General features: G+C 40.6%; 3 protein-coding genes across 5 annotated transcripts; 2 read left to right on the top strand and 1 right to left on the bottom strand.

Moving 5' to 3' along the window:
* Positions 1–449: 449 nt before the first annotated feature.
* Positions 450–55898, bottom strand: LOC134205336 (unc-112-related protein). The gene is made up of 6 exons (XM_062680503.1): positions 55186–55898; positions 12408–12556; positions 3595–3990; positions 2943–3520; positions 1661–2351; positions 450–1555 (listed from the first exon to the last, which is right to left on the bottom strand). Exons 1-6 carry the CDS (start codon positions 55310–55312, stop codon positions 1355–1357), a joined length of 2142 nt encoding a protein of 713 aa, XP_062536487.1. The 5' UTR covers positions 55313–55898; the 3' UTR covers positions 450–1354.
* Positions 55899–58513: 2615 nt separating this feature from the next.
* Positions 58514–85221, top strand: LOC134205337 (beta-galactosidase-like). 3 transcript variants are annotated; one of them, XM_062680504.1, is made up of 7 exons: positions 58514–58655; positions 75525–75839; positions 83394–84086; positions 84153–84428; positions 84491–84622; positions 84681–84932; positions 84997–85221. In XM_062680504.1, exons 1-7 carry the CDS (start codon positions 58542–58544, stop codon positions 85183–85185), a joined length of 1971 nt encoding a protein of 656 aa, XP_062536488.1. In that variant the 5' UTR covers positions 58514–58541; the 3' UTR covers positions 85186–85221. The 3 variants fall into 3 exon arrangements, with proteins under 3 accessions (XP_062536488.1, XP_062536490.1, XP_062536489.1); XM_062680506.1 differs by lacking the exon at positions 58514–58655 and adding an exon at positions 67431–67562; XM_062680505.1 differs by lacking the exon at positions 58514–58655 and adding an exon at positions 75299–75452.
* Positions 85222–93843: 8622 nt separating this feature from the next.
* Positions 93844–105960, top strand: LOC134205329 (beta-galactosidase-like). The gene is made up of 9 exons (XM_062680495.1): positions 93844–94136; positions 94231–94388; positions 94443–94657; positions 104068–104232; positions 104309–104419; positions 104475–104625; positions 104695–104930; positions 105002–105243; positions 105354–105960. Exons 1-9 carry the CDS (start codon positions 94044–94046, stop codon positions 105912–105914), a joined length of 1932 nt encoding a protein of 643 aa, XP_062536479.1. The 5' UTR covers positions 93844–94043; the 3' UTR covers positions 105915–105960.
* Positions 105961–112315: the final 6355 nt, after the last annotated feature.

The following is a 112315-nucleotide window of genomic DNA, read 5'->3' on the forward strand; positions in this document are numbered from 1 at the left end:
ACCGCGAGGTTTGTAAGCCAAGTTACCATTTTTGCATTCGTATATCATGATGATACTTTTATGCCCAGGGAAGTCGAGACAATTTCCAAACCGAAAATTGCCTAGACCGGCATCGGGAATCGAACCCAGCTATCCTCAGCATGGTCTTGCTTTATAGCCGCGCATCTTACCGCTAGGCTTGGCTATACTGCCTTAATACTTTATTGTTTAATTACCATTTCCAGTTTATTACAATTTTTCGAAAATTACCGGTTTATTACCATTTTCCGAAAATGGTGTTAACGATTTGTAGCGCTTCAACAGAAAACTGGGAAACACATAGCTTGTAATTTGGCGCATTTCAGATTACGGCATTATAGGATTGGATGATTATATATATATATATATATATATATATATATATATATATATATATATATATATAATTAAAGCTAAAAATACAAAATACCTTTCTAGAAGATTTAGTACAATTTATTCAACATGTATCGTACACAATTATTAGTTACAAAGCAATTATGTTTTAGTTATCTTAAAAAACTTATTGTTCCTTTTAAAGTAAGTTTTTCACATTGTACCATCATCAGGAATGGCAATGGGTCTAGGGTGTGAGAATGGGTCATTGCTCTCACCGATAGTCGGATAACAAAAAGGTTCAAAAAGGTCTCTTATAATTTAGAGTTCTTGCGCTCAGATACATAAAATCTATTCTTCAAACCGTGACCCATTCTCATCCCCATTTGATCCATTGTTACCCCCGACGGCGGTATGCAACAGTTTATTGAACTATTAAACTGAAACTGTCATTAGTTATTCAATGTAAAAAAAATCCTTCATAGTTAAACTGCTAGGCCAAAATTGGCTTTGATTTCTGAACATTTAAGTAGCTCAACTAGTAAGTTTAAAACAACGTTTCATATTATATATGTAACATAAATATAGTTGCAATACCGATGTATTATATTTAATTCTATAGTACCTACATGTTTGATTGGTTTTTACATATTTCAGAAGACACTTTTGGCATTTGCTTGTTCTAAATTTTGTTTGCGTGTATCCTAATTATTGCGTGTTAACATGTGCGTTTTTCCCTTGCAAAAACATCAAAACGGGGTCTTCCATAAATAAACTTTTCATCATCTTTAGCTTGTTGAACAACTGATTGTCTCACTAATTTATGTTCACCCTTAAAAGATTTCAGAAAATACCTTCCAGATTGCATGGAACAAAAATTTGCTAAATTGTTAAACATTAGATCAAGCTCCTAGCGGTGTTTCTATAACGTATACTATATACAAGGATGTAGAATAAGGGAAACCAAATTTTACGACTCGTTGGATTTGTTTATAGAGGGGGTTTAGTTCCAGCCACCCGTAAGCTTGTGGAAAAGCTCCTCGTTAAGCGTTTGATTCGTTTCCTTCGATCGCATCGACATGAAAATGTAGCCACCGATGAACTCGTGTATGACCTTGCAGTCCGCGGACAACGAGGAGAACACGATGCTTTCCCCTTGGAACTGGATCATCATGCACTTGATCTCCCAGTTGACGTTCCAGGCCTGAAATATAAAATGTCATTAAAATATTTGTTTACGCACTGCGAAAATAGTTTAACAGGTAAAACTTCTCTAGCAATAACTTCCACCATTCCCCCTGTAACTCACCTTCATTGTGTTATAGCGCCAGGTTTTCAAATGATCACCCGTATTGATGTCCATTTTCATGATACGATTACTGGCCACACCAAGCAGTTCTTCCTTTTTATGTCCATCAAACTTGATAACAAAAAGGGTAACTCCAAATTCCGGAAGGCTCTGCCATGCCCGGATGTAGCTCAGTTTAGCATCCACCAGTGACAGATCCTTAACGTTGGCGTGTGCTTCCAGCATCCTCATAACTGCTTTGTTCTTCAGTTTCTTCGCGTACCTAACCGATAAGTATTCGTTCGGATCGATGTTGTTCGGGTTGATTGTTACTGCCGGCGCTTGGGCGGGCTTCTGCATACTCAGGAAGGATTTGATACTGGACACTTCACTGTCGTATGAACTGTCTGCCAGCGAACGTCCTTTGGATGCTAATCTACAAGCTGCCATCCATTTAGCGTACTGCTCTTCGCTGTCGCAGCGAATCCACATTTCACTGTTGGAGTTTTGTTCCAGTGGCACCTCTAGTTTGATGTTGAATTTGTTTTGTGAAAGATTGACTTCCGGTGTGACTTCGCAACCGCGAAGATTGATGGAAACCTGCGGTGGATTGTTCGACCGGGCATCATCTCTGCTTTTGTACAAGTGTAAATGAAGATCTTTGTACGTAAACCAATAGCGTTTATACCCTTTCAAAGTAAATTTCTTGGGTCTGGAAAGAGAAATGAGTTTCGTTTAATTCGGACGTTGCATTATTTTGATACAACAAACTTATTGGACTTATTCTTAGTGTTCTTCAAAAATTAGAGTTGTTTGATTTAATATTAACTGAGCCCTAACCAAGCGAATAATGGAATATTTCAACAAAGCACCTAGCAATAAGAAAACCAATAGCTTCCAAGGCATTACTTTCCAAGAGCTTCAATGAAAATTGCATCCTTATTGATTGTTAATTAGGCATGATCATTGAATTTTTAAAAAGGGGAAATGTGCAGTGCAACATAGGGACTGTTGAGATATTACGCGATCATCAGCAGAGAATTGCAGCATGGATTAAAATTGATTACTAATCATTGGAACGATTAATTGAGATAGGTACAGTTTTCCTTGCGTGAAAGCTGAAAAGTATTGCTTTTTTCACCAGCGCTCCGTAGAAATATGCTACAATTAATTTGAGGTAAACATGCAAACATAACACTGTTTGTCTCAAGTCAGTTTTTGTCCAGTCATATTTTCAGAGAACATTTAGAACATGAGCCAGAATCGAGTGTGGTGGAACAAAAGATATTTTCTGAATACTCACTTTAAAAACCGTAGATAATCTGTTAGCTCTGGTATGTGCGTGATATCGCCAGCGTTGTGGCCGTTACTTGGTCCTTCCAATGTAATCTGGAGCTCGCGCAGTGCTGCATCAACATCGTCATCCGCCGCATTGTCTAAACTTGATGTGTCGATTCCTGAATCCGGTTGTGGTATTTCGTTTTGCAGATTCACCTGAAACTGCAATGCTCCAAACATGAGCATTTCTTCCTCGGTACATTCGATTTCTTCGTTCTGAAGCTGCCATTTAGCCTGCTCGTACAGTTGATTGATCCGCACTTGATCGTATTTGGGATTGAGGTCAAAGAATGTGTAGTACTTGAACCGTAGGCACAAAGTGTCAAACTCCCGAATGCCTTGCTCCATTATTGACAATGATGAGTCCAGCCAGCCCACGTTCATGCGTGCTCGTTCTACAAGCGTTTTTGGCTTAACCAAGCGCGATCGCGCTTCCGGACTAGGGGCGCACGGGCTGTACGCCAGATTATCGATCGCATCGCCCAAACTTGAAGATGACTCGTTAAATGAAGTGTGTCCGTTCGTGTAATTGTGCCTCAATGTCTGTTGGGAAGGAAGTGCAAAGTTAATTTTAAACAACATTGCCAGGATGACATCATGCGATTCGTTTTACTTACACCTGTGGGAGAGCTGATCGGTGTGCTCTGCAAAGCTGGTTTGTTGGGCGTATAAAGTGGATGTTGCACCGGTGCACATGAAAATGGTCCGCCGTTTGTGGGTCCGTCGATGCTGCCATTGCTTCCATGAAAACCTGTCGCCGTGGCCGGGATAAATGTGTTGGTATCGGGCGCTGGGTGAACAAAATCCCTGGCTGCATTGCCATTCTGCTCAACTGGAAATTTCTTTTTCGGTAGATCGGCGTAATTTTTCTTCAAGTGAGCAGGTTCCAGCGGCTTGCATAGTGAAAGCTCTTCGGGGTGCCGGATGCCCAAATCTTTGCACAAAGCTACGACTGCGCCAAAAGTTTTGATCGAGTAATCGACACGACAGTCCAGGTATCTCAAATCCGGCATCTGTGGGCATGAGAAGAGAAATATACGACATGTATTAGTAGGTATGTGCAAACCACCTAAGCAAGTAGCTAGCGACAGCCCACACGCGACCCCGTGTTATTAATTCAGAATCAAGCGGTTTATTGCCGTTTCTTTCCTAATATCGACCTGTTGCAAAACGGTGTCCGGCCAACGCATGCTTATTTGAATTTCATTCAGAGTTTCTTGGCTCGTTTGGAACACTCGTTCAGGTTGGTTGTGACCATACGGAGAACGTATTTCATTCATAAAAAAGTCTTTTTGATGTAATTAATGATAATGTTATTTACGCGCTAGCGCCAACGCAATTTGGGAAGGAGGCCGTCAGCATCAACTGTTTCGTACTTATATTGAACATATGTTTGCTGCGCAGGCAATGTATTTGCATAGCATGAACCAATTTACCTATTCGAAAATGATTTTTTATCGCATTTTTTGTTTCCCTTAATGTCGCTGGTGTATCTAAATTAATTTGGATTTGAAGGTGCAGAGCCCCTTCGATTTTGGTAACAAAACAATTTAGTTTTAGCAACAATTTAGTTTTATTTTTCAAAATGCATATACTGCGCTCTTTTAACTCATATTATCCCAGTGTCCTAAAAATAGGACAAATGCTTTAAAGTCTCAGCGTCCTGTTTATGAGACAGTACTTGTAATGTTGATTTCTTAGGTTTGACACAATATTTCGAAATACGGTTTTCACTGATAACTTCCCTAGACCCATAGGTTTGACTCGGTGCGAATTTGGTTTCGGAATTTACTCACCAGGTGGCGCACATACATAAACAAAAACGCGTTTTCTGACGCGTTTCATTGAAATTATTTGAATGCTAAATTGATTGAATTCAGTTACATTTCACTTTGTGAACGGAAAAGAGTTACTAGTAATGATATTGTTCTTTTCAGCAAGCCTTTCCATCGGTACCTCAGAATTTCCAAGGTTATCTTATCATATCTGCATGAGTTTGTGTCTATATGGACCAGATCAGCCTTATACAGATATGTTCCGATTTTGTCACGCTCCGATTTTATCACGCTCCGATTTCGTCAACAAAATTATTCCGTTTTTATAAACAAGGAAATTCAATCATTTTTTTTAGAGATTTAGCTTTTAAAATTAAATAACTTGGGTTAGTGTCTGGCCAAATATTGTATTTATAGTATTTCAAGCACTAGCGGTAAAAAAGCCGTAACTAACAAGACAAGGTTTCTCTTTACCGACTTCTCCCCATCAAAATAAAAGAGACAAGATGCGGGTTTGTTTGCACTATATTACTTCAGCACGAAGGATTACATTGTTATCTGGCGTTCTGATATAACCGAAAAATCGTTGAGAAACTTTTTCGGATGTTCTAGGCCGTCCAAACTGTTCTGGAGTACATATCCTCATTGGAATGCATTAGGAAATATGTCTACAAACAAAATCTCCTAAGCTGGGATTTATGTCCAAAAATATCTATGTAATCATAAGATATGAATTGATCGAGTTTTCAATAAACGTAAACTATTTCAGGGTCTCCAAAACGCCCTGAAGCTCAGACCATGTGATATACCCGATCAACCAAGCCTTGAACGACGTATTCGTGCATCGTTGAACATCGCCGCAGGTACATTGAGCCGATAAGATTTCACTCATTACTTTTACACGCAACTATAGGCCTTTTAGTTTCTCCAAAACATCCTTGAGTTCAAATCAGTTCAGAACATATGATCTACCCAATCAACCAAGCCCTGGACTATGTATAAATGCATCGTTGAACATCCCAGCAGATCCATTTAGCCGATAGTATTTCACTCATTATTTTTACAAGCGGTTACAGGCCTTTTCGGTTGTTCAAAACGTCCTTGAGTTCAGAACAACATTCTTGTGAGCCATGTACAAAGGGAACGCTATGCCCAGGGAATCTAGAATGTTTCCCAAACGAAAATATTCTAGACCGGACCGGATCTAACCATGAACACCTCGTATTCCAGAAAATTGTGTTTACATTATTCCTATTGGATATTACCAAAGACATTGCAAAAACTTTGATTGATTGACGTGGTAGATACCTTGAGCTGAACTCGAGAATGCTTTGGAGTACCTTGAACATCTGAAATTCAAGAGAATTGAGTTTGCATGGTGCGCACATGCTTATTGAACCATGTTGGGTACATATCGATGTTGAGGACATTGCATGAAGCTTTGGTTGTCCGGTGGATACTTTGGGTTGAATTTGGGATCGTTTTGGAATACCTTGACCATCATTGAGAAAACGGGATTTAAATGATGAGCATGTGCCTATTGGACTGGATTGGGTATATGACGATGATGATGACTTTGCATAAGCCTTGGTTGATTTGGTAGATACCGTGGGCTGAATTCGAAAACGTTTTGAAGAACCTTGAGTATCTCGTATTCCAGAAAACTGATCACTGTCTCAACGATCAAGATGACTAAACTTGATTGAGTGTTCAGATTTATTAAACAATGTGGTATAGGATCCAAATATTTCAGATTCATCTGCAAGCTGTCAGAAGCAAAATCTTCCCAAGGTTTTGGATATCTAGGTCTTCAGGGTATAGTCAAACTTGACCTCCAATATTTTTCCTGGGTAGCCGACATCCTGATGAACATTTTTGCTGAAGAAACTGGGGACCTAGCTCTCTTCGGTAGTTTTTCACAGCCAATCTCAAACGCTGGGCATATATGACCCATCCGTCCCGAAAGGGTTAAGGAGGTCAAATATTTTCAAATTTATTGTTATGTTATCAACGGATGCCACCTTATCTTAGGGAACGTTCATAAATTACGTCACGCGGAGGAGAGGGAGGGAGAGGGTTTCTAAAAGCGTGGCTACTCATATCAATTTATATGAAATTTCATACAAAAACTGGGACAATGAATGGAGGAGGGATTAACAATGGTTAATTTTTCGTAACATCATTTATGGACGTTCCCTTGATACACTCCTTACTTGTCAGGAACCTCAATCTGTCACCATTGGTGATAAATACATATTTCCTATGTCTTTTCATTAACCCTTGCCATCCACTAGCATGTTCACGTGGTTTATGGACATTTAGCATTTAAAAATGTTAGAACCTGAAAATCTCACATTTTACCAGCAATAAATTATTTTTACAAAAATTTTAGGTTAAAAAAATCGTCTAAGAAAATTATTCCGATTTTGTCACTGTTCCGATTTTATCAACTGAAACTCACGGACCGTGTTGATAAAAACGGAACATACCTGTAGGCAGTTTAGGTGATCCAAGAACTTCTTGAAGAACAGACCAACCAACCAACGTAACGATGGACTTCTCATCAGTGAATTTTAGCGAAATAGCCCCATGCTGATGCATAGAAACAAGCTGAGAGCTGTATAATATTTTTTAAGGTTTTAATGTCATCCAAGAACTCCTTAAGGAATAGACCTACGGATCAACCAGCGTAACGATGGGCTTCTCACTTGTGACTTCTAGCAAAATAGCCCCATTTTGGCCCACAAAAACACGCTAGATGGTTCATATTCATTTTCAAGGTGTGTTGGTCATCCAAGATCTCCTTGAAGAATGGACCTACGGATCAACCAGCGTAACGATGCACTTCCATGTGTGAATTCCTTGAAGTATAGACCCAAGTATCAACTCACTTGTTATTTCTAGCGAAATATCCCCATTTTGGTCCATATAAATACGCTGGGTGGTTTATATTTATTTTCAAGGTTTGTAAGTCATTCAAGAACTCCTTGGAGTATAGACCTACGAATCAACCAGCGTAACGATGGACTTTCCATGTGTGACTTCGAGCGGTGTAGTCCCATTCTAGCCCACAGAAACATGCTGGGTGTTTATCATCATTTACAAGGTTTGAAGGTACTTCATCACTTCGAAGAATAGACCTACGGACCAACCAGCGTAACGATGGGCTTCTCACTTGTGACTTCTAGCGAAATATTCATAGAACAACGCTGGGTGGTTTATTATCATGTTCAAGATTTGTAGGTTATCCAAAAAATCCTTGTAATATACTGGCATTCATAACCAGATGTGCTCGACTTGCGATTAGCGGCAGAATAGACCTACGGATCAACCAGCGTAACGATGCAGTTTTCCTATGTGACTTCTAGTGGAGTGGTTTATAAACATTTTCAAGGTTTGTAGGTCACCCAAGAACTTCTTGAAGAATAGACCTACAGGAGCAATCAGCGTAATAATGAACTGCTCACGTGTGACTTCTAGTGAAATAGCCCAATTCTGGACAATAGAAATACGCTGGATCAACCAGCGTAATGACGAAAGTCGCATGTGTGGCTTCAAGCCGAATAGCCTCACTGTATTATATGGAAACACTTTTGGTGGTTTATCATCATTTTCGAAGGGGTGCAGGTCTTCTAAGAACTCCTTTGAGTACAGATCTATCGATCAACCAACGTAACGAAGACTGTCATATATGTAATATCGAGCTGAATATCCGTATTTTGGTTTACGGAAGCACGATAAGAGATAAGATAAGATAAGAGCAAGTAGATCTGCGACAGAGTATAAACTTCTGGCTCCACTATTTTTGAATTTCTAATTTTCTAATTTTTTGTACAGCTCTATATTGTTAACAGCCTGGCTATTTTTGGCAAGTCGTGCCAAGACGGGGCTCGGGGTCGGCGTTCAGCGAAACCGCACCAATCGCTTTTGTGACTGATTTTTGATATTTTGTTCGTAGAATGAAAACCGAAAGTAATTCATATCAATTAATTCGTACATTTGTTGGTATTGGATATTCTCAATTATAAGGTAAAAGGATTGCTGATTCGATTTGTGATCAATTGGTTCTGATACACGAAAATTGTGTTCTAGACAGTGGGTAATTTTCCATTGGCTTTTTCTGAACCCCGACTATTTAATTTTTAAAGTTTGTGATCGATTATGGTGTTGATGATGATGGTTTGTTTTTGAGGGATATTAACTCAGGCGGTCATTCATCCCTTATTATGGTGTGAGTGTTAACAGCACTCATTTTTATACTTTCATCATAACTAATGATGTTTTTGACCCTTCCTTCGGAAGTGTCTATAATTTCACTTTGTATGCGTTACGCAGGTGTGTTACGTATTAATCTATCAAGAAATCTCGTGAATTATTAAATAAAATGTATGGTATTTGAAACAAATTCACTTTGACATTGAAAATATAATTATAACAAATTATATGATATGGAATTATGCCTATTTTTCTGATTTGTTTCAAAGAAACAAATGATTTTTATTGAGGAACATATAGAAGCATGTACAAAAAAATCTTCTCAGAAAAGCAAAACGTAAAAATTGAAAGGATTTCAAAAATTTCTTCAGTAGAAGCTAGATAGCAAATGTGAGCATGTTTTGAGACACTAATAGATCACTTGTATGCATGTATGTGTGCGTATGTGTGCAAATTCTGAAATTTACTACCATAAAAATCTCGCTCATTTTTAAGGTATTGAACAAGTTTAGTTTTACCAAATTAGGCATCCATAAGGTGAAATATATGTTATTATTGAACGCTATTGAGTTTCGCTCAGATCAATGAATGATTTAGTTAGTTCTGGATTAATTAATATCGAGGTGTCGAAATTACGAGTACAATATATGCAACCAGCGTTACGATAGTTGCTAACCATGTCACAATAGTTATTCAATCCGACGAGCGCCTTATAGATAGGCAGCATGAAGTACAGAACGATATCATTCGTTAAGTTGTCACTCAACTCAAGACATCCGCCTTTGGGTAGGAAATTATTTTATCACTTTCACGGTAAATCGCCGTGGGAAGCTGAGTAGTTTTATCTCGTTTTAAATACTGGAGTCTGGAAAAAAATCCTTATAACTAAGGAAGGGTCAAAATCTCACTGTAGGTGGATTAATCTGGGTTTTTTATTCTAATCACAGTAGCCGAAGAAACGGCGTAGCTGAATACCAACGCTGCCCCGCCCATAGTTTTCTTCTAGATGTAGCTACCTTCTGAATACTGCGTATCCAGACGGCATGCTCGTGGTTCATCCTTCGCTACTTTGCTACACATCCTTCTGTTGCACCCCGCCAAAGCTTATCCTAAGCACGTGTCGTCGAAAACTCCAAGGGCTTGCAAGGTGTCCTCGATCATGGATCATGGTCTCATGTTCATAAGTGTGAATCTTCTTAGAATGCAATTTTCTTCTGGAGAGATTAGGGACAATAGGTCGAAAGGGAACAAAAGTCGAAAAAGACTTCTCTCTTCTCTCCTCTTGCTGTTTCTTCTTTCTTTTCTACATTTTGCCTACTTTGTCTTTCTGCCTCCTTCCTCTTTCTACCATCTACCATTTCTTTCTACCTTTATCCTTTTTCTTTCTTCTTTTACCTATTGTCTTTTTCGACCTGTTGTCCCTTTCGACCTTTTGTTCTTTCGACGTTTTGTCTTTCGGCCTATTGTCCTCTCGGCATTTTGTCATAGGCTATTCTGAAGCACATTGTAGGCATGACTTCTACATATGATGCTCTTTCGTATTTCACGACTAACGTTATTGTTAGCTGTCAGGAAAGATCCAAAGTGAAGGAATTGAGTCACCATCGATCGATAATGTCCATATCATCCGCAAAGCAAATAAAGGCTGGATATGTTTAAGATCTATCCCGATTGCTACACTCGACTCTATCCATGACACATTCAAGCGCAATATTGATTAGCAGGTACAAAAGCTCAAGTACAACGGATCAAGGATATGCTGCCAATCCAAGATAGACAGCACTTCGATTATATTACATCAATTCGCTTTGCGAAAAAAAAAACATGTGACACATTCGTTGACTGTTGAGGTATCTTGCCCCGCCTGGTTTTAAAACCAACTGTTCTCAGGTACTTAATTCTATAACCATCATCGGTAGTCAGTAGCGGATATGCTATTCTTCGGTTTACGCTAATGAAAAGTTCCTGTAATGTGTGTGGCCCCAAATTGCCGGAGTGAAATGCGATGACAGCAGCTCCCAGAGGGTGCGTGTGCACGCCACGGAGATCTGACGAGTAGAGGCCGAGTTATTTGATTTTTTTCTAAGTTAGTTACGCAAGACGAATATGAACATTGACATCATTTGAGAAACCGATTAATTCCTTTGAAAACTGAGCTCCATAATAAAATTTGTCTTAACATCGTGGTTTTTAATCACAGAACCACGATCTGGATGTCAATAGATTATATCTTTTAAATGTTATGATATTGATCTCTCAAGAAACAAATAGATTGCAGCAATAATCTAAATATCTTATTCCCTCAATTAAATCCAACTATCATCCTCGTATATATCATCCTCGTATACACCGCTCGCTGCGCTCCACGCCGTCTCGTACCTGCCGGATCGTAGGCGAACAACATCTTTGCCGTCCAGCATTCTTGCAACATGCCCTGCAAATCGTACCCATCCGGCTTTAGCTACCTTCTGGATGCTGGGTTCGACATAGAGCTGGGCGAGCTTGTGGTTCATCCTTCGCCGCCAAACACCGTCTTCCTGGTCATAAGCACCTACATTCCGAGTGCTTGCAAGTCCTCCTCGAGCATTGTCCTAGTAATGTGAGCTAATAACTCCAAACTAATAGCTTGGTGAACGCTGGCGACGTTTTTAACTTCGTGAATTTCGGATATTTGATCCAACTGGTAATTCCGCTATGACTACTAAGTCAGTGAATTCCAAAATAAACTTTAAGATAATATATTTTGCCTTTCAAACAACTTTGTAGCATACGATAGTTCTCCATATCTCTTAGATTTCGTTAGAACTAGCTTAACTGGTAGTGTCATGTACACTAAATCCGCCAAGCATCTAAGGTTCGATTTATCAAAATTAAGCACCTTCATTAAAAAAATATTTGGTAGGCGTAGTAAGGGACACCTTCCTACATAACCGGTACCAATTAGTTTTTCGTAATATTGAGAAAACACGCGTTAGATGTCTTTTGCTATACCAATTTCTGGCGGTTAACTGATGCTGGCTATTTGTGCATATGCCATTGCCAATAATTCATTGATACGCTGAGATGTTAATGTATAATCACGCTAAAAATAACTTACTCAACCCTCACATAACGGAAGTTTTCACTTATGAAATCGGAATTTTCCTTAGCGTGGGTGTCTTGCCTCCATTCCCCTAATCTATAGGTATACCCTGTTCCGAGAAGGCACAAGTTCTTCGGATATACACTCAAATATCAGATTATTGGCCTTCTTACATGTACAAGCATAAAACACGCAAATAACTTCAACGAAGTCAGGAAAAAAACACAAGCGACAAACCTCCTGGTCTAATTTTGTTGATTAGTGATGTTTTTTTTGCAGTCTTTCGCCGGATCCAGTGAATTCCAGATCTTCAAGAACACATTATTTATGTAAATGTAACTCATATTCTTGAACTCACCTGAACTCGTAACGTTTTGTGCATTGGTGTGAAGTGTAGTAAGGCATCTGCGTGCAATCCAACCTGATCGAGCGTCGATTTGGTTCTTGTCAGCCATACATTTCTGACAGGCCACCACAAGGCATGATCGGACCAATCTTTTGGATTTTCTGAAATTAGAAATAACAACCTCTAATTACAATCTGTCGTTTTCGCGTAGGTAAAGGATTTATTGAAATTTACAATCTAACATCAAACATAAAAAATATATTCATTATTATTTGATTAAATGAATTCAAGGCGCACTTCTTACATCATCGGATAATGACATTGAAACCATGTCTTATTCGTCCGCAGGTCTGTCGCACTCATAATGCGTCATTTTTAAGGAATATTTTTTTCTCGGCAGCTCGACTTAAACATGTATTTTATCGTCATCATTCCCTGCGTGGTGTACGTCTACAGTCGCTCATCTTCATCTCTATTGAGTTTTTATTTTCAAGCAAGGGACTCCCTCGTTCCCGCAGTCGCGTACGTAGCGCGTCACCAGTCACCACCAGTCGCATGAAAAACGAGTTTCAAAGCCAAGCAGACGATTCGTGACCTTGATACAGTTACTAAAATTGTGTGTGCTCTATCGAAAATCGTAGGGCATCCTACTTTCGTCGAGCCGTGTGCCATTAATGACTGCTACTCACGCGGTTAGGCCGTCTATTGCGTGTCGTCATCCAATATACCTCCTCCTCCCCCTACTTCACATTCAGAGAGGAGATTACAACCGAATGGCTTAATCCCCACCGCACGACGACGACGGCGTCTGAACTGAGTCCATATTAGGAAAGCCTTCCTGGATGCGGTTCAGCGACCAAATCCAAATCCCATTAACCCATTCCATCCATTCCATAGCTGCCGTTTTGTTGTGACTCGAGCTCCGGCGAATAAAAGTCGCACTTCGCACTCGTCGGAAAGGTCAACTGTTTGGCGCCAACAACAGCAATAGTGAGCACGGTACGGCTTGCGATGAGATTTAGAGACATACAAACGTTTGGTAAATACTTGTGTGTGGAGAACGGTTTTTGGTTTCAGGAACGTTTGAGCAATACCGCTATAAAAAATTAGGCGGAAGGCGTAAACGTTTACTAGCGGAAGTATTTTGATTAGTTTGAATAAACGTTGTATTAATTGCTGTGCATGTGTTCGCGATCTGTTAGGAGCACAACCGAAAGAATAGAAATTGTTTTACGAGCTACTTAATCAGCAATAATCGATTAGAATGTAGAATGACGTTGAGCCGAATATGTAGACCGTATGCTGAAACGGCACCAACGTGAATACTATTAGAGTGATGCATGCTGCTACGTTCAAAGTAGATTCTGCACTACCTTGACACTACTCAATTATAATACATTCACTACGATCGTTTACCCTATGAAAATAAGTGTTGATCGCAGAAAAAGAAAAAAAACAAATTAATTCACTTAGTAGTGATAGTGCCTTTCTCGTATTTAGCCAAGACACCAACCTTTATGGTTCAAGCCATTATTTTCTTTAAAACTGTTGATCGCAATGGTCGATCGTTATCACATTCAATAGTGATAAATAGAAATACTACAATAAGAGATCGGCGAAGACGCCATCTTGTTTCCAATCGAACCGTCAAAAGCGGTTCCAATTCGACTTGTTTACATTTTGCATCCATAAGAAGCGAGCAAAAAGTTCAAGTGCTGCCAGTCTTATTTTTACGATATCATGCATTTTAATACGTTGCCATTTCGACAGTTTTTCACTTCGCCGGTCTCTTGTTATAAGGTTGCTAGTGATAAACTAAGCTAATCTCCTGTCAAATGTAACTTTTTGTGAGAAAAACGGTTAAGGATTACTACCTGAAAAGTGTGCCAATGTTTTTCCTAGCTTTTGTGCACACACACATACACACGGACAAACAGATATTTGTTTAGTTTATACAACTAAGCCGATTGGTATGTACACTAAGTTTATCCGAGTTCGTTTTGTAAGTGAAATGATTTCGGTACAACTGTATTGTAATAGATCATCCACCATGTGGGTACAGGTGGCTCAATGAACAAAATCAATTTTGTTTATAGATGCCTAATCTGGAAAAGCTACATATAATACACAAAATACAATATAAAATATATGTTGACATTTTCAGAACCTCGAAAGCATCTTCACTTGCCTTTTGCAAAATAGTCACATTTGTAGGCAAATCAATAAACATCGTATCGGATTTGACTTTCCGTATTAGTACGAACAGGTACGAACTATTCGCTAAGCTGCTCGTTATCATATTTTATTGCGTTCTGCTTCATAAGATATACGAAAGTTTTTCGAATTCGGATAGGTGAACAGTTTTCTTTAAAATCGTCCTCCCCATATGGTGGCACCTCCGTTCTAGACGCATACTGATTTGCGTGTATTTCCGACCTTCCGCCTGCCTGGCCGGGGTAATAATCCTATGCACGACACCAAGCTGAAAACTGAGAATCGATGACGCAATCGAGAGAGCGGTGATCGGTATTTCGGTGCCCGCTGCCCACAGTGCGGTAGATGTGATCCGCCAAACAAGCTAATAATAATGAAATGGCCCGGGCCGGGGTGTTAGCAATGCTCAGAAAAAGGCAAACAACAAGTTGATTGAATATGCACGAATGTGAAGGCGTTTTCCGGCATTCTTTATTGTATTTTTCGGATGTTTACGCGTTTCCATTCAAATTATTGAGTCACGAAATGTTAGATACGATAATCAATGAATTATTATTCTGTTTCAGATATCAATACCAAATTTTCAAAACGACTTATCTGCTTTTGTAAACAAAGATTCAAACGTCGATTTGACGAAACTGAAAGCACTCCCAAGCTAACCCACACCATCAACACGTAAGTGAAGGCTTCTGCTACCTATTGATGCTGTTGGGTTGAGTGGGAGTGCTACCATATTCGTCAAATCGACGTTTGAATCCTTGTTTACGAAAGCAGATAAGTCATTTTAAAAATTTGGTATTGCTATCTTATTGGCTAAGTTTATTCGCGTTACATTCCGCCATTAATTTCACAACAAATATGTCTGTAGATTAAGAAGCTTAAACAATGTATTTTGTGCTAGAGTTTTACTTGCGGTCTTAATTCGATATTTTCTAATGTTATTGCGACAAAATTGAGACCTAGATTATGCTCGTGGAGGACCAACTCACACTTGAAGTTTTCGCTGCGTACCATGTTTCGTGAGGAGCAGTTGGCGGAGGATACGTGGAGGAGGGAATGAACCACGACTTGCATCAGCTGTTGATAGACATCGTTAACACTAAGAAAAAATCGGACGACTGCGGTGGGTCGGGTACGTAACCAGAATGTCGGACAGCAACCCGGTGAAAATGGTACCCGGGAGTAGTGTTACCAGTGTTACCGTAAACTTCTTAGGATCACAACACTGAGAATGATCAAAACTGCGCTTGTGCATCGCAAAACAAGTCTTGATCGAGGAATGTTAAACATTGGACACCGGCAAATCACCGGTCGGTACGGATGGTGCGACAGATGACTTGTCGTTTCAGGGTGCCGTGGATCCGTGACCTTCCGTGGCTACGTGGTTCTGGAAGCTTCCCATTGGATCTCCCAATCATGGTTGACAATCTTTTTAATGTGATGGGATTCGGCTTTACAGTCTTAAAATTGTTCAAACAATAATGTTTTAACACCCGACGTTTCGGCTGTGTTTGGCAGCCTTCTTCTGGGGGAAATTAGAGAAGGCTGCCAAACACAGCCGAAACGTCGGGCAGTTAAAACATTATTGTTTGAACAATTTTGAGACTGTAAAGCCGAATCTCATCTCATATATTTAACAGTCGAGATACCACAGAGCCTTGGTGACTAACTGACTCCAGCCAAAATGTCCGCAGTGACTTCTCTGGCACCCCACAGTGCCCGGGATCTAGGAGAAGGTAGTCACCTGTTGTTCGCAAGCGTGTGTGTCGGGTGGTCGCTGCAACGTTGGCACTGGCGGAGTCAGTCAGGACTGGAGCCGGTAACGGCAGTAAATACACCTCGCAATGGAGCGGTTTAACGCTATCAATAATTTCTTCTCTCTTCTTCAATCCGTCAATCCTTCCACTCAATCTATGATCATTTCTTCATGTTTGTTTATGGAATACTGGTTGTAATAGCTCCATGCGTATCAAAGTTACAATAAATAGTGCGTTTTATTCTGCTACCGTTTCTGGGGCGACCTCTTGCCCTCGAGAAACTGCTCGACAGAACCAACGGCCAACGGCAACCTATGGGGTACGCAAGACCTCTTTTGGTCCTCGAGTCCCAGGGTTGTTTATGGGGAGGTACTCGGACCTTAATAGTAACTGGAGCTCGGGAGGGTAGCATTAGCAAATCTTTAATTATTCTTGATTTAATACAGGGCGGGAAAACTTTGGACTGCAGTGTGACGACGAATGTCCAGCTGAACGATAGACTGACGGCAAGGTAATGAAATCCCATCAGAGCGATGAAGCGCCGGCAGGGTGGAATGCCGGATGAACGATGGAATATCGGTACCGCGATAGAATACCGGAATGTTGGGTAATGAATTACCGAGGGCAATTGAGCGCCGGAAGGGTTGAAACGGTTCTAGTTACAGTGAGATGATTTCCTTGGCACAGGCGAACGGAGATTCGGCCGAACGTTGACAAGTTGTTTGCACTATTGACGATAGGTACGTAGCGGTATTACGGGGCAGGTCGACAGAACTGCCCATGATTTCATAGTTGACGTACCAACCATTGCTTTTCGCATGTACTTCGAATAATTTGGGGACAAACATCGTAAATTTAAGGTCACTCCTGACGGAATCCATGTTTCAAAGTGCTCGCGTTTTCGGGGGCACACCATTCGATACGGAAGCAACGCACAACTGTCATTTTTATTATTTCACGCATGCTGCGACGCAGCAAAGCTAAATCAACAAAAATGACAGTTGTGCGCCGTCTCCGTATCGAGTGGTGTGCCCCCGAAAACGCGAGCACTTTGAAACTTGGATTCCGTCAGGAGTGACCTTAAACAGTTTCAACCCGTAAGCACTTAAATGAGGTTTGGCGTTTGGAACAAGCAACGTATCGATGTTGCAGCGTTTGAATTACCCTAGTAAACGAGTAATTAGTCAAATTCGGTGAAATTTCGAATGATTGATACGTCAACTATGAAATCATAGGCAGAGAACGTCGGGCCGGCACTTTGGCTTGCACCATCTAACGAGATGGCGGATGCAAAAATGGTAACTTGGATTAGAAGCCTCGCGGTTAATAACTGTGGAAATGCTGAATGGACACTTCACCCCTCTATCAAAGCAGGAGATGTGACCCCGTGATATATCGAGGTGCAACACCCTTGAAGAATCTTGTTAAGATCTACTTTCCTCCTCCTCATGAATGGACACTCAGTCTTAGAACCATGTGTATAACGCTCCCACATTTGCACTCACATGATATAGAAGGTGGTATACCATACGGAATCAAATTCCATGAAAAGTTGATTTTTTTTAAAATCTGTTAGCACTTCCTCGCAAACCAACCACATCAACAGGTAGGCAAAGGCTTTACCTATGTATTGATGGTTTTGGTTTGCATGGGAGTGCTATCAGATTCGACAAATCGACGTTTTAACATAGACAAAAATACGTAACACTGAAGAAATTCCCATCACAGAGAACAGACATGGAGGCTCAAACAAAATTCTTACAAAACATGTGAAAACAATTAACCGAAACCTCAACGCCATCAATGTCGACATTCCAACTCACAATGTCATTATGACAACCCGATGGCGCTGTATAGGGCCATTGGCGTAAATAAGGGGGGGGCTGCCCCTTCCTTTCCTCAAGACCCATCTGTGCCCCCCGGGGTTGTTCAAAAATTACGTCCATGGTTTGAGGGGGGATGGGGGTCTAGAATTTGTGACAGTTTGTGACAGGGGGAGAAAGGGGGTATCGTCTTTTGTTACGTCCAACAATAAAAAAAGTACATAATTACATTTTAGAAACAATTCGATCAGCAAAAAAAAATTAAATTTGCTATTAAGGGAGTAAATTCTCAAAAGTTTCTTGCAAAAATAGTGCACGAAGTAGACAAAACATTATATACATTACTATTATACGTATAGGGGGAGGGAGGGGGGTCAGTGATTTGTGACAGATTGTGACAAGAAGGGGGAGGGGGTTGAAAATGCCGAAAACCGATATTGCATCGCATGTCTTCTTTGATCAAGTTTTCGGACTTGTCGTTGGAAAATCTCAAGTCCAAGTACTAGGGGAATGAGGGGGGATGGGGGTCTAGAATTTGTGACAGTTTGTGACAGGGGGAGAAAGGGGGTATCGTCTTTTGTTACGTCCAACAATAAAAAAAGTACATAATTACATTTTAGAAACAATTCGACCAGCAAAAAAAAAATTTAAATTTGCTATTAAGGGAGTAAATTCTCAAAAGTTTCTTGCAAAAATAGTGCACGAAGTAGACAAAACATTATATACATTACTATTATACGTATAGGGGGAGGGAGGGGGGTCAGTGATTTGTGACAGATTGTGACAAGAGGGGGGAGGGGGTTGAAAATGCCGAAAAACGATATTGCATCGCATGTCTTCTTTGATCAAGTTTTCGGACTTGTCGTTGGAAAATCTCAAGTCCAAGTACTAGGGGAATGACGGCTTTGGCAAGTTTTGTTATATTATTGTAAGGGGTTTTTTTATGACTGATTATGCTTAAACTTGGCCTAAACATTCTTTGCATGTCAAAGAATATTGTGGCCAAATTTCATAAAATTTGGTCGACAAAAAACCCTCCTGACAATAATAGAACAAAACCTGCCAAACTTTCTTTTCCAAGTTTTTGCAAAGCGTGATAACATCCTGTTTAATTCATTCAACCTTGTTGAAAAACAAGATTGTTTGAAAAAATATACATTTCTTTTCTGACTCCAACTACGGTTAGATTTAAAAGAAGCTGGAACATTTCCAACCAGAATTTAATGTATAATAGTCGTAACTGTCTACACATATCATTGGCCTCCATACTTGTATGCTCCTAAATCCAGCCAATGAGAATTCAAACAATGATTCTATTGTAAACCTTTCCAAAATCAAAATAAATTGAATATTATTCAAGTAGGTATGTCACAAAACAGTTGATCAAATTCTTATAATTTTTTTAGTAGAATATCCTTACAAGTCCAGATGTTTAGTTTTCACTGTTCAACAAAGCTTCCCGACCAGTTTTTTTTTGTTCGTGTTGAACCACTGCGTCCATTCCATTGAACTTTTGTAGTATACCCGTGTCATTTGTTTAGTGCATGTCTTTCTGCTCCATTTCTATTGAGAAGAAATGAAGTAGTCATTTTTTAATCATATATTTCTCAAGTTTACTGTAAGGCCTCTTTAGATTAAGGTACCGCTATTCATACCCTTCGAAAAATGGCTTATACCAACTCTCAAAGGCGCGCCCCTCAATCAGTTTCGGCTCAACAATAAGTGGGATAATACTGATTTTGACCATGCATCGGTACTTAAGTTCAAACATATGTTTGCTTCTTCTTATGAGTTCCGAATTCGTTTTTGTATAGAGATCTGATTTCATTGCGTTTGGCATTTCCGAATCTCACCTTTACACAGAGCTCTAATCAGTCAGAGGGTTCAGCAGATCCACCAAATTCGTATCCGCTTCTTTCCTAATTAATCAGCGCTCTGGAGTTTGGAGATTCATGTCGTCGGCTTCGAAAACCAGCCTAAGGTTGAGTTACGTTTTTACAATTTACTCCATTTACTCCATCCAAAAGGAGCAAAAAATGGGTCATCTAAAAGCAAATTATAGTCGTTCCATACTCTTCCGACCATCACTCATAAGTATTAACAAGAATAGTAAGAACCAGCACAGTGTGGTAGATCTTACTCCGTAATGCAACACGAAGAGTGTCTACCCAGCATTACAGGCTCCGTTAACTGCCTGGCTAATTCTCGCTTAACTTTTCAAAAGGACCTAAGTAACATTTTTTTCATGAATTAATTTGAATAGTGCAATCAACAGAAATACATGAAAGCTTTCGATTGCACTATTCAAATTAATTCATGAAAAAAATGTTACTTAGGTCCTTTTGAAAAGTTAAGCGAGAATTGTTTCACCCCCCCCAGACCATTCATCCCCTCAGCACGGGTCGCCTGACACCTTGGGATTCGGGGTTAGGGACGCCATATTGTCAGCTTCAGTGTTGCACCGAGCCTGGCGATATGACCGGATTTACACCGTTACGCACTACTTCAGAGTATCCATATCTCAGCGTAACGGGACTCCCGACCAGTTAGTCATAACAACATTTTTTTATTTTTTATATATTATTATATCAATATGTGTTACAAATAACAAAACTTGCAATAATTTTGTTATAAATTCTCTGTCAAAGATGGAGAAAAGAGAATTTCATGATCGTCATAACATGATTATAACATAATGTGTTATGTTTATATTCGCGGAAAATATATTGCCTACATTTTTGGTAGATAGGAATTGAAAAAAAAAAACGAAGGTCCTTCAGTATAACTTGAATTGAACCTACATTCAAAGTTGAACCAGCTGGACAAAGTTAATTGCCTACATTATGGATAATCATATCCTTTTCAATGACATAATTTGTTATAGTATAAGCAATTCTTACCACTTTTCATGTAACACATCCAACACAAAAATATATGTTCAATTTATAACATATTTAGTAATATTTTTGTTAAAACTGGAAGAGGTTTTGTTACAATTTTTGTGATTTTAACTACTAATGGTACATGTTTTATAACAACCGCTGTTATAAAATTTGCTGTAGCAGAATAACAAGTTCTGATATAAATCTGTTACTGGTCGGGTTGGCCTCTTGTATCTTAACAGAAATGTCTTTACCAGTCTTTCTAACGTAGATCTGAACAGATCTGAAAGTTGTGGAATAAGGAAGAAGAATTTCTGCTGAATTGAATTAGTTTTTAGACATACGGTTTTGATTGGTTTCGCTTGGTCTTGGTTGGGGTAAAATTTACTGTGAAGCTCGAGCGTTTTGGGAACAACTACTTGCCCTGGAGTAGAAGTCTCTGGCCGGACTGAACGGAGCTAGTGATCCTTTGTTACAAAGGTGGCGCTTAAGTCACTAGTTTTGTATACACCGAAAAAAATCCGTTGTAGAAACTGCTATTTCGTAGACTACACGCTGTTTTTAAAACAACCATGGAATTTCAGTAAATCTTCAGACAAAGTCATTACTGTTTCAGTTCAAGTGACAACATTTCCGCAATCAAACTGGTTTGTTTTCTGCTGTAAATCGTTGGTGCATATTCTTAAAATAACCCTCGGAATGGTAGTTTCGACTGCGATATTGTTTTGCGTGTAACCTTACACGTGGCTCATCGGACACCGGAACCGGGACTAAGATTACAGTTCTGAACCCTTTTTGAAACTTATCATTCGCTGATTTGCTATGTTGTGTTATTTCCTACAGTTTGCAATTGCAACTGGCCTGATAATTATGCATGTCTTGTTTTAGGGAAAGTGACTCCGGAGTGTTGCGTGGAGCTAGACTGGCATGTTGAAATGGATCAATTAATCTCTATATGGATCAATTAATCTCTGTATGTATTGTGTATTTAAATATAATAGAGAAGAACATTGATTGCTTGGAACGACACACGCCTCTGTACACACCATGACGTGATTCTAATGCTCGAAGCTTCATATCCTCACAGCTATTAAATCAATCAACGCATCATTCATTTTTCGTTTGATGCGATGGAGTGACAATCATCAGCGGTAGCCGTAGCTTGTTGCCTACCACTATACATTGCGACCGAATCGATAAAATGCAATCGCCGATCTCGGTCATCGATCGATCATCGGATCGGATTGAACTGGCAAACGACACTCAGTCCGCAAGAATTCTCCGATTGAATTTCTCTATGTTGCGTCTTTGTAATTTCATGCGAGGGGGTATTTACGTATATTGAACGGAACACTTGGTGTGTTTGTGTAAATTTTATACATTTTTTATCTATCCACCCATAAAGTTTATTTTTCACAAGTAAGCATTCCACGTTCATTTCAAACCGGTTGTTGTTGTGTTATTGTTGATAAAACGTGTTGTGAGTATACTTTGCGGTGTGATGACTCTCACTGCTTCGAGATCCCGCGTTTATGATGATGTGTGCAATGGGCTCCATTTATTTCAACTTTGTGATGTTAGTTAGGAGGTTCAGAACTGTAGTCTAACGGGTCATTTAGTGCTGCTCATCGTTTATCATTTTTTATAAAAATATAACATACTTTTCAAGCAGAGCACATGAAGTAATGTATGCTGGTTGGACAACAAAATCCTAACTCACATATGTATATGGTGAGAACCACTTTCACTGGAACCTTTTACAACGTTCTAGCTGCATGCTCGGCCTACCATCGTCGTCCGATCTCATTTGCGGTACAACGACAATCTTCCCTACATCGCTTTGATACTACTGATTTTGGTACTGTTTTTTGAGTGCTATACCTTAATTGAGTTGCTCATTTTGGGCAAATAGCTCGTTTTTTTTTTTAAATTATTCAAGTTTTTCTGTGCTTCTCTATAACCTTTTTACTTCGAAAAATTGTATATATCGATACCTCCAAAGCTTTAACTAAAATACATTGAATGAATGTTGGATAGACCAATCAATCATCACTTGCCCCCCGTATCCCCTCATTACTTGGAAATCAGAATTGAAAACTTAAAAAAAACCAAAAAGGAAGTCACATGAAGGGTTGATCAATAATATGTGCATCATTTTTTAAGAAATTCTATCAGAAACTTTAGAACAATATGTCAAATGAATGATCGGTATCACGCACGGGCTGAAAATCCCTGTCCACGTGAGTTGTCTACCACTGCGTTCGCTCTGTTACGCGGTTTGTTTTTAGTTGACAATGTCATTTAGATTCAATGAAAAAGAAACTTCAAACATAAATCACATAAAAATCGAAGAAAAATTTTGTGGTATTCATGGTGGAATGGAAATTTATCTAATCCGAGAAATTGATTAATTCTACCCGCGCAAAAAGTGACCTCAATGTATACGAAGACCCCGTGTGTGACACTCCTCGCTCATCCGCAGACAGTCAACAGTCGTCGTTGTCATTTGGCCAGCTAAAACGCACATTGCTGGATGGTGGTGCGCGAATATTTGAATGGCTGTCGATCGAAACTCGAATGTTGAAGAGAAGCGCACGATAGTGGTGAGACAAACACGCAAATATGGTATGAAAGCCGGATTTCTCGATGACTTCAGCGGTGACTACTTGAGACCTCGATCCACGAGTGGCGAGCAACCGAGTAGGGATAGCGGAGAAGACAAACGAGGTTTATACATTGGGCACAGACAAGTGAACTTGTTTGGCTATCAGAACGGCCATGATATTGGTCACTTAGCGATAAACAAAATACGACTAAGTTGGCGGAAGTATTCCAACGTTAAACACCTTCAATTCGCGGCTCAAATGGAACTTTGTTTTCTCTAGTAGAACGTCTGTTTGTCTGTGCGTTGTAATTTCTTTCTGTTGACATTGCATTTATTTGTATCCAACTGGGTGGTGAAATTACCAGCGAAATCTCTCGTTGTTGACGTAAGCCGATCGTAATGTTTCGATTTTTATCTTTCCACTTGAGCAATGTATGTTTAATGTTTGTTGTCAGTGACTCTCAGTTCTACATAGTACGAAAATCGGGTATGCATTTAAGCCAGCTAACCAGCGCTATAATACTCCAATTACTTGCCTAGAAAAAGTTGCCAGAGCCAGTTTCAATATTGTTTATAATTTCTGGTGAGGATATCTTCATAGTTTTGTTTTCTCATTTATGAGGAGGCAACCTTACTTTTGCTTTATGTAAAGACATCCGCCATTTCACTGCACTGCACTTACAAAGTGTTACCTATTCAAATTGCCTTACGAACATTTTATAACATTTTTTACTTTTTTTGTACAACTAGGAAATAGCAACGGATATTCCTTCCCCTCGGATATGTTACCTTGCCGCGGTGGGTCGGCTTACGCCATTAGCACTGAGATGGCAACCAAAGACATATCCTGTCGTGGTGGTATCACATGTTGACTATTTTTGTTTGGTGCCGCGTTACGTATCTGGCATTGACGCACTAATTTACGGCATTTGCATGTGATCCAACGGACATCGTGTCTTGGAGCCTTGAATGGTAGTGCAGTCAGGCAGAGGCCTTTTCATCAGTGATAATGATGTGAGTTCTCTTCTTTTCGGCAATACTTTTCTGATGCGTTCCCTGTGACGCTGAGTCGTAGCCACGCTTACATTTAGCTAGCTAGGTATTTATTGAAAAACAAAGTATTCAAGATATTCGTAGGGAATCGACTGCTGGATTCACTGAGTAGAAGTTTTTTCAAAACTATGAACGTGGTGCAAGTTTTATTTTGTTATGCCTCACTTCGAAGAGCAATAATAAAAAATACCACACATTATAATGATGGTATATAAACAATCTTATAACGGCTTCATTCTCGATAATTTTTACAAACAGATAGGCAATAGGCGTGATGAAGCTTTAGCTTGCCACCGAAAAGTGAATCCTATACCTGACCTTGATTAGAACTTAATAGATAATCACCGTAATTAATCAACGATAAAGCTACTTGTTAGAACAGTTTAAAGCTATAGGCAACCTTGACAAAAAAATATAATGAAACAAACTAAGTTTTTTAGCAGTTTCCACTTTTACATTATACAACTTACATTGAGTTTGTAGTGTCGACACAGCTTAAAAACATTGACGAAACAATGACTTAGGTAAACAAAGTGATTTGACGAACGCATAACCTACACTCAGAGCAAACAAAGTCAATTAATTTTCATTCTGCATAAATAAAAGTTAAAAAAAATAGAACACTAATTCGCAATATTTTTTTTAATATTTTCAATGTGGTCACAAAAAGCTAACACATTAAATAACTTATAATTGTACTATAGGACTAAGTGGCCTTCAAACCACATCAGATGCTTCTAAGGCAAAAAAGAAGACATTGCATTTTAAACATTGCTTTTAATAACTAGAAAAACGTTGTACTAGAAATCTCGAAATTATCATTTTAGCCTTTGATCATTGACTAGTTTGCATTCAATTACATTTTGCATTAGTGTCGAGTCGATTCCAAATCCGAACCTCACTTCACCCCATCCTTATCCTACCCCATGGCGTTCAAGTGGTCTGCACGGACTCTTCTGCCATTACCCTCTCTATTATCGGCTTTGGATTGACTTGCGCTCTCATTGCCCCACCAAACGCTGCAAAATGAAAATGAAAATGAAAACTAGGAAATAGCAACGGATATTTAAAAATTATATTGAGGCAACAATTTTGTAAGTATCTGATGTTTTTTCAACTTTGAGTTTCGATCATGCAATTATCAGATACTGAAACAATGAAAGTACACAGTCGTTGTAAAACTTTAAAAGTGCCCGTGCTAACTTAGCTAGGTATCGTGCTAACCGAAGCAATCTTACTTTCAATTTTTTGATGCAACAATACCATGTTACAGTCAAATCTAGAATAAGTCCAAGGTATTTTATGGAGGACACTATTTTAATAAAAATTAGTGTTATAATTTTTTATTATTTGGAATTTTCTTTTTAATTTAAATTATAAATTCTCATTAGAACTATAAATTTAAAAATAAATTAAAATTATAAATCTTTATTGCAATTATAAGTTTTTATACTCAAAATCAAAGTTTCTCAAAATCTCAGAATCTAAAAATTTCAGAATCCCAGTATCCCAGAATCTCATAATCTCAGAATTTCCAAATCTCAGAATCTTATTATAATCATTAATTCATATTAGAATTATACATTCTTATTAGTTCCAATTTTTATTATAATTATATATGTTAGAATTATAAATTTTCATTAGAATTATATTTTTTAATTAGATTATATTTTTTAATAAGAATATTATAATCTCAGAATCTTATTATAATTATAGATCCTTATTGAACCTACAATTATAAGTTTTTATTAGAATTATATGATCTTATTAGAATTATCAAATATGATAAGAATTAAAAATTCTTGTTGGAATTATAACACAGATATAACACATGGAACTTTACTCATCAAATTCATAGTCACACAAACACTAACGACATTTGTTGTTCTCACCAGCTTAGGCAAATTACTTGGTAGTAAGCAAACTCAAACTCGAGCACTCGAGTGATTGATTGCCCAACTGATGATTATTGAAACTGGCTAGTAAATCAGTGGAAATTTCTTAAAGTATTATGTGGTATTATGTATGTTTGTCTGTTATAAAACCTTATGAGAGTAGTTACTCCATTGGAATTTTAATGCTTGTTGGAATTGAAAATCTCAGAATCTTAGAATCTGAATATCTTAGAATCTCAAAATACCAGAATTCCAGTATCACAGCACTTCAGTATCTTATATCTTGGAATCTCAAAATCTCGGTATCTCAGAGTTTCGTAATCTCAAAATTCTAGTATATCAGAACTCAGAATCCCAGGATCTCAGAATCTCAGTATCGCAGAATCTTGAAATCTCACAATCTAAGAATCTTAAAAACTCAGAAATCTCAAAGAATTTCAAAATCTCAGTATCTCAGAATCCCAATATTTCAGAATTTGAGTATCACGGACGGAACCTCATAATTCCAGAATTTCTGTATTTCAGAATCTCCAGAATCTCAAAATATTAGAATTGAAGAATCTTAGAATCTCAATATCTCAGAATCTCAAAATCTCAGAATATAAAATTCTCATAATTTCAAAATCTCAGAATCTCAGTACCGTAATCCGGGGGAACATTGATCACCGTGGTAACATTGATCAGTTTCACCATTTTCCAGAAATGAAAAAAATATTATTTCCTGTTATCACAATTACTTATTGTGGGTTAAGTATCCTAATCTTGACTAAATTTGCTGCTGAATGATATAACCTTCGGATGAATTTGCATTTATTTTTCGCTAAAAATTTAACAATAAAATCAACTATAATTTTTGAGCTCACAGCAAGCTGCCAAAAAAGCACTCGAAACAAATATATTAACAAAAAAATTAGGCTCGTACCTATAGTTATGTGATAAGGAATCTTATTTTCTTGGTTAATCCATAGTTTTTGTTTCGAAATTTTGATATATATTGTAGAAAAACCAGATAATTCCGCTAGCGGTGATTATGTCTTTCTCGAAACAATCGATGCACATCGCTTCGGCGATAATTGCCTACCTTAAGGCGTTTGCATACGCTTTCTCTGTAGATAAATGATTGATCAAAGTTACCCCAAATTGAAAAATCTAAAACCTCGACAAAAAACATTTTTAAAACAAGTTTAAAATTATCAAAAAATCAAGGATAACAGCCTTATACGTTCTACATGTAGCAGTACTCGTTTTAAAAATATGAAAAAAGCTATGATTCCACTTACGGGGGAAATATTTACAAAACAATTGAAAAATGATCAATGTTACCCCGGATTACGGTACCTCAGAATCTAAAAATCTCAGTATCTCAAAATCTCAGATTCTTAGAACCTAAGCACCTCAGAGACTCAGAATCTCAAAATCCGAGAATGTCTAAATCTCATAATCTTAGAATTGCAGAATATCAAAATCTCAGAATCCCAGTATCTAAAAATTCCAGAATCTCAAAAATTTAAAATTCACACAATCACAGAATCTAAGAATCTCTATATTTCAGAATCTTAGTATCCAAGAATCTCAAAATCTGAGCGCCTCAGAATCTAAGAATCTCAGTATTCAGAATCTTAGAATTTCAGATCCTCATAATCTTAGAAGTATCTCAGAATTTCAAAATCCCATAATATTACAATCCTGAAATCTCAAAAACTCAGAATCTCAAAATCTCCGAATCTAAGAAATTCAGAACCTCAGAATCTCAAAATCTCAAAATCTTAGAATATCAAAATCTCAGAAAGTCAGAATCTCAAAATCTTAGAACTTCAGAATTTGACTATTTCGGAATAGCATGCTTACCAGGGATGTTGGAGAAAAACTATTATTCTCCATCAGGTAATTAATGCCTGCCGCGTCATTTTGGAATTCACTGCTAGTTGAAACCGTAGCATTTTTGCTTCTTTTGCGGAGCGATACTCTCATTAAGAATTTGTCCCCAAACATAGACAAAGCCAATTGTAAAACTTATTCCAGGAAATTACTTTCTTATTATTTTGCATTAACAGTCATAACTCTGTCTACTTACTGATATTTTATTTTTGTTTTGTACAAAAAATCTTAATTATTTGTGGAAATTTTATATTAATGGATTATTGCTCATATCCTGATTTCTTTATTGGCAATTTCCATTTTTTATAGAAAATTTCTGATTCTTCGTGGAAATTTGCCGAAAAATTCCTGAAGGGTGAGTGTTCATATTGGAAGGAAGGGCTAAAATAGATCTACAAACCCAGAATAATCCACCTAGCGGTGATGGTGCCTTTCTCGTGTACTATTATAAAACAAGAAAATACATAAGGGTCACAAGAGAAGCACATAAGAGAGGTCAAAACTCCAATTTATTGAGATAGATTTAGTTATTTCCATCATTCACATTTATTTGCGTTCATTTGAATGCATTGCAACAGTTATTGAAAAAAAAAATGATTTGGGGAAAATGGGGAAAAAAACAATGTTTTTTAATAACTCTGGAACGCAATGGCCGAATGGGCCAATTTTGAATAGCGAAAAATAAGGAAGGATTCCGTGTCGAATGCAGATTGTTGCAAGCAAATCGGATAAGGCTAAGTTCAAAAAAGTGTGTCTCACATTGGTACTCACATTGTACACATACATACATACACCCATACAGACATCACCTCAATTGGTCGAGCTGAGTCGATTGGTATATAACTTTATGAGTCTCCGAGTCTTCTATCAAAAGTTCGATTTTGAAGTGATCCTTTAGCCTTTACGTATACTTAGTATACGCAAAAGGCAAAAAGAACAATATTTCTTCGACTACATCCTTTTTAGTTCTCTATACTGTCGTTCTACGCTCAACTGTCCTAAAATCATAGAATTCTAAGCAATCACATCACAATTATGCATTTATGGTCAGCAGAGACGATATCAATCTGATAACATAATTTTATAATATGAATCATATGTCTTCAAATCCCAAAAAAATGATTTGATGAATAAACAGGGAAAATGTCTTTGAAGTAGTAGTTGGATAAACACAAGAAAACTCTTTGTTTTGCTTGCATTCCTTCTTCCAAGTTTCTTTTGGCATCTGGCCAACGTTGCTTCAATATAACAATAATTATTTGTACAGAACTGACTCAATGAGTTTTGTACCTCATTCGTTTCGGATGCATACCGTAAACTACCTTTACATCTGTTCGAAGAATCCAGCTGGTTAATAGGTCAACCATAAAAGTGAGAACTGAAGTGGGCGCAAAAGGAGTACCAAGTACCTACCTATAGAAATTCTAAAACTTCCTGAAAGAAGTATAAATTGATTTGCCCGCAGATGCACAACCTACATTATGGAACCAGGCGAAAGGCAAATGTGAAAATCGAAAGGGAAGTACAGCATAAATGCGACTGTGTTGTAGGTTGTAGGTAATTCGGCCGAACCATCTGTTCTGTGCATTTGAAATTGATATGTAACAAACGAGGAAACAGGAAAGTGCAAGAAATGCGCACTGGAGTCGCACGAGACCCGCCGGTAGCCTGCGGAGCATCGCAGAGGCACGTGCTCAACAAATTTTCAAAACCGCTAAACAAAACAGACCTACCGAGACGCCTTATGGAACTCTTCTTCGCCGTGATGATCATTAAATGTAACTGGTGTTGTTGCTGCTATTCGAAATGTATGACCGAGCACTTCCTTTGGAAGAAAGATGCAATATGTGTTCGTTGGGTGGATTCTTTTTCCGCCTCGTTTTAACATAATCAAATCGTTGCACTTGCGCGAAGAGAAAGAAAAGATTCTATTTTTGATGCTCCAGTGTTGTTGTTACCGTCCATTATTTGGTCTGGATTTTTCGGTATGCTTGGAGGAAGGAAATCAACATATAGGAGGAACTGATTTGTGTGTTGATTGGAAATTCAAAGAATTTTAATGGAAGAGCGCGTATTTTTGTTACATATATGGTATTATGCACTTTGAAGCAATTATATTAGTGTTCCGTGGTGTGTTACAAAGCAAGATCTACCATCCTGCCTAAGCGCGGGAGAAATAGAAAGAAGCTGCAGACTGTAGATACTATTTCACACTCTAACATTCGAAATAATTCTACTCATATCGAACTGAGCAATCAGTTCGAATCGGTTGATAAGATACATTGAGCAACTAAGCCCAGAACCAGAAGACTCGATTCACGTGCAGCAAAAGAGGATTCTACCAATCGTAGTATCTGTCTCCGAATTTTTCGGCTTTCGGAATAAAATTTTGAATGATCCTCAGGGAATCAACATTTCATTCTAGATTGCCAAGAAAGGTGACTGTCCCGTTTTGCCGTGGTCCTCTAAGGATCGCAAATGTCTTCTCCAGTTCGTAGCTGACAAGACGATAAGACGACAAAACTGAACGTTTGTTGATGGTTGTCTACATAGGTCTTCCCAGTGGCGATAAATCATTTGACTTAATTAAAAATTGAATTTGAACAATTACTTGGATTTACGCCATTTCAAGTGAATAAAATGAAGAAGGAATCTTACTCTGGTATTTCAGACCTGTGGGAAATTTCCGAAACCCATATCAGTGCAGAAAATGCCAAAAGTGGGTCATGGAAACAAACTTTTGCACATAGATGCTGAATGCATAATTGTTGGTGGCTCCTGTTCGCCTTTTTTTGCGCAATATATTTTTACATTTAAGTTCTTAGCCTTAGTGGCACTTCATGTTTTTCTTTCATTTCGTTTCGATTGAACTTGTTTTAATTTATTATACTAATTTACTTATCGGCTTTAGTGAGCTATGATATTTTAATCTGGAAATAATTTACTACCCTACCTAACTAACCTAACAAAAAATCTAAAAGACTAGGTTTCGGACGACTTGGTGTTCAAATACAAGGCAGCGTACCCTGAAAATTTCCAATAACTCACCAAACCGGTTATCAGAGTGGTCTGATCTAAACTAGATGATGATATTTAGGCTCTGTCTCATTTGGAGAAATAAACTGAAATTAAACTTAAAAGTGACATTTCAATAATTATCAAATAACCCTGTTCGCAGAAAATTAGCAAATAACCCAGTCATAAGAATGGCTGGTGCTACCCAGCAATTCCAATAAGACATCGATGCAAAATGATTCGATATCTGTCAAAAGTAATCTTGCTCTGCGAGCAGGGTTATTTGATAATTATTGAAATGTCACTTTTAAGTTTAATTTCAGTTTAATTCTCCAAATGAGACAGACCCTTAGTATTTTGCATTCTCCTTGTAGAACCTGGAATCATTGGAAAGGACTTGTACCGCCGAGTACGTTGCCGAATGCTGTCCTTCTTTAAAGTCACCGTCCAATCTGGGACCGGATAAATTGTTTTGAAAAAATGTTTAGGGTAATTCGCCAAATGTTGAACGGCTAATTCTTTCGCCTATTGTTGAACGCACGTGCATTTCTTATGGGAGTTCAACAATAGGCGACAAAATTTGCCGTTCAACATTTGGCGGTTTCCCCTATATCTGTTTATATCTGCCTCTATCGATGTTGTTTAACTCATCACTTCGTTCGGGAACTTTTGCTAATTACTAGAAAACAGTCCTACAATTTCCCTGTCTTCAAGAAAGGCGATAGGCAGAAATTCAAGAATTACAGGGGTATTGTTGCTCTATGTGCAATCTTAAAGCTGTTTGAAAAAAACACCATTAAAGCTCTTCAGAAAGGAAAATAGGTTGATTCGATTCATACATACTTTACAGCAGCCTTTGATAAAATCAATCATAAAAGCGCTGTGGCTAAATTCGAGCGTCTCGGCTTCTCCGAGCCTTCCCTGAACTGGCTCCAATCCTATCTGGTCAACGGAGAAATGACAATCAAAATTAGAGATTGCATTCCACCCTTTTTCCGATGACTTCAGGGGTGTCTCAAGGCAGCCATCTTGGGCCACTTGTGCTTCAAGCTTTCATTTGCCGACGTTTTCAAACTGTACTGGATTATAGATAATCCAGACGATTCGTCCTTTCTTCAATCACAACTCAATTTGTTTGCAAACGAGTGCGATTTAAATCAAATGATACTCAATGCTGACAAATGCACTCATATTTTATGCTCCCGGCTCTATTATCAACTACGCTTGAAAAACGGATCCACTAGACTAGACTATACTGGGGAGAATCTTTTGTCAAAGACCTCGGTGTGTTGTTAGATTCTAAGCTAACGTTAAAGAGCATATTGCGTACGTGACTTCTAATGCCAATCGCACCCTTGGCTTTACATTCCGAATTGCGAAGGATTTCGATGATATTCATTAGGGTGCCAATGCAAATGACATTTTCGAATTAAAAAAACGACATTGCTCACAAGTTTCCTTACCCCAAAATATGACCCCATGCGAAATTTTAGCTCAATCGGACATGATTTAGGAGTGCCTAAAATGCATCAAAGTTTTGAAATGTTTACCCATGAAAATTTTTCTAAGGGGGACACCAAAGGAAAAGTCGAAAATCGAATTTTTGTGTTTGATGCCGAATTACTCAAAGGCATGAAACGTCGAGATCTGATGTTATTTAAAAAAAAATAAAAAAAAATTCTTAGAACATTTTTGGGACGTTTTCGTAGCCAAAAATATCCCCCTATGCAAAATTTGAGCTAAATCGGACATAATCTGGATTTGCTCAAAATTTATCTAAACATTATTTTTTTCTCACATGGTGAAAATATTTTTTTGTTTTTTGATGCCACTTGAATCCAGCTTGTTCTTCGGTTTACACTTCTTGCAGATGTCGAATACATCTTCCATCGAATCATAAAAGTATTGCCTTTTCTCAAGTTCAGTCGTCGACATTAGCAATCATTTTACCAATCATTTGATTAATTTGTTTTCCTTTCCATACAGCTATCAACGCTTCTGTTGTTATTTGCGCACTTTGTTTAGCAGTTTATTTCTCAGCTCGCAAATGAAACATGAACTTACAAAGAATTTCACCATAGCATGTGCCGTATATTCTACTTCTGTTCCAATTGGTTCGATTTTCATTTATCCTAACATTCTCCGTAAAAACTTTTCCCACCTACTAAACAACAAGAATTCCCACCTCCTAAAGGCCAAGAATTAAGTACATTTGGATGATAATTGTAATCTGTGATGCATAGAAAAGATAAGAAGGTTTTACACCCGCTTGGGTGATAGCTAATGAATCGTTCAACTAAAGCTAGCTTTTCCCCGCTCTAAATCTATATATCTTCTTCTTCTATATACATAAAAATAAAACGGGCTTAGTGGTCATATGGCTACCGCTTCTGCCTCATACGCAGGAGGTTGAGGGTACAATCCCAGGTTCGGTTCGATTGTGGGCACCCTTTGTTCTATAGCTTTGGCCCAGGTTATGTCGACATTTGTATACTAATGGAAAGCTAGACGAATAACCCTTCTTCTATCAAAGAAATTATATTGATTTCGTCGATTTGGGAAATTTTATTGACATTTTTGCAAATTTGACATTTTTGGATATTTTTAATTTTGTAGTTCGGTTGTGGGTACCCTTGAAAACTCGGATAAAAATAAAGAAGAAAGGATGAAAACCACCTAAATTAAAAAGAGGAATAATTTACTTACTGCCGTCATACGTATATTTGTCCGATGCTTGCTGGGATTTCCTATGTACATGAGACAGTTATGCGTATAACGGCAGTGTAGTAGCCAGGGGCACTAAAAAACTCAAATTATTCCACCTAGCAGTGATGACGCTTTTCTCGTGTATTAGGGAGGATATTGAAAAACAATCACATGAGAAATGTCTAAAATTGCACTTTAGTGAAATGGATTTATTTTTTTCCATTGAGTTACGCTTAATGCATTCAAAAAACCCTGATTAATCACCCTAGCGGTAATAGTGCCTTTCTTGTTCGTTATAAAAAAAATGGCCATAATTTTGATCCCACTTTCAATAGAAAACAATAGGACAGGATTGCCGGTCGAATGCAACTTATTGTTGCTCTGAAATTTTGATGCCAATTATTGCTATTGTTCCCCAAAATAGATCAAATTTGCAGTATTAAAACGCATTGGAACTTACTTTTTCAATTAAATCATTTTAATATATGACAGTTGAAAAAGGTAAAAAAACAATTGGTTTTGCACTTGTCATAAGACGAGTTTGTACAATCCCAGTCGAGTCGAGTCAAGTACGAGACACTGAGGACGACTTTACTGTTGAGGTCGAAATACGTATCTGTCAAGGTACAATTAAGTGGTGGAATAAAATGGAATTGTACAAACTCGTCTTATGACAAGTGAAGACATTCCACTAAAAAGCTCAAAATAATTTTTGTTTTTTCCCGTAAAAAAATGATTTGTTCTTAGTTCACAGTAGAGTTGTCTACTTGGTTTGATATTGAGCACAAAATTTCATGTTACTATAGCAAACAAATGACAGCATCTATTATCTGTCAAAAGATACGTAGGGGTACCCACAACCGAACCTCTTCCACTACCGTGAGAGATGTTTTTCGCAAGCTGATAATGGACTGTTTCGGTGAGCTATACTTGATGATAAATTCTTTTAAAAATGAAAAACAAACAAACGAATCAAAATCAGAGACTGAAATCTGCGGACGTAAAGTAGTGCTCATCAATGATTCACAATAAAATAGTCAATGTTATTTAAAAACCGACCTTTAAATTACTAGTTACATTTGTAGATCTAAAAGTTCTACGATAATGCGAACAAATATATCAGGATTAAATAGAAATACAATCGTATAGAATTCACTTTAGTATAATGTTTGCAGTCATATTTAACGCTGATATATGTTACCATTTAAACGACTTACTACTCAAATGTGAAACATGTGGTTCACCTCTCCTTAATGGAACCTGTGTCATTACACGATGAAAATTGTATTTAAATCAATAACTTAACGCTACTTCAGTTCTATAAGCGGGCACGCTGAAAGGGTGTCGGTCAGTACAATTGCGTCTTTTAGTAGGTCAGTGTGAAGGAATTCATAATACCGTCGGCTTATGGCGTTGCTGCCTTGTGGACATATTAATTGCATTTACTACTTTCTGACAAGTGGAATTTCAGTGTGCAGAATTATTCTATCAGCTCGATTATCTTTCCGCCGCAGGAATATGTCTGTGTATACTGTAATGTGTCTGTGCGCACTTGAAAAGTTATTTTATAACACAGTCCAGTGGATGGCGTAGACGTGAACAGAAACGATTTCCCCATAATCTATCATCTGATCGGTATTCCGAGACGGTGCATATGGAATCCAATAATAACTTACAATCGCCTTGACGCTAAAGAGTAAACAGTAGCGGATGTTAGTGGAATGGTCTGACATCGTACGTTTGAGTGCGTATCGGTAAAACGAGGGAACTGTAAATTGGAGGTCTGTAAATAAATGATTACATATTTATAAAATATTTATCAGTAAATTTCAAAAGGAAAATGAATTTTAACAGAAATCTCACTCGAGCTCAAAAAATGTCAAGACACCATCACGTAACACGATTTGTGAGTTCTCGCTTAACTTTTCAAAAGGTCCTAAGTAACATTTTTTTCATGAATTAATTTGAATAGCGTAATCAACAGACCAATATTAAAGCTTTTGATTACACTACTCAAATTAATTCATGAAAAAAATGTTACTTAGGTTTTTTTGAAAAGTTAAGCGAGAGTTCTTCCATATGACTCATCAAAGTCCTTTGTTATATCCTTTGGTTGCTGTGTTGATCATGCGGCAACTGAATCACATAATTCGAACTTCGCTTGCAAAAAATAATGCAATATTTTGCTTAATGATGGCTAGCAAATTTCCCCGTAAGTTATTATATCGTAGACATTGCAAGAGCTGATCTCAACAAAAAAGTCAACATTTGTACAGCGCACTTGAATGTTTTAATCATTGACACGTGCTTCCGACTTTTCAGCACAGTAATAAAAAAATCGTTTTGAGTTTCCGCCAATCGTCAATGGGCGTTTGTTCATCGCTGTAGATGAAAGTTCACATTGCAATATCTTGTATGCATGGAACATCACGTAGGCATCAACGAACGTCCGAAACAGCCAGTCTCATGTTGGTTTCAGGTTTCGCAGTATTCAAATCAAGTGGAGTCGGAAGCCATTATCTCTAGAGGGGGTTAACTTGCAAAAAAAAAAGTGAAACGTCGAACAAAGCAACCGTTCTACCCGTGCAAGAACAGGTACCTCCTGTCTTCACGATGACCACGCAACCGTCTGCTCAGACTAAGCGCCAGACCGTCGCTAGAATCACTTGAGATAGAGCAATTAATTAGATTTTGAAATAGCAATTATGGTTCAAAAGCAACACACCACCTCAAGCTGATTTGGCAAGTCTTGTTTTGAGCTTATTTTTGTGCCACTTGATCTGCCTCCACAGTTGGTGTCGGCGCAGCGGTGCTTCTTCGTGTCTGTGTGTACAAATAATCATTGCATGAGGTTATAAGACGTCCAGAGGGAATAAGAGGCACGAACAGACACTATGATTTCGCCGACTAGGTTACAAGTAGAGTCAAGTAGATCGATTGAAGTATGATCTTCTAAAAAAGACGAATGTACGATTATAGATTCTGCTATTTTTACTATTATTTTAGTCTAATTTTGAAATTATTAATTTAGTTGGTAATCAGTATTTAATTAGTAATTTTAAAATTTCTCTTCATCTATCCTCTCCATCTATATTAGAGAAACTATACTGTTTGTAATAACATATCTCTTCTTGTTAAAAGGTGTTCTCCTTTTGATTTGTGGTAGAACAGAATAGAATCACGACTTACTGTTAGGGGAACGGCTCTGTACTTCTCATAGCTCCCATTTCCATCCCATCAAAAAACAAAGCAATGAAAAGGAATTTGATTAGTTTTTTTGCAGCGATGATACTTTTCTTGTACATCATATAATGTATGTATTGAAAAAAAAAATTAGAAAGGTCAAAACAGAATTTTAGAGGAATAGATCGCATTTTTTCTATTATTTTGCATGTTTTTGCACATTAACATTTCCACCATTCTCAAAAAAAAATCGAAGGGGGGGCTTTTGAAAAGAAAAAGATTTTTTCAACAATTCCAAAATTCGATGTTCGATCGTGCTGATTTTTAGTAGCAAACAATGGGACCGTATTCCCCGTGGACAGTGGCGTAGCCACGGGGTGGGGGGTTTTGGAGGGTGGACAGAGACAAAATGTTTAGACCCCAGAGACAAAATTTTTGGAAGAAACTTTGTTTTCGAACCCTCTCAAATTAAAATAACAACTTCCGGTTGGGGAAGTCAAAAAGGTAATGGAGCGAGGGAAATTGAAGAACGGCTGGACTGCGCATGATGAGGCAGGAGTGTCATAGCGTATTATATGTAGGCCCAGGCAGTTACCGCTATAGACACCTTGAGACATGGCACTGGATCGCCATGGTGAGCATCCAAATACAGTCATACCTCGATATAACGTAACTCAATTTTCGTTACGTTATATTTGTTTAAAATATAATTTGTTTAAAATATTAGTCAGAAGAGGTGCCCGCGGACTCGAAAGCCACTCTGATTAATCTCTAAAAACGTGCTGACTAACCATGTAGAGAGGGGGAGCACCCAAAAATTGACGTGGTAACGGAAATTACGGACATAATCATGTCGTTTATGGGAGGCCTCCAGACCTTCAGCAAGAATCTCAAACTCGTCGTGCTAATTCTCTGCGACCAAGTATAATGGCTAAGCAGCAGTAGAAGTCTCTGCTAATGTCTAGCAAGGAGGTGGTGCGACTCTTAAAGTGAGTAAGGTTGTGCAGGATGCCGCCCCAAAACGTTCAGTGCAGTAGTCCCACCGACTGAATTTCATCGGTAGGACAACCATCCCTGGTGGAAAATTGCCGTCCATATGATGCAGAAGGGCGAGATGATTTTCGTGATCCTGCTCAGAAGAGCTCGGTGTACAAAAATTTGACTGTAGAGGGGCTAATTGGTGGGATTTATGTTGAAGTCATCCAATGTAAGGGTTTGGATGAAATGACTGAAGCCGGTGAGCTGGTCGATATATTGAAAGATTAGTGGAGAGTTGAGATCCCGACCACAGCTATTCGTTTACGAAAGAGCTATGCGGAAACGCAGGTGATGAGCATATATGTGTGGCCGCCAGCTACGTCTGGCGACAGCTAAGAAGTTGTTCGATAAGACCAAGTTGAAGGTAGTATTGATGGTATGTAACGTGATCATACACCAACCACTTGTGATCTGCTACCACTACTGATCACCACTGAGAGTACAGGCAATGAAAGTCAAGGCAGCGGAGGAGATTCTTACGTCAGTTCCACGGACGATGGAAGCCAGCCAGTCTTGAGGGAAGTTAGGGATGCCATCCAACACCTAAAGGCCAGTAAAGCAGCTGGTATGGATGGTATCGGAGCTGCGCTCATCAAGATGGGCTCAGATGGGTAGGAAGTTATCACGCCGGCTTCATTAACGGCCTAACGACAACGGATCAGATATTTACTGTACGGCAAATCCTCCAAAAACGCCGTAAATTCAAGGTCTGTTTATTGATTTCAAGACGACATACGACAGTATAGCCCGCGTAGAGCTATGGAATATTATGGACGAGAACAGCTTTCCTGGGAAACTTACCAGACTAATCAAAACAATGGTGATGGTGGGCAAAACCGTGAGAATATTTCGGGCGAAAACTAAGACAAGGTGATGAACTTTCGTGCCTATGGTTCATTATTACACTAAAAGGTGACATGCGGAGAGCCGGGTGTAACAGCTGGGGTACGATTTTCAACAGATCCAGTCAATTTATTTGCTTCGCGGATGACATGGACACTATCGGTCAAAAAATTGCAAAGGTGGCAAATGCATCGAAGACAAACTACATGCCAGTGGGAGAAACCGAGCGCGACAGGGTCCGCTTGGGAAGCAATGTTACGATAGACGGGGATACTTTCGAGGTGGTCGATGAATTCGTCTTCCTTGGATCCTTGCTAACGGCTGAAAATTATGTTGGTAGTGAAATACAAAGGCGCATCATCTGTGGATGTCGGGCCTACTACGAACTCCTGAAGAAACTGCGGTCAAAAAAGATTCACTCCCGCACCAAATGTACCATGTACGAAACGCTCATAAGACCGGTAGTCTCTACGGACGAACTCCAAGGACATGAAACTTGGGCCATGCTCGAGGAGGAATCGCAAGCACTCGGAGTATTTAAGAAACTGCTGCTTAGGACCATATTTGGTGGTGTGCAAGAAGACGGTCTGTGGCGGCGAAGGATGAACCACGAGCATGCCCAGCTCTACGACGAACCCAGTATTCAGAAGGTAGCTAAAGCCGGAAGAGTACGATGGGCAGGACATGTAGCAAGAATGCCGAATAGCAACCCTGCAAAGATGGTGTTCGCACCAGATCCAACTTTGTACAAGAAGTCGAGGAAGGCAGCAAGCGATGTGGGCTGACCAGGTACGAAACGACTTGGCGAGCGTGGGGTGCATTCGAGGTAGGAGAAATACGGCCTCGAACCGTTTATTGAAGCGTTAAATTGCTGATTTAGTATTTTCTGTTAAGATGTAAGCTAAATAAATAAAAATGAATGAACCCAGACAGCCTCATAGAGAGGAAAAAAGTTAAACCAATTTTTTTTCAGATTGCATAAATCCGGAACGCAATGGCGAATCGGTCTAATTTTCAATTATTAGGATACGAGAAAGGCAAAACAAAACCATTTCCTATTAAATATAATTTTATATTGTTTTGAATTATTCTGCAAAATTATTATAATACAAATTGATGTTCTTTAACCCTCTAAGACCAAAATTTTCTGCTCAAAGCCACTTTTTTTAAATCGATCTTACCTAGTGCGTTAAAATTATGAATTTTATTTTCAAGATTGTTTATGTATGTCGATTTTCCACCACATTTAAAGTTTGAAAATTGTCATCCAATATTGCAATATTAGAATTTTCAAAGTTATGGAACTTCTTCTTTATTTCCTATGTCAAAAATTAGAGAAATAGTTCGGATTAAAAAAATATCTAAATAATTAAAAAAATTTAAATTTTCTCAATTACCAAACATTTTTTCAGAATCCCAGATTTTTGTTTGAACAAAATTAATCATACATTGTTCGAAAGCTGATCATATTCACCCACAGTCTTCTCATGCATCTTTCTAATTCTTCTTAGAATAATCGGTTTACGGGAAAAAATTATCTGAAATGATTTATCATAATTTGAAACTTTTGATGATATTCAGCAGTGAGTTCCATTAGACACTCTTGAGAATGCCTTGCTCTTCAAGTTCCTCGAGAAATTTCAGGACCAGTATGAAGATCTTTCAATTTATGGTGTGATTTGCTTGTGTATAAGTACCCAACTTGGATTGGGTGTTCAAAAATTGACAACAATCAGCTCAAAGGAAATAAAATAGATGTTAGAGCACCTGATGCTCACTCAATCTCAGGAGCACATGATTTTCCCTCACGAAAGTTTTCGAGGAGAAATCGCTTTTCGGGAAAGAAAAACAGCCTGGAGAGTGATAAAATTTTTTCGCTCACTTCGATTGCCGCTAAACATTGGTTTGCTCTTTTTCTTTCATATTCGAGTCTTTTCGTGAGATCATCAATGCAAATGGTAATAGCTTATGTGGAACAAATAACTTAACGCTTTCATACAGATAGCGTGAGGGTGTGGCTAAAGCAAGCGCATCCCAACAGCTATTATTGTTACTATTCTGGGTTCGAATCCCGGCGCGGCCATGCAATTTTGTAATTGATCTGCGATAATTCTCGCGAAAAGTGAGTGAGAGGTGAAAGTAATGAAACGAAAAAGGATTTTCATCTAATAGGCTAGATTTTCGTTCATCTTCCAATGCTAATTCTAGTGAAAAGATTGATGGGTGAAAGATGATCCTCAACATAAACAACGAAACAAGATTTTCGCTTGGCCCGAAAAACGCTTGCTTTGTTCTCATTGAAACGAAAAGATGAAACCCTGATGTTTATGATTTGATCGATAGTTCAATTTCCCGATTGGTGTCATGATTTCCCGCATTTTTCCCGATTTTCCCGACAGGATGGCATTTTGACGACCAGGTCGAGTCAAGTACGAGACACTGAAGACGGCATTACTGTTGAGGTCGAAATACGTATCTGTCAAAGGTACAATAAAGTCGTGAAATTAAATGGAATAGTACAAACTCGTCTTATGACAAGTAAATACATTTCATTAAAAGCTTAAAATAATTTTCGAATTAAATTGTTTTTCCAGATATGACCAATTCCATAGACAGGTATAGTTATCATTTTCATTTTGCTGTGACTATAATGAGGTTATTGGCTAGTCGTTGGCGCTTGAATAAACCCAACGAACAAGCATGATCAAATGGTCGGTGTTTCGGATATTCTTAAATGATGAAAATGGTAAAAAAAATCAAATTTCATCGTCAATAGAGATCACTTTCATTTGGTGGGGTAGAGTAAAATTCAACACCACTGCAAAACAAACAACCCAACAAAAACATTGAATACTAAACCGTCACGATCAGTTGGCGTTTCCGAATATTAACAACTGTTATTTTAATAACCCAAATCTATAGACTTTTTTCAAATGGGCGTAATTGGCTTTGATCTTGACCGTGATTTTGCAACGGCAAACTCAAGCTAGCAATTATGCTCAGCTGTTGTGATCAACAGGAAAAATGAGATTTCGTAATACCTGGTTGTATCATTAGTTGAACCGAACGAAATATACTGAATGGTTGGCTGACCAAATGCAATTACGAATACTGTAAATTGTAAATTTTCATAAAATGTTTTTTTTTTCAATTTTAAGTTATTGGTGATAGCCAATAGGCCCTATTCAAATAAATCACCTAGCATACAGCGTCTCGTCCTCCAAAATCGAAGAATAGACGTCCCCTAGTTGCTCATTCATCGTTGTTGTTTCGCCGCGTGCCGTTATAGCTCATGTATGGGATGATGGCCAAGCAGCTAGCGGCAGAACCCACTTCAAGTACACATGATTCGTCATCCTGGGTAAAATTAGAGCGCGGCGATGATTCAATCGGTTCAAAATAAACAGGATGACTTTACGCTATACGCAGCTGGCAGCCGATGATGCTGAGTTCAAATAGCGTCCCATAGAAGACGAAGCTTTGCGCAATCTGAATGCTGCCAAAAAGTGCGACTGAGAGCAAAACATCAGCAATGAAATGATTATGATGGATGTAAAAATATACCTAATTACCCGTTGCGGCCTGTGTGGATTGCGCCAATGAGACTAGAGAATAGCGTTGTTAGTGAAATCGCGTTGTTGAAAGAAAAATCCGCATGATATGTATATCTTTGAAAATATTGTTTACCAACATCATGCATTCATTCGATATGATATAATAGATTATGTAGTCTGTTGGGTTTGAATAAAAGTGAGGAATGCCACTATTCCCAAAATAACATAGAATTAAACTTAAAAGTGACAGCGGTTTTAAATTACAAATTAGAGGGTCATGAGATTTATTAATACATTTTTGTTTATTCTACTGCGAATTGGATGTTTGAAGTTTTCCTTTCAGTTTACATGAGCACATTCAACTTTTTACGAGTCAAATGACTTGAACTGTGTTGAATTAGCATAATATTTTCAATCAGCAAATGCGACAGATTCAAAAGTATTGCTGCATCCATTGTAAATCTTTTATTGTAAACACATTTTTTTGACATTTCAGGTAAGACTGGGTCCCAGAAATGTTGCTGATAATTTGTAATAGAACGAGCATTACATGTATATGGGAACCGCCCTCTTACATTCAGAGCAGGTGGTGCTGAGTCGGAGAGGGTATGTAGTTTTGCAATCTATTTATATTCGCACATTAATATTTCACACCATACGGGTGTGCTTCGCTGTGACGACGGTTTACTCCCCCTATTTTAGCAGCCTATATGCATAGCGTGTAGATCCATCGTTTTCAACAGGATCGCAACAAAAGATGCTCAACAGCTGCCTGCCGCTTAATTTTGCCAGTCGGTTGCATTTATTGAAAATTGTGGAGAAAAGAAGAGGGAGTGCATATTTCTCAAATGACATATGAGACTTGTTTAGAAAATGTATGTTCACCTACATCTGGCTCTGGTTTGTTGGAGATAATGTGGTAGAATTAAGTCCACGGGTTACTGCGCACTGAACAGCGAATTCGAACTAGATAACGTCATGATACTGAACGGTCATTTGAGGCTATTAAAAATGTTGCTGAATGTGGAAAAAATGAGTTTCACGACGCTAATAAACATTTATTACTGGCTGTATTCTTCATGCTGTCCATCCAAAAATATGTGATGAACTTTGGGCACATTTAGATGATTCTGAATTATTTTCCTTTTCAGACTGCACTGCCGTTCTACGCATACCAAATTCAAAAAAAGACAAATGAGAAAATGGCATTTGAAATTGAACACTAATTTTCATTGCTGGCTTATAACCATGATGCAATATAAGATTATTACATCACAGAACCATTCAAAAGACTTCATTTCATTGAAATCGTTCTTATTTTTCACTCACAAATTGAATTTGCGACAACGGTCATGAAAAAAGGTTGGCGGGACAGTTATGCCGAGAAATAGAGGACTTGTTTTATGGTTTCTACGCATATCAGCCCCGCTCAATGCATGATTTCGTGAATGACTACTGCGATTAACATATGTCTCGACATGCTTTATCTATGGAAGTGAACCTTCCACGTGGTTGAAGTGATTATATCGCTTAGAATGAGTATTGTACAAATTACTCCCATTAAACCAGTGCAACAGGCTAAGATTGCAAGATCTAAACAGAAAATGCTATTTCAATGTGTGTTGCTCCATAAAATAACAAAATCCGCCATAATGATGAATTTAATCACCGCGAGACAATTATGCGTAGAAATTAAGCAATGGGACAAATAGACTTGATGTTGTTTTCAATGATTTTCCGAACAAAGTTCGAAATCTGTTAGAGTTTTCTAAAAGTATACATTAAAATAGACTGCTCTATGGTGAAAAGTCAAAATCCACAAAAACTAACATGGGACAACTATGCGTAGAAGGGCAGTGCAGATGATAATATAATTATTTTTACACCAGCTTTAAGGGCTTTTCCAAACGGCGTGTTATTGTTTTCCTTTATAGGCCTTGTTCACATGGACGTGGGATTTTTTAGGTCTATGAGGGAAATATTTGCTTTTTGTCAATAACGCTAGGTATAAATGGACGTTCGGCATAATTTTAATTTGTCATTCTTTAGTTCATGCGAGGTTCTTTGAGATTGTACAATTCCCTCGAATTCTAAAAAAAATAGAGAATCTTGGAAAATAACATATTCCCGAAAATTACATGTCCCGAAAATTACTTTTCCCCGAATATAACATTTCCCCAGAAATTAAATTTTATCGAAAATGGCATTTCCTCGAAACTGACATTTCCCTGGAGATGACATTTCCCCGAACAGTGTTGTAAAATTTCATTTGCATGTCTCATGTTTTGTCCAAAGGTAAATTGCTAAAACAGTCGACTCTCTACATATCGATATCCAAAGAATCGATGAAGCCTCATTGAAATGGGTAGGGTAAGGGAGATGTTTTGGACCACTTAAAGACCTTAAAGCCCTTGTTAATCATAGAACGCGGAACTCTGTTACATTGGCATGCAGCACAGACGAAGAGGAATGGAGCTTTCTTAACTATTTTCGTATAGAAATAATGAAAACAGTTACATGTTGGTTTAATAGACATTTTTCTAGGGTTAACATCAATGAACGGTAATTTATAAATGCGGTATGAACAGTTATTTATGAATGGTTTGATACTAGGTAAAAACAAAAGTTTAAGAGATGTAGAACTCAAAAAGAAAATATGTCGAAATCATATTCGGTTCAATGAAAAATGAACCATTTTTAGACATGCCTCAGATTACCATTTTTGAACTCACAATGTTTTGCGACAACAAAACAATTTGTCATTTGGCATAATAATTGTGAAATCACCAATTTCGGAACTAAAGTAAATTATGTTCAATTTTTCATAATTATTGTCGTATTATATCAAAGAAAAGATGTGATTTATAACTCCACACATTACCCCCCAAAGGCCATTAACCCGAAAACATTTCGAATCTGTAGTATTCCATTATTATGTTTGACAATCTTTGCAAAAAATAAAAATAGAGTTACTTAGAGAAATGCATTGAAGATTCTGTTTTACCAACAGTTTTGGTTTTTCGTCTAATAAACTAAAACTGACATCCTACCCCATCATAACCAGGAAAAGAACTATTCTATGAAAAGGAGTAGGAGAGCCTTCATTCAATCGAGCGCATTTTCCGGTATAATGCAGACAGAGGTGATGTTGCCTTCTTTAAATGAACGCGTGTGCCCGGTATAATGCAGTCAGAGGAGATTACGCCTTCTTTAAATGAACGCGTTTGCCCGGTATAAGGCACAGAGTAGAGATGACGCCATATTCAAATGGACGCGTTTTTCCGGTATAAGGCACGCAGAGGTAATGATGCTTTTTTAGAGTAATGAGCCTGCCCGATAAAGGCGAACAGAGATGATGATTTCTTTAAGCCAACGCGACTTCCCAAATACAAACAAGATCTCCCTATCTCTCACACACACCCTTACTCACTCATTTCCTCTGCATCACTAATTATTACTCACTCACTCACTCTTATTCATTCAGTTCACCCATTTTCACTTTTACACTCTCACTCACTTATCCATTTTCATTCATTCATTTACTCTCAATCACTCACTCTCTCTTTCTCGCTCACTCTTACTCACTCACTCACTCTTACTAACTCACTCACTCAATTTTACTCATTCACTACCTGTTTCATTTTCCTGGAGGTTTGCAATGGAGATTATGACTCCTTCTTTCAATTCAGGCATTTGCTTTGTTTAGGGCAAGGGGAGATATGATCTCTTCTTGGGGGATGCATTTGCCGGGTAGAAGGCAAGAGAGAATCTTCTTCTTCTTCAATGGCTCTACATTGTAAGTGGAACTGGCCGGCTTTTCAACTTAGTATTCTATTTGCATGAGTATGTATCTTGTGTGGCAAGTACAATGGATGCACTAGGCCCAGGGTGTCGAGAAAGTTTCCAAAACGGAAACGTCCTAGACCGGAACGAGAATCAAACTCGCCATCTCCGCATTGGCAGTCCTATGCCTTTACTCGCAAGGCTACTGGAGACCCAAGGCAAGAGAAGATATGATTCCCTCTTTTGTTTCAGGCATTTGCTTAGTACAGCGGTTCTCAACCCGGGGTACATGTACCCCTGAGGGTACCTTCGCTGGCCTTAGGGGGTACCTCGAGCAAAAATGCGTAATGGCGGATGTACCAAAATAAAAAAAAAACTTATTGATAAAGTTTTAATGCTTTTTTTATATGTAAAACTTTGTATTGTACATAATATGCATGGCGATCAGTCAAATCAAAGTCAGTCAAAGACTTTTGAATTCTGTCCACCCTAAGCAGTACAATGTACGAAGGGCTGTAGGACAAAAGATAAAAAGGACAAAACATCGAATGAACACATTTTAAAAATCTTCAATGATATATACCTGATCTAGACAAAAAGTTGAGTAATATTCTTTTAAACTAAAATCTAGAATGTAAAGATTCAGAAGCCTCCAGTTGAGAGACATGAAGGCTTTTTTTTTCGAAAAGCTCAGTAGCTTCGTTGCAAGATGCCTCCTTTCAAGAGGCTCCTTCCGAAGCAGCTCGTAAGCTTCCTGCAAATGGGTTAAAAGGTCCCTCCCTGACAAGACGCTCGGAAGCCTCATTTACATCATATAACATTGAAGATTTTTAAAATTTGTTCATTCGATGTTTTGTCCTTTTTATATTTTGTCCCACAGCCCTTCATACATTGTACTGCTTAGGGTGGACAAAATAGGGATATTTCAAGAGACTCGGAAGCTTCCTCTCAAGATGCTTGGAAACCTCCTTTTAAGAGGCTCGGAAGCTTCCTTTCAAGAGGCTCGAAAGCCTCCTTTCAAGAGGCTCGATAGCCTCCTTTGAAGAGGGTCGGAAGCCTTTTTTCATGATGCTCGGGAGCCTCCTTTCCAGAGAGGGTTTGTTGGGGGTAGCAATGGGTCAAATGGGGGGTGAGAATGGGTCACTGTTTCAACTACATGTAATGCTTGTAGAATATATTAAATGTATCTCATGTGAAGAAAACTTAATTATAAGAGACTTTTTTGAACGATTTTGACCTTCAGGCTGTCGGTAAGAGCGATGAAAACCAACCCCCCCCCCTTCCCAGACGCATTGTCACCCCCGATGACGGTTAGGGTGGTCTAACCGGTAGTACCGAAATCGGTAATACCGGTATTACCGGCCAATTTTGAGTACCGTAAATACCGGTATTAGTGACGGAAAATACCGGTATTTTCGGTATTTAAAATTTGTCAATATAAAAAATCTTGAATAGTTGGAACCCAAAATGTATCAGCTAAAAACTGCAACAAGCACTTACAACAATTGAATGCGCGCATGAATGAAACTTTGCACAAGTGAGCATCATTGAAGACGTTCACGCTACAGCAACATTCGGTCATCATCGTACTCTTCATTCTCTTAGATATCTGTCAAATTACCAATGACTTTTTTCTTCAACGAACATTGTTAACATTGTCGAGAATAGTCGAAATTGTGAAAAAATCGGTTGAAAGATGGCTGAGTTGTTAACCCATACTTCCTGACCACTTTTCGTGACAGTCTTAAATTTGATTCTGGAGAATGACCCCCCTATGTTTTCCCGAAGGACGTATTCTACGTCAAAAGGTAGGTGTTGTAGCAGTTGTCTAACGTAGAACACTTGTGAAAATGATTTGCTGCAAAAATATGTGCCTTCTGAATTCGCTGATACCAAAACAGGACATGCTAGAATAGCATGTTATCCATGCTCAAACAGTTCTATGTGTTGAGAGGTTCGTTGAAAACTCTGAACGATTTGAAACTTCAATCCAAATTCAACTTCACTGATGACGAATTTTTTGGAGATAGCTGAAGCAATTCAAGGTAGACGTGGCGCTCCAATTTATGTTGGAGCAATTTTCAAACCAAGCCACAAAAATTGCCGTCAACTGATTCCATGTTCACAAAGAACTAATTCAAGGGAGACGATGAGAATACGCCGATATTTCTGCTTTTTTGAATAATGCTGCCGTAAAGCAATTGATCAGGAACAATTTGAGCATTTTATTCAAGACATCTAGAGCTCAGTGGCTTCGCGTAACCTCACTTTTTACCTGTGCACTAGGGTGGCTCAAAAAACACTTTTTCAAATTTTTTGATGGGCCGCCCTCTTGTTCGGTTCTATTTGATGCCCTGATGCTCTGGACAAAATTTCAGCAAAATCGGTCAACATTTGGGCAGTGCTAAACTCGTTGGTAGTTTATATGGAAAAATGCATGCAGAAACATCCAAGAACAGTGATTTACAGTTGGACGGCACAATTTACGATCAAGAACCATGATACTCATTCAGTTCTTGTAAAATAAAATACAGAATGTTATGCTGAAAACCGCGAGAAGATTAGAGTTTATTACGCAAAGATATTAGCATTTTACTGGAGTGTTGTAGGGGTGAATTTATTTCTTTTCAAAGGTAAAAGAAACGAAATTTGCTCAAACCCCACTGCAGAGAAATGCTAATAACTTAGCCGGGCAAACTCGAATCTTCTCGCGGTTTTCTGCATAATATTCTGTATTAAATTCTCCAAGATCTGAATGAGTGTCATAGTTCTTCATCGTAAGTTGTGTAGTCCAGCTGCAATTTACTGTTTTCGGATGTTTCTGCATACATTTTTCCATATAAACTTTCAACGAGTTTAGCACCGCCCAAACGTTGACCGATTTTGCTGAAATTTTGTCCAGAGCATCAGGGCATCAAATAGAACCGAATAAGAGGGCGGCCCATCAAAAAAAATTTAACAAAGTTTTTCCCATACTAATTTGAGCCACCCTACTGTGCACTGACCCAAAAAATGAAAATTCTGATATTTTGACAACTTAAAAGGAAAATAAAATTATCAGAGACGTTTAAACTAATCAAAATCTAGTAATTCTATGCATTTTCGCACACCAATTCCTTAAATTTAAAGCCAGTGCACAGGTAGATTGACGTTAGGGAAACGCCATGGCCAGAGCTGCTTTGATTAAGCAAGCAGACAAGATCTTGAAGCAACTAATTATTCCTGATGCAACGTTGGAACTGAGACAACGACCATACCTGACGATAGGTACGAATAAGATATCTCTATGATTGATTTTACTGGTTTATCAGTTTAAGAACAACTCGTGATAAGACAGCAGAGCAAAACACTTGCGTTGCCGGTGGGTACTACGTTGACGACAGGATTCTTGCAAGCAATCCGTGAAGAATTCTCCTGCTATGCTTGAGGACAAGCCTCTCGGAATCCAAAACTAAATACACTCCCATTTTCAAGGGTACCCCATATTCAAGGGCAAACAATTCAGACTTATTATTACAGCTTTGCTTGACAGTTTTGTGTGGCTTCCGTCTTGAATGGGGTTCTCTTGAAAACGCGAGTGTATTGGATTGAATTTTTAATTCCGGGAGGCTTGTCCTTAAGGGTGCTTGACAACTCATCTAACTTCGGTTAATGCGGATTGGGAAATGAATCACACAGTATGTTATGCCTTCTTGAATTTTCTTTTACAAGCCCAACAAGCAATGACTTTGACATTCAAAGTTTGTCAATAAATTTTATTTTTCACACAGAAGTCAAGTCCTTAAGGGTGCTTAACAACTCGTCTAACTTCGGTTAATGCGGATTGGGAAATGAATCACACAGTATGTTATGCCTTCTTGAATTTTCTTTTACAAGCCCAACAAGCAATGACTTTGACATTCAAAGTTTGTCAATAAATATTATTTTTCACACAAAAGTCAAAATAAAAAGTTTTTTAAAACATTTTTGATTTTTTTACCGGTATTTTATCGGTATTACCGGTATTGAATCCACCAAATACCGAAAACCGGTATTTGTCAAAAATGGCCAATACCGACCACCCTAAGCGCTACGCAGTGGTAATAAGTAAAATGTTGATCCCAGAATCGATACCTTGCATCTGCTCTATGGAAGACCTTAGGTTTTAATCAACACTATTGTAGATATAATTGTTTATTGTTTATTGTAATCACCAATCACCAAATATCACCAACAGTTGATCAAAGTAACGGTTTCGTGCTAAAAGTGGTATCTATCTCAAAGTTAATCCGAATATACGCGTGATCCTGAACATCCAAGTCGGTGATGCAGAAAATGGACAGAGTCGTGTGAAGCTGTGCAAGGCTTATAGGATGCCAGACTACAGAATCGTCGATCGTGGAAACTTAAAATAACTGTTGGTGAACGATATGTGTTCCAGGACGAGGCCATTGCCGTTTATAAACCGCGAATATCCTTCCAAAAAGTGACGTTTTGGGTATCGACCTTCGTTTTGCTTGTGGATAACGTCATTCTTTTCTCTGGCACCTTTCCTATGTATGTGCGAATCGCATCATCAGGTTATCCGGTCCGGGTAGCTGTAGCAGCGTGTTGATTCACAATCACTACAACGAACTGGTATCCAAATTGAACTGCACCAAGTGTCGTTATTGCAATATGAGCACAACACCATTGACGTCCACCGATATACCCGCGTCATTTGCTAATTGAGATTTATGATCGAAGTGTGGATCTTTTAAGTTAAGTTCGAGTCAACGTTATCGTTGCAATGCGGGTTCATACGTATCTAAACATGGATGTGTTTCTCTCAAATGGTTTTACGTTTGTCGTTTTAAGCGATTTGAGTGAGAATATGCTACGGAGTAGAACATGCCATGGAAATGATGTCATGCATTTATCCGGTAAGACTAGCTGTGATGTCTCAGGCTGTGATTCAATCGACGCCAGTTTCAAATGACGTATCGCATCCTTTTAATGTGACTCAGAAACGTTGCGCTGGCACCGACCGACATAAGAAGGTATTATCTGAAACCCAATATTTTCATGAATTCATTTCATTTAAAATATTTTCATGAATTCAATTTATGTTGAAGAGGCTAACATTATGTATTAGAGAATTTGATATGTTCTGTTATTCAGAGAAATAAATTTATTGATAGAACATAGACTGTACAATGCCTCGAATTTACGATGCAGATAAGATTTCGTTACATTGGGGTTGGTTTATCGCCTATGCCGTTTTGATGACGTGCATTTCGAATACCACTCGTACTTGAAACCATAGATATCTGAAACGATAGAAGGCGTCTCATCTGCCCTCAATTCCACGAGGCGTGTAAAGTTCGATCAAGGAATGCGAAGTACGTGTCATATGTGATAAAATGAAGTCAATAATCAATTAGTATCCACTCTCGCACAACCCTTTCGAATGTACGTAGGCTGACATACAGACGCAACTTTCAGTGCAGCTGTCCCACCGTGCCGAAAGAATGCTCATGTGTGTAGGTTGCCCGTTGCACCATTGCATTCGGCTGGAAAACAAACCACGGCGTAGTGCGAATACTTGCAATCCATCGATATCTTACAACTATTGATGTGTTGTGCAAATTGCATCGCATACTGGTGCGTTGGGGCGTCGCAACTGTGACGAGGGATGCTGAGAACCTGCTTTAATATACCACTCTCAATACCTTCAAATGCCGGAATAAATTGGCACTAGCACTGAATCGATCGTGTTCTAGTTCTAGCGCTGCTCAAGAATATTTTCCCACTTGACCCTCCCAATTTAAGCGGGCAGATGGTCCACGATATCCCACATATGGTCGAGCATTTGTTGTTTCCGAACAATCAACGTGGGATATATTTCACGGACACCACGCTCACGCTCAGTGCGATCTTGTTGTCCCACGAGCGCGACGACGACGACGTCTTTTGTCGAGATATGTACCTTCTAATAGGCTAGAATCGTGGTGGACCAAAAACCATGGCAACGCGCGTCGGTGCGGCGGTGTGACGCGAAGCGGCGCCTCGTAGTAGCTAAGGTTACTGCGAAGAAACTATGTGGTATATGCCGTTTGCCTGGTTTTCATCCACCAAACGTTATTACTTTGCATCCCCGCACAGCATGGATTCGATCAAGCGAGAATTTTAATCGTGTATTACGAAAATTATATTTTTAGCCGGCCTCCGCTTTTGTGAGGTCTCATCCGGTCTGCTTGGAAATGTTGCTGTGGCGATTCGATATTGTCGTTAATAATAAGGTGTGCAATGCACGTTAAGTAGCGGGCAAAAATTTAATAAAAACGAGTCCACTCCTTTATCGTTTAACAGATCATATGTTCGTTTTCTATTTATTTTTACGATGTATTTCTTTAACATAATAAAAAACTGCAATCGGAGATTTCGACAAATTATCATACGAAAGACTCCATAAGCCACTTTTTACGCAACAGAAATAGGGAAAATCGCCAGATGTTGAATGGGCTAATTTTTTCGCCTATTTTTGAATGTACGTGCATTTCTTATGGGCGTTCAACAATAGGCAACAAAAAATTAGCCGTTCAACATTTGGCGATTTCCCCTACCACGTACTATCAAAGCATTTTGCTCATATTTGTAGCTTTTTCCTTCAGATTTGTTTTTCTTGTGCAACTACCTGGCGCTTATTTTCGGCTGCGATCGGAAGTAGTCGGACTATATAATGCGCTATAGAATATAATTATGATCGTGTTGTTTAAGTTTGCGAAACAGCGTGGATTATCATCAAGTTGTGTATGCTCCTAGCGTGCAGACGCCAAATTTTTATATACTTTTATGTACAAACTTTTATATTTATATTCGTTGAGTTTCAGAATGTATGTAATACTAGTTGTACGTACTCGGCCTTGCACGTAATTGCCAGTTTTATTCGCAGTTTCTGTTACAATCAGAAAATGATAAAACCAGATGGTTAACAGAGGCATTGTGTTTTGGTATTCATACTTCATCATTTGATGAGAGAGGCAGAGCATAAGTTACAGAACATCCAATGATTAAAAATACATTAATTCTGTTAAATGGATTCTTGTTTTAATCTAGAAAATTATATTTCCTGAAGAAATGTCATATTAGTGGATCCGGCATTTTAGGGGTAATTGAAATTTTGGAGCAATGACAATTTGGGAGAATTGTCATTTCTGAGCAAATATTATTTTCAAGGATTTGCTTTTTTAGGGAATTTGGGGAATTGGATTTCAGGGAATCGTACAATCCCGAAAACCCTTGCATTTTAATCCATGAGCAATTTGTTATGTCTAAAATTATTATGCTTAACACACTTATGCATTACCTCGCAATCGTACACCTCCTTCACACCTCCCCCGTTCTCAAATGATCCTCTCACCACCTTCATAATCTTTTCCTCAGGATAGTGAATACGAGTCGCAAATTTAGTTGAAATCGGTTAACGCATGTGTAAAATTATACAAAACTGTTGGCTTTATTAATATGCCTCTCCCTTTTCCAGATGACTCTCCCATCCTGTCTAATATTGTCTTCTTAGGATAGAGAATATGTATTCCAAATTGGGTGGAAATGGGTCAAGTTCGTTCCACTTACCCGAGGTTTTCCTGCTTTTAATAAAGAAAGATAAAGAAGGGGTTGTAAACGCTTCAATGCTTCTATATCAGTAAAAAACATAGTGATGCTATTTTTATTTCGCTCAGTGTATATGTTTCTTCATATTTTTTGAATACAAATACAATGCGTTTGTGCACCGTTGAATGCAACTTGCAAGGAGATCGGTTGAAGATTACATTTGAGCAATGTTTTTTTCGGTTTTCGTGTGCATACACACACATACACACGGACAGACAGACATTTATCTCCAGAAGTAATACTGGAAGGTAGTCCCAGGGGGATCAGGGCATTAGAAAAGAGAGGATAATTTCAGGTGTCCGTTTGCAGATTTGCCTTCATCCCTCTATAAAAAAAAGACATTGGCTCAGTGCGACCAGCTGAGTCAATTGGTGCATATATCCGAGCCACATATAGAAAGTTTGTTTTTGGAGTAAAATGATAGCTTTTTGATACAGCTTTGCTGTATGAGAAAGGCAAGAACTACTAAATTTTCATAGTACATCACATTAGTATATTTCACATAGTACATCATTTTCTTCAAATTAAGGAATGAAAACGATTTGTTATAGATGTTTGGTCCAGCAATGCCGTAAGTGAATGTATTTTCTCCAGCGGTTCAGTTGTAATCAACAGATACTAAGCTATTGTGGTTATCAGTTTCCATTAGTACAAGACATTTTTTTATAGTGGATGCTTTGAAAAAAAAATTGTTTACCTGAGCACCAATATTTTGCAACACAGAATGTGCAGTAATTTTTTTTCCAAACGAATCAAAATGTAAACCGTATTAAGTACAAATAGATAAGATAAGGTAGCAATCGGTCTAAGGCTGCCGTCGTGATTACGCAAATGGCTGTAGTTAGCCTTCTGCACACGTACCCGATAGAAATAATGTCAGCTATTCAACACATTCCATGTTCATCATTTCTGTACGTCAAACTCACCTGGATCGACTAGCTTAAGCATGACGCCACCTATGTGTAGATCACCCCGAACTCGCAGTGTCTTCTCGACCTGCAGGTCTGTGATGCAGACCCGCAGGTTCCATGTGTTGTCTCCTACGTGTATCATCGCTTCCGGAACCCGTCTGGAACAGACAGTGCCAGTAAAACTAGTATCCTTGGGTACTTGTTTGTGCTTCGTTTCTTCGTCTCGGTTCACTACCGTGACCCTTCCTCAGCTCAGCGGTATGCCAGTGATGAATTTCTCTTCTCCCGTTTAAGGCACTTCTCGTTTCCTCTTTACTTCACCTTCTTTTTCTTCTTTGTGCACTTTATTGATATTTCTTAGAAGTATGTATTCGAGGTTTGCTTACATCACACACTGTTTTAAGGTCACTGCACCTATAAAGCTTTTCATAAATGCCACAACACGAAACTAAACGGTGTGAAATAATTGCTTCACTGCACACCAATCACGCTTATTCCCAGACAAAAATCGACACGACAGTATCACAATTTCACTATTTGCCGTGCCTTGAATGGTACATTTGCTATATTTTCCGCTGTGGAAGCATATAAGGCAGTGGAGAAAAATTGGAAGAAGATACACAGACACACGGTGATGAGAAAAGAAAAATATATTCTCTCTCAAATTATACTGAACGAACAAGCAGACGACACAAAATAACACGTCATTTCAACACGGCCTCTACTCACTGACTGATGAATGAATCAGTTGTGAACGGTGAGCAAAGCGGATAACGAACTGACTCAACACGCATGTGTGAGTGCAATGTATTGATGGCAGAAATGAATGGGAGACCATCTCTGTCTACTGGTCTAGATCACGAAGTGCAGTAAAGGTTCGTGCTTCAGCTGCAATAATAATTGTCTTTGATAACCTTTCTCGTAGAGTCATTTCAAAACTACAACTACAGACACTATACTGAAAATCATCCTCATTCATAAAAATCACATAACTTCACAACGCATATATTGTACCTACCACATTTTAATCGAAAAAATATTGTTTTAGATGCAATTTGGCTCATCACGCAAATTAATCAATAATTCGGCGATAATACATCGTTTTGTGGAGATATATTTATCACTCCTCCATTAAAAATGAGTATGAAGCATATATCAAGCGAATGCTACTGTTACAACCTTCCATCCAAAAAATTCCAAAAATCTCCTCCTATGAGAGGTCGTAGAGTTCTCTGCATCTTTCTTTGACAGTATTCGCAAGGAGGTAGTAGTAGTAGTAGTAGTAGTAGTAGTAGTAGTAGTAGTAGTAGTAGTAGTAGTAGTAGTAGTAGTAGTAGTAGTAGTAGTAGTAGTAGTAGTAGTAGTAGTAGTAGTAGTAGTAGTAGTAGTAGTAGTAGTAGTAGTAGTAGTAGTAGTAGTAGTAGTAGTAGTAGTAGTAGTAGTGGTAGTAGTAGTAGTAGCTGCAGTCCAGTCCAGTCCAGTCCAGTCCAGTCCAGTTCCAGTCCAGTCCCAGTTCCAGTCCAGCCTGCCCAGTTCCAGTAGCCTGCCTGCCAGTTCAGTTGCCAGTCAGTTGCTGCAGTTGCCTGCTGCAGTTGCTGCAGTCAGTTGCTGTTGTTGCTGTTGTTGCTGTAGTAGTTGCTGTAGTAGTAGTAGTAGTAGTAGTAGTAGTAGTAGTAGTAGTAGTAGTAGTAGTAGTAGTAGTAGTAGTAGTAGTAGTAGTAGTAGTAGTAGTAGTAGTAGTAGGTGCTGTGGAGGCGGAGCGATGCTGAGAACGATATCTGGCGGCGTCGCATGAACCACGAATTGTACCAGGTGTATGAAGGGCTGGATATTATTAGGCTTATACAACACGGCAGACTACTGTGGGCTGGTCACGTTGTTCGTATGCCGGAAGAACGTCAAGCGAAGATAATATTTAGTAGAGAACCCGGAAGAGGCCGCAGGCTTCGTGGAAGGTCGCGTACACGATGGCTTTTTGCAGTTGATCAGGGTGGTTTAATTCCCGGAATATAGATAATTAACTGATGAAGAATGTGTGTAGCCGCCAGACATTCTAAATACTCACGCTCCTCTAATGTGAACGTGCACTATACACATGTGGAAGTTTTGGCTTGACAAATGAATTGCGAGTAATTTGACTATGCGTCCAATTTGGGAATCTCGAGCTCATTCAGTAGCCGCTAGGTTGCGAAGGCCGACGGAGGTTAAAGTTGGTTAAAGCACCAGTCTAGCGTACTGAGGGTCGTGGGTTTGAGTCTCATCGAAGGGTAAGTGGTTACCTCCAATACATTTTTCAAACCAATATCTTCCACATAATGTACATATTCACATATGAGTTTTCACAACATTGTAAATTAATGTCCAAGTCGGGTGGTTTAATCCCCGGAATATAGGTAATTAACTTTGATTGAACTGAATAGTTTTTTTTTGTTAATATTGATTTATTTATAGAAATTTTGTATTTTGTTTCAATGGAAAAATTTGGATTTCTTTATGGGAAATTCATTTCTATATAGTAATTACAGCTCCTGGACTTCATCTCATAGCTCCGATATTCATCCCACGAAAAACAAAGCAATGAAAAGGTATTTGATTTTTTGTGATTTTTTTCAGCAGTGAGCAGAGCACGCATGTTAGCAAAAAGAAGCGACAAAATTGATGTCGTATTTCTTTGTTTCGCGATGAGATGAATATATGTTCAGTGAGATGGAAAACGAACAGTTCCCCTAATCGCTATTTTTACTTTTAAAAGTGCTTATGTATTCTTGTTTCTGGGATTTTTTTTAAATATTTATATAAATTTTGCATTATTTAGTAAAATTTCATATTTATTTATTGCGTTTGCCCTGATTTCTTTATTGGCACTTTCTAGTTTTGTTATGGAAATGTTACTTTGCTGCTGCTGCAGTCCTTGGCAAAAGTGGTTTTCGTTCCTGGATACTAAAATTAATTAAGGAGATACCTACGAAAAACTTCTGCAGCAGAGCGAAAACAGTGCTGCATAACACGATATTACACAATGAATATTTTGACTTTGTGCAGGAGTTTCGCCTACATATCAAAACCCAGAGAAGAATCAGGCATAGGCTGAAATTCTCCTTAATAAAAAAATACATATCAAAACCACAAACCACAGTTTGATGAATTATTAGGATGATAGAGCCACTCCATATTTAATTATAGGTGATTGTCATTTTTCGAAGAGAGACATCTGTATTTACGAGGGAATATTTAACTAGTCAAGATAATCCTTCAATGGTTTTAATTGCACCATTAGATAAGACACGTTGAAGATTAGGATTCGACATCGACATCACTGCGAATCAGTTCAGTTTGGTGGAGTGCAAAAGGAGGAAGCTACATACATTAAAATGGGTTTCAAAAGAAACCACAAAATTGGATTGGGGGTCGTTATAATTGTCGCAATAGTAGGATTAACTCTTGGGCTAGTGCTTGGTTTAGATGATTCCAGTATAACAAATGAGGTGAGTGGTGGCATCTGGATTATTAATAATCTCGTTGATTGGAACAACCAGGATTGCAGAAAATGCATTACAATTGACACACATTATTTTCTTGTTATTGTTTATATGTGTAGTGTTATAATGCCCTGCAATGTAAGATTTTTTCTTTATTATTTATTGATATTGATCGTAAGAAAATAACAGAATGTTCGGGAGCCCAGCTCGTACAGAATGACCTGAAAATACAGGCCAAATCTAATTTAATTCGCCGAGGCAGTGTCACTACCTTTCTAGCGTTTTACCAAGACACCAACCTTACATGGCGCGTATATGCTGCGATGTACCGTTTTCTTCATAACCTTCAAACGCAATGGTCGTTCGTTATCAAATTCAATAGCGATCAACTAGGCTTTGCCCCCAGCCGAAATAAACTTGTTGCGAGAAAATCGGTTAAGGATTACTATATGAAAAATTGTCTATTATTTTTCTTTAGCTTTTGTGCACACACATACAAACACATGGACAGACAGTCATTTGTTCAGCTCGTCCAGCTGAGTCGATTGGTATACAACACTATGGGTCTCCGAGGCTTCTATAAAAAGTTCGTTTACGGAGTGAAATTATAGCCTTTTCGGTACAACTTTGTTACTCGAAAAAGTTAAAAAGTAGCTTATATTTGTTACGATTAACAGAAAAATGATTAATGCGCTATGGATCGCTTGGAAACTCGGGAGGATTGTGAAGTGAAAAAAGGAGAAACTTCTTTTGACGTAGGACTACGTCTGTCTTTCCCAACAAACATTCACTAGTTTAACTAACATCAGTGTGATGATTCAGTTCAGCACTGTGTTGAATTATGTCTGTACTATTTCTTATCGCAACTTCTGTTCAGGCTTTGTTCACACAATTTTGGAGAAGTTATACAGCTACAACATTTCATTTTGATAAACAATTTCATTACCTGATTCGTTAAACCTCTAATTAGCATTTTACTTAGCCTTAATTCAGCTATATGTAAATTCTTCGAAAATAATAACGCATTGAGAGTAACATCATCAAGATCTTCATTGAACGTATTGCAATTGCTATTTTCATATAATCATTTTAAAATTTTCCTACATCGGGTCTCGAACTGCTGACATTTGATCATCCGCCGGTAACGTTGCCATCCGCGCCATCCTTGATTTGTAAGTTATGGCTTATCCAGTGCAAAACATAAATAATCGTATGGCTGAATATGAATCATAACTGGACTCTTAATCAACAAGTCAATCTGTCAAACTACAGTTTGTTAATAACTGTACAAGATTTTTATTTCAACCATTGTTTAGCCAGTCATAACCATTCAACACTGGGAAAAAATATAAGAAAATAATGTCAAAACGATAAAATAAAATTCGTCTCCAATGATGGGGTTTATGAAAATTTAATGAATTCATGTTCGACCTTGCTCGTCATCAATTGTGTCATCAATACCACACATGCAGCGAGTAAATAACTACACATATCGACATTTATTTACATATAGAAAAACAACTAGTACATAGGAAATCTGTAACAGACATCCAATATGGTCGATTTTTAATAAATTTGTTTGTGTTCGTTTCCGCACAACTTTGCTCCAGCAATTTTGTTCGTTGTAATCTCCAACAGCTTTATAGATCAGGAATCAATTATGTATCACGAAACAATTATGTATTGTCCCACGAATATAAAAAAGCCTGATTTTCCTTACCAATGATTCCAACAATGTCTTGAAATTAAATTATTGTTTTCCTATCCAAATATCATCAATTCAAGCCTTCGCGATTTTCTTTCAAACGGAAAAAACATAAACTATTATTTATAATATTTTCTTCCACTGTGCGATAGATCCGGTAAAGGTGAAATCCAATGGTTAAGAAGGACAACGGTTAAGAAGGATGTTTAATGCTTGCTTATGAATCTACTATTCAAACTCAATTCGACCACCCTTTTAGAGCATCGAGCATCACATCATAGTCGAACAGAGAATTTTGAAAATCGTTAGTTCAGCACATTGATAAACTTCCCCAATGTGCTGAAATGTGATAAAGCTAAAACGTTAGTTCGATCCCAAATAAAGGTGATAAACAAATAAATAGGCCAAGTCGAATATTAGTTGGATCAAATGCTGAAATGAAATCTGTCTAGCGAATTATTCAGCATCCATTTTATTCAGCAATGAAGATTACAAATAAACAATAATTCAGCTTAGATGCTTATTTGTAGCTTGTCGTTGTTTGTTGGGTTTCTATATTGGGGTGCACGCGGGTGCACTTTACGATTGCGAAAATCAGGGACCGTCACGAAAATCCTGATTATTAACTATTTATTATCGATAATTGATAAAAAGTTTAGAAATAGGTAAACCAACCAATCACGTACATGCATCACTGCACAGACATCAAAAATCAATCACTTGCGGGTTTGGATCTAATCCTCAGTTTGAACAAGATTTCACGCAGAGCGGACGTATCAAAGCGATCGCAGCGGAGCGGACACAGCATCACGGAGGCGCTGGTAACATTTTCAACGGAAATCCATCGCCATCGCCAACCTAAACGAACCAGCATTTCATATAAAGAAAGGGTTGACTATAAAAATAGCACTGTTTATTATTTTATTGTAATTTATTACAAACTAGCAGACCCGACGAACTTCGTTTCGCCTAAAATTGATTTATTTTCTGATTAGATCTCGAGTTATGAAAAAATTGGTGTTTCATTTGTATGGGAGCCCCCCTTTTCAAAGCGGGGAGGGGTCTCGAACCATCTTAAGAACCTTCCCCGGCCCCAAAAACCTCTACATACAAATTTTCACGTCGATCGGTTCAGTAGTTTCCGAGTCTATAAGGCACAGACAGACAGAAATTCATTTTTATGTATATAGATTGTGGTGTTAGTTAGTTGGAAAGGCGCATTGGGAAAAGAAAATTGGTTCTTCTCAGGGCCAATATTTTATGGAAAGAAAGAGTTAATTGCGAAAATGGACTGTTTCGGTGGCATTCGGTTTGGCATGGTAGCTTGGTTGTTGTTAGTGATTCCATCCATTCAAATTTATTGCATCATCTCCCTCCGACGCGCTATCAAATTCGCTTTTTACGATTGAGTTTTGCACTTTGAAGAAAGTTTATTTTGGATAGTCGGATCAACCTCAGTGGAAACTATCTACAGCAACCACCCATCGGTGAAAACAAATCAGTTGCTGCAACCTTTATCAGAAAAAAATATTAGTACGCGATGTATCGCATTATCGCTAGTAACGCCGGCTCGTTCTGGAGGAACGCGAAGAGAAAATGAGAAACTTCTAATTGATTCAACTCAGCCATGAGTTTTTAGGTGATGAGTTGGGTGCGTTTCAAATCACGATTGATTTGAATCGTTTATGAGTTTTTGGGTTTTTACCAACACTGTTTTTTTTTCAAGATCTTCTGTCTACGCCGAGGTGTCGCACACTATCTGATATTCCAACATTCCTTTTTAGTGTAGACGCCTTGCAATACTCCTCACTCCCCCTTACACCGAGCCTCTTGTCCTTAGTAACTTAAAGGACTCCTAAACCTCTTCGTTGCTCATAGAAATGGCCCTCACTCCGAAGTTTGCACGCCAACCTCTCGAGCACATGCATCTGTACAAGTGGCCCGACTCCGATGCTCGTACGGCGCCTCTCGATGCTCTGCTGACCATCTCCTGTTTCGATCCATTTTTTTCCTTGTTGGGTATTTTAATCACTGCGACCATTTGTTAGATCTATTGTGATATATGCCCCATTTGATCTAGCTTTGTCAAGTTGACGCATCATTACTATTTAGAGCAATTGCAATACCTTGACTACCAGCGTTACCCAATGCGTTATTATGGTTCTGATGAATCGTACTACCATATTGGGACATGTTCCCCAAACTTCTGGGGGTCTATCAGCCCCTTGTTGAAGAACTGTAATCTCTTTCTAAAAATTGCCGGACAATGGCATAACAGATGTTCCGAGTCTTCTACATGTATGCCGCAGAAACGACATACATCATCTTGAAGTTTTCCTAACAGCTTCAAGTGATATCGGCTCGGGCAATGGCCTGTTATAAGGCCTGTGTATGTGTTAAAATCTTTTTTTGAAAGATCTAAAATTTTGCGAGTGATAATTACGTTTGGTGTGATGAAACGTTTAGACTGCCTCGCAATCAATGTGTTTTTCCAGATGTCCTCTATTTTAGAATGTTCCCAAGATTTGAGTTCCATTCGAAGAGAACACGCAGATACACCACAAAATGGTTCGGGACCTATGAATTGTCGAGATGAACCAAGTCTGGCCAGCATATCAGCTTGTTCATTGCCTTCAATGTCACAATGACCAGGAACCCAATACATTGAACTGTGAGATGTGTTATCGAATGCTCCTTCAATGTCAAGGAACGCTGCGTGTGAGATTTCTTTTGCTTCAAAAGATCTTTCCAACTTTGTAACTACCCTGTGAAGCGCTGTTACCGAAGATTTTCCCTCCTGATACGCAAACTGATTTCCGCTTAGATGAGTTTTCGTTAAATAGGATGATTCCTTTAAAATGATGGAGGATAAGCTAATTGGTTTGAAGGATTTTGGGGATGATTTATCCTTCTTATTAGCTTTTGGGATAAATGTGACACGCACCCCCCTCCATGCAGTCGGTATATAGCCTAATATTAAGCTTAATCGGAACATCTTAGTCAGAATGGGTGCTAAGATTTCTTTTCCCTTCTGTAGTAGTACAGGAAAAATTCCGTCCCTACCTGGCGCCTTGAAGCGTGCAAAAGAATCAATCGCTCATTCTACTTCCTGTTCAGTAAATATTTCACTGGCCACAATACTAGCATCACTCCTCGTGCAATTCATCCCAGTGACCTTATTCGTTTGCTGAATATCTCGCCTGGCTTCATTTACACTAGTTTGCGATACAGATACATTTTGGTCTTCATGTAAATTGATGATAGAACACGGAAAGTGTTTTTGCACCATTACTTCTAATGTTTCATAAGTTGTCTTGGTAAAAGAACCATCATCTTTTTTAATAGTCCCAAGACCATTTGTGTGATTCTTAGCAAGGACTTTCTGCAGTCAGTCCTTTTAGATCTACGAATTTCTCTATTGTAAGTAGTGAGGGATTCTCTGTATTGATCCCACTGTTGTGTGCCTTTAGCCCTGTTAAATAGTTTCCCGGTTTTCTTTCGCATCTTTTGAAGATTGGTATTCCACCAAGGAACGTCTCTATTTGAAGAAAGTTCCTTAGCAGTGCAGCTGACTTGAAAAGATTGCAGTATCAAGCAGGAAAGTTGCTACGAACTTTCTTCAAGTCCATGACACAGGCCTGGTAGCGGGTCACTTTTTAGTGACTTGGTCACTTTTTTCGGGTCGGTCACTAAAAAGTCTCTTTTTTCGACCTTAAGTCACTAAAGTCACTTTTTCTCGGAAAAAGTCACTATTTTTAACTATTTTGAAGCTTTTGGCTATGTTCCGTGAGCATCGTCGTGAAATGAGAAAAAATGTTGAAAAAATTGAAATTTTATCCGTCGAAAGATTCAAGACGGACTTGAAATGACGAATCAAAAAAAAAAATGACCACTTAGAACTTTTTGACCCGAACGTTGTTCGGAACTCCAGATTCGCTGTGAGAGATTTTCAACAGCGATTAATTGAAGAGGTTTTGTGTTACAGTTTATGATTGGGTATATAGTAATGAAGGCAGGATGGGCACAGCGGATTGAGGATCTCAATATATACACAAAGCCAATAGCTGACTCGGATGAGTTCTAAAAACCTCTTTCAAAAACTGTTAAACTCTACACTTTATTAATTAATAAAGTTTAGAGCTTAACAGTTTTTAAAAGAGATTTTAAACTGTTGAATATTCAGATTGATCTTTTTAATTTTAAATACATATTTTCTGTTGTTTCGGGAAAATTATTAGTAAGCGAAGGCTTGTTCTAATGCTTATTAGTGCATACTCAAAACAATCAAGCTTTTTAGTTTTTTATAACAAACACTTACAGCCAGGATTTTTTACACAATTTGGTTTTGGTCGTTTAAGACCTTCAGCTTCAATGAAGCAATCAGTTCACCCCACGAAAAAAATCACAAAAAAAAATCAAAGAAAATTTAGGGAGTATTCGAAAAGCTGTGATAATTCAGGTTAACCGAGGAATTAATGAATTTCAACCGCGTAAAAAAAACCTGGGTATATATATTTTGAAAAATAAAATAAAAATATTCATTTTAAAATCAAAATGGAGAATTTTGCCACTCTTATTGATTGATACTTACTGAGATTTCTGTCAAAGTTGCTGGAAATCATATATTTTTTTCTGGGATACATGGCTGCGCGGATTTTTTGCCGAGGTGCAGAAGTAAAAACTTAGTGTGTAAGGGATCCCCATATAAAGATTAATGATTCCGTAAGGAGCAAAATGAATGGTCTCTCGACATCTGCTCAGATAAATATTGAATTATTTTTCAAAATATATTCTGATTTTAACATTTGAAACTGCATAAACTTAGATATTCCATCAAGGAAAATCGGTAATTTATTGGTTGCTGGTTAAAACTTCTTGTTTAGGCTTTTTAAAGTCCTGAGAAAATTCTTTAAGGTTTTGAAATAATTCTTGGGTTTCAGATTCATAATATATGTGAGTCGAATAGATTTATGTCTAAACAAGTTCTATTTTTGAACACAAGCAAAGATTTTCCGAATAAGTTCGAATCCATAATAAACATTATTGCACATTATTCTGCATGTCTTGCCTCAAAGTTGTGCTTTTCCAGAGGTGAAGGGGGTGCAAAATTTAAAAAAATATTTAAAATACATAATCAAATAAAACAAACTTATTTGGCAAGGATTTGTTGAATAATGTTTTGGCAAATAATTTTTTTTTTTTAATTTATTGCCCATTAAAATTGAAAATTTCGACCAAATGATATTAGAGGGAGACATAATTTTTGAAAATTATTTGTTTCAGCCTTATTAACCCTAAATAAAAGTCAATTTCTGTCACTGAAAATGAAAATAAAAGTCACTATTTGGTCACTTTTTCTGCAGATGAAAGTCACTATTTGGTTCCTTTTTTCACCAGTGTTGGTCACTAAAGTCACTATTTTGAGCAGCATTGATCGCTACCAGCCCTGATGACAAGAGTTTAAAGAGGTGCTAACGTTTTCCGCCTCTATTATACAATTTGAATTATACAATTCCCAGTTAGTTTTCCTGGGATCTCTTTTGGTTTCTATGAGTTGATTTCCAGCCTCATATTCGAATAATATGTGCATTAGAGTGATTCAAAATTTGACTTTCTTGTTCCCCTATGCTTAAACGATTGCATTTGCCATTTTAATAATCCTCCTAAATTTTTAGCAAATTTGGATGTAATTTGATTGTGCACACGTCATTTGAAGTTTGTATGGAAATTAATATGAAAACTGACCCTTATTTGAAAGACCGTTCCGTGAGGTGGCCCATGAACTATTAAAATATAATCAATAAATTGACTACACAGAATACTTCTCAAGCTGAAAGGCAGTTGTTGTTGCGAAGCGATTTGTCGTTTGGAAGCAAAGTTATGAAGAAAACAAAAATGCTCATTATTGATATTGATGTTATTCTTTTACGTGTTAAATTAAATTTCCAACGATTCAGTATTTCTTTAATAACTTTTCTTGTGAGCATCAAATCGCTTCGCAATAAAGACGACCTGTTTCCTTGTAAAATTTCCTATGTTGCCGATTTACTCATATGTTTTTGGACCTTAATGGGAAGCGTTGGGAAACGGTTTTCCATAAAAGTTACTGTTTTCATAGTAATTTTCATACAAACTTCAAACTGCGCGTGCTCACTCAAATTACATCAAAATAAGCTAAAAATTTAGGAGGATTATTAAAATGACAGATGCAATCCTTTAAGCATCGGGGAGCAAAAAAGTCAAAATTTCAATCACTCTAATGTGCATGTGTTTCGATCCATAGCTCCTCATGGATTCCTGCTGACCAGCAAGCAACCCAACATGCCGACCTTCTGATGAGTTCCCCCCAGCGCTACCCAGCGCTACCCACGACTTACGTGACCAATCATGATTCCGCTGCGTCACGCGACTTATGCGACCGATCCATGATTCCACTCCCACTCTGCTGCAACGTTGACGGCTGTAACTAACCGGCGCCTGCTTATTTCCGTCCACGCCGAGGTGTCCCACATTATCTGATATTCCAACAGAATTGAAACTTCCAGCAAAAAACACAGAAACCAATCTTTTCTCATACTAATCCTTATGCAAATTTAAATCGCGATGCGGAAGACGAGTACACAACCAAACGGATGTAGATTCCGCACAGTTGATAGAGGTCCCAAACAAGGATGTTTCCAATCATTTAGTAATTTGGGTTCGATCTTTTAGTATTTTGTTTATAACTCTTTCCAGTGACTAAATTTCAAAATGTGTTGAATGGTGGACTACTAGTGTGATGTTTTTTTTATACAACTGTACCTAACAGTACGTTGTTTTAATGCCACTTTTAGCGCTAGATTCAGTACCCTTTACTAAATGATTACAATTCCAATCATTTAGATCAAGTTACATACAGACATCATCAAGCAGACTTAGTGTAGTTACGAGAAAGAAAAAAAAAGCGGATATTAATAGAACTAAACTCATTTCGCATAATTAGGCATTGCTGAAGAAAAAGAACTGAATCTTGTTCGAATTCCAGTTTTATCACCTTCCCAGCTCACACGCATCATGGCACTTCATACTGCCGAGCTTGTCCCTCAAGTATGGTAACTTTCTTTCTTCAGTGATTTGACTTTCCTCTTCGCGAGTGCATGTAATTTGAGTGCACTCATTTCTTTTCGGCTCTGATAATGTCATCTGCTGCTTCTAAACATCAACCAGAGGTAAATTGACTTGTTTTTTTGGTGATATCACATTCATACATTCAGACTAAGTAAGACAATCACTGTCTTGGAAGGTGAAGATGATAAAAATAACATAGGCGAAAACTGTTTGTCTACCCTGCTTTACCTATACGAATCTGTTTGTATGTTCGAAAATTGATCAAAGCTAACATTAGCGATTGTGTGATGCATTGTCAGAATTTTTTTCGGCAGTATAAATATTCAAGCACCTACACACTAACGCTGATTGGTCGTGTGATTTCTGAAAAGCTGATAGCTGATTGATGGCCGTTATTGGTTTCTAATGCCGATGAATAAATAACCAGGTATATAATCTACATGACTACCTTATAGAAATGGTCATCACGTGATAGTTCCAATTCATGCTAGTAGGGTAGGGTACCAACTGGTTTTCTCGACAGGCTATTGCACTTCGTCACATCCTTCTAGTGTTCCGCATAAATAGTTGAATCGTACATACGCGAGGAAGCATAATCAATTTCGGTTTTAACGAGATAGTGTTGCTATAATTGAGGGGTTCAGTGCGTACCGGGAATGGGACGCCCGTCGGAAATACATGTTGTTACTCTACACAGCACAATTCATAACTTTTAATTGCTCATCTGCTTCTGAATGTGATGCCTCATTTTAGTCACAGCCTTAGTGAGCTTTGAACGATATGAAATAACTCGCAGCACATTTCAATTAACGGTATAGATATATATTCCAACAAAAAGAACAACAACAATAGAAAAGCGATAATCAACAAAAGAGGTATTTAACTCTTAAATGGAACTCGATTGCAGTTCTTTTATTTTTCTTTTATTTTATTGAGACTGAAAAGCAGGCGGGAGTGGAGTTTAGGAAATATTACGCTCATTCTCCCTTAGGCATAAAACCTCTGTTTTTTCATATCAACAGTTTACAATCAAATGATACATATCATGATAACTTCAAAACTAACAATTGATGACATGCACTAGATTTTACAATACAATCTTAATACATTATTACTACGTCTAACATAACAAAAGGCTCAACTTACATAGAATTGGACAAATATCTAATATAGTTCTTCTTCAGTGTGGAACGAGTCAAATGAAAATCGAATACACTATAATAACGATTGAAAGTTCTACACATACTACTGATTGGTTCATTTTGGCCATAATTTGTACGGAACATAGGGAGACGAATAAAATTGTGGGAACGAAGATCACGACGGCGAATATCAATATTTATAAGACGAAGTAAACTACAACAGTCAACGTTTGAAAGCAGAAGGTCAGATACAAATGGAACCTTAGCGACATCATGTCGCAGCTAGAGCGGTTTAAATCCTATAAGTTTGCAACGATCCTCGTATCTTGGGAGGTTCTGAGGATCGTTCCAAGGCAAGATACGAAGAGCAAAACGAACGAACTTATACGCTGGATAGATTCAATGCGTTGGATCCCATTTTGATAGTATGGGGACCACACTACGGTTGCGAATTCCAATATTGGTCTAACTAGTCTAACTAGCTTTCAAACAGTGCATATTTGTGAAGTTTTTAGTAACTCGAAATAGAAATCAAAGATTTTTAGAGGCTTCCGAAGAAACATACGCTATTTGGTCCTTGAATGTGAGCTTACAGTCAAGCATTACTCCTAAGTCTTTCACGGTTTTGTCCTTCCGTAAGGTTGTGTCAAAGATTTTGTAATCGAAGTTAATAATTGATTGCTTGTGAACAAAACTAGTAACAGAGCACTTAGAGGCATTCAAAACCATCCGATTTGTAACACACCATTCGACAAACTCGTTGAGCTGAGATTGCAGGTACAAAGCATCAGTTTCAGTACGAATAACATGATGGAGTTTAAAATCATCTGCATACAAAACTTTGAAGCTTTTGATAGAGAAATTCACGCCGTTCAAATATAAAAGAAAAAGATATGGCCCGAGATGGCTTCCTTGAGGAACACCTGATGTAACATTGAAAGATGTAGAAATATTGTTTCCTATTTTGACAGACATTGTGCGATCAACTAGATAGGAATTGAGCCAATCTAAGATGTTTCCATGAAATCCAAGTTACAGTTTGAACACCGTAATCTGATGATTGATTTTATCAGAGGCAGCTGATAGATCAGTGTATACAGCGTCAACTTGGAGTCGACTCTGTAGAGAACGAGCTATAAACGAAACGTCCGATACGAGGTTTGTGGTGGCAGCCCAAGTAACATTTTAAGTTTTATACCGCTCTTGAAGACCATAATTCAGCCTACAAGACTGTTATAAAACCAGTATAAAACCAAAATGTTACTAGGGAGGGATGAATCCATGTTGAGCTTCATATATAATTATTGTAGCTGTGTATTAAGAATACGAGGACAATAATCTCGAGTAGTTTCGCAATTCCGCAGAGAGAAGCGATTCCACGGTACTTCGAAACTTTGCGTTTGTCGCCCTTTTTGTAGACTGGAAAAATGTAGGAGCACTTCCATCTGGAAAAACTCCGGAGCGTAACGATGTGTTGAAAATGGCGGCCAATGGTAGAGATAGAGCAGTTGAGCACTTCTTTAAGATTAAGGACGGAATTCCATCTTGTCCGGGATTTGATGAGCGTTTTAGTTTCGTACAAGCATTTAATACAGTCTCAGAATCCATAAGAAGGTAAGTTCCAACAGTAGATAAGGTTAGCACATTTAGTGTTGCAGCAGATACTTGTTGTTCATTAAGAGTCTCGTTGGTGAAAACACTGCTGAACTGCAGTTCTGATAATACCTTCAAATTCAAACTTCGGACGCTTAAGAACTTTCTGACATATAATCAGTCTATTAACACGCATTTCAAGTCACACCTTTTAAATCAGCATTTAAATCATAAAGTATAGCATTAAGGTCGAAGGGACAAAAATTCGAAATTACAAAATTAGTTAAAATTGAATAGCCATAGTATTGAGAACAAAACAAAGCAAACCGTTATCGGGGGTGACAATTGGCCAAATAGGGGTCAGATTGGGCCTTGTTTTCAACAAATAAGAATGTCTTAATAATGGAACTTATGTATTTGGGCACAAGGAAATTGTAATATAAGATACCTTTTTGAGTGACTTAGATAGCCGACCTACAGACTGTTCGTGATAATGATGGCCCAATTTTGACTTGAATTCACAACCTCTTATTTCTACACAAAACTCTACCACCAATATGCAATATGCATATGCATAATCATGATTATAAAACGTTCGGGACGCGCGCTAGAACATTCATTCAGGCTCGTCATGGCTGTGTACCATGAAAGAGATTTTTTCGTTAATGTTGTACAAAATACAACATCACGCGTGTTTGAGTGTTAATTAAAATTATTCGTACGGTTGAATCACCGAATAATATGCAACTTAAGCTGTTATGTACAGCTTAAGGTCTTAGTGTACATGTACAATGTACATGCTTCAGTGTTTATATTCAGTCATCACGGCGAACGAGGCTAAGTACTCGGACGTCTTGAAGGCGATGAGGAGTGACGTCAAGCTCGGTGAACTCGGCGCCGACGTACGTCGAATCAGACGTACCCGGATGGGCGAGATGATCCTCGAGCTGAAGCGGGGCGTCTCGCAAAAGGGCGTCGTCTACAAGAAGTTGGCGGAGGAAGTTCTAGGCGAGACGGTCAAGGTGAGGGCACTCACTACGGAGGGTTAAAGACCTGGACGAGATCACTGAAGTCGAAGAGCTCGTCACGGCACTGCGGCGACAGTGTGAAATGGAGACGCCCACCGCAGCCGTTCGGCTACGGAAAGGTCCGGCAGGGACGCAGGTAGCATTGGTTCGGCTATCTGCAGCGGACGCCTCCAAGGTAGTCAAGTTAGGGAGCGTCAAGGTGGGATGGTCGGTATGCCCTGTGGGCATATACGAGCAACCCGAAGTTTGCTTCAAGTGCCTGGAACCGGGGCACAAGCAATGGGACTGCAAAGGCCCTGACAGAAGCAATCTCTGCCGACGCTGCGGATTGGAGGACATAAGGCACAATGCTGCACAAACCTCCCAATTGTTTGATTTGTTCCAGCAAAGCTGTGAACAGCAAGCACCCCATGGGGGGTTCGATGTGCCCGGCGTTTAAGCGTGCTGCAAAATCACAGTGCAGGTAACGCAGCTGGCTTGCTCGGCCTCGCCCGAGTGTTTGGTGTGCGCAGGTTTAGAGGAAACGGCGAAACACGTGTTGTTCGTGTGCTCACGTTTTCGCGCAATGCGTGACCACATGTGGTCTGGACACTACCCCGGACAACCTAGTTCGGAGGATGTGTAAAGATGAAGTTGGCTGGAACGCCGTTTTATCGGCTATCGCCCAAATCGTCTCGGAGCTACACAGAAGGTGGCGCGTGGACTCAAGGATGGCTAGTTCAGGCGCAAATAAGAGGTGGTCCAAGGGATCGGAGTCGGCTTCATGGGTCATACCGGCGGTCATGCTCTGTGGTCGAACTCGATCCTTTTATCGAACAAGTGGCCGCGCGAAGAACAACATGGTATCGTCGCTTTCGCGGCGTCGGTCAACCGGGCGGGTTCCGAGCCCGAGGACGGAAAGGGGTCCTCGTCAAGGCTGGGGCAGGCGTAGGCACCGCGTCGGCAAGTCCCTCTGTGTGCTGGCGAATAGGCCCTATCGCAGAAAGGTCAATTTGGGGTGCACGCGGCATCATCATTCTTGATACCAGTCGTGCAGAGGGAAGCAGGCGCGAAGTCGACCCACCTTCCGAGGACATAGGGCGTGGTAAGGCCACCTGGAAAGCCGGCAACGTGTTGGCACGATACCATGGTGTTCTTCTAAAAAAGCGAGTTACGATGTTCGGTGCTGCAAGGACACGCAGCTAACCTCGAGGGTGCGTTGTGCACTGGCCCCCCTTTGAAGCATTACTTTCTGGTTGTACCGAAGGGACTATGGGCTTGGCGGCAATGGAAACGGTTTAGCGGGTCGGGGATGTAGTCCTGCCTCCCTCGGTGATCCCTAACCCCGCACTTCCTGGTCAACCCAGGATGTCTGTTGAGCAGATTCCCCCTCCATTGCTTAGGAAGAAAAAAAGAAAAAAAAAAGTGTTTATATCTTACTTAAAACCAATAACGACGTCACGTAGAATTAAAACCAATAACATCCTCATCTAATAAATGATGAAGAGAAGAAAATGAATTATACACGCATTACTGACAATCTTCTGTATCTCTATGATCGACATCAGAATGTAATGCATAGGAAATCGCGTTGGTTAGCTGAGAAATAATTCATTATACGACACTGATTCAAATATACCAAAACCAACATGTTTCACTCAAACATGCACTCGAAGCGACACGTGTTACAAAAGCACGATCTAACAAGTACTAATTATTCAGCTTCATCGTCCCGAGAACTAATAAAAATCCCCTGTCTGCTGTATCATCTTCTTCTTCTTCTATGGCTTTAAATTCCAACTGGAACTTGGCCTGCTTTTCAACTATTAGCATTTCCTCAGTTATTAATTGAAAGCTTTTCTTTCTTTATCTTTATCTTTATTGTTGTTGCATCAACAGGCTACATTTGGCCTCAATGATGTAGAGTATTTGAAAAAAAAGTGAACATATAAAGATGGTGCCAAGGGATACAAATACAAAATAGGTATAAAACATTTAAACAAGCATAGTATTTGTCTTCGTCTGTTCATGTCTGCGAAGAACGGTGAAAATCTGCGGCGTAACATGCTCCGTGTGGCGTGGAAATCGAAGAGTGACGCGACTCTGTTGAAGACACGCAGTAGGCCACAAATAGCTCCATGCATGCCATAATTTGTACGACGAAAGGGCAGCCTCAACATATGGCTGTTACGGAGCATGCGTGGCTGGACGTTCAGGTCTATTTGTTCCAACATAGCTCCACAGTCAATTCGTCCCTGCAGGGTATCGGCGATCATAATGGCTTTGTCGACACCTCTCAGTGAGCGAAGTAGCTCCAAGTTGATCAACTGACATCGGCTTTCGTAACTCGGTAGGCGAAACGGAGCCAGCCAAGGTAGCCTACGAAGCGCGAAACGAAGGAAACGGCGTTGAACAGATTCGATTCTTTCAGCACCGTTGTTGTAACGCGGACGCCAGACAACAGAACAGTACTCCAGAGTCGAGCGCACCAGGGAGCAATAGAGAGTTTATGTCGGTGACATTCTTTGCAACTCTGAAGATGAATCCCATAGTTCTGGATGCTTTGTCGCGAGTTGCGAGTTTGTCGATGTAGTTGCGAGTCTAGGATCACGCCGAGGTCCTTCACATGGCTCACTCGCTCTGTTTCTGTACCAAGAAGGCTGTAGTAGCAAACGATGGGCTGTTTTTTTTTCGTGAAAACGTTATGACAGAACACTCGACCGGGTTTACCACCATTCGGTTTAGAGAGCACCAATCCACGAAGCGATCTAGTTGATGTTGTAAGAGCTGACAATCGGCGATACTATGTATTTCCAAAAAGATTTTAAGGTCATCTGCGTAAGACAACCGAAGACATTTGATAACGAGAAAAAGATCAGTGGTCCTAGATGACTCCCTTGTGGTATACCGGATGGTGCATGAAAACTTTTAGAGGTGCATTCCCCAATAGCTATGGTCAGATAGCGGTCAGAAAGATATAAATGAAACCAGTTCAGCAGACTGCCGCTGACTCCGAATCGGTCCAGTTTTGCAATGGCTAATGAGTGATTAATCTTATCGAAAGCTGCAGAGAGGTCAGTATAAATAACATCCGTTTGTGCCAGTTCTGTTAGACTGTTTGTGACGTAGGACGTAAGGCACAGTAAATTGATGGAAGTTGAGCGACCGACAGTAAATTTGTGCTGATAATCACTAAGAAGTGGCTCACAGTGTGAAAGCAGTGGTTCCATAATGACGAGTTCGAATAGCTTCGAGACGGAACACAATGACGTAATCCCTCGATGGTTGGTCACATCGCGTTTGTCTCCCTTTTTGTGGACTGGAAACATTAGTGCAAACTTCCAGCAGGAGGGGAAATACCATTGATGATCGAAGATCTGAACAAGAAAAGAAGTGGAACGAGCAAACTCTCGATATGCCTTTTGATGAAGACGGCCGGTACCATGATTGGATACCCTATAATGAATTCAGCTGATTCCAAGACGAATCGATTGGCGAGGAAACCTTGCAAATAGGATCATCGTAAGTTCATGAGTTGTGGGCCCTCCTTAGCCGTGCGGTAAGACGCGCGGCTATAAAGCAAGACCATGCTGAGGGTGGCTGGGTTCGATTCCCGGTGCCGGTCTAGGCAATTTTCGGATTGGAAATTGTCTCGACTTCCCTGTAATGCCAATAAGAAGAAGAAGAAGTTCATGAGCTATATTGCCTCGAAGGAAATGCAAACTCATTTTTATATACAGAAAGATTTATTTATTTGAGAGTGAAATGATAGCCTTTTGGTACAACTGTTTTTTTTTAATCTTTCGTTTTTTTAATCTCTTATTTGCCAAGTTTATCAAGTTATCAAGTTTACAATACATTTCTTGATTCTTATACATAGTGTTAGATACAACTCTTTGTTGCCAGTAGATGAAGATCAAGATCAAAATAATTATTCAACAGCCACAAGTTGCGCCATGCATTTTTTGATTGCTATAGCATATCTATTTCAAATATTTCAAGCATGATATTCAACCTTTATCAATCAAATTAAGCAGCATCGATATGGACAATGCAAAGTCGCTACACGGGGGAACATTTAAATGATAATGTCCGTACAATCACTGTTTTCGAGACACTAGAATAGCTAACATCGTTCAGCTTCAGCTGAAGCACAAAGAATATGAACGAATTCAAGTTAAAATCATGCTTTCCAATACTGTTAATTATTTGTGTAGTTAGTAGTGTAGAAGTTAAACTAAACAATAATGTGAGATAAATAGCCACATGGAGCATCCGAAATTCTAAATCGTTTCTGTCTCTATTTTCTTCTCGCGGCTAGGAGGGACGTTCTTTCACCATCGATTATGATCGGGACACCTTCGTGATGGATGGCAAAGACTTCCGTTACGTGGCCGGTTCATTCCACTACTTTAGAGCCCTTCCACAAACGTGGCGAACGAAACTGAAGACGTTGCGCGCGGGTGGACTCAACGCTGTGGACCTGTATGTGCAATGGTCACTGCACAATCCGAAGGAGAACCAATACGTGTGGGACGGTATCGCAAACATCACCGACGTGATTGAGGCTGCCATTGAAGCTGACCTGTATGTCATCTTGAGACCGGGGCCATATATTTGCGCAGAGATTGACAACGTGAGTATTACGTTCTGCTATGTAACTGGGAGATATTGACCGGGCTATTCTTATTTCGAATTTGTTCTTCTGTTCTGATAAAAAAATATCCTGCCTTTTGATGCAGATGCCTTTCTTGTTTACTTTAAGTAAGAACAACATATGTTATTCTACATTTGTAGCCTTCTTCTTCTTTTAAATGGCTCTACATTCCAATTGGAACTTGGCCTGCTTTTTAACTTAATAATTTATTAGCATTTCCTAAGTTATTAATTGAACGCTTTTCTACTTATGCCCGCCATTGCATGAGTGATTATTAGAGTGGGGCGCAGTTGTATGGAAAAACGCAAACTTCGTCCGATCAAGTGAGATCAAGGTTTTTCTGAATCGTTTTGGGACCCCTATCAACTGTGCAAAATATGGGCTCGATTGGTTGCAACCTCGCATGCCGCATCGCGTTTTAAATTTACATAGAGATTAGTATGGGAAAACGTACTTTTTTACATTTTTGCTCTTAGCGGCTTCAATTTATCATCAATCACGTGACTCAATACGTTAGCATATAGTCTGGAAGATGCCGAAAGACTTTGCCGAAGAAGGTACGTAGCTAGAAGGTCTACAAAAAATGTTATTACGTTTCGAAAATTGATGGTTTAAACCATATGCAAGAAATCAATGTTTCTGCCAGCACTACCGGACGACCTACACGGAAGAAAAAAAGTACCCAAAATTGAGTATTTTTAAACTTACTTTTGAGTTATTTTTTCTCTTCTCTTTCATCCACACTTTCTTTTGTTGTCAAAAACAAAAGAGCCAAACAATCCAACGACGCCAGTTCAATACGGGAAGCCAGTGTTGAGTTTTATTACCTGAGGTCGAAATTGAGTGAATTAAACTTACATTTGGGTAAATAAATTTTCCGTTGGGTACTTTTTTAACATGGGAGTAAAGGTAAACTACTTCGACCCTACTTACTCAATTTTGGCTTCCCGTACGGATGTTCGAGGTTGGGTGAATTAAACTCACTATTGGGTAGTTTATTTCTTCCGTGTATGGTTATCGAAGGACAAAACCCACCTTCCTTCTAGTCGGATTTTTTTTCTTTCTGAAATAATTCCGAATAGCTCCCATTAGCCCTATAAGATCAATTATTTTGAAATAACACTCAGTTAAATTATTGGTCTACGTAGTACGGCAGTGCTGGCAGAATAAACGATTTTTTTGCATATGGTTTGAACACTCAATGTTTATTTATTTATTTATTTATTGTGTGATTTCATCAACAGACTACAATTAGCCCTAATGATGTATGTAAATACTAATTAATACTAAAAAACGCACATAGTCAAAAAAATATAACATAGCAGCATTGTCAAGATAAAAAAATTAAAACAAATAAAATGCAGCCTTATCACATACAATCAACGAAAAAATTCAGAAAATCTACGACGAAGAACATTCCGCGTCAAGTTGAAGTCGAACATGGAAGAAACTCTATTAAACGTTCTCTGGAGGCCGTAGATTGCAGTTTCTGCACCGTAGTTAGTGCGACGAAAGGGGAGCCTCAGCATCGAATTGTTCCGTAGCGGTCTTGGTTGAACGTTCATGTTCACTTGTTGTAAAATTCTTTCGCAATCTATTCTTCCTTGAAGTACATCAGCTACACATAGGGCTCTGCCCACATCCCGGCGGATACGCAGTGGCTCTAAGGCAATCAAGCGACAGCGCTCTTCGTAACTAGGAAGATGCAGCGGGTCTCTCCAGTTTAGTCTTCGAAGCGAAAACCGCAGGAAACGCCGTTGAATAGATTCAATACGTTCTACACCGTTGTTGTAATACGGGCTCCATACTGACGAACAATACTCTAGTGTAGAGCGCACCAAAGAACAGTACAGCGATTTCAGACAATAGACGTTCGTAAAATTTTTCGCCGTTTTCATGACAAAGCCCAGGGTTCTAGACGCTTTGTCGACAACGTATGAAAGGTGGTGTGAAAATGTCAGTTTTGAGTCTAAAACCACACCCAAATCCTTCACGTGATTCACTCGTTCGAGTGTAGTTCCCAGCAAATGGTAATTGAAGATAATCGGCTCTTTTTGCGTGAAAATGTGATAACGGAACATTTTGTCGGATTAACAACCATCCGGTTCCTAGTGCACCAATCAGCGAAAGCATTGATTTGACCTTGGAGAGTATGGCAATCAGTAACCGAGCAGATACGTAGGAATATCTTGAGATCATCGGCAAATGATAATCGTGGACCCTTAACAGCGTGATGGACATCATTGAAGTACATGATTAAAATCAGCGGTCCTAAATGGCTGCCTTGTGGTATACCCGACGTTGCACGAAAGTACGTTGATCGGTTGTCGCCTAATGCGACCGTTAATTGGCGGTCAGTAAGATACGAGCGAAACCATTTCAAAAGATCCCCACCGATACCTAATCGGTCCAGTTTTGCGATCGCGATGTCATGATTCAGCTTATCGAACGCAGCAGAAAGGTCTGTGTAGATCACATCCGTTTGGGCCCGAGTGTTCATACTTTCCGTGATGTACGAGGTTAGACACAGTAAATTCGTAGTTGTGGAGCGCCCAGTTACAAAGCCATGCTGGTCTGTGTTGATGTGTTGCTTGCAGTGTGCACTGACGTAATCAATGATAACAAGTTCAAATAGCTTCGATACGGCGCATAACGATGTAATTCCCCTGTAGTTATTAACATCGCGCTTGTTACCCTTTTTATACATTTTCCAACAGGAAGGGAATACTCCGCTGGAGATTGAAAGCTGGAAAATCTTTTGAACTGGAGCCAGTAGCCATTCGATACTTCTTTTAATAAAACAGGATGGCACCCCATCAGGGCCGGGCTTATATGAACCCTTGAGTTGAGATGCGGCTTTAGTAATAAGTTCAGCACTCACGTCAATGCTAACCAGCTGTTGGTTAGCCAAGCGGACGTTCTCGGCTGCGGAGTTGATGGAGTCGGCGGACAGTAGCTCTTCTTCGAACACACTGGAAAATTTAGCCGAAAAAAGGTTGCAAATGTTCTGTTGCGTGTCAGCAGTTTCGTCATTGAGAAACATGGATGAAGGCAATCCGCTTTCCTTGCGCTGTTCATTTATGTAATTCCAGAAAGATTTCGGGTGAGTTTTTAGGCGTTGTTGGATCCTTCTTTGATAGCGTCGGAAAAGGAACCGACTTAAGCGCTTGTACTGATAATTTATGCTGACATAGTATCGTTTCAAAGAAAGTGAGCGGAATTTAGTAAACCTTTTTATTCCTTCTTAACGAGCGAAGTTCGTTAGTCATCCACGGAGTGCGACTGTCAGACTGGACAATTCTTTTCGGGACATGCATATCGATGATGTATGCCAAGACATGAGAGAAAGTTTGTGCAGCTGTGTTGACATCGATCGGATCCAAAATTCGATCCCAATCCAGCTCTGAAAGAACTTCGACAACACTGCGATAGTCGGCCCTTCGAAAATCGTAGGTCACTGCAGCCACAGTGCTAGAAAAATCACGGCCAGCGGTTTCCTCGACGGTAATTACGAGAGCTGGGTGATGAGCGACAAATTTAACCAAAGGGACCGGTGCCTTGGAGATAACTGGAGCGGTTTCGCGAGCGCTAGTAAAACAGAGATCAAGCGAACGACCGTTCTCGTTTACAATTCCATTGATTTGAGATAAGGTAGCCATACTATAATTGTCCAAAAGCTTCGTGGCACCAACGTGAAAAGATGATCTTTCAAGGTCGAAGCCGTAAAAACCGCTGTGAATTCGTTTCCATGCGATTCCCGCGAAGTTGAAGTCACCAAGTATCATCAATTCGTCGCACGGAGCGGCATCGTTCGACACAAATGAGAGAGACTGACAGTGTGTGTCTATAAACTCCAAATCACGCGTCCGGTCTGGAGGAATGTAAAGTGCGCAGATAAACAATCGACGATCGACGAGTTGAATAGCGACCCAGACTTGCTCCACGGCCTTCCAGGTATTGTCCTCAATAGCAGTCACTTTTAGTCTGGAGCTTACAGCGATAAGAACGCCTCCTCCTGTGGATTTCCTACTGTTGTTCAAATTGCGGTCGCAGCGAAATATTTGGTAACCATGCCCAAAAACATAACTTGAGATGGTTCTAGAATCCAGCCAGGTCTCAGTCAGAACGATTATATCGTAACATAGATCGATAACGGCTAAGTGATAGTCGTCCAGAAGCCCGTTCATTCCGCCAACGTTCTGATAGTAGATTGTGATGACGGATGATGTTGGCAGGACGACAGATGCACTGGAAAGCGAAGCACTATCAGATGCTGGGAGGTTTACTGGGTAACCATACTTGCCGACAGATGGAGATCGGAAGCTCCCGTTTCCAGTCTCAAACACAGGACCGGGACGGCTGTTGGTCACTGGCAGCAATAGCTCGACTGTGTTGAGTGGATAGGGAGCTTCCTCAATGCAGGCAGCAGTTGTGCGTCCCAGTGGGTGGCTGAATCGATGAGCAACAGGCGCTTGACATGGTTCTGAGTGGAGTTCATTGATAGAAACAGGACACGACGGATGTATACTTTGCAGCGGTGTTAAATGAGGGTTCGATGTGCTGAAAGCCGAGACACTTTTAGACGATGAAATAGACCTTTGTTGATTGTACTTGCCGGTAACAGGAATTCGGAAGACCCCTTCTCCGACCTCATTCGCAGGACCGGGACGACTGTTGGGCGCTGGCGGGAAGGGCTCGACTGCGATGAGTGGTTCGGGGCCTTCCTTGAGGCAAGCGGAAGTGTTGCGTCCCGGGAGACGGCTGGAGACATTATGGTATGGGAGGCTTGTGGAACTAGCGTTATTGTTTGGTCGCAGTTGTGAACAAGTGGTCGAGCTGAAAACAAAAATACTTTCAGGCGAGGCAATGTTGGTTCGTTGATCATACTTGCCGATTATTGAATCTCGGAAGACCCCGTCTCCAAACTCAGTCACAGGGCCAGGACGGCTGTTGATCGTTGGCAGGAATGGCGCGACTGCAACGAGCGGATAGAGGTCTTCCTTAGGGCTGACGGCTGTATGGCGTCCTGGCGGTTGCTTATGGCGTACATCGTGTTGTAGTATCTTGATGACTGAATGCAAAGGCTGGAATTTAGCTGGAGAAACTCTGGAATCGTTGGAAAAATCAGGGTGCGAAATGCTCGGCGATGAACTATACTTGCCTGTAGAAGGAGTTCGGAAGATCCCGTCTCCCATCTCAAGCGTAGGGCCGGGACGACTGCTGGCCGCTGGCGGGAAAGGCGCGACTACGATGAGAGGGATAGGGACTTCCTTAAGGGCAGAGGCAAGTGTGCGTCCCGGAGCAGAGCTGACGTCATCTATCGTATCACTTATTCCATCAATATAACTTCGTCCATTGATGTGCTCAATGGATCGTCGGATACTGCAGCAGGTCCTGGTCGCCAAAAATTTGCTCCCGATCTGTTGTCGGTGAACTCCCGATAAACTACTCCTCTCGGCCACGTAGAAGTCGATAGAGCCTTGGACTTCAGGTCCAGGTTCATACCGACTTTGAACGAGACAAATGACAAAGTATTTATATCCCTTCCTTTAGCGACCAGTCGAATCACTTGAATGTCATCTGAAGCGAGGCGTTTCATGGCGAGAGCGCGAACTTGATCTGTGGACACATCTCTCGCGATACGGGATAAATACAGCCAAAACTTTGGTTGAGTAGGCGGAATAGTAGCTATCCCCATTGACGGAGAAGGAGTGCTTCCAGTTCCAACTTGTAGCGGGGCTGTGGGATAGGTTCTGCGTTACCGATCGTGCTAAAAGCCTCCTGCCCTTGGTAAACCTAGGATGGATGTCGGTGGGCTTCGAACACTTCGGAGTAAATGAGCTAGAGTTTATCAGCTTGGCAAAGTTCGTCTTTATCTCGGTTTTCAGTTCGTCCATAATCTCTAACTTCAGGTTTTGCATAATATCGCTATGAGAATTCAGCGCATGCACTTGTCCGACCTCATAAGCCGCACGTGTCGTATTTCGGAAGCGCAAGTCATCCATCAGTTTAGTACACGAATAGCACATCCAGAAAATTTGCTTGTTTTTATAACTTCCTCAAACGCGTCCGCAGCAATACCACAACAACGGGGATGAAAAATGGCCTTACAGAAGCCTTGGCACTCAACTTGAATGTCACCGATCTCATTTGCACAGGAACTGCAGACTAGAGACATTATGTTCGAGGATGCGGACCTATCGTATGTTGCGCTTGAACTTTCGCACTCCAGACAACCGTACATACAGAAACTACTGTGATCGAGAGTAAACAATTCGCACAATCGAGTCGACTTCGGATCACTTGTACCGTGATCACAGTATATGTTAATGCAAATCACTTAACTCGCCCGTCGTTTGTTGATGAATTTTCTCAATTTCCGAATTCACTACGCGTGATTCTTCACTGCAATAGTATGCACCACGTAACCGTTTGCGATAAAGCCAAAGAACGCCACTTTCAGACCAGTTTTACACGTACTAATTTGCAATTAACAGCAGGAGAAAAACGCAAAACGATGCAACAGTAAACAAACAAACAGAACGAATATGTTCGAAGCGTTATAACTTTTTTCGTGGACGTTCCAGCAACGTGCCTTCTTCAGCAAAGTTTTTCGGCATCCTTTGGGTTATACTTTAACGCAATGTGTTACTTGGTTTACGATGAACTGAAACCTCTAGTAGTAGAAATGCAAAAATATACGTTAGTATGGGATTAGTATGGGAGTATGGGAGACTAATTTCCATACAAATTTCAAACGCGATGCGGAAAGCCAGGAAGCAACCAATCGGCCCCAAATTCTGCACAGTTGTTCAGGACCCAGAATGACTTCGAAAAACCATTGATTTGAAAAAATGACCATGACGCCCCACTCTAGTGATTATGTATCTTATATAGCAAGTACAATGGATACAATATGATGTCGAGAAAGTTTCCAATCCACAAAAAAACTTAACCCGAGCGAGAATCGAACTCACCATCTCCGGATTGGTAATCTACGCCCTTGCTCGCAAGGCAATCCTACGCTACTGGAGACATTTGTAGCCTATATTTTATATTGTCCGTTTTAAAAGCTATCGAAATGGCACCGATAAATTATATTAATTCAACGATAGAATCATTTTGTTAGTGTGTTGTTAGTGAAATTCAGCAGAAATTTCGAAGGGAACGGAATATTTCATATAGAACACACATTATGCAGTTTCACTTGAGAATATTGTATAAAGATTAGAAATATAAGAATAAGAGATCGGCAAAGACACCATCTTGTTTCCAATCGAACCGTCAAAAGCGGTTCCAATTCGACTTGTTTACATTTTGCATCCATAAGAAGCAAGCAAAATATTCAAGTGCTGCCAATATTATTTTCACGATTTCATGCATTTGCATTGCCATTTCCACAGTTTTTCACTCCGCCGGTCTCTGGTTATAGGGTTGCTAATAAAGATTATTGATCGTTTCGAGCAGGGAGCGTTTCAGTGTGCAATCATTATTTTGCTCATGATAGCTTATAGCTTATTACACGTTCCACAGGGCGGATTGCCATACTGGCTGTTTACCAAGTATCCAGGCATACAGGTTCGTACAAGCGACGCCAACTATACTAAGGAGGTGGCAGTTTGGTACGAAAAGCTTTTGTCTCAATTGACCCGATATATGTATGGGAATGGAGGTCCCATCATCATGGTACAACTGGAAAACGAATATGGCGCTTTTGGTAAATGTGACAAGCAGTATCTGAATTTTTTGAAGGAAGAAACGGAAAAATATACCGAAGGAAAAGCAATAATGTTCACGGTCGATAGACCATATGGAGATGAAATGGAGTGCGGTCAGGTACCTGGAGTATTTGTTACAACTGACTTTGGTCTGATGACTGACGAAGAGGTTGATATTCACAAAGCCAAACTGCGCTCAGTCCAGCCCAACGGGCCTCTGGTGAACACTGAGTTCTACACGGGATGGTTGACGCATTGGCAAGAAAGCAACCAACGCAGACCAGCGGAGCCGCTGGCAAAAACTCTACGCAAAATGCTTAGTGATGGTTGGAACGTTGACTTCTATATGTACTTCGGGGGAACCAATTTTGGATTTTGGGCAGGGGCCAATGATTGGGGCCTTGGAAAATATATGGCCGATATAACATCTTACGATTACGACGCTCCCATGGACGAGGCTGGCGATCCTACAATGAAGTACACAATCTTTCGTGATATTATTGGAGAGGTATAAATCTATAATTTCGCATTACAACAGATGTAATCACGTAAACTATTTTATATCAATCCACAGTACATTGATCTACCGGCTGTCCGGGTACCGGATCGAGCACCAAAAATGACACACGATCCAATTTCAATGGCCAGTGTGGACAGTCTCTTCTCAACGAACTCCAGAAATATTTTAGGTTCACCTGAGCGGAAATCCAACTTCTTAATGACATTCGAAGAACTTAATCAAAACTCCGGTTTTGTGTTGTATGAAACTACGTTGCCAAAACTCACTCGCGATCCGAGCCAACTAACTATTAACGAATTGAGAGATAGAGCTCAAATCTATGTAGATGAAGTAAGTATGGAATTCAAACGCAAAAGAATCATTAGATTAGAATACAAATAAATACATTACAGTTTTACATTGGTACACTATCGAGAGAAAACAATATAAATAACCTTCCAATTTCCGCTGGATGGGGATCAAAGCTCTCAATTTTCGTAGAAAATCAAGGTCGAATAAACTTCGACGTTCTAGATGATTACAAGGTAAGCATATTCTCTTTAACTTTCAGGCAGTACCTACTTGATATGATATTTGTTTTAGGGCATACTGGGTAATGTAACAATTCAAATTTACGACGAACCTTACTACAAGGAGTTAACGGACTGGACAATCACGGGTTATTCATTTGAAAATTTAAATCAACTCAAACAAATAACCGATACCGTGTCAGATGGACAGGGAGTGAATGGACGTGGGATGGCAATCCATGGTCCTGTTATATTTAAGGGAAAACTCGATATTGGCAGCAGCTCTATCCAAGACACGTACATCGATATGACAGGCTGGGGAAAGGTAAGGCTGCTATTAAACTGTATACGAAATACACTTTTACTAACAAACCTCGTTCTTATCGCAGGGCTTCATCGTGGTGAATGGTTTCAAACTTGGACGCTATTGGCCGGTAATTGGACCACAAGTAACCATGTATCTTCCGAAGGAACTGCTGAACGAAGGTTCCAATGAAATCATTCTGGTGGAATTGCAAAGGGCTCCAACTGACAAATTACTCCATTTCACCGATAGTGCTATTCTCGACGAAGCTTAACAGATGTATAATAAAATAATGATTTTTAATATTTCATTCGTTTTTTTCCTTTTATGGTGTAGGAGGGTTTATATAAATCTGTTAGTTGATGTTGGCTTTCATCGGTGAGACGAACAACATAAGCTCAAGGTGGAAGGGAGCATTTTTTTACATAGCACGGCACAGACGCGAATGTTATCGCAAGCGACCGACATGTATGGCATCGTATAGAATTTGTAGTAAGAGGGACATTGAAGAATAACACGAAATTGAAATGGCTGTTATTTTGCTTAACGTCCACTCAGGAGCGCATGGCTTGGCTAATAGCGTGAGGACTAACATACCAAGGCAGGTCGAATACTATGTTGTTCGTCGTTTGCAAACGGTTCTAATGTATAATGTTATAATGTAAACAACACTATCTCAGGTAAACATATATTGGAGCTCGCAAATTTCTCAGAGTGAATCTCACTGAGGTTGGATCGGAACACTATGGGGTTAGATGATAAAATAAAATTGCATAGATAGAATCAAAATGGTGGGCAACATAGCTCTGGGGTGGCATTGTGCATCTCGAATCGAATCACTCGATTCGTACGTTTTTGCATTCGTTTCTAAAAAATTGCGGCATTATGTATTTCATTCGACTTCATTCAGTCGCAGTACAAGATTTGGAATGGTGCTGTACTAGCTCAATCGAGTATGTTCTGTCAAACGAAATGTAAACAGAAAGAATAAGAGATAGCTGTCTCCGTGTTTAGTATGCCGCCCGCTAGAGAGACAACCTTCAGCGCATGGCGAATGTGAGTAAACAGATAGAATAAGAGTAATTTCATCTGCGTGTAGCATGTTTCCTGTTGGAAAGGCATGTTGGTGATGCAGATCTAGTTGGCGACAACGAATCAAAGCAACCATAGATTAGTATTTTAAATTTGAATAAAATTCATTCCTAGTTTGTCTCTCTTCAAGTTCAGACGTTTTCCTTTTCACGAAAGAAGTAGTGTTCCGGTCTACGGCCATGGACCCAGGAGAAATCAAGATGAAAGATCTGGAATCGCGAAGCTGACCAACGAAAACTACGAAACCTGGAAGCTAGAGGTGGAGTTCCTATTGGTGCGAGAAGGCCTTTGGAAGTACATCGTGCCCGGCGTGAAGCCAGCAGCTACGGACGACGGTGCGAACGCGGCGGCGCTGGAAGCCTGGGACGAAGGTGATCAAAAAGCACGTGTGACCATCGGGTTGCTTCTAACCAGGAGTCAACATAGCCATATTCGAGGAACGCAGACCGCCAAAGAAGTATGGGATAACCTGTGGAAGTAACACGAGAAAAAGTCGCTGACGTCGAAGGTTCATATTCTAAAGCGGATTTGCGATCTCAAGTTCCAGGGCGGAGACGACATCGAGGACCACCAGCTTGTTCGAGAAATTGACCAACGCAGGTACGAAGCTCGACGATGATTTGCAGGTTATTCTTGCCCTTCGCAGTTTGCCAAGCACATTCGACGCACTAACCACCACGCTCAAAAACCGGTCGGAAGACGAGCTGACGCTGGCACTCGTGAAAGATAAAATTATCAACGAGGTGCAGAAGCGCAGCGAGCCGGTTCCGGCGGATTCAGCGGTGCTGAAGGTGAACGGAAAAGTGAAGTTGATCGTGTGCCACCACTGTCAAACTGTTGGCCCCAAGAAGCGAGATTGTGCATTGTGGCAGAAGCAAAACCGTGGAGAAAATTTTCGAGGGCGACAAACGGAAACCAAACACGTTGCTAGGCAACAAGCGAAGGCAAGAAAAGCAGCGTCGACTGAAGAAAATTTCGTGTTCAGCGCATGAGAAGGACCAGTGACGAAGTGGATTGTGGATTCCGGTGCGAGCTCGCACATGTGCGCCAATCGAGAGTTTTTCGTGTCCGTGGAAAGCCCCCACGTAGGTACCCTAAAGTTTGTCACGGTTGCTGATGGGAAGAGAGCTGCAGTGAAAGGTGTAGGTAACTGCCAGATCCACTGTTACGGGCGTGACGGTGAAGAGATGCAGATTGTGCTGACCGGCGTGTTCTACGTCCCGGAGCTGGACATGAACTTTGTCTCTGTTGGAAAGCTCGTCCAAAAAGGTGCAGCCGTGAATTTCAACGAGGTTGGATGTACGATTTCCAGTGGGGAACGGATTGCCGCTGTGGCGACACGTAGCAACGGTCTCTATCATCTACGAATGGTGGAGCGCGTGGGTGCTGTGAAGGAGCATTGCGATGCGAAAAGCTGTTTGCATGACTGGCACCGCAAACTCGGTCATCGAGACGTGACGGCCATACAGGAGTTGGAACAGCGACAACTGGCCACGGGTATCAACATCAAGCGATGCGGTTTGGTTTTGCCATGCGAAACTTGCCTGCAGGGTAAGATGGCAAGACTGCCATTTCCAAAAAAGGCAAAGAAGAGCAGTAAGGATGTGATGGACCTGATTCACAGTGACCTGTGTGGACCAATGCGGACAATGACACCGGGTGGTCGACGTTATTTCATGACGCTTATCGACGACCACAGCCGGTATACCACGGTGTATATGCTGCAGAAGAAATCCGACACGTTTGATGCCATCCAGGACTACGTGCAGAAGATGAAGACGCAGTTCGGCAAGCCGCCGAAAGTCTTGAGGTACGTTTGAGGCGTACGTTTTTGTTCCTGATGTCAAACGAACGAAGCTCGAAGCCAGAGCCGAAAAGTTAACCTTTGTAGGCTATTCGCTGCAACACAAAGCGTGGCGTTTTATCATCACCAAGACAAACAAGGTGACGATTAGTCGGGATGCTCGTTTCCTATCAGCCAATATCGATCCGGAGACTACCATAGAGGATGAAGGTACGTTATTCTTCCCTTATCGCTAATTGACATGAACCGTAGGGAGATGAAGAAACAGGAGGAGCCTGCGCAACCCGGCCTGGCAGCCGAGCCCGGCGATAGCGAGAGCGAAGAAGATTTCCACGGATATGAAGACCATTCGGATGACAGCCTGTACGAGGATGCCGATCCCGACGAAGAGCCACACGTAGAGCCGATGCCGGTGGACGAAGAGCGAGCGGTTGGTACACCGCGACGGTCGACTAGGGTGACCAAAGGTATCCCACCTAATCATTACGGTGCTGATTACTTGCATGCTGTCATAATGATGAGCCACGCAGCTATCAAGAACCTGTGGCTAGTCCAGAAGCTGATTTGTGGAGGCAGGCCATGCAGGAAGAGTTGATGTCGCTATACGAGAACAACGTGTGGGAGCCAGCCAAGCTGCCGACCGACAAGAAAATCATCGGGTGCCGCTGGATCTTCAAAAAGAAGGTGGACGATAGTGGCAGGATCGTTCGCCACAAAGCGCGTCTAGTCGCGCAGGGCTTTACGCAGAAGTATGGAGTCGATTGGGCCCTCCTTAGCCGTGCGGTAAGACGCGCGGCTACAAAGCAAGACCATGCTGAGGGTGGCTGGGTTCGATTCCCGGTGCCGGTCTAGGCAATTTTCGGATTGGAAATTGTCTCGACTTCCCTGGGCATAAAAGTATCATCGTGCTAGCCTCATGATATACGAATGCAAAAATGGTAACCTGGCTTTGAAACCTCGCAGTTAATAACTGTGGAAGTGCTTAATGAACACTAAGCTGCGAGGCGGCTCTTTCCCAGTGTGGGGATGTAACGCCAATAAGAAGAAGAAGAAGAAGAAGATGGAGTCGATTACGATGAAGTTTTAGCTCCGGTCGTGAAGCAAACAACGTTTCGGGCTCTATTCTCCGTTGCAAGTCAAAGGAAACTCCTGATCAAGCATGCTGATGTCAAGACCCCTTACCTGAACGGAACGTTTCTTCAAGAAACGGTCTACATGCGGCTGCCTCCAGTATGTGTAGCGGAAGATGAAACGGACGTATGCCGTTTACGGAAGGGATTGTATGGGCTGAAACAAGCCGCCCGTATTTGGAACCACAAATTGGACGTCACGCTCAACCAAATGGGTTTCAAGCCGTCGAAGAATGACTGCTGCCTCTAATTCAGGAGGAGAAAAGGTAAGCTCGCCTACATTGCTGTCTACGTTGACGATTTTGTTATAGTGTGCGAGACGGAGCACGAATACGAGGACATCGTCAAGCAGCTGAACCGACATTTCACGGTGACGTCTCTCGAGGACATCAAGTTTTTCCTCGGTATCCAAGTCACCCGTTTCGAGAAGCACATTGCGCTCAGCCAGAGAGTTTATGTCACAGATCCAATTTTCAGCTAAATAATTTAAAGCTAAAGAAGGATTCGACAATAAATTACTTTGATGTTTCCATGTGTTTTAGTTAAATGCACTTGGGTTATCTCTTGCGCATTTTTTTATTTAACTCACTATTTTTACGTAGTTTACGCAGATTTTCCCCATCGATTTTTCACGCGATTTATCGAAATCGTTATGAAATACGTGAAAACTGCAAAAAAAAAGATTTTAGTTTAAGTCGTTTTTACGCGGATTTCGGGATAATTAGAGATTTCATATTGTCTGGAAACTATAAAAGTAGGTATTCTAATGAAATTCTTTCCTTCAAGATACAATAATGAAACATTTATTATCTTCCCGTAGAGAAATAATAACAAATGGAACTAAAAACTTTCAGCAAGAAATTACTCTCGAACAAGATTCGAAAGCTATAAAGGTGACGAGTGTCGACTTGAGTCGTTTTCCAGTGTGCTATCGAGTATCCATAATGCCAAAACATCTCGTTATTCTTGTACCTCCTCGAGCATACTCGAACGATGAGTCGTTGTCGAGATCGAATCGAAAGCCGTTATGCCAAACACGTTCGACTCGATAGAATTACGTTCGAATCGAGATGCGCAATGCCACCCCTGGTCTCCACAAGTTCCTATCTCACGCTGAGCGCTAATTCAACAATCGTTTGTAGGTTAGATCCGGAGAACGTGAATTCGGAGCCGTGGACCCCACGACCAACACTGCATTCAAATATAACATCTATCACAGCGGCGGCGGAAAAGCAGAGCATGAAGTTGGTTTCGTAGTGATGGGCAATCAGGTAAAGCGAGTGATGCGGTGGATACCCATTAGCGAACGAATCTGTGTGTTGAGGATACGGGGCAAATTCTTTAATTACAGCCTAATCAACGTGTACGCACCGACAAACGATAAATCCGACGACGTGAAGAACACGTTTTACAAATGTCTTGATGAAGCCTATGGAGAGTGCTCAAAGCATGACATCAAAATTGTTATCGGAGACGCTAACGCTCAGGTCGGTAGATAGGACTTTTTCCGTCCCATAACCGGTAGGGAGAGCCTTCACTCCGCTACCAATGACAACGGCCTACGGCTAGTAAATATTGCTGCTGCCAGAGGGATGGCCATCAGTAGCACCTACTTTGCACGAAAGAACATCCCAAAGCACACCTGGCTGCAGACACCAAAATGGAGAAATTTACATCCAGATATACCATGTTCTGGTGGATGGGCGTTATTTCTCGGATGTTATCGATGTGCGGACGATGCGTCAGAGTTTGACAGACGAGAGGACGTTACCAGAAATCAGATGTTGATGTCGGGTACTCGATCGAAAAGAGATCGGTACAAGGAAGCAACTAAACTAAAAACGAACCCACTGCAGGAAGAAAAAGGAATACGAAGAACAAGTGATTAGCGAGGCGCAGAAAAAAAAATGGAGCAGAATGATATGCGGAGGTTTTATGAGACTGTCAATAGCGTGCGGACAAAGACAGCGCCATCTCCCGTCATGTGCAACGACCGAGAAGGGAATTTGCTGACAGATAAAACCGAAGTGGCTGCCAGGTGGAAGGAACACTTCGAGACTTTGTTGAATAGTGGAAGTGACGGTGCATCGGTGAACAGAATAAATATTAGCGACGATGGACAAGCTGTCTAGTCGCTTACACTAGATGAGGTTAGAAAAGCTATTAAAGAGCTGAAAAAAGTAAGGCTGCGGGGAAGGACCAGCTCCTGGTTGAACTTCTGAAATATGGCAGTGAGCAGCTTTATGAAGTTCTGCACCAGATTATGCCGAAAATATGGGAAGACGAGGAATTACCTGCTAGTTGGTTAGACGGCCTCATTTGACCTCTCTTTAAGAAAAGGCACAGACTGTAGTGCGCCAATTACCGAGGAATAACCCTTCTTAATTCGGCGAATACCAAGCAGATTTTCGTGAGGGCATATCAACGACGGATCAAATGTGTACCCTGAGACAGATCCTTCATAAATTCCGGGAGTACAACTTGCAGACACATCATCTGTTCATTGATTTCAATGCGGCGTACGATTCAGTGAAACGGTATGAATTATGGCAAATTATGCTTGAACATGGTTTTCCGGCGAAACTGATACGGCAGATTCGTAAAACGTTGGACGGATGAAATATCGACATCATTTATTACCTTAGATGGATTGAAGCACGGTGATGCACTCTCGAATCTACTATAGCGCTCGTGGGAGCGAATCAATATAGCGCTCGAGGGAGCGATTAGGAGAGCTGGTGTGCAAAAAAGCGGAACCATTATCACAAGATCGCATATGCTCCTAGGATTTGCGGACGATATCGATATTATCAGAATTGATCGCCTTGCCGTGGAAGTGGCTTTTGCGCCTTTTAAGAGGGAGACAGCGGGGATTGGACTCACGATAAATACCAGTACATGGTCGCTGGCAGCCAACGTGGGTTCATTAGTGGTGGTGGTAGTGAAATGGTGCTGGATGGTGAAACATTTGAATGGTAGAAGAATTTGTGTATCTTGGATTAGTGACGTGTGATAATGATGTTACCCGCGAGGTGAAAAGACGTATTGCAGCTGCAAATAAGGCTTATTACGGACTTCGTAACCAGCTTAAGTCCCGTAGTCTGCAAACGAAGACAAAATTCGCGCTGTATACAACTTTGATTTTTCCGCTGCATACTACTTTCGATTGATCCAAACTGCAGTACAACTTGGAGAACCTAGAACATATGGTTTGGACATGATTGGTTGCTGTCAGATTTGTATCGAGTCCAGTTGACCTGGTAAACCATTTGATCCAAATTCCAGAACAGTTTGGAGAACCTAGAACATCTGATTTGGAAATAACCGAGTTGCAAATCATTCACATTAGCTGTAGGTACTAGCATGGGCATGATGGGTTTCCATTGGCATGGGTTTTTGTAGACATCTTCGTCAAAATTTGCAAACCGTCTCTCATGAGTATAGAGCCCACTTGGAAGTCGCTAGGAATGTTTAGAAGAAACCTATTGTTCACACATAGTGTCAATGCTAGACTAGTGTTATAAGCCTTTTTTCGAACTTGTGAATAATGCTCACACTAAAGTATGTTAAGTGAATAAAAAATACCCTGCGCAGGTTCCATGTGTTCAGCTGTGTGGAAAGGCCATACAATAACTACTGCATCTCAAGTAATATGGCCAGGGCCGGATAAGGGGGGGGCCTTATGTACCAAAACCAACCTTTTTCTGCACATTTTGAGCCCCCACAAGCTGTCGGCCCCGGGGCATCCCAGAATTGAATTATGTCTCCTAATAGCAAACAAAAGGATCGGACGGGATTCGAAGTTCCTAGGAATTCAAACCAAAATATGTATAGTGTTTAAGTCAATAAATGTAAAGAAAATTATTTTGAGCGTTTTTAGTGGAAAGTCTTCACTTGTCATAAGACGAGTTTATACAATCCCATTAAATTCAACCACTTAATTGCACCTTGACAGATACGTATTTCGACCTCAACAGTAAGGTCGTCTTAAGTGTCTCGTACTTGTCGAGTCGAGTACGAGACAGTGAAGACGACCTTACTGTTGAGGTCGAAATACGTATCTGTCAAGGTACAATTAAGTGGTGACATTAAATGGGATTGTGCAAACTCTTCTTATGACAAGCAATAAATGTAGTTTCGTGTTAAAATTGTTGTTAAAATTCCAAAGTGATGTGTAACATGTGATGGACTGAATAAATGTATTAAAGTGTATACTGCCGCTAACCGCAAGTCGAGTACATCTGTATATGGGTCTTCATATACAGATGTGCTCGACTTGCGGTTAGCGGCAGTATAAGAAGTGCAGAGTTTTGGATGGAAAGCCCGATAAAACCAACCCGAAACCCACGAATGAAATCCCAATCGGCCCAAGCCAAATAGAGGACCAGCTCTTGTCCGCAAGGAAATCCGCCACGCTTGATGGATTTGCTCTTGTGAGCGACCCGTTATATTTACTCAGACCCATCCTAAAAGCCTTTTCAATAACAAATATATCCAATGTCTATAGTGCAGATTCCTAAATTTATGTAGTTTGAAAATGTAATGAAAAATTAAATCGATATTTTATTAAATATGAGTTTCATAAGGGAGCCATAAATGTTAGGAATTATTTCGAAATTAATTTTAACTAGATTACATTTCTTAGGTCTGCTAGTTCAGATATGCTTCCACTTCCATTTACATCAAATCTGTCCATTTTATACTCGCACAAATATCAATCTGTTTGTCTATAGCCGAGTAGCGCCGCGATACAAATAAATCAGGTGCACGCCAGACGCATCAACAACAGTTTCGGATGAGCGCACACCATCTCGCGCATGCTCCCCTAATAACGAATGAATGAACGAAGAATAAACACTGCTCTAGCTAAGATCGAAAAACAAGAGAATAAGCATGCTTCATTTCGATTTATCTTGGTTTAGGATTCAGTCTAGAGGAGATATTTGCGCGTTACGATCCTCTTGTTGATCATCGGTGGAATGCAGCAGTGATAACTGCGGCATGATTATATTTTTAGCTTACAGATAAAAAGCACTCTAGAACATTTCTCATTTTAATCCCATAAGTTGGTTCATCATAGTGCGTTATAAATAATGATCAATTGAGATGGTATTATCAAACAGTTTGTTGGTATTTATTGCCGTTGCGGTAGCCATTAGTTGTCCTGTGAATGGTCAGAGACTTCTCGATAATCGTCAGGTGAGTACTTGAAGCTTTTTTATATTAATGTCAAGAGTGTTACACTCACTTGACCATACTAACTTGACTTATGATTAATTTCTGTTTGTTCCAGCGGACTTTCACTGTTGACTACGACAATAACACATTTTTGTTGGATGGAGCGCCATTTCAGTATGTTGCTGGTTCGTTCCACTATTTCCGCGCAATGCCTGAGGCATGGGGATCAATATTGAAATCGATGCGAGCTGCCGGATTGAACGCAATCACAACGTGCGTATAATTGATATTAATTTAAATGCTGTCATCACTGTATTTTGGTTACAGATATGTGGAATGGTCAATGCACAATCCCAAGGAAGGGGTTTATAATTGGAAGGGAATTGCTGACATTGAGCAGTTCATCCAAATGGCACACAATGAAGATCTTCTGGTGATTCTGAGACCAGGCCCGTATATCTGCGCAGAACGGGACATGGGAGGATTCCCTTATTGGCTGCTTCATAAGTACCCTGGCATTCAACTACGGACGGCTGACGTTGGTAAATTAATTGAAAGTTTGATTTCAGTTCATGCTAATTTGCTATGAAGTCATAGGTATTATCGGCTTATATGTTGGTTTATGGTTACAATTCTGTATAAGGCCGGCACAATTTCCGTTTTGTGCAGGAAACTTCTAACAGGTCGAATCGGATAATACATAAACATAATATTTTCCCGAGATTTCCACAGACATTTCAGTGACGTACCAGGCTAAAATTCATTTACCATTCGCCCACGAATAGTAGCTTATCGAATTGAATACAGCGTGGTTTAGATTTGTATTGTTTTGGAGGAAAATTTTAAAGTTTAAACCGACTAAATATTGGAATGTTCAGCGCTTACTTGCTGACTAACATGTATGTCTTGCGACCAATTCACAGCCTCTAAAACTAAGGCCATTAGCAGTACCTACTTCCAGCACTGTCTTCCTTATCGGTCTGGAGATCACCACAGTAAACCCAGTAGACAAAATCACAAATTAACCATTGTCACACATAATGAGGATCCGGACGTCCTCGCCGATCGGTGATGAGTGCGAGGTCAGTGCCGCAAAACGCATCCGATGTACGATGTCGAACGATAAAATGTCTTCGGTTTCAGATGTTGGGAAACCAGAAATGTTCTTTGGTGCTTGTTGTGACGACTTGCTGTCCGGAGTGAAGCATTTTTACGTGGTAACGGCGAATTACCAACGTGAGGAATAATGTGGATCGTGTTCTTGCGACTCTTGAAGTTTCGATTTGTTCTTTGTTAGTTGTGACGCAATTGGCGTAATAAAGCCACCAGTCGAATAAATATATCGCTAGATGTCGCAAGCGTCCTTGTCGCAACCGAACAGGTCCGTCAAACAAGAGTGACTGACACACCAGTTGTATAGCTGTTATTTCTCGCGAAAGAACGTCAGTTGAATTTTCAAATCCTGCGACCTGATTCCGCACACCACCTTTTGTCAGGTATTGAATCCAAAATTTGGTATCAGTCCAGAAGTAGGACGGATTAATTAGTGAGGTAGCTTGACTGAGAAGCAGGGCGGGTGTCAGTTCGAGGCGAGGCTTAGTCTTATTACGTTTCATTTTCTTCAGTGCCGCGACACGTGACTTGGTCATAATTAGCTGAACACATACCGATGAGGTCAAACAAATTTACCACCGCACCAAATGTGTCATGTACAAGACGCTGATAAGACCGGTAGTCTACCCACTTGAAACATGAACAATGCTCGAGGAGGATTTGCAAACACTCGGAGTATTCGAGAAACGGGTGCTTAGGATCATCTTTGTCAGTGTGCAAGAAGACGGTGTGTGGGGCGAAGAATGAACCACGAGCTTGCCCAGCTCTACGGCGAACCCAGTATCCAGAAGGTAGCTATAGCCGGAAGGGTACGATGGGCAGGACATGTTGCAAGAATGCCGGACAGCAACCCTGCAAAGATGGTGTTCGCTTCCGATCCGGCAGGTACGAGACGGCGTGGAGCAGAGCGAGCGAGGTGGCCAGACCAGGTACAAAACGACTTGGCGAACGTGGGGCGCATTCGATGGAGAGATGCGGTCTCGAACCGTGTATTGTGGCGTCAAATTGTTGATTCAGTGTTATCTGTTTGGATGTAAACTAAATAAATAAATTTATAAAATACAGATGCGTCCGCGTGAGTGCAGTGAAGGTACGCCGTTATGCTCCTGAAGTTCTGGGAGCGGGTCATCCCAGTTCAGTTCTAGTTTCCACAATGTCTGGATAAACATTTTGGGCTCGACAACGACTGGCCCCGTCAACACTTGCTCACAATTGGAGTTCTACTTTCGCAAAATTAACCCAGTTGAGTCTGTGACTGCAATCGTGGCAGTTTTTTTCTTCTTTGGGATTGTCTACGCCAGTGACCATTTCATCGACGTTAAAGGCCTTCCACAACACCTTGATGACGCCTGTGCCGCGTGCGGTCAGTGAGTAAATAAATCAGTTCGAGATTGAACGTGTTCGTATTAGGATGCGGAATAGTCACGAAATTGTGACGTGTGTTAACGGTGAGTAAATTATATCAGTGCGTGATTGATTCACATGGGACGCGGAACATTGGCAAGATCCGGGTTGGTTACGTTGGTCTGCTTTGGAGGTTCCTAAATAAATTTATAAATATATTTTAATAACTTTTCGCCGTATATGACGAATGGGGTCCGCGACGTTAGACATAAGTACGATAGGCATACGGACGTTAGGCATAACGGACGCGGAGCCTGTGCATTAAAAATAACTTCCGAGAACGATCGTATTTATTGCTTCGGTGGGTGTGATCAGATTCTGCATGTAAAATGTTCAGATCTAAATCTGTCTGGAGTGACTGCACTGAGAGAATGTGTCTCATTGAAGTATATGTGTCACAGCTGTCGCAAGAAGCAATTATGCATTAACGATGAACAACTGCGCTGAGATTCTTGCTAATGTTTCTGAGTTCAAAAATATGCAATCAGATCTTGCCTCATCACTACAAGACAGTATACTACAGCATATTCATTCACTTGAGTCTGCCATCACTGAACGAGTGTCGGAAAATATTAAAGCTTGGCTGCATAACAAATTGTCAGTTGGCGGTAATAACATATCGGTGAGAGCGGCTACTTTGAAACGATCGTTGCTGCCTCGAGAAATACAGAAGATGTGGACTCTGCTGTCGTTGCTGTTGATACTGCCGATACTGTTGCACGAGATTTTCCTTCAATGGCTTCAGAAGGTGGTTTACTCCGCTCTGGAAAAAGGCGACGATTAGGATCGAAAAGTCCATTAGCCAATAACAACAAGAGCTCAGCCGCGGTGGTTAATGCTCAGAAAAAAGATCATCCGATTTCAACATCCAATTTTTCATCGCTATCAAGCTCGAAAACAGTTGCAGAACTTGACGAAACTGTGCAGATCAAACCAAAAGTTTTCCAGGAAACTGATGTGACCAAAAATGACATTCAAGATCAGCTCGACCCGGTTCAATTTTGTGTGAAGAATGTTTTCTGTGAAGAATGTGTTCTGTGAAACTGTGCAGATCAAACCAAAAGTTTTCCAGGAAACTGATGTGACCAAAAATGACATTCAAGACCAGCTCGACCCGGTTCAATTTTGTGTGAAGAATGTTTTCTTTCTTGCAAGTGGTACCGCTCGCATTCGTTGCTGTTCATCCTCGCTCGCAGTTAAACTTGTACATGCTGCAAAAGCATCACTTTCCGAAAAATACGACATCGAGATTCTCAAACCATTGAGACCTAGACTGAAAATTACGGGAATTTCGACTACGATGGAACCGAACGTATTTCTTGAAAAACTACGTAAGCAGAATAACATCCCTGCCACTGCTGAAATAAAACTTATTCGATTGTTGAACGGTGAGAAGCAGACCAAAAAGTCAAACTCAGCAATCATCGAGACAGACTCAAAAACATTCGCCATGCTGCTGGGCCTCAAGCGTATATTTCTAGGATGGGAGCGCTGCTTTGTTTCTGAATCCGTCAACGTTTTAAGATGCTTCCACTGCTCTGAATATGGCCACACAGCTTCGAATTGCAGTAAACCTCCCTGTTGCCCAAAATGTACCGACGGTCATGAAGTAACAGAGTGCCTCTCAGATTACGAAAAGTGCATCAACTGCTACTTAGATAATAAGGCGAAAAAGGCAACCCCTGACGATCAACTCGATGTTTCCCACTCAACTTGGAGTTCAGATTGTATAATTTACCGGAAACGCATATCAAACTTCAAGAAAAAAATTGATTACACCTCGTAGCAATCATCAGAATCTGAATTTGTGGATTGTGCGGAAATCTCCGTACAAGTAGTAACCCCTGGTGTATCAGGTAAAATTAAGAGTGGTATATGTCTACCCGAAGCATTGCTGAATACTACACCCTTTTGTAATGAGCCCAAATTATCAACCCAGGAAACTGTTGGCGAGCTGCCTTGCGGCGACCGTGGATATACTCAAGCAGTCGATACTCCTGCTTTGTCAGGTAATGATAATAGTATATGCTCTTCCGAAGCTAGGCAAGATATTGCACCCGTTTTTTGAATAGACTCAAAAACCTTTCCCAACAAAATCCGGCTTGGATGACGAGGTTTTTCACACAGATATATGTGCAGGAAACGTTCGAGCAGTTGTTATCCCTGCTCTGCCAGGTAATTTTGAGAATAGCATATGGCCTGCCAAAGCTAGGCAAGTTACTGCACCTCACTCAAATCTGAGTGCATTCCAGACGCCTCGTCCAGCACTCAACAATATCGGTCCAACATACGAGCATTCAGGAAATCGCCCCCATGCTGGATCAGCAAAATTTGGGAAGAACGTTTTTCGCATCTATTACCAAAATGTTAGAAGTCTGCGTAACAAAATAGATTACTTTTTCGCCGCATCGTATGACGACGAATACGATGTCATCGTGTTGACCGAAACCTGGCTGAATGATAGCATTAGTTCAGCTCAGTTGTTCAGCAAGCATTACTGTGTTTATCGGAAGGACCACTGTCCTGTCGAAACCGGAAAATCACGAGGAGGTGGAATTTTAATCGCGGTCTAAGTTCTTCTCTTGCACCTATAGTAATCGATGACCAACTAGAGCATCTATGGATAACTGTGGAGTGCTCTAACAAGAGAATTTGGATTGGCGCTGTTTATCCAACCATTGAGAGGCACTTATAATATCTGCTGTTAACAGTATAATCTCGGCTATGCACTATGATGATGTTCATGTTTTGGTTGGAGATTACAATCAGCCCCATCTCTGTTGGACGGTTGTACCATCTGGTGAAGTACATTTGGATGCTGAAAATAGTACGTTCAGCAGCGCAAGCTCGAAACTCGTCGATGGAATGTTCATCAATAATATGGTGCAGCTCAACACGGTTTCAAATTTCCAAGGTCGAACGCTCGATTTATTGTTCAGTAGTGAGGACACTGCGTCCGAATGCACCGTTTCCGATCGTTCAAATTGACCCCTACCATCCAGCGCTTTTGGCCACTCTGAACATCTCACTGCCCTTAACTTTCGAAGAAGCTTTTGATAGCAATCAGTATAACTTTGAAAAAGCTGAATTCGCTTCTCTCAACTTGGCGCTTGAGAATACTGATTGGACACCAATGGAAAATATGGATGATGCCGATTCGGCCATTAAATTTTTCAACCAGGCTGTTACTTCTTTGTTTGTGCATCATGTTCCTGTATTCCGACAGCGACGCAAGCCTATCTGGTCTAATGCACACTTACGTCGCTTGAAACGTGCAAGAGCGTCTGCTTTGAAGGTGTACACTAGAACAAGCAATCCATTCACCAAACACATGTTTGTGTCTGCTAGCACCAACTACCGTCGATATAACCGCTTTCTCTATTCGAGATACATTGAAAAGAAACAGACTGATATAAAATCATTCTGGAAGTTCGTCAATGAAAAACGTAATGAGCATGGACTCCCATCCCGTATGTTTTTTGGTGAAAGTAGCACTGGCTCAACTGAAACGAAATGCAACCCCTTGCTGATCATTTTTCGAGTGTGTTCAATATTAACTCCACGTCAGACCAAATAATTGAAGCGGCCCTACGAGACGTCCCTGAAAATATTATTTCAATGGGTGTTGTAGAATTTTCTGCAAGCGATGTCCACAGTGCAATTTGTGAAATGAAGCCTTCATCTGTCCCTGGACCAGATGGCATCCCGTCACTGATACTGAAAAAGTGTGCAAACGTACTGTGTCAACCCCTCAGCATTGTATTCAACATCTCGTTACGGTGCAAAACGTTTCCAGAATGCTGGAAACACTCGTTCATGTTCCCAGTATTCAAAAAAGGTGACAAACGTGACATCGGCAACTATCGTGGTATAACTTCCCTTTGTGCCGGTTCCAAGCATTTTGAGATTCTGGTTGGAGAAATATTGTTACGTAAACTGAAACCGCATATCGCTGATGAGCAACATGGATTTTTTCCCGGACGGTCCACAACCACCAACCTAATAGAATTCACGTCATTCTGCATAACTGGGATGGACCGAGGTGAGCAGATTGATACAGTATACACCGACCTCAAGGCCCGGCCGCGTTTGATAGCATCGATCATCGGATTTTATTGGATAAGCTAGACCGCCTTGGCGTGTCTCAAGATATTGTGCTATGGTTTCAATCCTACTTGTGCAATCGGATGTTGTCTGTAAAGATTGGCAGTGAAGAATCTTATATGTTCTGCAACTCTTCTGGAGTACCACAAGGCAGTAATTTAGGGCCCCTACTATTCTCTTTATTTTTTAACGATGTGTGTTGTTTTCTTCCAAAAGGGTGCAAATTAGTATATGCTGACGATTTGAAATTGTATCTCTTAATCTATATATTCATTTTCATTTATTCAGAATAAGGCCGAAGTGGCCTGTGCGGTATATAAGAGTCTTCTCCATTCGGCTCGGTACATGGCTACACGTCGCCAACCACGCAGTCTACGGAGGGTCCGCAAGTCATCTTCCACCTGATCGATCCACCTTGCCCGCTGCGCACCTCGCCTTCTTGTACCCGTCCAATCATTGTCGAGAACCATTTTCACCGGGTTATTGTCTGACATTCTGGCTACGTGCCCGGCCCACCGCAGTCGTCCGATTTTCGCGGTGTGAACGATGGATGGTTCTCCCAGCAGCTGATGCAGCTCGTGGTTCATTCGCCTCCTCCACGTACCGTCCGCCACCTGCACCCCACCATAGATGGTACGCAGCACTTTCCTTTCGAAAACTCCGAGTGCGCGTTGGTCCTCCACGTCCAGGTCTCGTGTCCGTAGAGGACTACCGGTCTAATGAGCGTTTTGTAGATTGTCAGTTTGGTACGGCGGCGAACTCTATTCGATCGGAGCGTCTTGCGGAGTCCAAAGTATGCACGATTTCCAGCCATTATACGTCTCCGAATTTCTCTGCTGGTATCATTTTCGGCAGTCACCAGTGAGCCCAAGTACACAAATTCTTCTACCACCTCGATTTCATCACCACCGATGCCAACTCGCGGTGGGTGGCTCACATTGTCTTCTCTTGAACCTCTTCCTATCATGTACTTCGTCTTCGACGTGTTGATGACTAGTCCGATCCGCTTGGCTTCCCTCTTCAGTCTGATGTAGGCTTCCTCCATCTTCTCAAAGTTACGTGCCATAATATCTATGTCGTCGGCGAAGCCAAATAGCTGGACGGACTTATTGAAAATTGTACCACTCGTGTTAATCCTTGCTCTTCGTATTACCCCTTCCAAAGCGATGTTGAATAGCAGACACGAAAGACCATCACCTTGCCGTAACCCTCTGCGGGTTTCGAAGGGACTCGTGAATGCCCCTGAAACTCGAACTACGCACATCACCCGATCCATCGTCGCTTTGATCAACCGTGTCAGTTTATCCGGAAATCCGTTTTCGTGCATTAGCTGCCATAGCTGGTCCCGATCGATTGTATCATATGCGGCTTTGAAGTCGATGAATAGATGATGTGTGGGCACGTTGTATTCGCGGCACTTCTGCAGTACTTGGCGAATGGCGAACACCTGGTCCGTGGTGGAGCGTTCGCCCATAAACCCGCCTGGTACTGCCCCACGAACTCCCTTGCAATTGGTGCTAGTCGACGGCATAAAATTTGGGAGAGTACCTTGTAAGCGGCGTTCAGCAATGTGATTGCGCTGTAATTGCTACAATCCAGCTTATCGCCCTTTTGTAGATGGGACACACGACACCTTCCATCCACTCCTGCGGCAAAACTTCCTCCTCCCAAATCTTGGTAATGACCCAGTGCAGCGCTCTAGCCAGTGCCTCACCACCATGTTTAAATAGCTCTCCTGGTAGTTGGTCAACCCCAGGGGCTTTGTTGCTCTTCAGCCGGCTAATCTCCTCCTGGATTTCTTGGAGATCCGGAGCCGGTAGAATTATGTCCTGCGCGCGTTCCCCCAGGTCCATCACCATACCGCCATCTTCGTCTGCCACATCGCCATACAGGTGCTCTTCGTAGTGTTGCCGCCACCTTTGGATCACCTCACGCTCGTTCGTAAGAAGGTTCCCGTTTATGTCCTTACACATATCAGGCTGTGGCACGTGGCCCTTACGTGAACGGTTCAACTTCTCATAGAACTTTCGTGTGTTATTAGCACGGTACAGTTGCTCCGTCTCTTCACGGTCTCGATCTTCCTGCTGACGCTTTTTCCTCCGGAAAATCGAGTTTTGTCTGTTCCGCGCCCGTTTGTATCGTGCCTCGTTCGCCCTCGTGCAGTGTTGCAGCAATCTCGCCCATGCTGCATTCTTCTCCACAACTAACTGCTCACATTCGCTGTCATACCAGTCGTTTCTCTTATCCGGAGCCACCGTGCCTAGTGCAGCGGTTGCGATGCTTCCAATGGCGGATCGAATATCTCTCCAGCCATCTTCAAGAGATGCTGCGCCTAGCTGCTCTTCCGTTGGGAGTGCCACTTCCAGCTGCTGCGCGTAGTCTTGGGCTAGTCTACCGTCTTGTAGCCGCCCAATATTTAGCCGCGGCGGACGTTGGTGGTGCCACAGCTTTGGTAGAAGGTAGCCGCTCCATGCCCGCTTTTCCACACTTTCTGTCCTGTCCAGCAGATTTTCTGCAGCGCTACGACATCGTAGTTGCGGGGATGTAATTCATCGTAGATTATCCTGTCGCAACCTGCAAAGCCTGGCCACTTGCAGTTCCATGTTCCAAGCTTCCAATCGTGATCCTTTATTCGTCGCCTAGGTCGTTGCCGATTGTATCGAGACGTATTATCTTCTATGTCGTTCGTAATAGTTGTTTTTAAAGGCGGGCTTGTGCGCTTTGAGCGGCACACGGTCGCTTTGGCGGAGCCTACTTGCGGATTCATGCAGCTTTTTATAGAGGTTTAACAGGGCCCACTGTCAAACCCCACCACATCCTAGGCAGGCGCCACAAAAGGGTTGTACTGGTGGTGAAAGAGCGCCAAAGACAAAATACATGCACTAGCTTACTAGGGCTGACCGAGTGCGATAAGGCCCGCCTAGGGAGCAGTGTTACGAAATACGGGAAACCATTCAAGGTAGTGGATGGATACGTCTTTTGCGATTCTTACTAACGACTGACCATAAGATTGGTCGTGAAATACGAAAGCGCATCTTTTTGTGGTCGGATTCACAAGGGGTCCAGATTAAACAACAGTCACAAATATTCTCGTATAATGTACAAAACACTTATGAGACCGATGGTCTTCTATAGACATGAGATATGGACGATGCTCGAGGAGTACTTGCAAGAACTGCACGAGCCCGCTCGAATCTACGGCGAACTCAGAATCCAGGAGGTAGCTAAAGGTTGATGGATACGATGGGCAGGTGCAAGCAACTGCTTGAGAATATAATATATTTACTCCTAATCCGCGCTATGTGGTATAAATTTTCATAAATATTTTCAGCCTATCTGCGTGAGATTCGAACGTGGTATGCAGAGCTATTTTCCAGACTGGAACCATATTTATATGGAAATGGTGGTCCTATAATCATGGTGCAGGTCGAAAATGAATACGGATCGTTCTTCGCCTGTGATTATAAGTACATGAAATGGCTGCGGGATGAAACAGGTACCGTATTAACATAAACGATATATATCCAAATGAATCACCAAAAAAACTTGCATATTGTTCCCTTTTTCTTTAGAACGATACGTCAAAGGCAATGCTGTTCTCTTTACGAACAACGGACCAGGTTTAACACAATGTGGAGGTATAGAAGGAGTGCTCAGTGCGCTAGATTTTGGTCCAGGAACAAGTAAGTAAGGTAAGCTTTGTATCAGTTCCAACTGACTAAATGTTATTCCTTCTAGGTCAAGAAATTGATGGATACTGGCAAGATCTTCGTAAACACCAACCGAAAGGTCCATTAGTTAACGCAGAATACTATCCGGGTTGGTTGACCCATTGGCAAGAGAAACAAATGGCACGAACTCCTATTGAACCAGTTGTGGCATCCTTAAGGTTGGTTTTAGACGAAAGCGTCCGGTTATATTTTTTTGAAGATCTGATTTGGCTTGCGTACTATTTTAGATACATGTTGAGCTCAAAAGTGAACGTCAATATCTACATGTTTTATGGTGGAACGAACTTTGGATTCACAGCGGGGGCAAACGAACAAGGCCCCGGCCGGTTTATCCCGGACATAACCTCATACGATTACGATGCGCCGTTGGATGAGTCGGGTGATCCTACGCCAAAGTATTCAGCCATTCGACAAGTGATTTCGGAATTCTTCCCTATGCCGAACGGCCCTTTGCCAACTCCCAGTAAGTAAATAATATGTTTTTCTTTATTTAAGTAACAAATTCGTTCAAACATATTAATCCATCGATTTCAGTGCGAAAAATGTCTCTCCCATCCGTTGTTCTGCGACCGATAGCCAACCTTCTGGACAAGCAATTCCTTCGAGCAATTGCATCTCCTGAGGTGCGGAACGTCACACCTATGACGTTTGAAGCTCTGAATCAATACTCCGGGCTAGTTCTGTATGAAGCATTATTGCCGAACGACTTGAAGACTGATCCCATGAAATTGACCGTCGAAAAAGTACATGACCTCGGATACGTTTTCGTGGATACGGTAAGTAGGGAATCTTCTCTAAATAGAATTAACGATAACTGTTATTCCGTTCACATGATCCATCGACGTTTTTTGGTGTGTTGAATATTTAGAGTTTCAATTCCTTCCAGAACTTCATCGGAACATTATCTCGGCAGAACGTTATAAGCACACTTCCTGTAACCCAAGGCATTGGGGAAAAATTGCAAATTCTTGTTGAGAATCAAGGGCGCATCAACTTTGGAACGCCGAACGACTTTAAAGGAATAGTTGGAAATGTATTCATCGATACTCAGAGGGTGCTCAATTGGACAATGACGGGCATTTCGCTGGACAAAAGCAAAATCGACGAATATATTCAACGGAACAGAAATAAACCTACCAAAAAAGCTCGGTTCCGCCAAGGAACGCCCCTGCGTCAAGGTCCAGCGGTTTTCTACGGTACTTTTGATATTGCGAGAATAGATATCCTTGATACCTACTTAAATCTGTCTGGCTGGGGTAAGGGCGTCATCTTTGTCAACGGATTCAATCTTGGGCGATACTGGCCACGAGTGGGACCGCAGATTACACTGTATTTGCCGCGGCATATTCTTAAAAGAGATATGAATCAGATCATTCTGCTAGAGTATCAAACTATTAAAACTCCGTTCATGACTGTGGGTTTTGATAGTTCACCAAAGTTCAACTGATTTTGCCGGCAAAGTTTGTATAAATAAAATACCTCCACGGTGCAAATTCATCTTAATAATTTTGGAAAGAAACGTTCCTACAGTAAGCTCCCTGTTCATCATTCTATTCGAATTCTCTACTTATCTATCTTCTATCTTCTATCTATATACATAAAAATGAATTTCTGTCTATCTGAACCTTATAGACTCTGAAATTACTGAACCGATCGGCGTAAAAATTTGTATGCAGAGGTTTTTGGGGCCGGGGTAGGTTCTTAAGTTGGTTCGAGACTCCTCGCTCCTTTAGGAAGGGGGACTCCCATACAAATGAAACAGTTGTTTCTACATAACTTGAGTACTAAGCAGAGAATAACTCAATTTTAGAATCATTATCATATTTTCTGTGTGGTAAAATTATTTTCAGAATCAGAAGCCATATAAAACAAGAGATAATTACTTAGCTTCTTCTTCTTAAATGACTGAAACTTGATCTGCTTTTCAATTTAATGTTCCATATGGCTGCTCTATGCCAGGAAGTCTAGAATGTATCCCACCCGACTTGACCGAGATCCAAACTCGCCATCTCAGGAATGGCGCCTAGGGGCAGTAAGAAAATTTTCAACTGGAATAAGGACTCAAACTTAGCCGTCTTCAGCATAGTATTGCTTTGTAGCAGAACATCTCACCGATAGGGCTATTGTGTATTTGTTAGACATCATAAAAAGAAGCAGTATTACAATTTATGCGAATCCTTTAGAGGTGGTGGACAAACTCATTTACCTTGGATGCTTGCTGAACTAACGGTAGTCGTGATCGTGAAGTACAAAGACGCATTGTCTGTGGAAGTCGTGCCTACTATCGGTTCCAGAAGAAATTGCAGTAAAAAAATGTCTTATCCGCACCAAATGTATCATGTACAAAACGATCATAAGATCGGATGTCCTCCGCGGACATGAGATTTGTACCATGCTCGAGGAAAAATTGCAAGCACTTGGAGTCTTTGAGCGAGTCATGCGTAGAACCATGGAAGAGTGCAAAATGGAATGTGGCGGCGAAGGTTGAATCACGAGCTCGCAGAACTCTACGGCGAAACCAGTATCCAGGAGCAGAGGCGTAGTTTTGGACAAAACACACACATAGACAAAATTTGTAGAAGAAAAATTTATAGGAGAAAAAAAAGGCTTTGTCTCAGGGTAAAAATTTGATCCGTCCTTGATCGGCCCTCACGAAAACCTGCTTGGTATTCGCTGACGAAAGACTCTTCAAGCGGTCTCAATCTCGAAGGATACGAAAACCACTCAAGATACGACTCAACTTCTTCTTCTTCTCCTTATTGGCATTACAACCCCATACTGGGACAGAGCCGCCTCGCAGCTTAGTGTTCTTTAAGCACTTCCACAGTTATTAACTGCGAGGTTTCTAAGCCAAGCTACCATTTCTGCATTCGTATATCATGAGGCTAACACGATGATACTTTTATGCCCAGGGAAGTTGAGACAATTTCCAATCCGAAAATTGCCTAGACCGGCACCGGGAATCGAACCCAGCCACCCTCACTCCTTAGCATGGTCTTGCTTTTTTAGCCGCGCGTCTTACCGCACGGCTAAGGAGGAAGGATACGACTCAAGGCGGGGCATTTTTGAAGCTAGCAGCTAGCTGCTTCAGAATAGGAGTTTGAATAGGAAGAACTGCTATAGAGGCAGATTATCGTGACGCTATTCGATTTTTGCAATCGCAAAGTATACTTCGGTATAAAAAACACAAACGTAGTCCTACGTCAATACTAAATTAATTATTCACAACACTTCGAATGATTGTTTGTTCGTTGATAATAACAGCTATTTCCAGGCATTTGAGTATCAGCTATTTTTGAAAAAAGATTTACTAGAATAAAAAATAGGTCAAGCCCTCCCAAGTCTCCGCTACTGATCCTTCCGCTGTAAGATAAGCAATTGAAGGTATGAAATTGAATTACCATTATAATTTGATGTTTTTCTGACCATGCTCCTCATTATTCTGTATTCCATATTTTTTAACAAAACATATCGAAGCCCTAGACGCTTATATAACTAACTATTTACACTATTGGAATGTGGTTAAAACTTATACAAAACATCTATTTCAAACATGAACTTGTCTATAGGCGAGCTTTTGCTACATGTATCATGTATGTATAGAATTTGTAGAATTTGTTGAAACATGTTGCAAAGATTTTGGTGGCGAATTGAAGTCACACGATCAAAAATACGAGGGGAAAAAATTGTGTAAAAACAAAATCCTGTGTACTGTTTCATACAAGTATTTGAGTCGAGTCATGTACAAGACATTGGAGACGATCTCACTGTTAAGGATAAAATACCGTTCTCAACAATAGGGCAACTAAGTCCGTATGTAGTGATATCCTGGCAAACTATATTGAACTCTTGGCATCATGGCATCTTGTTGTTTGGTTCTCACTGTTTACGTGATATTGATCCGTATGAAAATAAACAGATTAATCCACCCAGCGATGATGGAGTCTTTCTCGTTTCTGCGTCGAATGCAAATTGTTTAAGGATAATTGCCTAAAAAATGAGTGAGTTTATTGGCGGGTTTTGCGCACAGATATACACTAGGGTGGCTCAAATTAGTATGGAAAAAACTTTTTTTCAATTTTTTGATTGGCCGCTCTCTTATTCGGTTCTATTTGATGCCTTGATGCTCTGGACAAAATTTCAGCCAAATCGGTCAACGTTTGGGCGGTGCTAAACTCGTTTATATGCAAAAATGTATGCAGAAACATCCAAAAACAGTGAATTGCAGCTGGAAGGCACAACTTACGATGAAGAACTATGATACTTATTCAGATCTTGAAGAATTTAATACAGAATGTTATGCAGAAAACCGCGAGTAGATTAGAGTTTGCCCGGCTAAGTTATTAGCATTTTTCTGAAGTGGGGTTTGAGCAAATTTAGTTTCTTTTACCTTTGAAAAGAAATAAATTCACTCCTACAACACTCCAGTAAAATGCTAATATCTTTGTCTAAAAAACTCTAATCTTCTCGCGGTTTTCAGCACTATCATAGTTCTTCCTCTCCTCCTCTCCGGAGGTGCAAATCTTACTGAGCGTCTGTTCTCCATGTCAGGATCGGCTCACAACAGCGTCTGTTCTCCATGTTAGGGGCGGCTGATCTTCGTCCTAGTGCCAGCGAGGGACTCTAAGTGAAACTGTGCGCCATGGTCCACCGGGAATAAGGAGGAATGGTCCTCCGGAAATTTAGGGGGTTTGGTGTCAAGCCCTGCAAGCCAGCCTTTAAAAAACATAGGCAACGAACAATCAACAAGATAGTACGGACCGGAACCATCGGCGAAGACCACTGCGACGAAAAGGGACTAGCGATTGGAAACTCGGTTCGTGGAACGGCAAATCTCTCAACTTCATCGGGAGCACACGCATACTCGCCGATGTGCTCAAGGACCGTGGATTCGCCATCGTAGCGTTGCAGGAGGTTTGTTGGAAAGGATCAATGGTGCGAACGTTTAGAGGTAATCATACCATCTACCATCTGCGGCAACACACACGAGCTGGGAACAGCTTTCATACTCATGGGCGATATGCAAAGGCGCGTGATCGGGTGGTGGCCGATCAATGAAAGAATGTGCAGGTTGAGGATCAAAGGCCGGTTCTTCAACTTCTGCATAATCAATGTCCATAGCCCACACTCCGGAAGCACTGATGATGATAAGAACGCATTCTACGTGCAGCTGGAACGTGAGTACGACAGCTGCCCAAGCCACGACGTCAAAATCATCATAGGAGATTTGAACGCTCAGGTTGGCCAAGAGGAGGAGTTTAGACCGATTATTGGAAAGTTCAGCGCTCACCGGCTGACGAACAAAAACGGACTACGACTAATTGATTTCGCCGCCTCCAAGAATATGGCCATTCACAGCACCTACTTCCAACACAGCCTCCCGTATCGGTACACCTGGAGATCACCACTGCAGACAGAATCGCAAATCGACCACTTTCTGATTGATGGACGGCACTTCTCCGACATTATCGACGTCTGGACATATCGTGGCGCTAACATTGACTCTGACCACTTTCTGGTGATGGTTTAACTGCGCCCAAAACTATCCGTCATCAACAATGTTCGGTACCGACGACCGCCGCGGTACGACCTAGAGAGCGACTGAAGCAACCTGATGTCGCCACTGCATACGCGCAGCATCTCGAGGCAGCGTTGCCGGAAGAGAGTGAGCTCGATGGGGCCCCTCTTGAGGACTGCTGGAATACAGTTAAAGCAGCCATTAAAGACGCAGCGGAGAACAACGTCGGGTATATGGGTCGAAGTCGACGGAACGATTGGTTCGACGAAGAGTGCAGACAGATTTTGGAGGAGAAGGACGCAGCGCGGGCGGTCGCGCTGCAGCAAGGTACCCGGCAGAACGTGGAACGTTAGAGACGGAAGCGGAGACAGCAGGAGTTTCGCCTTTTTCAGGAGAAGAAACGCCGCCTGGAAGAAGCGAAGTGCGAGGAGATGTAACAGCTGTGCCGTTCTCAAGAAACACGCAAGTTCTATCACGCGAGCCGAAATGTGCCGGGATAAGGATAAGGAGCACCTTGACGGACGAACGTGTGGTGATCGAAAGGTGGAAGCAGCACTACGAGGAACATTTGAATGGCGCTGAGAGTACAGGCAGTGAAAGTCAAGGCAGCGGTGGAGATGACTACGTCAGTTCAGCGGACGATGGAAGCCAACCAGCCCCCACCTTGAGAGAAGTTTAGGATGCCATTCAACAGCTAAAGACCAATAAAGCAGCTGGTAAGGATGGTATCGGAGCTGAGCTCATCAAGATGGCCCCGGAAAAGCTGGCCACTTGCCTGCACAAACTGATAGTCAGAATCTGGGAAACCGAACAGCTACCGGAGGAGTAAAAGGAAGGGGTTATATGCCATATACAAAAAATTGTCGCCTGGAGTGTGAGAACTTTCGATTGATCAGCATCCTTAATGCCGCCTACAAAGTGATATCCTAGATCATCTTCCGTCGTCTGTCACCATTAGTGAATGAGTTCGTGGGAAGTTATCAAGCCGGCATCGTTGACGGCTGCTCGACAACGGACCAGATCTTTACTGTACGGTAAAACCTTCAAAAATGCCGTGAATACCAGGTCCCAACGCACCATCTGTTCGTTGATTTCAAGGCGGCATACGACAGTATAGACCGCGTAGAGCTATGGAAAATTATGGACGAGAATAGCTTCCCTGGGAAGCTTACCAGACTGATCAAAGCAACGGTGGATGGTGTGCGAAACTGTGTGAAGATTTCGGGCGAACACTCCAGTTCGTTCGAATCGCGCCGGGGATTAAGACAAGGTGATGGACTTTCGTGCCTGTTGTTCATCATCGCGCTAGAAGGTCATGCGGAGAGCCGGGTGTAACAGCCGGGGTACGATTTTCAACAGATCCAGTCAATTTATTTGTTTCGCGGATGACATGGACATTGTCGGCCGAACATTTGCAAAGGTGGCAGAACTGTACACCCGCCTGAAACGTGAAGCAACAAAAGTTGGACTGGTGGTGAATGCGTCAAAGACAAAGTACATGCTTGTGGGCGGAACCGAGCGCGACAGGGCCCGCCTGGGAAGCAGTGTTACGATAGACGGGGATATCTTCGAGGTGGTCGAGGAATTCGTCTACCTCGGGTCCTTGCTAACGGCTGATAACAATGTTAGTCGTGAAATACGAAGGCGCATCATCTGTGGAAGTCGGGCCTACTACGGGCTCCAGAAGAAACTGCGGTCAAAAAAGATTCGCCACCGCACCAAATGAGTCATGTACAAGACGCTAATAAGACCGGTTGTCCTCTACGGACATGAAACACGGACAATGCTCAAGGAGGACTTGCAAGCACTCGGAGTATTCGAGAGACGGGTGCTTAGGACCATCTTTGGCGGTGTGCAAGAAGACGGTGTGTGGCGGCGAAGAATGAACCATGAGCTCGCCCAACTTTACGGCGAAACCAGTATCCAGAAGGTAGCTAAAGCCGGAAGGGTACGATGGGCAGGACATGTTGCAAGAATGCCGGACAACAACCCTGCAAAGATGGTGTTCGCTTCCGATCCGGCCAGGTACGAGACGGCGTGGAGCGCAGCGAGCGAGATGGGCAGACCAGGTGCAAAACGAATTGGCGACTTGAATCATAGTTCTTCATCGTAACGGCACGTTCAACTGCAAATCACTGTTTTTGGATGTTTCTGCATACATTTTTCCATATAAACTTCCAACGAGTTTAGCACCGCCCAAACCTTGACTGATTTAGCTGAAATTTTGTTCAGAGCATCAGGGCCCATCAAAAAATTTGAAAAAGTGTTTTTTGAGCCACCCTAATATACACACACATACACACACAGACAATTCGTCGAGTTGAGTCGAT

The sequence above is a fragment of the Armigeres subalbatus genome, chromosome 1 (assembly GCF_024139115.2).
Source record: "Armigeres subalbatus isolate Guangzhou_Male chromosome 1, GZ_Asu_2, whole genome shotgun sequence".
NCBI classification, from domain to species: Eukaryota; Metazoa; Arthropoda; class Insecta; order Diptera; family Culicidae; genus Armigeres; species Armigeres subalbatus.

Coding starts and splice junctions, on each gene's coding strand:
- LOC134205336 (XM_062680503.1), bottom strand. CDS start 55,312: ATGATACACGTAGGAGACAACACATGGAACCTGCGGGTCTGCATCACA. Junction 12,557..55,185: donor GCTTAAGCTAGTCGATCCAG/GTGAGTTTGACG, acceptor TTCTAATTTCAG/AAAATCCAAAAGATTGGTCC. Junction 3,521..3,594: donor CGATCAGCTCTCCCACAGGT/GTAAGTAAAACG, acceptor CCTTCCCAACAG/ACATTGAGGCACAATTACAC.
- LOC134205329 (XM_062680495.1), top strand. CDS start 94,044: ATGGTATTATCAAACAGTTTGTTGGTATTTATTGCCGTTGCGGTAGCC. Junction 104,420..104,474: donor AGATTTTGGTCCAGGAACAA/GTAAGTAAGGTA, acceptor TATTCCTTCTAG/GTCAAGAAATTGATGGATAC. Junction 104,626..104,694: donor CCAGTTGTGGCATCCTTAAG/GTTGGTTTTAGA, acceptor GTACTATTTTAG/ATACATGTTGAGCTCAAAAG.
- LOC134205337 (XM_062680504.1), top strand. CDS start 58,542: ATGGGTTTCAAAAGAAACCACAAAATTGGATTGGGGGTCGTTATAATT. Junction 58,656..75,524: donor ATTCCAGTATAACAAATGAG/GTGAGTGGTGGC, acceptor TCTCGCGGCTAG/GAGGGACGTTCTTTCACCAT. Junction 75,840..83,393: donor TTTGCGCAGAGATTGACAAC/GTGAGTATTACG, acceptor CACGTTCCACAG/GGCGGATTGCCATACTGGCT.